Consider the following 141,936-nt stretch of genomic DNA (forward strand, 5'->3'; position numbering starts at 1 on the left):
CTGTGAGTGGCCGGAGCCGCGAACCCAGAAGAAACACCAAGGGCAAGATATCAGCTCCCTCGGCGTGGACTGGGCTGGGATACAGGGGCTTCAATCTAAGGTAAGTATTTCATAATGAGCTAGTATTCGGTGCGGTGCATACTAGCTCATTATGCCTTTGCCTTGCAGGGTTTTTTTCTTTTTCTTTTTGATGTGCGGGTATACAACCGCTTTAATTCTAAATGGCTGCGTTCAGTTTTTCTTTGCCTTCTTAAAAGTCTATATATCACCCATATAGACTTGTTTATACTGTATAGTCTATATATTAACTACTGTATACATTCAATCTTTATATAATCTCAGTCCACTTATCTTCGATACAGTGTTTTGTGGATGCTGAAGACATAACACCTGCTGTGCCCATTATTGGAGATTTCCTCCATTCCGAATAGATTTTACAGTTATTTTATGGAGAATGTAACAGGAGTAGATGGAACTCCCAAAGGTAGCAGGGGGCACCCAAAATACACAGGTGGCAGGAACAGAATTATGAATTTGGCCTGAAGATCCCACTGTTGAGGTATCCAAAAAATGTAAGAAGCCTGCACAGTTCCACTTATTACTAAATTACAATTTTTGGGTAGAGTGGCTTTAAATTTTATCACTAGGCAAAACTTTTTTTTCATTTCAGATAGATTGGGTAAGGGTTAGGCCAGGAGTGTCAAACTCGATTTCATTGCAGGCCGCATCAATATTATGGTTGCCCTCAATGAGCTATTTAAAAGACTATATAAATGTTTTATCTCTTTATCATATTAAAAACTTGCCTCTGTATTCAATTGTTACTAGTTTTAGCAATAACTTAAAGAGAAGCTCCAGGCTCCTTCTGAAAAAATTAAAAGTCAGCAGCTACAAATACTATAGCTGCTGGCTTTTCAGGGCCGATCCTAGGGTCACAGACGCCTGGGTGCAGAAATATTTCTGGCACCCCCACGTGGGCATGGTCATCTTACCAACTCCTCCCCTTTACAAATGTTTCTATGGCAACGACTCAAACACAGAGATGTTACCCTAAGAACTCTTTGTTACCCTGGGATCCTCCTATGATCTTTTAACAATAAAGAAAATACAGAAAGAGCGTACACTAACGAGACCTGGAGGGGAGTCTCTCTGATGCACACAGAGAGGGCTTCTGTTAGAGAGTCTGTTAGAAAGAGCCCCCAGACATATCACAGGAGATGGTCAGAGACTGCAGACATGATACAAGAGACAGTCAGAGACTGCAGACATGTTACAAGAGATGGTCAGAGACTGCAGACATGATACAAGAGATGGTCAGAGACTGCAGACATGATACAAGAGATGGTCAGAGACTGCAGACATGTTACAAGAGATGGTCAGAGACTGCAGACATACTACAGGAGATGGTCAGAGACGGCAGATATACTACAGGAGATGGTCAGAGACGGCAGACATACTACAGGAGATGGTCAGTGACTGCAGACATAATACAAGAGATGGTCAGAGACTGCAGACATAATACAGGAGGCAGTCAGAGACTGCAATCATAGTACAAGAGATGGTCAGAGACTGCAGACATGGTACAGGAGATGGTCAGAGACTGCAGACATACTACAGGAGACGGTCAGAGACTGCAATCATAGTACAAGAGATGATCAGAGACTGCAGACATGTTACAAGAGATGGTCAGAGACTGCAGACATACTACAGGAGATGGTCAAAGATGGCAGACATAATACAGGAAATGGTCAGAGACTGCAGACATGTTACAAGAGATGGTCAGAGACTGCAGACATGTTACAAGAGATGGTCAGAGAATGCGTACATATTACAGGAGATGGTCAGAGACTGGAGATATAATACAGGGGATGGTCAGAGACTGCAGACATAGTACAGGACATGGTCAGAGACTGGAGATATAATATAGGAGACGGTCAGAGACTGCAGACATGCTACGGGAGACGGTCAGAGACTGCAGACATACTACAGGAGACGTTCAGAGACTGCAGACATACTACAGGAGACATTCAGAGACTGCAGACATACTACAGGAGACGGTCAGAGACTGCAGACATACTACAGAAGACATTCAGAGACTGCAGACATACTACAGGAGACATTCAGAGACTGCAGACATACTACAGGAGACGGTCAGAGACTGCAATCATAGTACAAGAGATGATCAGAGACTGCAGACATGTTACAAGAGATGGTCAGAGACTGCAGACATACTACAGGAGATGGTCAGAGATGGCAGACATACTACAGGAAATGGTCAGAGACTGCAGACATAATACAGGAAATGGTCAGAGACTGCGGACATGTTACAAGAGATGGTCAGAGACTGCAGACATGTTACAAGAGATGGTCAGGGACTGCAGACATGTTACAAGAGATGGTGAGAGACTGCAGTTCCTATGGACGTTAGTAAATAATGGCCGATCGGCCCTCTCACCTGACCCAGCGATACAGCAACAACGGTTCCTCTGATCGGGAGCTTACTCTGAATTGCCCGTGGTGACTCCGCTGGGTAGAGCCCAGATCTGTATTCTGGCAATGACTCCATTCCTTTCTCCACCAGGGATGGCGCTAGGCTGTGTGGCTTTCCCTCATGAGGTGCAGGTCAGCAGGGTTCTCTCTCTGATGGTGTTCCCTCAGCACTGTCCTCTCCCTCTGGAGTCCTGGGTGCACTTCCCTGAAAGCTTTCCCGGGCTCCTGGCTCTCTCTCTCCCATTCAGCTGAGCATGCTGTGTGGGCTGCAGTTTCCGTGTTACAGTGGGGCTGCCAGTCCACAGGACTACATGTCCCACAATCCTCTTCTTTGCTCCTTTTTTTTTCTTCCCTGGCCGATATGAAGGCGGGGGAAGAAACATAGTGCACCACTCACTAGTACAGCAGCGCGCACGAGGAGAGGGGAAACAAGAGCCCGCGGCTGCAGTGGCGTCACTAGAGTTGGTGTCACCCGGTGCAGTAAAACATGGTATCACCCCCTCCACCAACTATAGCCGCCCCTCAGTACAGACCCCCCTCCACTAAGTATAGACCCCCCTCTGTCAGTGCAGACCCATCACTAAGTATAAATATAAACCCCTCCCTCAGTACAGACCCCCCCAGGACAAAACACCCTCCTTTATCAGAATAGACCCCCCTCAGAACAAACCACCCCCCCTCCATTAGTATAGACCCCCCTCAGGACAAGCCACCCCCTCCATTAGTACAGAACCACCCAGAACAAACCACCCCCCCTCCATTAGTACAGACCCCCCAGAACAAACCACCCCCCTACATTAGTGCAGACCCCCCTCAGGACAAACCACCCCCTTACATTAGTACAGACCCCCCTCAGAACAAACCACCCCCCTCCATTAGTACAGACCCCCACAGAACAACCCCTCCTACATTAGTACAGACCCCCCAGAACAAACCACCCCCCCTCCATTAGTACAGACCCCCCCAGGACAAACCACCCCCCTCCATTAGTATAGACCCCTGCAACAAACTATCTGCCCCCATCCATTAGCACAGACCCCCCCCAGACAAACCACCCCCCTACATTTATACAGACCCCCTCAGGCCAAACCACCCCCCTCCCTTAGTACAAACCCCCTCAGGACAAACCACCTCCCTCCATTAGTACAGACCCCCCCAGGACAAACCACCCCCTCCATTAGTACAGACCCCCAGGACAAACCACCCCCCTCCATTAGTACAGACCCCCAGGACAAACCACCCCCCCTCCATTAGTACAGACCCCCAGGACAAACCCCCCCTCCTTTAGTACAGACCCCCCAGGACAAACCACCCCCCTCCATTAGTACAGACCCCCCCAGGACAAACCACCCCCGTCCATTAGTTTAGACCCCCAAGACAAATCACCCCCTCTCCATTAGTTCAGACCCCCCAGGACAAATCACCCCCTCTACATTAGTATAGACCCCCCAGGACAAACCACCCCCCTACATTAGTACAGAGCCCCCAGGACAAATCACCCCCCCTACATTAGTACAGACCCCCCAGGACAAATCACCTCCCCCTACATTAGTACAGACCCCCAGGACAAATTACCCCCCCACATTAGTATAGACCCCCCAGGACAAATCACCCCCCCTACATTAGTATAGACCCCCCAGGACAAACCACCCCCTCTACATTAGTACAGACCCCCAGGACAAATCACCCCCCTACATTAGTTTAGACCCCCTAGGACAAACCACCCCCCTACATTAGTACAGACCCCCAGGACAAATCATCCCCCCTACATTAGTATAGACCCCCACAGGACAAATCACCCCCTACAATAGTATAGACCCCCCAGGACAAACCACCCCTCTACATTAGTACAGACCCCCAGGAAAAACCACCCCTCCACATTAGTACAGACCCCCCAGGACAAATCACCCCCACATTAATTTAGACCCCCCAGGACAAATCACCCCCCTACATTAGTACAGACTCCCAGGACAAATCACCCCCCCTACATTAGTACAGGCCCCCAGGACAAACCACCCCCCTCCATTAGTACAGACCCCCCAGGACAAACCACCCCCCTCCATTAGTACAGACCCCCCCAGGACAAACCACCCCCCTCCATTAGTTTAGACCCCCCAGGACAAATCACCCCCCCTCCATTAGTTCAGACCCCGCCCACGACAAATCACCCCCTCTACATTATTATAGACTCCCCAGGACAAACCAGTCCCCCCCCTACATTAGTACAGACCCCCCAGGACAAATCACCCCCCTACATTAGTATAGACCCCCAGGACAAATCACCTCCCCCCTACATTAGTTTAGACCCCCCAGGACAAATCACCCCCCTACATTAGTATAGAACCCCAGGACAAATCACCCCCCCTACATTAGTACAGACCCCCAGGACAAATCACTCCCCCTACATTAGTATAGACCCCCAGAACAAACCACCCCCCCACATTAGTACAGACCCCCCAGGACAAATCACCCCCCCCACATTAGTATAGACCCCCCAGGACAAACCACCCCCTCTACATTAGTACAGACCCCAGGACAAATCACCCCCCCTACATTAGTATAGACCCCCCAGAACAAACCACCCCCCACATTAGTACAGACCCCCCAGGACAAATCCCCCCCCCACATTAGTATAGACCCCCCCCAGGACAAACCACCCCCTCTACATTAGTACAGACCCCCAGGACAAATCACCCCCCTACATTAGTTTAGACCCCCCCAGAACAAACCACCCCCCCTCCATTAGTTCAGACCCTGCCCAGGACAAATCACCCCCTCTACATTAGTATAGACCCCCCAGGACAAACCAGTCCCCCCCTACATTAGTACAGACCCCCCAGGACAAATCACCCCCCTACATTAGTACAGACCCCCCAGGACAAATCACCTCCCCCTACATTAGTTTAGACCCCCCAGGACAAATCACCCCCCTACATTAGTATAGACCCCCAGGACAAATCACCCCCTTACATTAGTACAGACCCCCAGGACAAATCACCCCCCTACATTAGTATAGACCCCCAGAACAAACCACCCCCCACATTAGTACAGACCCCCCAGGACAAATCACCCCCCCACATTAGTATAGACCCCCCAGGACAAACCACCCCCTCTACATTAGTACAGACCCCAGGACAAATCACCCCCCTACATTAGTATAGACCCCCCCAGAACAAACCACCCCCCCACATTAGTACAGACCCCCCAGGACAAATCACCCCCCCACATTAGTATAGACCCCCCAGGACAAACCACCCCCTCTACATTAGTACAGACCCCCAGGACAAATCACCCCCCCTACATTAGTATAGACCCCCCAGGACAAATCACCCCCCCACATTAGTTTAGATCCCCCAGGACAAATCACCCCCCTATATTAGTATAGACCCCCAGGACAAACCACCCCCTCTACATTAGTACAGACCCCCCAGGATAGTACAGACCCCCCCAGGACAAACCACCCCCCTCCATTAGTTTAGATCCCCAGGACAAATCACCCCCCCTCCATTAGTTCAGACCCCGCCCAGGACAAATTACCCCCTCTACATTAGTATAGCCCCCCAGGACAAACAAGTCACCCCCTACATTAGTACAGACCCCCCCAGGACAAATCACCCCCCTACATTAGTACAGACCCCCCAGGACAAATCACCTCCCCCCTACATTAGTTTAGACCCCCCAGGACAAATCACCCCCCTTACATTAGTATAGACCCCCCGGACAATTCACCCCCCCTACAATAGTACAGACCCCCAGGACAAATCACCCCCCCTACATTAGTATACACCCCCCAGAACAAACCCCCCCACATTAGTACAGACCCCAGGACAAATCACCCCCCCACATTAGTATAGACCCCCCAGGACAAACTATCCCCTCTACATTAGTACAGACCCCCAGGACAAATCACCCCCCCTACATTAGTATAGACCCCCCAGAACAAACCACCCCCCCACATTAGTACAGACCCCCAGGACAAATCACCCCCCCACATTAGTATAGACCCCCCAGGACAAACCACCCCCTCTACATTAGTACAGACCCCCAGGACAAATCACCCCCGCTACATTAGTATAGACCCCCCAGGACAAATCACCCCCACACATTAGTTTAGATCCCCCAGGACAAATCACCCCCCTATATTAGTATAGACCCCCCAGGACAAACCACCCCCTCTACATTAGTACAGACCCCCCAGGACAAACCACCCCCCCACATTAGTACAGACCCCCCCAGGACAAATCACCCCCCTACATTAGTTTAGACCCCCAGGACAAATCACCCCCCCTACATTAGTACAGACCCGCCTCCATTAGGCTAATTAAAAACACCCGGGCAGCAGGAGAGGATGGTGTGCAGCCGCGCCTCCCAGGTGGAGAACAGAACGTGTCAGGCTTGGGCAGCAGGCGGGACTCCACACAGGAGGAGAAGTGGAACACGTCGGGGTCAGGCTCGGACCGTCCTCCCCCATGACGTCACTGCGCGGCCACAGCTGGTCTCTCTCTGCACACAGAGACAGCCGCTCTGGTCTCCGGCTTTTTCGCTCTCCTCCTCTGACAGGAGGAGGGAGGGGGGATGGGCACAGCGGTGGCGGTGACCAGCGGAGAGAGCCGCCTATGGACAAGAGGAGAAGGGAGGGGAGCACTCTGGTGCTTCAGCGCCCCCACCTCTGTGGCGCCTGGGTGGACTGCACCCCGTGCACCCCAGCCAGGATCGGCCCTGTGGCTTTTTATATTAGGACACTTACCTGTCCAGGGATCAAGCAGTGTCTTCACCCCAGCCAAATTTTTCAATCGGCTCTTGGGTGCTGCCACCACCATTTTTTGTAAGGGAACCGGCAGTGAAGCCTTGCGGCTTCACAGCCGGTTCCCTACTGCGCATGCACGATGTGTGCTGCACTTTATGAATGGCCTGGTGGCGGGGGGACGGAGGAGGGGGCCAAACTTCTGGGTGACTTTGCCATGGCAAGATCAGCCAGAAGGGGGAGCGGGTAAGTGCCAAAACCAGGTACCTGCTCATCACTCCCCCCCCCCGAAAGGTGCCAAATGCGGCAGCAGAAGGGGGGGAGGAGGCAAACAAGCGGAACCTCCCCTTTTGGGTAGACCTTTGCTTTAAGACTTAAGCTGTGAAGGCCACAGACTGGTATGGAGCCCACTCACTCCTTAGGGGTGAGGGAATTATGAGCCTCTCTGCAGCTGCACAGAGAAGGTGTCATGGTTATGCAATAGAGTTTTCTCTGTCAGCTTACCTGTCTCCATGTGTTCATCTCTAACGACCAGCTGCCTCTCACCTGACTGGTTTTTTAACCTCTCCTCTAAGCATGGCCCCACCCCAGGTCCTATCAGGGAACCCTATATTAACCTGTGCACTGCAAGCCAGCAGTGCTGATCAACCATTCTGTGTTAGCCTCCGTGTGTACTTGCTGTGTTTCCTATGTCTGATTCCTGTTACCGACTTTGGCCTGTTCTCGACTCTCCCTGTCTGCTTGTTACCCTGACCTTTGGTGTGTTATGTTTATCCTTGTCTGCTAGTCGCCCTGACCTTTGGCTTACCCCTAACTTCCCTGTCGTTCCAGCCTGCTGCCTCCTTCCTCTTCTCCTGTAGTCTACGGTGAGCCTGAGCTGTGAGACCCTGGGGGCCGCGACCTGGAGCCATACTGCAGCGCAGTCCATCCTCACCACTAGAGGCTCTGGTGAACACCTGCTGGCTCTTAGACTCCGCACCCTGGGGAATCTATGCTCTAGCTCCCACTGGGATCCATGTTAGTTATGCTGTAGACCTGCTCCTGAACCTTCTAGGGTTCAATCCGCAGCAGTCAGTCCTAGGGTCCACTACCTTAGCAGTGCACTTCCGACTCCTACAGAGTGCATCTGTCACCTGGTCCTAGGTGACCTGACAGAAGGGCAGGATCTGGTGGAGGAGTTCTGTCCTCCATTAAGGTTGCCACCTTTTCATCAAGCCAAACCCGAACACTTTAGCAGCAATTTTTTTTGTGCATTTAACACTATAGGATTGTAAAAGACCTAGAGCACCTTTGGGTGCCCCAAGGAGAGTAGTATTGCAGCCCATGTAGTGTCCTGTGAGGAACAGTGGTGTGGCCAAATTGTGTTAATAATGGGATAAGTTTGAAGAACGTAGTTAAATCAAACAAGGTCAGTCAGTCCGTCCCCCCCCCCCCCCCCCCCCCGGGTCAGTCTGTACCTCAGTACATCCCCCCCAGGTCAGTCTGTCTTCCAGTATAATTCAGTCTTCCAGTATAATGGAAAAGGACCTGGGGGTCCTAGTAGATGATAGGCTCAGCAATGGCAGGCAATGCCAAGCTGCTGCTAACAAAGCAAACAGAATATTGGCATGCATTAAAAGGGGGATCAACTCCAGAGATAAAACGATAATTCTACCGCTCTACAAGACTCTGGTCCGGCCGCACCTAGAGTATGCGGTCCAGTTCTGGGCACCAGTCCTCAGGAAGAATGTGCTGGAAATGGAGCGAGTACAAAGAAGGGCAACAAAGCTAATAAAGGGTCTGGAGGATCTTAGTTATGAGGAAAGGTTGCGAGCACTGAACTTATTCTCTCTGGAGAAAAGACGCTTGAGAGGGGATATGATTTCAATTTACAAATACCGGACTGGTGACCCCACAATAGGGATAAAACTTTTTCGCAGAAGAGAGTTTACCAAGACTCGTGGCCACTCATTAAAATTAGAAGAAAAGAGGTTTAACCTTAAACTACGTAGAGGGTTCTTTACTGTAAGAGCGGCAAGGATGTGGAATTCCCTTCCACAGGCGGTGGTCTCAGCGGAGAGAATTGATAGCTTCAAGAAACTATTAGATAAGCACCTGAATGACCACAACATACAGGGATATACAATGCAGTACTGACACATAATCACACACATAGGTTGGACTTGTGTCTTTTTTCAACCTCACCTACTATGTAACTATGTAAATTCCTCCTTGGTCAGTATGTCCCCCAGTACATCTCCCCCAGGTCGATCTGTCCCCCAGTATAATCCCCCAGGCCAGTCTGTACCCCAGTTAAAGCACCCCCCACCAATATAATTAAAAACACTGGAAGCCATTGGGAGGGGAGAGGGGGATAGGAAGACTGGTGCTGCAAGGCTGCCACTGATGTGTCCGGGTTTCAGGTGGACTGAAACCTGGACATAGGATCTAAAACCCGAACTGTCTGGGTGAATCCCTGACAGTTGAGATGGCAAGTGGCTATGCTAAAGCACATTACGTACACATGGTCAACAGCTGTCACTATCAGTATATTTGACAGTTGGACAGTTGAGATGGCATGTGGCTATGCTAAAACACATTACGTACACATGGTCAACAGTTGTCACTATCAGTATATTGGTCCAGAGCTATGATGTGCAACCAATGCTTGAGCAAGTTGACAGGAAGTGGCTGAAATAGGCCAGAGGAGATTGTCTGCATTAAAATACAAAAAAGCAAAGCTGCAGAAAAAAAAAAGGTGATAGGTATTTGGCAGTACCAATGCTTGGTTTTAATAATCAATACAGGTAGTTTGGGGCAGCATATTTCAATTTACTTTCATGTCCCCTTAAAATTATATCTTACATCTGGCAACGAATGTAAAAAAAAAATGCATCTGCTTCTTTTTTGCAATGCAGCGCATGATAATCCAAGATATGTTTATTTGTCTGCTACTGTAGTAATACACTGAGGTGCAATTCAAAATGTATGGCACAGCAACGCATCACAACACGGCATTACCAATACTGAAGTAATGTGATAAAATGCGTGTTTTACTGCAATGCAAAAATGTAAAAGGGCCCTTAGGCTTCATGTACACGGACATTGTTTAACCTCTCCTGAACGATTTAACTGGACAGCTAGAAACCGACATCTAAAAACATTCGTTTAGCCGCGTTTGCGCCTAGAAACGTTTTTTACTTTATTATTTTTTTTGTTAAAATGAAAAACGTCTGTAAACGAAATGCTGCTAAATGCAAGTTCCCGCGTTTAGCAGCGTTTACAAGCTGTTACAGGCAATGGGCGTTTTAAATTCCACTGAACGTGCATTACAAAAATTGCTTCTAAACTCAACTGCCTAGAAACTACTATAAACAACCCTGTGTACATGTATTGATAAGATAACATAGAAGAGAGTTCAGGGGCAGCTGAAAAAAAAGCCTAAAGCCCCATACACACTATCAGATTTTCTGCTGATTTTTGTCTTCAGATTTATCAAAACCATATAATATGAGGTCAAACCTTAATGCCCTGTACACACGGTCAGACATTGATCAGACATTCCGACAACAAAATCCATGGATGTTGGCTCAAACTTGTCTTGCATACACACGGTCGCACATAGTTGTCAGAAAATCTGATCATTCTGAACGCGGTGAGGTAAAACACGTACGTCGGGACTATAAACAGGGCAGTAGCCAAAAGCTTTTGCCTCTTAATTTATTCTGAGCATGCGTGGCACTTTGTGCGTCGGATTTGTGTACACATGATCGGAATTTCCGTCAATGGATTTTGTTGTCGGAAAATTTTATAGCAAGCTCTCAAACTTTGTGTGTCGGAAATTCCGATGGAAAATGTGTGATGGAGCCCACACATGGTCGGAATTTCCAACAAGGTCCTATCACACATTTTCCGTCGGAAAATCCGACCGTGTGTACAGGGCATTAGAGTTTTAATTTGTATGCAATCAGGCAGGCCCTTGCACTACATGGTTGTGCAAGGGCACAAAATCTGATAGTGTGTATGGGGCTTTACTGTAGGTTTATTGTCACTTCAACTAGTTTGTTTGGACCAAGCTGGCCCAAACAAACGATTTGCTACACTAACAGGTTTGCCCGCTAGGTGCGCTGTAATAGCTGTATGTGCCATTGGCTACATAAATTAGAGTCCTTTCACATGAGCCTTAAAGTGGAGTTCCACCCACTTTTACAACTCTTCAGCATCCCTCACTAAACTGTGCACTGTAAACGAATTGGATATTTTAAATTTTTTTTTCTCAGCACCTACTGTATATCTGCTGTATTCAGTTTTCACTTCCTCCTCCCTGGCCGCGGCCCATCGCATCATTTCCTGTTTGCAAAGCCTTCTGGGAAGGGGTGGAAACTTCCTCTGCAACTGCCGTTGCTATGGAAACCTGACCTGAAACCTATTACACTGCTTGTGCTGCACTGAGCATGTGCGAGATCTGCAAGGATGAGATCCAGGAAGAAATACAGTCTGGCTTCAGATGCCCAGACTTAAGATGGCCACGGCCTGCTGTAAGTTTATAAAATAACAAACTAATGCTATAAACTAACAAAACAGACCTTAAGTGGTGTTCCGGCCGAAATTATACTTTTTAAATAAAAATACCCCTATAATACACAAGCTTAATGTATTCTAGTAAAGTTAGTCTGTAAACTAAGGTCTGTTTTGTTAGTTTATAGCAGTAGTTTGTCATTTTATAAACTTACAGCAGGCCGTGGCCATCTTAAGTGTGGGCATCTGAAGCCAGACTGTATTTCTTCCTGGATCTCATCCTTGCAGATCTCGCACATGCTCAGTGCAGCACAAGCAGTGTAATAGGTTTCAGGTCAGGTTTCCATAGCAACGGCAGTTTCAGAGGAAGTTGCCGCCCCTTCCCAGAAGGCATTGCAAACAGGAAATGATGCAATGGGCCGCGGCCAGGAGGAGGAAGTGAAAAATTAATACAGCAGATATACAGTAGGTGCTGAGAAAAAAAATGTAAAAATATCCAATTTGTTTACAGTGCACAGTTTAGTGAGGGATGCTGAAGAGTTGTAAAAGTGGGTGGAACTCCACTTTAGTTTACAGACTAACTTTACTAGAATACATTAAGCTTGTCTATTATAGGGGTATTTTTATTTTAAAAGTATAATTTCGGCCGGAACACCACTTTAAGTTTGTTTCCTTGTCAAAAGAAGTTTATTGAGTATACAATGTTATAAAGATACATAAAGATACATAAAGTAAGTTTACAAGGATCTATAAAGTAAGCTCATTGTTTTACAGTAGGGTTTATATAGGTAAATATCATGAAATTTCAAATATTAAACATTGGGTTCACGTAAACCTAAATTAAAGATATATATCATTTCCTTAGTTACTTTTGTAGGTATTTAAATGATTTATACCTACTATACATATTGTTTACAAGTAGAGTGTATATAGGTCAAATAAATTCTGATAATGAGCTTTAATCGTAAGGTGGAGAAAAGGAAAGAGAAAGAAGAAAAAGGGTTGAAAGGTAGAGGTATGGTCCACAAGGTTGTCCCACTCGTCAGTTTATCATTCTTTTTAGTTCTCTTTGAAGCCTTAGAATGGGTGTCTCTGTAAGTCATTCAATCTGTTACCATGGCAACAGGACAGAGTCATTGAAATTTGACAGGAACTGTTGTTTTATCCAAGGATGCCAAAGTTTTTCAAATTTTGGAATTTGATTTTGATCGATGGCTACCATCTTAGCATGGGACATTGTATTATTCATTCTGTGAATTGTTTCTGCTAGTACCAATGTAGGAGATTTCCATGCCTTGGCCACTGTTTGTTTTGCAGCCGTTATTAGTTGGATCATAAGTTTGAATTGAGAGAGTGTTAACCATTCCGGTTTTAGATTAAGTAAAGTTAAATATGGATCTGGTTGTATTATTTTTTTAAATATTTTAGATGCAATCACGAAGACTTCCTTCCAGAAGGTTTGGATTACTGGGCACGTCCACCATATGTGTAAATATGTGCCTATTTCTGGGCATCCTCGAAAACAAAGAGTTGAGGTATTAGGTGAATATTTTGCCACTCTAGCGGGTACAAGGTACCAGCGAGTTAGGACTTTATAATTTGTCTCCAGTGCCAAGATGTTGGGTGAAGATGACTTAGATGTGAGCCATATATTAGACCAGTCCGTGTCTTCTAAAGTTCGTCCCAGGTCCTCCTCCCACCTCTGAACGTAAGAGGGTCTATTAAGATTTGCTACTCCATATAATTGATTATAAAGTGAAGAAATTGTACCTTTAGCAAATGGATCTTTTGTACAGATTGATTCAAAAATGGATAATTGGGATAATGGTGTATCCCCCTTTAGGAATGGTGTATAGAAATTTTTGATTTGGAGATATCTAAATATCTCAGAGTTTGGTAGATCATATTTTTCTCTAAGCGATGGGAATGAAAGGAATGATTTAGATGCTATGAAGTCATTTAGTGTCTGAATGCCTGATGTTGTCCAAGCTTTAAAAGAATTTGGGTAGATCCATGCCGGATAAAAGGCCGGATTTCTGATAAAAGAAAGGAGAGGATTGTGTGGAGATTGTAACTGATATTTGGTTTTTAGTTTATCCCAGAGAGATAAGAAGTGTTTAGTTATGGGATTATGAATTTTAAAGCGGTCTTTAGGATCAAGCCATAATAAATTTGATATTAATAGAGGGTCATTTTCTGAAGCCTCTATAAATACCCATAATGGGATTTCCTGTTTTGCATGGTATTTGGACAGACTGGCCAAATGTGCTGCTCTTAGTAGTTAGTAAAATTAGGGTATCCCAAGCCTCCTTTATTTTTGGGAAGATGTAGTGTGTGTATAGGTATACGTGGTTTAGAAGAGCCCCATATAAACGAAGTTGCTCTTTTTTGTACTATTCTCAAAAAATAGGAAGGAATTGGAATAGGGAGGACTCTGAATAGATAAAGCAATTTGGGTAGAATAGTCATTTTGATTGCATTAATCTTCCCTATCCAGGATAAAGGAAGTTGCGACCATTGTTTTATTAGATTTGTGATCTGTCTTAATACAGGAGGATAATTGGTTGAGAATAAGTCAGAATGAGATGCTTTTAAATGAATTCCAAGATATGGGACTTTAAGTTTGTTTCATCAGTTCAGTCACGTTTTTTCCAAAGAAAAAAAACAGATCAATTTACAGTATCAGTTTCTCATCAGTTGTAAATCAGTTCTTTTTTTTACATCCATTACCGAAAAAAACAGACTGTTTGTCCGTTTACTTACATTTTTTATCTGTTCCATTTTTTTAACTGAAAAAAATTTAATGACTAAGCGCTAACATTTGTGCGAAACACATCTACCTTTTTGTCCCCTGCTCCATCTGTCAACCACTTGTCATATGAAGCTTCAATAAAAGGATTTTTGGAAGTGCAGCCGTCTGGAATCATTTTCTTATGTTACACAGCATGCGAGCTGGGCTTCACCTGACTAGTGTGTGTGGGGATTATCCAAAGACTCACTCACCTGGAACGGCTTTTCTTGTTTCATTGAAAAAAAATAGGGCTTTGATCCGTTCCAAAAACTGGATGTAAACGGATATAAATAGATGATCATCTGTTTACATACGTTTTTCATAGAGATGCATTGATGTCCGATTTTTCATCTGTCAACGGATGCATGAAAAATGGACAAACGTAACGCTCAGTTTTTCAGGCCTACCTGATCGGGGACCTTGCAGTCTCCCCTATGGAGAGGCTGATGTCCGCTGACATGCGCTGCCATCTGATCCTACCCTTTCCACAAAATCCAGATGGATGGTGGTCTTATTTTCCATCTGTCTGGTGGATCACATCAGATATGATTGGATGAAAACGGACAGGTGGTCCATTTTCACCCGATTTCCCCATAGAGGAGAGCGGGTAGGGTTGCCACCTTTTCTTCACGACAAACCCGAACGCTTTAGCGGTGCACGGCAATTTTTTTTTGATAGTATAAACTATACATATATTTTGCTATTAAATAAAATTTCTAATCATATGAAGTTAAGTCCCCCTTTACATCAGAGTCCACAGAGTTCCTTTTACATCTGAACTCGCAGAGTTCCCTTTCACTGTAAGAGGGGACTCTGCAGACTCTGATGTAAGGGAGAACTCTAACATAAGGAATGCTCTGGGAACCCTGATTTAAGGCGGAACACTGAGAACTCTGATGTACGGAGAAGACTCTGATGTAAGGGGAAACACTGTGGTCTCTGGTGTAAAGAGAAATCTGATGTAAGGGGCACTCTGAGAACCCTGATTTGCCATAGTGTACTTACTCAGAGGCAGGAGAGAGAAGGGGTAGACTTCAGTCACAGACAGGGATGGGTGGTGAGCTCACTCACCCCTTGGCAGTCAGCACCTCTCATCCAGATGTATCTGAGGCTGCTGGACTTCAAATTTCCAGCCCCAACTTACTTCCCTAGTCTGAGGCACAGCGCCAGGGATTGGAGTGTGGGCAGACACAGAGGGGTAGGGGTGGCAGGAAAAGGCGCAGATCGCACCCTCTCTCCTGTCTGTGTGTGTGTTGGGGGGGGGGGGTTGTTAGTGCTGGCTTTGGGCAGTGTTAAAGAGTGTAACAGACACTCTCAGCTGAGACAACTGCAGCCAGCAACCCTGCTGGGAAGCCATAGTCCAGTCTAAATAATGTGTCCGGGTTTCAGGCAGTCTTCAGGCTCCACCTAGGAGATGGAGGTTCCCTGCCCAGGTCAGGATGTGGGCCAGTGCAGCAGGGAGCTGTGAGAGAGCAAAGTGGGGGGCACATTATAAGAAAATTGGGCAAACGATCATCCGATTATCCCTGTTTTATTGCAGCAGGTCGGAACCCAGGAAGCAAATAATGTATGAAATTTCTCATACGACAAAGGTTTTTTTTTTATTGTTTATTGCTTCTGATCATATGCAGTGTTTTGTTTCTGATTTTGCTTGTATGAAAATGGTACACATTAAATGAAAATCGTTAGTTTGGCTCCCATACAAAAAAACATTTGGAGTTTGTCCCTTCTGAAAATTTTAGTTTGGAAGGTCAGAATCAGCTGTCGAAAGTTGCGTACACACTATTAGAAAATCATACGATTGTTCCTCAGATGAAAATGTTCACCCAACTTTCTTATAGTATGTATGAGCCTTAAGGTGCAATGGTTGCATGAGAGCACAGTGATGCTGTGGGTTGGTCTGTAGGACCAAACCAAAGGCCTAGACTTGAGGCCTGAGCAGCTGTGCTTCAAGAAAGAGCCAGGAAGCTAAATGTTGTTATTTTCGTGTTTTAAAGGATGGTGGAAACTGCTGTGAGGGCAGCTGGTTTTTGGACTTTTACTTTTTTGTCTAGTAAAAAAATGGAATCCTCAAGTTGGGATTTTAAATGGACCACAAACAGTAATCGTAAAAAAATTACAAATCTATTGATATATATAAGACAAATTAACTTTTTTGTCTTAAAGAGGAACTGCCGTCTGCTCACATGATTTGTAATAAAAACAATAAACCCCCCCCCAAACCACAAGTATAAACTATCCCTAACAGGGGGAATTTCCCCAACTTTTGAAGATTTCCTTCAATTTCCGGGTGCATCTCTGGCACAGGAAGTGAAGTGGAATTTCCCAACTGGTACTGATAGCAAAAAAAAAAATTAAAACCATCCCTACTCTTGGCTACCAGCTATAAATGCATATTATACATAGTAGTGTTCTTTTTTTATTATTCTCTATAACTAAAATGTCACTTCAGTGGATTGAACCTTTAACCACTTGCAGTTACTGCCCACCGTCAAATGACGGCTGGACGGCGCGGCTCTCATTCTGGGTGGACGTCATATGACGGCCCTCCAGAACGACTGTTCTCGCGCGCATTGCGGCGATTGTTGATGTGTCAGTCTGATACACGCTACACTGATTTTGGTAAAGAGCCTCTGATGGAGACTCTTTACCACGTGATCAGCCGTGTCCAATCACGGCTGATCACGATGTAAACAGGAAGAGCAGTTGATCGGCTTTTCCTGACTCGCGTCTGACAGACACCAGTAGAGGAAGAGTCGATTGGCTGCTCTTCTGACAGGGGGGGTCTGTGCTGATTGTTTATCAGTGCAGCCCCCCCTCGGATGCCCACCCAAGACCACCAGGGATGGCCACCACACTGGACCACCAAGTATGACACCCTATACCACCACGGAAATGCCAATCAGTGCCCATCCCCAATGCCTGTGCCATCAGTGATGCCTAGCAATGCCATTTATCAGTGCCGCATATCAGTGCCCATCATTGTCACGTATCAGTGCCCAGCAGTGCTGCCTATCAGTGCCACCCATTAATACCCATCAGTGCAGCCTTTCAGTATCCATCAGTGTCACCTATCAGTGCCCATCAATGCCCACCAGTGCCACCCATAAGTGCCCTTCAGTGCTGCCTATCAACACCCATTAGTGCGGCCTATCAGTGCCCATCGTCAGTGCCACCTCATTGGTGCCGCCTTATCAATGCTCATCAGTGAAGGAGAAAACTTACTTATTTACAAAATTTTATAACAGAAAACAAAAGAAAAACTTTTTCTTTTTTCAAAATTTTAGGTCTTTTTTTTATTTGTTTAGCAAAAAATGCAGAGGTGATCAAACACCACCAAAACAAAGCTCTATTTGTGGGAACAAAATGATAAAAATTCTGTTTGGGTACAGTGTAGCATGACTGCGCAATTGTCATTTAAACAGCGACAGCGCTGAAAGCTGAAAATTGGCTTGGAAGGGGGTGTAAGTTGCCTGTATTAAAGTAGTTAAAGAAGTGCTTAGCTATTCGGATGAATGTTAAAAGCCTACCCACACACCCCAGAATTATCAATGCAAATTCTTTTTAATTTAATTATTATGGACAACTGCCCAAAAATCATGGGAGGCTCAAATTTTCAATAGAAACATCAACATAACGTGGCTGACCTGCCCACAAAGATTGGATGACCTCATCTTAACCCACACTCCTTATAAAGAATTTTGTTCTAATGATATTATAAAATGTTGAGCAGCTGTTGAGCGTGACAGTGCTTGGCCAAGTCAGCGAGTCTGCTGAGTTTAATGTGGTTCTAAAGCCTCAAGGTTTTTTTACCTGAATGCATTCTATACATTAAGGCAGGGCCGGTACAAGGGGTGGGCAGAAGGCATGGATGCCCTGGGCGGGACCATTTACTGGAGGAAGGGGGTCACTTGGGGCCGCTTTGATCTATGGCTGCAGCGCTCCCCTCCCACCTCCTTCTCTTGTTTTTCACATAGCGCTGTGAGCGCTGTGTGTCAGGGAGCTGGGTCTGTGTGTGTGTGTTCGGCGGCGCCGTAACAAGGTCCCGCCCCCCTAGACCGGCTCATGTGGTAGCAGATTGAATCAGTATTCCGCCTATCACACGAGCCGGTCTAGGGGGCGGGACCTTGTTGCGGCGCCGCTAAACACACACACACAGACCCAGCTATGTGACACAGTGCTGTGGGAGATGTCCGCTGTGTGATCCAGGGCAGGCTATGGTGAGTCTGCATTGATGGGCACAGTGAGGCGGCATTGATGGGCACAGTGAGGCGGCATTGATGGGCACAGAGAGGCTGCGATTATGGGCACAGAGAGGCTGCGATTATGGGCACAGAGAGGCTGCGATTATGGGCACAGAGAGGCTGCGATTATGGGCACAGAGAGGCTTGCGATTATGGCCACCGAAAGGCTGCAATTATGGGCACAGAGAGGCTGCAATTATGGGCACAGTGAGGCTGCGATTATGGGCACTGGTGAGACAGCATTGATCTCTTGTATCATGTCTGCATACTATGGTTGCCACCTCATCCCTTTAAACCCGAACACATATGAATTACACAGGTTCTGTGGCTGATTAAGGTGGTAATTAAACTCGGTGCCTTATCTGCATTTAATTAGCCTCAGAACGTGTGTAATTCATATGTGTTCGGGTATAAAGGGATGAGGTGGCAACTCTACTGCAGTCTCTGACCATCGCTTGCATCATGTCCTCAGCCTCTAAGAGCCCTTGCACACTGGGGCGGTTTGCAGGCGCTATTGCGCTAATAATAGCGCCTGCAAACCGCCCCGAAAGTGCCGCTGCATGTATTCCTGTGTGAAAGCCCCGAGGGCTTGCACACTGGAGCGATGCGCTGGCAGGACGGTAATAAAAGTCCTGCTAGCAGCATCTTCGGAGCGGTGAAGGAGCGGTGTGTATACCGCTCCTTTACCGCTCCTGCCCATTGAAATCAATGGGACGGCGCGGCTATACCGCCGGCAATGCGCCTCTGCAGAGGCGCTTTGCGGTGGTTTTTAACCCTTTCTCGGCCGCTAGCGGGGGGTAAAACCGCCCCGCTAGCGGCCGCATACCGACGGTAAAACGCCGCTATTAATAGCGGCGTTTTACCGCCGACGCCGCCCCCGCCCCAGTGTGCAAGGGCTCTAACCATCTCTTGTCTTATATCATGTTTGCAGTCTCTGAGGAGAGTTTGCTTAATAAGGCTCGATTCACACCTATGCATGTTGCTTTTGGGCGTTTTTGGAGGTTTTTTTTTTCATGCTTGCCACGTTTTTGAGCAGCGTTTTTGCCACGTTTTTGCCGCGATTTGCGTTTTGCGTTTTTTTTTTTTTTTTTTTACAGTCTAAAAAAAAATTTAAAAAAAATAAAAAAAAAAAAAAAAAAAAAAAACGGCAAAAACGCATCAAAAACGCTGCAAAAATGGTGCACTTGCGTTTTTGATGCTTTTCCATTGAATTCTATTACATGCAAAACGCTGCATTTTGCATGAAAAAAAGTCCCTGACCCTTTCCAAAAATGCGGAGAAACAAAAAGGCATTGATGTGAACATGTTCCATAGGAACCCATGTTAAAAAATTCCCGTGCATTTCTGCAAAATGCAAAATGCATCAAAAAACGCGCTAGTGTGAATGGAGCCTTAGCAATGGTATTGGTAATATGCAGCAGGAAGGGGGTTAATGCACTGTCACTGATGCATTAGTATAGATCCCATCGTCTGTAGGCTCTGTAGCTTTTCACAGCGGCGGGGGCGCAGTTTTTCATCTTTGCCATGGGCACCTAATGACCCTGTCCCGGCACTGCATTAAGGTAAAAAAAAAACAAAAAACTTCTCTGTTGCAGTTAAGTATAGACATATCTGTTATTTAAAAAAATTAGTTTGGTGTATTAAAAAAATTGCCATTTAAAAAAATATATATACTATTTCCACCTTTCTTTTTATCCTGTGTTGCAAGCGCCACTGATCTCCTGCACCCTTTTTGCAGCCTTTTCCTATCTACATGCATTAACTGCAGTGATAGCTGCATGCCATTTTCTCTGGGCAGGGTTCTTGGTGGTTATAACAGTGGATCATGCTTCTTTATTATGTGTTGAAAACTTGTAGTGCCTATTAGAAGCCCATTTGAAACGGTGACAACCTAGGAGTACAATTGGAAGACACAAGCAGTAAATGAACTTTAAAACAAGCTCTCAATCATTCTTCTAGCTAGGTTATATACTGTATAATAATAATAATAAAGTGTATGTGTGTGTATGTATATATATATATATATATATATATATATATATATATATATATATATATATATATATATATATGAAGGCCAGTATGGTGGCCTGAATTTATTGGAGGAGCCGGAGGGTATTTGAGCAGTCCACTCGCCCATGCTCTTTGTTGGTTCGCTCGGTCACGAGGCCGGCTCTTCCCAGCTCACCTCATGTTCGTGAGTCTGTGCATTCAATCGCAAGTGCATTGTGGCTTCTCCCTTCGTGGTCTTCGTCGGCGGTTCACGCTCACTGTTGCAGGTAGTATTTAAACCTTTTCGTATTATGTGCAAATCTTGCGATTCGTTATGCTTCCTATCCTGCCTCCGAGTTGTTGTCACTCATGTCCCGACATCTTTCGGCACAGGCGTAGTACATTTGTAAGTTCCTTCTGCCGAACATACAATTCGTTTGTAAATCCAAGCCTCCGAGCTGCTGTCGGTCGTTGTCCGATATCACTCGCCATAAGATTCACTATCCATTTTCAGATGAGCATGTGTTGTTTCTAGGGGTTCTATGGCTGATTGAGGTGGTAATTAGACCCACCTGGTGCCTTGTCTGCACTTGATTAGCCTGGGGGGCTGGGTGGTTGGTATGTGTTCGGTTTCAGAATTAAGCCTGTACACACGATCGGATTGTTGGTCAACAAAACCGTGGACTATTATCCAAAGGGTGCTGGCCCAAACTTGTCTTGCATACAAACGGCAAGGAATTGTCGGCCAACAAACACGAACCTAGTGACGTACTATGTGGTTTTTCAGCTCTTTAGTGCCACCCTTTGGGCTCCTTCTGCTAATTTCGTGTTAATAGAAGTTTGGTGAGTGTTGAGTCGTGCTTTTCAGTTTGCGCTTTTCATTTTGTGCTTTTCAGTTCGTTTCGGAATGGCCGTTCGTCAACCAGACATGTTGCGGAATCGGAGGAGATAACGTGTTATTTATTATTGGCCTTGAAGTTATTGCTTTGACATTATTTTTTTGGTTGAATAAGGATTTGATTTGGTATATTTTCTATATTTTTGGATGCATAGAATGCACTTTTTGGTTAAGTTCTATTGGCAGATAGCATGTCTAATTTTATTTGTTTTCTTTTTTTAATGCACAACTACTTTCTACTCCAAACCTTGTTGTTTTGCCTCATGCACGGCATCACGCCACACCTTCCCGATATGTTGCACTCCCGCCACATTCCGCCGCAAACTCACTCGCATGGCCCACTGTCGCAAGTAAGATTTGTTACCACATTCTTTATGTCCTATCAATTCATTATCATTCCTTGTCTCCCATATCGTTTGTTAGTTGCCCCTATGGAACCTACGAATCAAACGGACGTTGTCCTTATCCCTTATACTGCTCGCTTAAAGGTACGATAAGCAGCCAAACAAACCAGGTGTTTCTATCCTTTTCTCAGTAACCCAATTCTCATTCGTTGAGACCCTTGTAGCCATGCAAAACTGTTGCTCTTGTTGAGACCCTTGCAAAACGCAATATAGTCTCAGCTACCCCTCACTCATTAAACCAAAAAAAAAAAATTGATAAATAAAAATAATAGTATATAATAAACCTTTACCACGACGTAACCTCGGCCGAGCAACCTGACACCTGTTGAGACCCTTACAATCATACAAATCGTCTCAGCAGCCTGACACCCTTGTTGAGACCCTTGCAAAATGCAACATCGTCTCAGCAACCTCTCACTTGTCAAAATAAATAAATACCCCCTTTGTCACCATGCAATCTCGGCCCAGCAACCTGACACCTGTTGAGACTCTTGCAACCACGTAAAAATCGTCTCAGCAGCCTGGCACCCTTGTTGAGACCCTTGCAAATGCAATACCGTCTCAGCAGCCCCGCACTCATCGAGACCCTTACAACCATGCAATACCGTCTCGAGCAACCTCCCACTCATCAAGACCTTTGTGACCACGCAGTCTCGCCCCAGCAACCTTACATTCATTGAGACCCTTGCAGCCAGACAAATCGTCTTAAGCCTCATGTACAACTGTTGCTGGTAAACATACGTTTAGGAGCAGTTGGGTGTTTTTTTTTTTCAGCTTCCCTGAACTCTCCTCTGTTATCTTATCAGTACATGTACACAGGGTTGTTTAGAGGCAGTTGAGTTTAGAAGCTTTTGGAACGCAAAAAAAAAAAAGTAAAATACCTGTAACAGCTTGTAAACGCTACCAATGCAGCAACTCATGTTTAGCAGTGTGTCGTTTTCATTTTAACAAAAAAAAAAAAATCAGGCACTATTGTCTCAGCTTGACACTCATTTGAGACCCTTGCAAAACGCAATATCATCTCAGCAACCTCACACTCGTCTAGTCCTTTGCGACCACGCAATCTCATCTCAGCAACCTGACACCCGTTCAGACCCTTGCAGCCATACAAAATTGTCTCAGCAGCCTGACACTCATTTGAGACCCTTGCAAAAAGCAATATCGTCTCAACAATCACTCACTCGTCAAGACCCTTGCAGCCACGCAATTTCATCATAAAAAAATAAAATAAAATAAAAAAAGTGAAAAACCTCATACTCATCAAGACCCTTGCAATCACGCAATATTGTCTCAGCAGCCTGACACTCACTGAGACCCTTGCAACCACGCAATATTGTCCCAAAACAACTCCATACTCATCGAGACCCTTGCAACTACGCAATATCATCTCAGCAAAACCAGACTGAGACCCTTACAACCACGCAATATGGTCTCAAAACAACTTCATACTCATTGAGACCCCTGCAACCACGCAATATCGCCCCAGCAACCTTACACTCACTGACACTCTTGCAACCACGCAATATCGTCTTCAGTAGTATAAAACACTTTGCGGCACGCACCTATGTGCAAAACCACATACAAACTAACTTGCAAACACACCTCAGTGACAAACAGCCACACAAACACACAGCAACACCCAGTTGGCTATTCATCTACACTGGCATGCGGGCCACTCATCTTTTCTCCCTGAGGTTAGTTCAGGTTTCCATCTGGTACCAGGTTGGACTTTATCTCCCCAGATAAAAATAAATAAATAAATAGGAGGGGAAAAACCTACAGTTCGCATCTTCACCAGGGTCAGTCGCATGACAGGGGTAAGACAGTTCATTTTAGGTAAAGTCACACCAGACCCACTGTCATACGGTTATCTATCACCTCGATGACTCTGTGCTTACCGAACAACCAGGCACACCACCGACAGATCTAGACAGGTTGAGCATATTGCTCAGCAATCTCAACGTGCCCATAGCTGAGAATAAAGTGGAAGGCCCAGCACACTCTATCTCCTAGGTGTCACTCTGCACATGCATGCCATAGCCTGCCCCCCAACAAACTAGCCCGTACCAGGGCAGTTATCCACGACTTCATCCGGTCACAAGGGTGCACCATGAGGCAGTCGCAATCCTTACTAGGGATGCTGAACTTCGTGATGAGGATTATTCCTCAAGGATGGTCCTCTATGTCATAGCTTTTAGTTTTTGTCACACCAGTGCAAGATCCAGACCAAGTTCTCAAACTAGACCAAGCAGCAGTAGCAGACTTAATTATGTGAGACAAGTTCCTCACCAGCTGGAACAGCATTTCAATGTTCATCCCGGCAGTACCAGCTGACCGGGTGGTCACCAATGCCGCAGCCTCCACGGGCTTCGCAGGCCTTTTCTCTTAAATTCTCTTAAATTTCTGCTTTCGCCCAGTCATCGTCACTCTTCGAGCTGTATCCCATACTGGCAGCTGCCCAGGTCTGGGGCCACACTTGAACAGGACAGACAGTGCTCTTCACCACAGACAATCAAGCCACGGACAACATCAATAAAGGTAGATCCAAGTCACTCCCCATCATGTCCTTCCTGTGCAGGCTTGTGCAGCTGTCACTCTGTCACCAGTTTAATATCTTCTGTAGACATATTCCAGGCAAATGCAAAATTGCAGCTGATGCACTGTCCCGTTTCAATCTTACTTTTGTTTTCCCAGCAGGAGTCTGCAGCCGACCCAACAACTACTCCTGTTCCACCCTGGTCATTGCTGACGATGGACTGAAGTCATTTCTCGCCAATGCAACCCAGATCATTAACCACTCCTTGGCACACAACACACTGAAGGCCTATCCCACTGCTTGGAATGTTTTTTGGAAAGTTTCTGGCCTTTTGCCCCTGGAGCAGTGATAGGCGACGTTAGACACGTCCTAGCCTTCATATCGTATTGCCAAACGCAGCTGGCCCTTTCTCACAATACTATCACTCTATACCTAGCCGGTGTCCAGCATTTCCTGTCCTTACAGGACCCCAGTAAACCGTCAGTATTCTCGGACCATGCAGTCAATCCCTCCTACAGGGCATACAGAAGCACAAACCCGTAGTCAGCGGCAAATGCCTACCTATCACGAATGCCCTCTTCAGGAACATATCTGAAATCCTTACTCGTTCTCCGTTTGGGGCTTTGCTCAGCCTAGTCATCCAGGCGGCCATCTACCAGGCCTTCTACGGTTTCCTATGACCTAGTGAATCTACCGTCAGTGGCTCCTGCAGTCAGACACTGCTACAACGCCACCTGACTCTCTTTCCGCACCATTACACCCTTCATCTCACAGTCTGCAAAACGCAACAAACCGGCCCCGGAGTTGACATCAACCTGTTTCAGAATAATGCTCCATACACACGGTCGGACTTTGTTCGGACATTCCGACAACAAAATCCTAGGATTTTTTCCGACATATGTTGGCTCAAACTTGTCTTGCATACACACGGTCACACAAAGTTGTCGGAAAATCCGATCGTTCTAAACGCGGTGACGTAAAACACGTACGTCGGGACTATAAACGGGGCAGTGGCCAATAGCTTTCATCTCTTTATTTATTCTGAGCATGCGTGGCACTTTGTCCGTCGGATTTGTGTACACACGATCGGAATTTCCGACAACGGATTTTGTTGTCGGAAAATTTTATATCCTGCTCTCAAACTTTGTGTGTCGGAAAATCCAATGGAAAATGTGTGATGGAGCCTACACACGGTCGGAATTTCCGACAACGAGGTCCTATCACACATTTTCCGTGTGTACGGGGCATTACAACGCCTGGTACTCAGTGACAGTGCTCGACCGACTACTGTCCCATCTACCCAGCCAATCTGATGGTAGCTCGTTGCTACCCTTTCTAACCAGCCCCCTGAGTGGCATCCAGTTTATCAAGCATGTCAGGATCCTCCTAAGCAACTTGGGCTTCAACCCCAGTCAGTCCTCTGGACATTCCTTCTGGATCAGAGCAGCCTCAGCTGCCTCCCAACATAGAGTACCAGACCAATCAAGAAACTAGGCCACTTGTTTTGCCACATACATCCCAAATCCTCAGGAAGAAATGGCACAAACCTTTACCAAGCTGGCTCAATAAACACAAGAATCAATTAAGAGTTATTCCCCTGAGTCTTTTGCCCCCTTTTCTTGGCATACTGACCAGACCTCCAAGGAACACTTCGGGTCTATTTATGTTGTATGTCTTGTAGCATGTTTATGTGATCCACATCCCTCTCGGTCATAGGGCCACGACCATGAATAAGAAGGCCAGTATGATGGCCTGAATTTATGGGAGGAGCCCGGAGGGTATTTAAGCAGCCCACTCGCCCATGCTCTTTGTCGGTTCAGTGTGCGATACCCTCCCGCCCTTCCCTTTTTCAGGGCACTTCTCAGCACATCCTTCTTCATAAACTAACCATTACTTACCTTGGGTATGCCCCCTTTTCTTGGCATACAAACAAAGAGAAATAGCCCGAAATGGGACTTTGAAAGACCACCAACTCTGAAGTAAAAATAAATTAACTTTAATGATGAAATGTAAATCTATACAAATAGATAAAGACGTATAACGTCTGTACAATACATACATTAAACAAAAAACCAGAACACAAAGAAAATCATGATATACAAAAAAACATCAGTACTCTCCAAAGGGTAGTGTACCCTGATACCCAACGCGTTTCCAGTCTTTATAAAACATCTTCATCAGGGGTAGAGAGTGAAGTATAATCAGATAAATGTTAGTTCAATTCGAATGATTTCATGTTCAAAAAGGATAAGAGGCAGCTGTTCCAGTAATCACAAAGACGGACGCCAAGCCAGGATAGCTGGATGCTTAGAATATAATGCGTTTCCAAAATATGTATGGCAATGAGTGTGCTTGGCAGCGATCAGATTCTACCCGTAGATAGTAGATGCACATATGGAATGATCAGGACAGGATATCACTGGAGATTCAAATGTAGATTCTCAATAAGCGAATAATATCCATGAAACCTGGTATATGTCCTGTGGAGGAAAAGATCCTGCATGGAGCGTGATGCCTCTGTGTCAGTGCCTGACGCAGGATCTTTTCCTCCATAGGGCATAGGGCCACGACCATAAAAAAAAAAAATATAACTATATATATATATATATATATATATATATATATATATATATACACACACACACACACACTATCTCGCAAAAGTCAGTACACCTATTTTTGTAATTATTTTATTTCTTGTAAAGCACTGCGCAAAGTGTTGGCGCTATATAAATCGTGTATAATATTAATAATATCTTTTCATGTGACAATACTGAAGAAATGACACCTTGCTACAATGTAAAGTAGTGAGTGTACAGCTTGTATAACAGTGTAAATTTGCTGTTCCCTCAAAATAACTCAACACACAGCCATTAATGTCTAAACCGCTGGCAAAAAAAAGGGAGTACACCCCTAAGTGAAAATGTCCAAATTGGGCCCAAAGTGTCAATATTTTGTGTGGCCACCATTATTTTCCAGCACTGCCTTAACCCTCTTGGGCATAGAGTTCACCAGAGCTTCACAGGTTGCCACTGGAGTCCTCTTCCACTCCTCCATGATGACATCACAGAGCTGGTGGATGTTAGAGACCTTGCGCTCCTCCACCTTCCATCTGAGGATGCCCCACAGATGCGCAATAGGGTTTAGGTCTGGAGACATGCTTGGCCAGTCCATCACCTTTCCAGTCGTCTTGGAGGTGTGTTTGGGGTCTTTATCATGTTGTAATACTACCCTGCGCCCAGTCATGAAGGGAGGGGATCATGCTCTGCTTCAGTATGTCACAGTACATGTGTTGGCATTCATAGTTCCCTCAATGAACTGTAGCTCCCCAGTGCCAACAGCACTCATGCAGCCCCAGACCATGACACTTCCACCACCATGCTTGACTATAGGCAAGATACACTTGTCTTTGTACTCTGCACCTGGTTGCCGCCACACACGCTTGTCACCATCTGAACCAAATAAGTTTATCTTGGTCTCATCAGACCACAGGACATGGTTCCAGTAATCTTTGTCCTTAGTCTGCTTGTCTTCAGAAAACTGTTTGCGGGCTTGTTTAGAAGAGGTTCCTTCTGGGATGACAGCCATGCAGACCAGTTTGATGCAGTGTGCAGCGTATGGTCTGAGCACTGACAGGCTAACCCACCCCTTCAACCTCAGCAGCAATGTTGGCAGCACTCATATGTCTATTTCCCAAAGACAACCTCTGGATATGACGCTGAACAGGTACACTCAACTTCTTTGGTCGACCATGGCGAGGCCTGCTCTGAGTGGAACCTGTCCTGTTAAACCACTGTATGGTCTTGGCCACTGTGCTGCAGCTCAGTTTCAGGGTCTTGGCAATCTTCTTATAGCCTAGACCATTGTTTCTCAACTCCAGTCCTCAAGGCGCACCAACAGGTCTTGTTTTCAGGATTTCCCTCAGATGAAATGGCTGTGGCAATTACTAAAGCAGTGATACTGATTAAATCACCGGTGCAAAATAATGATAAGCCTGAAAACATGACCTGTGGGGCGCCTTGAGGACTGGAGTTGAGAAACACTGGCCTAGATCATCTTTATGTGGAGCAACAATTCTTTTTTTCAGATCCTAAGAGAGTTCTTTGCCATTAGGTGCCATGTTGAACTTCCAGTGACCAGTATGAGAGAGTGAGAGCAATAACACCAAATTTAACACACCTGCTCCCCATTCACAACTGAGACCTTGTAACATTAACGAGTCACATGACACCGGGGAGGGAAAATGGCTAATTGTGCCCAATTTGGACATTTTCACTTAGGGGTGTACTCACTTTTGTTGCCAGTGGTTTAGACATTAATGGCTGTGTGTTGAGTTATTTTGAGGGGACAGCAAATTTACACTGTTATACAAGCTGTACACTCACTACTTTACATTGTAGCAAAGTGTCATTTCTTCAGTTTTGTCACATGAAAAGATATAATAAAATATTTACAAAAATGTGAGGGGTATACTCACTTTTGTGAGATACTGTGTGTGTATATTATATTACAAAAAGTATTGGGACACCTGCCTTTAAATGCACATGAACTTTAATGGCATCCCAGTCTTAGTCCATAGGGCTCAATATGGCCCACTTTTTGCAGCTATAACAGCTTCAATTCTTCTGGGAAGGCTGTCCACAAGGTTTAGGAGTGTGTCTATGGGAATGTTTGACCATTCTTCCAGAAGCGCATTTGAGAGGTCAGGCACTGACGTTGGATGAGAAGGCATGGCTCGCAGTCTCCGCTCTAATTCATCCCTAAGGTGTCCTATCGGGTTGAGGTCAGGCCAGTCAAGTTCCTCCACCCCAAGCTCGCTCATCCATGTCTTTATGGACCTCGCTTTGTGCACTGGTGTACAGTCATGTTGGAACAGGAAGGGGACATCCCCAAACTGTTTCCACAAAGTTGGGAGCAGGAAATTTTCCAAAATGTCTTGGTATGCTGAGGCACAAAGCATGGTCCATAAAGACATGGATGAGCGAGTTTGGGGTGGAGGAACTTGGCTAGCCTGCACAGAGTCCTAACCTGAACCCGATAACACACCTTTGGGATTAATTAGAGCGGAGACTGCAAGGCAAGTCTTCTTGTCCAATATCAGTGTCTGACCTCACAAATGCCCTTCTGGAAGAATGGTCAAATTGACACACTCCTAAACCTTGTGGACAGCCTTCCCAGAAGAGTTGAAGCTGTTGTAGCTGCAAAGGGTGGGCCAACTCAATATTGAACCCTACAGACTTATGCCTCATACACACGGTCGGATTTTCTGACGGAAAATGTTCGATGGGAGCCTTTTGTTGGAAATTCAGGCCATGTGTAGGCTCCATCGGACAGTTTACATCGGAATTTACGTCGCACAAAATTTGAGATCTGGTTCTCAAATTTTCTGATAACAAAATCCGTTCACGTAAATTCTGATCGTGTGTACACAATTCCGATGCACAAAATGCCATGCATGCTCAGAATAAATTACGACACGGAAGCACTCGGTCTAGTAAAACTAGCGGTCATAATGGAGATAGCACATACGTCATGCTGCAATTTTTTAAATAGTTTAATGCAGCGCATTCTCTTCTTCTTTATACTGCTAGAAGAATGAAGTTGTTTTGCTGCTCATATTCACACAGAGTTCTCACAAACTGATTTCTTTAGTATTTCTCGTGATCTCATGAATAATATTAGTTTTGTTTTTCGTCACATCTCCATAATAATGTATTTTTTTTTTTTTTTTTTGTTTTTGTTTTTGTTTTTTTTATCAAGATCTGCATTTTTTGATTATTCTATTGCTCTACATAATATTATTTCTCGTTTTGTGTGTCAAGTTACCACAACACCATTATTATCTTGTATTTTTTTTTACCTCAAGGAGGTTGGTTGGTGTCCCTTGTTAATTTGACCTTGTATTTTTGAAATGTACCTGCCTACTCACAAACTGTCCTTTTTGAAGTAAAACACATAGGCAAATATTTGTGAAAAATAAATAGCCATTTATTCTGGGTCATAACAAAATAAGGAGGAAGGCAATGCTGGAGAAACTGCTGAAATTTGCGAAGCCTTTGTACCCCAGGGCACACATCAATAATTTTACAGTCAAAATTGGTGGCCTGAGGAGTCCTTATAATAGGGAGCACAATCCGGTCCAGGACTACAAGAGATCAGGAACAGCAGCAGATGATATCTATGTCCCCAGGCTGTGGTCATACAACAGCCTGCATCTTTTGCCAGACCAGACCGAACCCAGGCCATCACACTCTTGTCTTCCTTAGATGCTTCCTTCCAGGATGTGGCTCTGGTGTTGGAGTTGTTGCATGAGGTGGAGGAGGAGGAGGAGGAGGACCTGGAGAAGGAGGAGGAGGACCATGGTTGAACTCACAAACGTGGCTTTGGCTTGTGAGTTTGCCCCTCAACCCCTTAATTAGGGCTTGTAACATCACTTCCTCACATAAGAGGCGTTGGCCCTCCACCATTTCCAGCATTTTGAACACTGGGGAGGTTTCTGAGGGCCGCAGTAGCCTTCAGAAATAAGCCAATTGCTAGTAAATAACTCCCACAGTGCTTTCTAATTTGCCACAATCACGCCATTTTCATGACTCCACAAAATTCATTCATGATGCTAAAAATGATGAATATTTTTGTCAGTAATGCATTACATACATTAACAAGAAAAAAAGGGGTGTGTGTGGCAGACCCACAACATAATAATAGTTCGCTGAAGAAGAGATTGTCTCCTCATGTATCAAAAAAATTACATTTGCACTATTCAAGAAAATGTCCAAAAAGAAAAGCCCATTGGAGAACCTAGGAGACAGCTAAAAGAAACCCAGGCAGTAAATCAAAGGAAATCTTCTTTCAGCGTGAGTTCAAAAATTGTTGATAAAATGTTTCTTAACTATTTTCTGGCATATCAATGGCCCCCCACCCGTCTTACTTTGCGGGCGCTTTGGGGGGGCAAGCCAGGACGGCCAGCTTCGAGCGCCGTCAGGGTTTCTTGTTGAAGTCCGGCCTCAGGCCCAACTGAGGCCACATAGTTCACTGAATTTCTCCTTAAATAGTTGTGTAGAATGCAGCATGCAAGGATTATATGGTTAAGTTTATATTCTGCCTAGTTGATTGGCGTAAGGTATAGGCAGAACCGGCTGGCCATTATCCCGAAAACGTTCTCCACCACTCTTCTGGCTCTGGCAAGGCAAGACGGTAGTTATAAACCCTCTGGTCCGGGGTGAGGGTCCTCATGGCTTCAAAATGGTCGGCTGGTCAGAACGAACTAACAGAAAGCACAGAAAAACACAAAGGCCGGAGCTGAAAATCAGAAACGAGCGGACAAGAACGCACTGAGAAACAAATACGTAATAGAAATATGAACCCACAAGCACAAACCGAAGAGCAGTAACGATCAGAAAAGCAGGAGGCTGAAAAGCGCGAATCGTCTCTCACCAAACTTCTACTAACACGAGATTAGCGGAAGGAGCCCAAAGGGTGGCACACTTGGTATTGAACTTCCTCTTTCTAGTGCTGTCATACGGGTTGTACGTCACCGCGTTCTTGACGTTCAGAATTTCCGACCAACTTTATGTGACCATGTGTATGCAAGACAAGTTTGAGCCAACATACGTCAGAAAAAATCCATGGATTTTGTTGTCGGAATGTCCGATCGTGTGTATAAGGCATTAGACTGGGATGTCATTAAAGTTTATGTCTGTGTAAAGGCAGGCGTGCAAATACTTTTGGCAATATAGTGTATATATTATGCTAAGTTATTAAGACTAATGCCTAGTACACACTATTAGAAAATCGAAAAACACAGTTTTCAAAGCCATCGTATGATAATCTGATCGTTAGTACACAGCTTTCGAGAGACGATCACAACAGTTTATCCGAAGGGACAAACACGAAAATGTTTCTCGTATGATACCAGATTGTACGATTTTCATGTAATCAGTACAGTATTCTAAAGAAAAAAATCGGAAGAGCAAGAGCAAGACCATGCATGCTTGGAAACAAAAGAATACATTACAATACTATACAACACATTACATGAATTCCAACATTGTATTCTGTCGTATGAGAATTCAAAAGAGGTCGTACAAAAATTTTGGAGGTTAAGCCTCCAAAATTTGGGTTTCGTTGGTTTCTAACAGCATAGAAGCTTCTGCTGGCAAGCTGCCAAGATATGTTCTCTATAGAAAAGAGCTAAGATTTTAATGCCCATGTTATGAACTTTAAAATGATTTTCACCACAATGCTTATAGAGAGAGATAAATTAGGCTTTACTGCTTGTTCACATCATGTACAGTAAATACTTGAGAGCTTGTTCACACATACAGGTCACCACTAGGGCACATAGACATTAGTTGTTTTATATGTGTCCTGTTCACGCCACAATGCTGGTTTGATGTGAAGTGCAGAAAACTGCAGACATACTTCATTTTTCACAAAAGGACACTATGCTGCTGTGCATAGACCTGAATGAAGTATACACTTTGTAGATGTGCAAAATTCTACACAGTGGACACCAGTTCAGTGGTGTGTATCTGGCCCCTGTACCTCCTATCTCAGCATTTTAGTGTGCCCAGGTGGCACAGGTGCAGCGTTCAGCCCAGCTGCCTGCAGCCTGTCAAAGTCTATGGTAGGCTGAAATATGCTGCAGCTTGACAGGGCTGAACGGAGCGGTACTGGCGCTTAGTACCCTATGCATTTAGGAAAGAATGCCTGAAATGCAGAATACCTCCATACTGTCCGGAGTAGAGGCACAAGGACTAAATGCCCAGTCTGCAGGGGCCCATTAAAGTGGCCTTTAAAGTCCCTTTAAAGGATATGTTCACCTTTTACCGAAAAATAATAAATGCACATTTTTTTGCTTGTAAAAAAAAGTGTATTTATTATACTTTGTTTCTGGAGCCTCTAAAGCATTGCACCAGCGATCAGCAGATCACTGGGTCCATGCAGGTCTCCTGCAGATCATTCAGTGTATCTGAGTGTATCTGTGTGCTCGATTATCCAGTACAAGCAGATGCAATCTGACAGGAAGAGAGAAAGAACTAGTTCATTAAAAACTACAAGCCAACAGCTGCAAATGCTCCAGTACACTTTGAATGAGTGACACGGCCCGGCGGGACACATTTTTTAAAAATTGTTACAGCTAGCGGGGGGGGGGGGGTCCCCTCTAGCTTTCAGATTGGGGGGAATCGGGGAGGTGCAGGGTCTTGTCCATTTGTAACATGTTACACCTTGAATATAGGTGTAACTTTTTATGAAAGGTGACTTATCCTTTAACCTCCCTGGCTGTATGATTATGTCAGATTTTTGATGCTGAAAGCGGTACAATTATTTTGCATGGAAATTTGTCGTTTTATATTGTAGGCCTGTAATTCTTAGGAATAACTCACTTAAATCTGTCTAAACCAGAGTCTAGTAGACATCGCGGGTATGATAAAGTTTGAAACACAAAATCATAAAATATAATATAATAAATAACTATAATAACAAATAATAATAAAATAATAATACATTTTATTCAATCAATTTTAGTCAATAATATGATCAAATCAAAAACACTGACATTTTTTTGGGTCAAACAAGGGTGCAATATTACTAGTCATATTGCTTCAGTAAACATCCCGGGTATGGTAAATTTTGAAACATGGGACTGCGCAAAGTCCGACGTCACAATCAAGACACTAGAACCTGGTTTCCTTTCGGATTTTCCAGTGTATTACGCTTTGAGCAACAAACCATCCTTGTGGGTGCTGACTTTTTTCAGTTGGTGGGATGTGGTCCATGAAGTGACAAACCAGTCAGGCGTTCTGGGTTGACAACACCAGCAGCACGACGCCCAGCTCTATTTACAGCCGTTGGCGTTTGGTGGTTCAGAAAGATCTGTTCGGCAACTTTCCAAACAAAGTCAGCATGAACCACAGGCTTGTCACTCTTTTTTTTTTTAGCAGAATGAAGGCATTCCACAAGCATTGCTCAAGAAGATGCCTGAAGATCTTCTTGTAATACTTTTTTGTTGTATTCTCATTGCTGGATAAAATATCATTGCCTGGTTGGCTCTGTCAACACCTCCCATGGTGTTGTTGTAGTCTATCACCACTTGTGGTTTCATGATGTCTTTCCCACCTTTTGTGTGTATCATGACAGTGGAGGTGTTATGAATTGTACTTATTAGGCACACATCTTTTTTGTCACACCATCGCAGTGTGTCACGTCATTTGCCAGGCAATCGTTTCTCCTGTCTTGAGCTTCTTATTGCCAAAGATTGGCGGCATGTCACGCCGGTTAGCCCTAACGGTTCCATAGGCATCTGTTTTGTTCTGTAGAAGGAACTCATAGAGTTCAGGAGATGTGTAAAAATTGTCTGTAGTTACACAATACCCCCGATTTAGCAATGGCTCAATCATTGAAAGAACTGAAGATGTTGCCATTCCATAATTACTGTATTTTTGGTTGAATTTGGTTTCTTTTCCCAGTGTACAGGACAGAATTCCAAATGTAACCAGTGCTCGATTCGCATAGCATGAAGGGTTTAATGCCAAATCGTGCTCTCTTTGACGCCATATGTTGTATCCAGCCAAGCCTTCCCTTGTAGGCCATTAGACTTTCGTCTATGCTGATGTCTCTATCTGGCACATAGCTCTGTTGGAAATTTTTCTGAATCATTTGATATACCTCCCACATCTTCTTGAGTTTGGGTGCTGGATGAGTAGTTTCATGAAATTCTTCATTATTTTCAAAGTGCAAATACTTCATTATCAGAGAAAATTTGTACTCCGACCATGCCAAAGAATGGAGTGGCTAGTGATTTATTGGTTGTCCAATACCACTTCTGCAGGGGTTTCCCCACCACTCCCTGAAGAATTATTAGGCCCAGAAATTTCCAAATGTCCTCTTTGGTCACTGGTTCCCACTTTCTGCTCCTTGAAAATCTCTGATGCGTAGCAGCTTGTTGCTCCTGGTACCGGTTTGTCTCCGTAACTATTTTTTCAATAACCTCATCGGTCAAAAATAATTGGAGGTGTGCCAAGGGGTTATCATCTTCAACATCCACTTTGATACCAGGTCCTCCAGTAAATGGGAATCTTGAGGGCGCTGCGTGATCCGTACCGCAGTCAATAGAGCACCAAGTCCGCACATCACCGAGGTCAGTCACAGGATCGTCGCTGAAATCGCTTTCTGTGTCTGATGACGAATTTCCCCACAAATCGCTATCACTCAATTCTGTAAGTGATTCTGTATCACTATCGCTGTTTTCCAGCACGCCATAAACCGCTTTTGAGGTAGAGGTGTGCTTTTTTGATGCCATGGTCGTTCTCCAGTTTCCAGGCAGAAAGTACAGTAAAACTGCAGGCACTGGACAAAGCACTGGGGGGAAAACTGAGGTCAAATTATTTTATACAGTAATGTAATCCAATAAGATTACAATGTATTGTGTGTGTTGTGGTTTATACTTTTTGAATTTGCTGCCGGTTCCACCCCCCCTACTTTGCGACGCTCGCAGGGAAGGGAAGCAGGAACACACAGAGCATCGGGCGGAAGGTCTGGCCGCCGTACACAGTAGGAGTACATCGCAGGTTCCCAGGGACAAAGTAAGTCACCTCTTCCAGGATCCAATCCCGATTGTGGCTCGGGGTTATCACTAATGGTACTGAAATTTCACCCCGAGCCACACTCGGGAATACCGCCAAGGAGGTTAGAGTTGATTTCCAGGTAAACAGCTAAATACACTGTCCTGGCAGGTGTCGGATGCTAGGGGTGCAGTGACACCTCTCCCTCTGTCATTTGACAGTGCTAGAGCCTAGGGATTGGCTGCTAGTCCTCAAGGTGTCACACTCTTCAACAGGAGGGGAGTGCCAAGTAATAGTGGGTTGAGGTACCCCTTGGCAAAGATACCGTAATATTGCCCTGAATTGGCAATGTTACATCTAGTCCATCTAGTTGAACCCAAAAAAAAAATACAATCCCATATACACAATCCTTCACCCAGAGTTGATCCAGAGGAAGGCGAAAAACCCCAGCAAAGCATGATCCAATTTGCTACAGCAGGGGAAAAAATTCCTTGGATTCCCTGGATCAACTTTACCTATAAATGTCAGTACCCAGTTATATTTATGTACATTTAGGAAAGAATGCAGGCCTTTTTTTTTAAGCAATCTACTGAGCTTGCCAGAACCACCTCCCGGAGGGAGTCTATTACACGTTTTCACAGCTGTTACTGTGAAGAAACCTTTCCGTATTTGGAGATCAAATCTTTTTTCCTCTAGACGTAAAGAGTGCCCCCTTGTCCTCTGTGATGACCTTAAAGTGAATAACTCAACAGCAAGTTCACTATATGGACCACTTATGTATTTGTACATGTTGATCATAGCCCCCCTCTAATCTCCTCTTCTCATAAGAGAATAAATTCAGTTCCTCTAATCTTTCCTCATAGCTGAGCTCCTCCATGCCTCTTATCAGTTTGGTTGCCCTTCTCTGCACTTTCTCCAATGTAACAGTCTTTTTAAAACTGAAATCTAGGCTCTCCTCTCGGTTTCCACCAAATAATCTCATCATCTGATCAATGAAGATATGATCGTGTTCATGAACAAAAGTATCTCAGTGCTGACAACTGATACATAACGATCATTGATATTCTAACCTGGTTTATCGACTCAGTTTGACTAAGTCCAATCAGAAGGGAAGTTATGGCTATTTGATTGTGTGCAGATTCAATCGTTTTGATCGATTCACACATAAATCAGATAGATAAAAATCAAAGCAAGTGTGGCCATCGCTAAGGAAAAAAGCCTGAAAAAAAGAAACCTAATGCAGCCATCAAATCCAAGGACAGTAAGCTGCAATATATTACATTTTTGCTCTTGAATTTAAATACACTTTCCATGGCAAAGATGTATAGTGTTGGGTACAGAATCAAGGAGTGGCAGCCCAAAAAAAAGAACAATTCCAGGGATACAGTGGCTATCATAATTTGAAAACACTCCTTTCTTTTTTGAGCCATGGTTCCCCTTTTCAGCATTTTTTCACAGCAGTATTCTAATGCAGTCACAGTAATATGTGTCCAGGCCGCATAGAAGCCCCTCCACCAGGATCTTTGTTCTTCCCAGAGAAAAAGACACCCTACTTGATCCAAGCTCCTTTCCCAAGGATTCCATAATGAGGTGTTGGGGCAGACTCAGAATAATCACAATGGGGAAATGAGGGGAACAGGCGACGTGAGGGGGAGCGATGGTCTCATTGTAGTCTCGGCCTGGGATCTGTGCTTAGAATAGGAGGTCAGACGGCCCACTAGCTCATTAAGGATTTGCGTCTCTGAATGCTTCTGAATGGAGATGGGGGGTAGGGAGAGGAGAAGCCATGCATGGGGACAAGAGGCAAAGTACAAGACGAAAGAGTGTGGCTGAGTAGGATTGTGTGAAAGGCGCAGAGGGCTGGAGCAAGAGGGGGGCTGTCTGTATACAATCGCTGGGAGACTTTGCTCAATTGTTTTTGAAGCAGAGGGAAAAAAAAATCAAGTTATATTTGAAGTTGAAAAGCGGTTTCACAGCCGTATTAGCTCAACTGTACAAAGCAAAAAAAGCTGAGCTCTGTAGATTTCACAGAATGTCCTCACTTTGGAAGTGCACTCCCAGGATCAGGAGTGTGGGAGTGAGAACGTTTGTATATGGCTTGTGTACAAAGTGTGATACTCTGGAGAAAACTTAAGACCAGCCTTTCTCAACCTTTTTATTTCAGAGGAACCCTTGATATAATTTGTAGGTCTTGGTGATCTCCTGCTAAAAGCAATTCTTTGGGGGTCGTTGGGAAAATGCCCCGTATATACTGAAACATAGAAAAGTGACGGCAGAAAAAAAGACCAAGTGGTTCATCAAATCTGCCCGTTTTTTGTTTCTTTTTAATTTATACATGGTTTTTATATTTTTTTTTATGTTCTTTTTTTTAACTTTTTTTGTCTGATTATGGCTCTATGTTTGTCCCAAGCATGTTTGAAGCCACCTACTGTTGACTGACTCACTACCTCTGCTAGAAGTCTATTCCAAGCACCTACCCTTTTAGTAAAATTATACTTTCTAATGCTGCGTACACACGAGCGGACTTTACGGCAGACTTTGCCGGACGGGATTTCGTCGGACAATTTGATCGTGTGTGGGCTCCAGCGGACTTTGTTTTCTCAAAAGTTGGATGGACTTAGATTTGAAACATGTTTCAAACTATCCGACGGACTCGAGTCCGGTCGAAAAGTCCGCTCGTCTGTATGCTAGTTCGACGGACAAAAAGCCACGCTAGGGCAGCTATTGGCTACTGGCTATGAACTTACTTATTTTAGTCTGGTCGTACGTCATCAAGTACAAATTCGACGGACTTTGGTTGACTGTGTGTAGGCAAGTCCGTTCATTCAGAAAGTTCGTCGTAAAGTCCGCCGGGCAAAGTCTGCTGTAAAGTCCGCTCGTGTGTACGCGGCATAAGATTAGTTTTGAACTTTCCTCCGGTTAGTTTGAGGTCCTGTCCCCATGTTCTTGACCTTGGTTTCATATTGAAAATCCTGCCTTCTAGAACCTTAATCACCCCCTTGATGTATGGTTTCAATCATGTCTCCCCTTTCCTTTCTTTCCGCTAGACAAGGGGTGTCAAACTCAATTTCATCGTAGGCCACATCAGCATTACGATTGCCCTCAAAGGACCAGTTGTATCTGTAAGACTAGATGAACCCCCACCATCCCCTTTCCCTTACATCAGATATCAAGAGCCTCCCCACTCTCAGAAGTCAAGAGTCCCCTACCCTCGCTTACATCACAGTGCACCCCCCTTTCCTTGTGCTGCTGCTGGGAAAAAGCTGGGGGCAGAGCTGTGAAGCAGGAAGTGCAGGGTCTGGAGGAGGACCAGAGGAGGTCTGGAGTCAGCTGCCAGAGTCTGCTGAAGACCAAAGAAGGCCAAGATGAGGGGGTGCTGCAGCTGTACAAAGAGGTGCAGGATCTGCAGGAGGAGTTCTGACCTCCTCTATGCTGCCTATTGCTGAGAAAGGGAGGGCAGAGATGAACTGCACAGAAAAGGTCAGGATCTGGCACAGCTGCAAGGAGAGGTGTGAGGGCCACATGAAATGGCCTGGCAGTCCAGATGTGTTTGACACATGCTGTAGACTGTTCATAAATCTCCCCTGATATGTTTTTCCCCCAGGACTTTCACCATTTTTATTACAAATAAATTTGCAGCACTAAATCATATAAAGTGCATACATAATGAACATAAAGTAAAAAAAGTCCCATATCAAATAGTCCAAGAAATATGGTCATCCAAAGATCTCAAAAGAAAATAGTCCACATATTATCACTGAAGAAATTGTGTATCTCCTCTCACCAAATGGACAAAATGCGCACTCACCATAAATGTATGCTGCCAGATAATAAGCAGCAAACAAGCATCTATTTACAATAATTCAATATCTATTACGATTTCATCACGCCTTCACAGGCCTGGTCACCAAACCTGTTTATCCTCCACTGGGGTAGTCATCTGTATCTGTGCTCACAAGACAACGCTATACACCACATGATTCAATTATCACTCTAATGCCCTGTACACACGGTCGGACATTGATCGGACATTCCGACAACAAAATCCATGGATTTTTTCCGACGGATGTTGGCTCGAACTTGTCTTGCATACACACGGTCACACAAAGTTGTCAGAAAATCCGATCATTCTGAACGTGGTGACGTAAAACACGTACATCGGGACTATAAACGGGGCAGTAGCCAATAGCTTTCGTTTCTTAATTTATTCTGAGCATGCGTGGCACTTTGTGTGTGGGATTTGTGTACACACGATTGGAATTTCCGACAACGGATTTTGTTGTCGGAAAATTTTATAGCAAGCTCTCCAACTTTGTGTGTCGGAAATTCCTATGGAAAATGTGTGATGGAACCTACACACGGTTGGAATTTCCGTCAACAAGGTCCTATCACACATTTTCCATCGGAAAATCCTATCGTGTGTACAGGGCATAAGTGTAGTATTTATTTAAAGTGACCTTTACAAATTACAAAGCACTACTTTAAAAATTTCAATCCCTCTCATGGGTTAAAATAACAAGTAATGCCGCTGTGCACTTACATCTCGTGTTGTCACAACCTAGATTGATGAGGCGGCGTAACATCACATGCGGAACTCTGCCCAATGCATTTCACACAAATGTGCATCCTCAGGGGCCTCTTGCGTCTAAAACAAGTGGCCATCATTATATAGCCTACAACCAGAACTTCCTCCGTCATCACTTAGGGTATCGGTGTCATCTTTAAGAAGCACAAGATACATCTCCTGGCGGCCATTTTCATGTGGATCCTTAGTTATACAACGCTGATATCACTATATTAAGAAAGGGTACCAGTAAAGTTAAAATATCCTTCATATTTTACTCAGTCACCGGAAAGGATAGTAGTAATGTTTAATCTTATCATTGTTAGCACATTTCATGATATTAAAAATACCTTTCAAAATAAATAATGATAAAGTCTGGGTAGGCTACATTGTACACTAAATACATACCATAAATAAAAACACTGAAAAACATATATCAGTAAAATGCTGATGAAGGGTAATATTTATTATTTAGCTAAAAAATATATAAAATTATTGCCTAACATATAAAAAGAAAAGAACAGTAGGTATAAAAAATAAAAACAAATCTTATTTATTAGAATGGCAACATTCACTGGTATCAATAAAACAATTGACATCCCAGTCAATGCTCAGACCCAATGGTGAAAAAGTTTTTAACTCCACCATTTTTGTTACCCATCTCTGAACTTCTTCTACAGTATCTTAGCAATATCTTTTTGTAAGTGAGGTCTCCAGAACTGGACACAGTAATCTACATGAGGTTTCACTAAAGATCTATATAGGGGAATGAGGACCTCCTACCTCCTGCTGGCGACCCCTCTAGTGATGCATCCTAGAATTCCATTTGCTTTTCCAACTGCCTGGCTACATTGTTTGCTCATTTTGAAATCATCTGAAATAAGTACCCCCAAATCGTTTTCGTCTGTAGTGCTGGCCGACACTGTAGCCCCAATGTAGTATTCTGTCAAGCTATTCTTTTTTTTCAGTAGGTGCATTATTTTACATTTACAAACATTGAACTGCAGTTTCCACTGCTTTGACCAATCTTCCAGCAATGGCAAATCATGTTCCATGTTACAGACACCTCCAGGGATATTGGTGGCCATTGGAAAGAATGCTCCCTTTACAGACAGTTAAAACGTTTTTTGGTGTTATGTAACTGGCTTTGCCAAGTGGTGTTGGCCCCAGAACCATGCAAGCACCATCAAATGGGAAGTGAATCAGTCGTAGCTCAAGAAACCCCTATCAACATCTGGAGGAAATTTAGGGTTCCATCGAGCCCTGGTTGAGAATAGCTGCTCAAGACTATCTATATGTTTATGCCTTTTAAATATGCAATGTGATAACATTTTGTACAAGTTTTTATTCAAGTTCCAGTGTCGGTTTAGTTCTCAAAGGCATATTTAAAGTCCCGCTATTCTTGTGTTTGACTTTTTCTATATTTATGTTTAGGTTGATGCCAAAGAGAACTTGATTGATTATTATAAATGGTATCCCACCCCAGACTTACAAATTCATGATAAATAATATCCTTATTCTCCAAAATTGATTCATACACATTGTAGGGGATTTGCTCAAATAAAGTGCTTTTCATCAACTCCAGTCCAGCCAGGGAAGTACATTTATCAGGGCTTTTGGCCCACTTTTATTTAAAAGTAAAGTTCTTAACAACTCACAAGGTTCCCTTGCAGGGGTTTTTAGAATCACCACAACAGAGCATACATTTTCCAGCCTCTTGGCTATTCAAACTTTGCAGTCCCTCAGCCTGTCTCACCACGTTGTCTCAGTTAACCTTTTGACAAAATGAAATACCCATCTGGCAGAGGTGTAACTACAACCTTCAGGGCCTCTGTGCAGGAACCCATGAAGGGCTACCCCCTAACCCCATCCGGAACCCTTTCTCATGTTCTGCAGTGGGCCATCCACTGCTGTCTTGAGGCCCCCACATGGTGGTGGAACGCCAGGGCCCAGTCACAAGTGCAACCTTTGAGACCCTGATAGTTCTGCCCCTGACCTTATTACTAGGGAACATTTTGGAAGATGTAAGGGAGCACTCTGGAGGTACTAAAACAGTACCTCCAGAGTGCCCCCTTAATGCCTCCAGAGTGCCCCCTTACATCCTCCTGAGTGCACCAGGGATCAGTGGCAGTGGTAGTAGTGGGAGGTGGGATGGGATCAGTGGTAGTGGTGGGGGGGATGGTGGTGGTGGGGGATGGGATCAGTGATAGTGGTGGGATCAGTGGCGGTAGTGGGATCGGTGGTGGGGAGGATGGGATCAGTGCTGGTGGTGGTGGAGGAATCCATGACGTTAATGGGATCAGTGCTGGTGGTGGGGGGGACGGGATCAGGGGCAGAGGGATGGTGGTGGGGGGGATCTGATCAATGGTGGTGGTGGGATCAGTGCCGGTGGTGGGGGGATGGGATCAGGGGCAGAGGGATGGTAGTGGAGGGATGGGATCAGGAGCAGAGGGATGGTGGGTGGGGGGTGGGATCAGGGGCAGAGGGATGGTGGTAGAGAGATGGGATCAGGTGCAGAGGGATGAAGGTGGAGGGATCAGATCAGGTGCAGAGAGATAAAGGTGGAGGGATCAGATCAGGCAGAGGGATGGTCGTGGAGGGAACAGATCAGGCAGAGGGATGGTGGTGGACGGGATGGGATCAGGGGCAGAGGGATGGTGGTGGGGGGTGGGATCAGGGGCAGAGGGATGGTGGTAGGGAGATGGGATCAGGGGCAGAGGGATAAAGGTGGAGGGATCAGATCAGGGGCAGAGAGATAAAGGTGGAGGGATCAGATCAGGGGCAGAGAGATAAAGGTGGAGGGATCAGATCAGGCAGAGGGATGGTGGTGGAGGGAACAGATCAGGCAGAGGGATGGTGGTTGACAGGATGGGATCAGGGGCAGAGGGATGGTGGTAGAGAGATGGGATCAGAGGCAGAAGGATGAAGGTGGAGGGATCAGATCAGGTGCAGAGAAATAAAGGTGGAGGGATCAGATCAGGCAGAGGGATGGTCGTGGAGGGAACAGATCAGGCAGAGGGATGGTGGTGGATGGGATGGGATCAGGGGCAGAGGGATGGTGGTGGGGGGTGAGATCAGGGGCAGAGGGATGGTGGTGAGGGGATGGGATCAGGGGCAGAGGGATGGTGGTGAGGGGATGGGATCAGGGGCAGAGGGATGGTGGTAGGGGGATGGGATCCGGGGCAGAGGGATGATGGTAGGGAGATGGGATCAGGGCAGAGGGATGAAGGTGGAGGAATCAGATCAGGCAGAGGGATAGTGGTGGAGGGATCAGATCAGGCAGAGGGATGGTGGTGGGGGGATGGGATCAGGGACAGAGAGATGGTGGTGGGGGGATGGGATCAGGGGTAGAGGAATGGTGCTGAGGGGGGATAGGATCAGTGGCAGAGGAATGGTGGTGGAGGGGATGGGATCAAGGGCAGAGGGATGGGGCTGAGGGGGGATAGGATCAGGGGCAGAGGAATAGTGGTGCAGGGGATGGGATCAGGGGCAGATGGATGATTGTGGGAGGGATGGGATCAGGGGCAGAGAGATGGTGGTGAGGGGATGGGGTGATGACACTGGCATTAACCTAATCTCAGTGTCAGTCGAGTCCCCCTGCTTAATTAGTTCTCTCTCAGTCTGCAAACTCACAGTGCATCCAGTAACTGCTCTCATGACATGGGGACACCGTCTGCACCTTACACAGGGGAGAGCTCCTCCCCCTTCGCTCGACTGTCCCGTCAGCTGATCAGTGGACTTTCTCCTCCACTCTAGTTTCCTCCTCCTGATATGGAGCTGCTTGGAGGAATGGGCTGAGCACTGTGCCAGTAACAGTGAGTGCTCACTCAGGCACAGTGTGTATACTGTCCCCACTGTAAATAGAAACGGTGAGTGGTGGCATCCCCAGCACATTGTACTACTATGTCCGGGATGTAATGTCCCGATCATTGCCTAGAACCGGCGGCGGCAGCACGTGTGGGCCCCCCCACAGTGGCAGAACACCAGGGCCCAGTCACAAGTGCGACTGCTGCGACCCTGGTAGTTCTGCCACTGCCATCTGGGCTGCCTAAAGACACACTATTCTAGTCTATTAATACTGCCACTGTAGGGGCCAGTCTAGCAATGGCAGGAGCCTGTAGGAGAAAAGGATCAGGAAAGCAAAATTACTGTACCTGGTCCCCTAGGCATAAATGAGCAGTTAAAGTGGTTTAAAGGCTCAAGGTTTTTTACCTTCATGCATTCCTCATTGGCTGAGACAGCAGTGGGAGCCATTGGCTCCTGCTACTGTCAATAACAGCCAGTGAGCCAATGAGGAGAGAGTGAAAGGCGGGGTCAAGTTGCAACTCTGTGTGTCTTATGGATGCATAGAGTGGGGTTTGGGAGCACACACACACCAGTGCCTCCAGAACAAACGGCTTGCTATTGGGGGCACTCACTAAAGAGGAGAAGCCAGGGGTGCCAGCAGGGGACCCAAAAAAAGGATTGGGGCTGCTCTGTGCAAAACCATTGCACAGAGCAGGTAAGTATAACATGTTTGTTTTTTTTAAAAATTAACCTTTAGGGCCCTTTCACACGTGTGGACCGTTCAGATCCGCCTGTCCGTTTTTTCAGGGGGACCTGAACGGAGCGACGGATGTCAGTGGTGACATGTCCACTGACATCCGATCCGATCCGCTCTGCTAAATCCAGATGGATGGAAACTCTATTTTCCATCCGTCTGGTGGATTGGATCGGATGAAAACGGACAGGCGGTCCATTTTCATCCGATCCCCCCCATAGAGGAGAGCGGAGATCTGACAGGTCCGTTTCTGCACAGTGTGCAGAGACGGACTTGACATCCGCCGGCTCAGCGGGGATCAATGGAGCGATCTCTGCTGAGCAAGCGGATGCCTGAGTACAGATCCGCACATGTGAAAGGGGCCTTAGCCTAGGTTTACACTTCTGCGATGCGGGAACCAGCGCAATTACAGCGCCGGTTCCTGCATCGCATCTCTCCCGCAGGCAGTTCACACTGCCCTCTGCGAACTGCTGTGGGTGTCAATGCGTTGTTAATGACACCCCCAGATCGGTTCACGGATCGCAGTGCAAACTGTGAACTCGCACAGGAATTGGATCGCATAGTTGAGAACACCCATGCAATCCGATTTCAATGCGGGGGATAAAAGTCCCTGCACTTTGTTTTCTGCGAATTTACATAGTTACATAGTAGGTGAGGTTGAAAAAAGATACAAGAACTAATGCTAGTTCAGCCATACAGCTGTATGGCTGAACTCGCATCGCACAGACATCGCATGTGATCGGCACCTGCGGTGCGGGTGCGAAACACATGCGATATCTGAGATTGCATATGTGTGAACCTGGGCTGAATGTCACTTTAACCCTTGAAGTGTGGACACCGTGTGGGTTTAGCAAGGGAAGACATGGAGTTTAGCTAAAATAATTTAGCCACTTCAGTACCAGTCTGTGTTACCTGATCATTACTTCCATTACCAAGCCATTTTGCAGTTTTCAGTGCTGTGATATGCTGTTATGAATGATAGCAAATAAAAATACCAGAACAGTACAATCACTCCCAAAATAACCGCTTTTTGGAAAGGAGACACCCCAAAGTGAACTCATTTTTTGCCACAATATTTTTTGGATTGAAGAAACATTCTGGTATTGAGGTGGTTAAAACATGCAGCTATCCCCGATGACCTTCTTGAAGGCTGAAGGACAGTAAACTTACCCTTTGTTTAGAAAGTTTGAAGACCTCTGATATAAAGCATACTTATGTACTGTCATAATCACATGGCTGCCAGATGTTCTTGTGTTTGAGGAACAGAACCATATTTTGGACAAGGATATTAGAAAGGAGTGCTGGAGGGAGGGGGACAGTCTGTATACAGCCTTTGTAGAGAGGATGTGGAGCAAGCATAGGACGCAACTGTTTCTGCATAGATAAACCAAAAGAATATATACTGTATATATTCAAAAAGAGAAGTGAAAAGGTATCAATAGTACATACAGTTAAAACAAAACTCCAACCATGCAAAAAAAAAAAAGTAATAGTGCCCCTACGGCGGTCTCCAAAACAAATAGAGAGGTTCACAAGCAGCAATAGGAACTTATAGGCACCCAACACTCACTCAGTTTTCACACTATTTTTTTTTTTACATATGATTCCATTAGAAAAATGCAAAAATCTTGGGTGAAAACCTAAAAAAAAAACCTTAAAATTTAGTGGAGTGGAGTGGAGTAGTGCTGGACTGCTAAGTGTAAGTTGGTTGACCTCTAAATTGATCTCTAAAGCTGGCCATAGATGGATCAAAATTTCGATCCATTCATGGCCAACCCCATTCAAGTGACCTTTAGTTCGCTCTCTCTCAAATGAGACTGTTGGAAATTTTTTATTCAATCAGCACCTACAGCCAATACAATAGTACAGCAGGGAGGATTCCTTCATCCACCTCACTTGTGTGGATGGGGAAATCCGTTCATTTACTTTGATCAGCCTACTGGTGTATCAAAAAAAACAATCCATGTATAGCCAGCTTTAGTCCTGGTTGGGTGTAATCCACTGGCAACTCTCCAATCCTACACGATCCTCAGAAACTCCTCTTGAAAAAAACAAAAAAATAAGAATAAAGAATGAGAGCATCAATTGTTCAAAAATAACTGTTATTTGCTGCATTCAAATACCCCCACTTGACATCAGGGCTGAAATTAAAGTGGTTGTGAACCTCAGACATATGAACAAAGTATATCCCACTAAGTGTAATTTCTGTCTGCTGCTTCATTCCTCTGCTATCTGTATGAATCACTTCTGACAACTTTTCCTGACACCAAGAGAAAAAATAGTGACAGGGGAGGAACCTCCAGCCGATTGACATCCTCAGCTCTGTTCATGTGTGCTGTGTAAAGGGGGTTGTGTCCCTTTCCACTAATCAGCTCTCAGAGCTCTCCTCACTAAGCTCTGCGGAGTATAACTTCAGCTCTTTGCCCCCTTTTTCTGACAGCTCAGACAAGCTTTATAAATTCTGGACTATGAATGGGTGTAGAGAAGATAAGACTGCAGACAAACAGGTACAACTTATGTAGGAGGATTTGTTTTACCTCTGTGTATCACCTGAGGCTAGTTACTTCACTGGTGATATGTAATAGTATACATCCACTTTAAATAGAGATGAAATCTGGTCTGAAAAGATGGATGACTATAGCAAGGAGGTCTCATATAAGGCTAAACTGACTTCTGTTACAGATCTTACTTCGGCAGCCCTATTGCATCCCAGCCCAGAAGAAGGGGGTGCTCCTGGGACACACACCTAGAACAATAAGTATCATAATTATCTGCACCCAAAATCACAGACTAGCCCTTTATTCTCCTACTAAGCAATAAAAATGTGACAGGTGTTGTAATCCTTCCCTACACTAAGAAAGAAAGTTTTGGCTACACATGTACTTGAAGCTCAATTTAACCCTATTTATAGATAAAATACAACTAAAGGCTCTCGTATAATGGTCTAAACAAGTACTAAATTGTGCAGCAGCCCAATCAAATCTTATGTTTACTTTATTGGCTGTCACGCCAGCTGTGGCTCCCTCCTCATCCCCAGGGTCTGGTTCTCACCTGGGTGGCCCTCTATAATCGATTTTCCCTGTCTATTTGCACTTAGTACAGGGGATTGAATAAATACATTTTAACAATGGCACCATGAGTTCAATGATGTGCTGACGCTGGTGCATTTTAATACACAGACAGTTGACATATAGAAAGATATCGATGTTAATACTAAGGGTGAAAGTCTAAGCAGCTTCCCTGCATTGTTGGTAAGTAGCTGCAGGGTTTCTGTGCCTATGCATTGCTCTAAAAAAATAAAAACAAATAAAAAACAAATGTAAAGAATTAGTCCCTTTTTCCCTATTCAGTTCTGTGGATCTCAGTTGGGAGGTCTACAAAATATATGGAGGGCTTTGCTGTTTAATTTTGATACCCAGTTTTGCCTAGAAATGGCTGCCTGGAAATAACTAAGTTTTGACTGCCGAAATGTTAGTCTATGGTATATGTATATTGACCTGCGTTGGTAGCTGCCAACTTTATTCACTCTAGCGCTGACTTTTACTCTGCATATGGTTATTACTCATGTGTAGGGATGAGCTTCGTGTTCGAGTCGAACCCATGTTCGACTCGAACATCGGCTGTTCGATCGTTCGCCGAATTGCGAACGTTATGGGCCGTTCGCGCTAAATTCGTGTGGCGCGTCACGGCCCATAATTCACTGTGGCATCGCAGTGCATTGCTGGCTGATGATTGGCCAAGCATGCACTATGACCCGCATGCTTGGCCAATCACAGCGCCGTCAGTAGAGAGAGCTGTAATTGGCCAAAGCCAGGGTGGCTTTGGCCAATTATGGCTCAGGGGATTTAGTACACACCCCACACTATATAAGGCCGCCTGCACGGCGGCCCTGTGTAGTGTGTGTTCCGGTGTGCTGAGAGATAGAGAGAGAGAGAGACAGTGTCATTTGATTTGAGTTAGATAGATTAGGCAGAACAGTCAGTCAGTTAGCTGCACTTACAGTGTATTGTGTATATATATGCATCCCAGGTGTTGCATATATATATATACACTGTATTCAGTTTAGCTAGATCCGTTCCTGTTATCTTCTATCTAGACTATTTACATTTAATGCAGTGCGTCCTGCTCACAGTGTTCAGCTAGATCCGTTCCTGCTATTTACATTTAGTGCAGTGCGTCCTGCTCACAGTGTTCAGCTAGATCCGTTCCTGTTATCTTCTAGACTATTTACATTTAGTGCAGTGCGTCCTGCTCACAGTGTTCAGCTAGATCCGTTCCTGCAATTTACATTTAGTGCAGTGCGTCCTGCTCACAGTGTTCAGCTAGATCCGTTCCTGCTATTTACATTTAGTGCAGTGCGTCCTGCTCACAGTGTTCAGCTAGATCCGTTCCTGCTATTTACATTTAGTGCAGTGCGTCCTGCTCACAGTGTTCAGCTAGATCCGTTCCTGCTATTTACATTTAGTGCAGTGCGTCCTGCTCACAGTGTTCAGCTAGATCCGTTCCTGTTATCTTCTAGACTATTTACATTTAGTGCAGTGCGTCCTGCTCACAGTGTTCAGCTAGATCCGTTCCTGCAATTTACATTTAGTGCAGTGCGTCCTGCTCACAGTGTTCAGCTAGATCCGTTCCTGCTATTTACATTTAGTGCAGTGCGTCCTGCTCACAGTGTTCAGCTAGATCCGTTCCTGCTATTTACATTTAGTGCAGTGCGTCCTGCTCACAGTGTTCAGCTAGATCCGTTCCTGCTATTTACATTTAGTGCAGTGCGTCCTGCTCACAGTGTTCAGCTAGATCCGTTCCTGCTATTTACATTTAGTGCAGTGCGTCCTGCGCACAGTGTTCAGCTAGAGCCGTTCCTGCTATTTACATTTAGTGCAGTGCGTCCTGCTCACAGTGTTCAGCTAGATCCGTTCCTGTTATCTTCTAGACTATTTACATTTAGTGCAGTGCGTCCTGCTCACAGTGTTCAGCTAGATCCGTTCCTGCTATTTACATTTAGTGCAGTGCGTCCTGCTCACAGTGTTCAGCTAGATCCGTTCCTGTTATCTTCTAGACTATTTACATTTAGTGCAGTGCGTCCTGCTCACAGTGTTCAGCTAGATCCGTTCCTGTTATCTTCTAGACTATTTACATTTAGTGCAGTGCGTCCTGCTCACAGTGTTCAGCTAGATCCGTTCCTGCTATTTACATTTAGTGCAGTGCGTCCTGCTCACAGTGTTCAGCTAGATCCGTTCCTGTTAAATTCCTACTGACCGGCAGGCTTGTCTGGTTACAGTATATAAAGCTACCTGAAGAAAATTACAGGTGTTCTATTTGATCCTATTAGTACCACGGTCAGGCAGCTAGACTATTTACATTTAGTACAGTGCGTCCTGCTCACAGTGTTCAGCTAGATCCGTTCCTGTTATCTTCCTACTGACAGGCAGGCTTGTCTGGTTACAGTATATAAAGCTACTTGAAGAAAATTACAGGTGTTCTATCCCAGCTTAGTGCAGCTACAGGCCATTAGTATGTCTGGAAGGCCAAGAAGGAGAGGCAGACAGTCACAAGCCAATAAGAGAGGGCAAGCAGGCTCTGTGTCTAGTGCTGGTCGTGGAGACGGTGCATCCTCATCAGCACGTGGCCATGGGACACGCTTGGCCTTTTTTTCGGCAGCTGGCCATGTTGAGCCGCAACATGCGGAAGACTTGGTCGAGTGGATGACCAAGCCGTCCTCATCCTCCTCATCCTCTCTCACCCATGCCCAGGGTGCTTTGTCTGGCAAAGCAGCGGCCTCTTCCCTCAGCTCAATGTCATCAGTGACTCCTTCCCTAGCTCCACCATGTCCTCATGAGGATTCCCTCGAACTGTTTGACCACAGTGTTGGGTACATGCTCCAGGAGGATGCCCAGCGTTTGGAAGGCTCTGATGACGATACTGAGCTCGATGAAGGCAGTAACATGAGCGCGGACAGAGGGGGTGCCCAAGAAGGACAGCAATCTGGCAGTCATGCTCCCCCTGCTGCAGCATACTGCCAGGTTTGCTCCAGTGATGAGGAGGGAGGGGATGATGAGGTCACTGACTCAACGTGGGTGCCTGATAGGAGAGAGGAGGAGGAGGAGGAGGAGGAGGCGGCAGCACATCACCAACGAGGCAGGATGCCCTCCAGGGGCCAGCCTAAGGGCAGCACATTGACTGCATCACACCCCAAAGCTCCACATGTGCAGGGCGCTGCAGTCTCTGCGCGTTATTCAAAAAGTTCTTTGGTGTGGGCCTTTTTTGAGACGAGTGCATCAGATCGCACCGCTGCTATTTGCAACATATGTCTCAAGCGTATCTCGCGTGGCCAAAATATCTCCCGCTTGGGTACCACATGCTTGACCAGACATATGTTGACCTGCCATGCAGTTCGTTGGCAAGCGTATCTAAAAGACCCACACCAAAGAACAAAGAGGATCTCTCCTTGCTCCTCATCAGCTGAGATTTCCAACCCCACTAGACCTTCAGTCCTCTCTGAGACCTGCAGTGAGAGGAATGAAGGTGTAGAATTAGGTGTGTCACAGCCAAGTACTTGTGGGCAATCTGCTTTTGGTACACCGACGTCAGATTGTACCAGGCAAATTTCCCTGCCCCAGCTGCTGCACCGCCGAAAGAAGTTTGCTCCCAGCCATCCACATGCCCAGCGGTTGAATGCTAGCTTGGCAAAATTGCTAGCACTTCAACTGCTGCCTTTTCAGTTGGTAGACTCTGCCCCCTTCCGTGAGTTTGTGGAATGTGCGGTTCCTCAGTGGCAGGTACCCAAACGCCACTTTTTCTCACGGAAGGCGATTCCGGCTCTCTACCGGCATGTGGAAGGCAATGTCCATGCCTCGCTGGACAGGGCGGTCAGCGGTAAGGTGCATATTACCGCTGACTCATGGTCCAGCAGGCATGGACAGGGACGTTACCTAAGTTTCACGGCGCATTGGGTGACTCTGCTGGCAGCTGGGAAGGATGCAGGACAAGGTGCAGTAGTGTTGGAGGTTGTTCCGCCACCACGCCTCCAAAATGCTGATTGTGACACACCTCTCTCCTCCACCCCCTCCTCTTCTTCTTCCTCCATGGCCTCTTCCTCGGAACCAGCGGTGCTCCGTAGGCGTTCAAGGGGCTACGCAAGTACGCAGGCCAAAAGATGCCATGCGGTGCTTGAGCTGGTGTGCTTGGGGGACAGGAGCCACACTGGGGCAGAGGTTCTGTCAGCTCTGCAGGGGCAGGTTCAGAGGTGGTTGACGCCACGCCAACTTAAGGCAGGAATGGTGGTTTGCGACAATGGCACCAACCTCCTCTCTGCCCTCCGACAGGGACAAATGACCCATGTGCCCTGTTTGGCTCACGTCCTTAACTTGGTGGTGCAGCGGTTCTTGGGCAGGTACCCGGGCTTACAGGATGTCCTGAGGCAGGCCAGGAAAGTCTGTGTGCATTTCCGCCGGTCATATAATGCCAGTGCTCGGCTGACGGACCTCCAAAAGGAGTTTAACCTGCCCAAGAACCGCCTAATCTGTGACATGCCCACCAGGTGGAACTCAACGTTGGCCATGCTGCAGCGGCTGCACACGCAGCAGAGGGCCATCAATGAGTACCTGTGCGACTATGGCACCAGGACAGGGTCAGGGGAGCTTGGTTTTTTTTCCCCACGCCAGTGGGCCATGATCAGGGATGCATGCACTGTCCTGTCACCATTCGAGGAGGCCACGAGGATGGTGAGCAGTGACAGTGCATGCATCAGTGACACTGTCCCCCTTGTCCACCTGTTGGAGCACACGCTGCGTGGAATAATGGACAGGGCACTTGAGGCAGAACAGAGGCAGGAAGAGGAGGACTTCCTTAGCTCTCAAGGCCCCCTTTATCCAGACAGTGTTCCTGCGTGCCCGCCGATCACACAGGAAGAGGACGAGGAGGAAGAGGAGGAGGAGGAAGATTGTGTCAGTATGGAGGTGGAGCCTGGCACTCAGCATCAGCAGCAGTCTTTAAGGGATCAGTCCCAAGAAACACATGGACTTGTACGTGGCTGGGAGGAGGTGGCTGCGGACCATGTCGTTCTTAGTGACCCAGAGGACTCCGGACCGAATGCCTCAGCAAACCTACGCTGCATGGCCTCCCTGATCCTGCAAAGCCTGCGTAAGGATCCTCGTATTCGTGGTATCAAGGAGAAGGACCAATACTGGCTGGCAACCCTCCTTGATCCACGTTACAAGGGTAAGGTTGCGGACCTTATCTTGCCATCGCAGAGGGAGCAGAGGATGAAACATCTTCGGGAGGCCTTGCAGAAAGGTCTGTGCAACGCGTTCCCAGAGACTGGGAGGTTACAAACTCCTGTTTCTGGACAACGTGTTGCTGAGGCTTCGGTCAGTCAAAGAAGGAGCGGTGGAGAAGGTGGCCGTCTGACCGATGCGTTCAGACAATTTTTTGGTCCGCAACCCCAAGGTATGATCGGTTCCAGCAACCATCGCCAGCGTCTGTTTTACATGGTGCAGGAATACCTAGGGGCAAGATCAGACTTGGACACCTTTCCCACCGAAAATCCTCTGGGTTACTGGGTCTTGAGGATGGATCACTGGCCAGAGCTTGCACAGTATGCAATTGAGCTACTGGCCTGTCCTGCATCCAGCGTTCTTTCGGAACGCACATTCAGTGCTGCTGGAGGCGTGGTAACCGATCACAGGGTGCGTCTGTCCACCGACTCGGTCGATCGGCTGACCTTCATAAAAATGAATGAGTCTTGGATCACCACCAGCTACCAAGCACCTGATGCTGATGTAACCGAATAATTTTTTTTGAAATCTCAGATCCCTTCAAAGACTGCCTATGCTGATGCTGAGTGACTATCCCTGAGTAATTATCCTCTTCCTCCTCAATCATCACGCTGATAGCTTGTAAGAACATTTTTGGTTCTGGGCGCCACCACCAGTGCCTAAGGCACAATTTTTCAGCCCCTGTTTAACAGGGGCGTGTAATTACAATTTTTGATGTAATACTTTGCAGCAGGGCTCGTTCCTGCATTCCAACTAGAGTGTCTGTGAGGGGTTGCAGTGTTGTGGCACCAGCACCAGTGCCTAGGGCCCAATTTTTCTGCCCCTGTCTAACAGGGGCGTGTAATTACAATTTTTGATGCAATACTTTGCAGCAGGGCTCGTTCCTGCGTTCCAACTAGAGTGTCTGTGAGGGGTTGCAGTGTTGTGGCACCAGCACCAGTGCCTAAGGCCCAATTTTTCTGCCCCTGTCTAACAGGGGCGTGTAATTACAATTTTTGATGCAATACTTTGCAGCAGGGCTCGTTCCTGCGTTCCAACTAGAGTGTCTGTGAGGGGTTGCAGTGTTGTGGCACCAGCACCAGTGCCTAAGGCCCAATTTTTCTGCCCCTGTCTAACAGGGGCGTGTAATTACAATTTTTGAAGCAATAATTTGCAGCAGGGCTCGTTCCTGCGTTCCAACTAGAGTGTCTGTGAGGGGTTGCAGTGTTGTGGCACCAGCACCAGTGCCTAAGGCCTAATTTTTCAGCTCCTGTTCAACAGGGGCATGTAATTACAATTCTTGATCTAATATTTCACAGCAGGGCCCTGTGAGGGCTTACAGTGTTGTGGCCACAGCAACACCTAAGGCCCAAATTTCTGCTGAGTATATAGGGCAGGACCCTACTTTCAAACATCTAACTTACAAACGACTCCTACTTGCAAACGGAAGGAGACAACAGGAAGTGAGATGAAATCTACCCCTAGGAAGGGAAATTCTCTCCTGTAAGAGTTAATATGGGAAAACAATTTCTCCTTTCCACTGATGCTTTCCAATCCTTGTTCCACAAAAAAACCCAAATTTTCAAAAAACATTTTTCATTGGGACAAAAAAGTGAGGTGAAATCTTCTGAAGAGGAGGAAAGACAGCAAAACAAATGTCACAGGGGTGATAACCCTTCCCTATGTTTTCCAAAAAGCTTAGAAAAGATTTTTTGGCTGGAGCTAAACACGTTAAAAATGTTCAAAATTACAAACAGATTCTACTTAACAACAAACCTACAGTCCCTGTCTTGTTTGCACCGCCTGTATACTGCTGTTCAGAGTATATAGGGCCTGGTGGCCCCACACCTTTCCTTATTTTAATTTGGGTGCGGGGTTCCCCTTAATATCCATACAAGACCCAAAGGGCCTGGTAATGGACTGGGGGGTACCCATGCCGTTTGTCTCACTGATTTTCATCCATATTGCCATGACCCGACATGACATTAAACCCGCAAGCAGTTTTAAATGAGATTTTTTCCTTTAAAAATGACATTTGGTGCAGGGACTGTTCTAAACATGGGAAACACGCGTCACTTTACAGGCATACTATAGACACCCCCCAGGTACGATATTTAAAGGAATATTTCACTTTTTTTTTTTTACTTTAAGCATCATTAAAATCACTGCTCCCGAAAAAACGGCCGTTTTTAAAAGTTTTTTTTGCATTGATACATGTCCCCTGGGGTAGGACCCGGGTCCCCAAACCCTTTTTAGGACAATACCATGCAAATTAGCCTTTAAAATGAGCACTTTTGATTTCGAACGTTCGAGTCCCATAGACGTCAATGGGGTTCTAACGTTCGTGCGAACTTTCGGTCCGTTCGCGGGTTCTGGTGCGAACCGAACCGGGGGGTGTTCGGCTCATCCCTACTGCAGGCTTGTCGGTTAATGGTGGTATTGATCAGGAGAATTCCTGGGACCAAAACTCCACTTTTGATACAGCACTTTCTTTGCTAAGTTCTCTGGTGCTTCTACTCTTCTGGTGAAGGCTGACATCAAATCTGCCTTTCGCTTCCTTCCTGTACACTGCGACTATTCCATCCCAACAACATGGAAGGTCCTGCCCATCATCTGTCCCTTTGGGCATTGAGATTGACATTGTGGGGATGGTCTGCCGACTTCCTGGGGTTAGCTTCTTTCCTTGGTTAACTACCAAACGGACTCTAGGAAGCTATGGCTGTACAGCTTCAACCTTTTTGGGCCATCTTGTTTTCACATTCCACATATTTCTGATGGGCAGTGCCTTCTGTGGGCCCCTATAATATGCATGTCATTACGTACCAATTATCAGCTCCTATGCGTGATGACTTGGAAGCGCGGTTGTCCTTCTTGCACTCCTCTAATGGTCCTTCTTTGATGAATGGAGGAATTGTCGAACATACAGCTGGAGTTTTTTACAGGTCTGCATTCAACTCCTGTAACTTTGGTATTTTATTCATGGATGACTGGTCTGCTGAACCTTGGCTGGCCTCATTGGCCCAACTATTTGCTATTTGTGTAACATTATGTTGTTAGAGTCCTTACCTATTATGGTCAAGTGGTTAACTGCCTCTCTGCACGCTCTCCACGTTTGTTCTCCCTGTTGTATTTTTCTGGTGCTTTGATGTCTTCAGTAGACTGTGTGTTTTCAGATGTAGCCAATTGCTGTGGATCTTCCTTGTCCTTCCTTTTTTTTTTTTTTTTTTTTTTTTTTATGTAGTCTCGTTTCTGACTCCTGTTGCTTCCCCTCCCAGACCTCCCAGGTAACCTGTCGGCAACTTTCAGACGAATGGGTGCCTCCATCTGTCGATGATATCTACTTTAACCCCTGGGGGTCGGGCACCTGGATCTTTTATCCTACCTTCTCTACCTGCAGGATATAGTTGTGGCTGGTTCGACAGTGGGTACCGCTCCCTCTGCTGTATTGTTTGGTTCAGACTTTTCAGCTGGGAGGACATCTCCAAAGTCTTCTTATTCAAATGCCGCGTACACACGAGCGGACTTTACGGCAGACTTTGCCCGGCGGACTTTTCAACGGACTTTATGACGGACTTTCCGAATGAACGGACTTGCCTACACACAATCCACCAAAGTCCGTCGAATTCGTACGTGATGACGTACGACCGGACTAAAACAAGGAAGTTCATAGCCAGTAGCCGCCATAGCGTGGCTTTTTGTCCGTCGAACTAGCATACAGACGAGCGGACTTTCCGACCGGACTCAAGTTCGACGGATAGATTTAAAACATGTTTCAAATCTAAGTCCGTCCAACTTTTGAGAAAACAAAGTCCGCTGGAGCCCACACACAATCGAATTGTCCGACGAAATCCCGTCCACCGGGCAAAGTCTGCCGTAAAGTCCGCTCGTGTGTACGTGGCAAAAGGGTTTTGAAGGAAAATGGTTGGAAACATCTGACTTGCTTCCCTTATTCTTGGAACCTGTTTTCTGTGCACAACTTAACCGATATCCTCTCCATTTTGCCCTCTGTCTGTTTTTGCATTTAGGGCTCTCTTGTTTCCAGTTGCCTTTTCTTGGGCATTCTTTGACAAATTTATGGTTAGTGACTTACTGCCGAGGACAAAAGCCCAGTTTATGGTAACTCAGAGGATGTGCTGATCACAGAATCCTTTGTTTATCTCTCGCTTATTCTTCCAACCTCAACGAATTCAAATTTTTTTGGGTCTTATGCCTTTTCCTCTTTCCACCTGGTCTTGTCTTCTCATGATTTTTCCCTCATATTCTTTTCCCATTGGCGCAGCCATTGCTGCCCATGGGGTGGGTTTTTCGGATGACAGAGATGGCTTTTAGGTAGATGGGAATAATTAGAATTTTTGCCATATGTTCATCCTCACCTTTTGTTCGGATTTCATGTCTCTCCCAGAATTAATTTGGATCATCGTTGACTCCTTCGTTTATTGTAACAAAAGGGAGATCCTAGTATTGAAGTACCTAATATACAGGGTGACTCTGTAGGTACTTTAATATTATTTGTGCCAATGTCCCCGACAATATGTTGGAGGCATCAAGGGGCTAGATAATGGGACTTAGAGGGCACAACCATAATAGACTACAAAAAATATAAAAAACTTAATTTTTACTAATAGCATACAAAAACACAGAGAATAGACATGAGAGTTTAAAAACACATCTGATATAGGCATACAACTCAGTTAGATACACCATAATGAATCCTATCCTGCAGTCTCCTAGATAATTCTCTATAGCTATGTACAGACAATTTAACCAGTAGTTCCAGGTAAAAGAAAGGGTACACTTCCCCTGTAAAGTTGAATTTAAGAGAGCACTGCAGGTCTGGTGTTCCAAGGTGGTGTAGTCTCTAATTGCTCTACATGTTTCACGTTGACAGTAATTGAAAGCTATTCGCAGTATGTAAACTATAAAGAAGTATGGGTGACAGCTTGGTTAGAAATTCCGCTCTACCCAAGGTGAGGCATGGCAGGGGCCCTATAAAAGATTAAGGTCTCGAATGGAAGGACAGCACAGACTGGTAGTCTAGGGGGGCCCCTATGAACGAGGCCTGTGAGAACGTATGATAATATAATTTAAGATAGACAAATGAGTGAGTAAATTCTAAGTAGAACTAGAAAATTACGATCATAAATGATCAAAGGTGTTTCAAATTTACACCCAGAACAGCGGGGGGGGGGGAACGGGGGGGGCGAAGGAAAAGGAACACACAGACAAACAATAAGGGACGGGGACGGGAAGGGGAAGCTGGGGGGGGGGGAGGAAAAAGGATATTTTTATATTTATATTTTTTGTAGTCTATTATGGTTGTGCCCTCAAAGTCCCATTATCTAGCCCCTTGATGCCTCCTTCGTTTATTGGGCCTTGGTGTCGAGCAGGTGCTGGCTGCGGTGGGGCGCTCATTAGTGTACCACTGACTTGCGTGTGGCGATTTTGGCGATTTTGACCTTGCAAGCAATTGATGTTGCTTTATGGGCTATGCCCTCAAGTTAAATTCTGGGGTCAGTCTAATGCCTGTCTGGCACTGATGGTAAGGACAGGCCTCTTAGACTATGTGAGTTTATGTTTATGGGTGCACACGGTATACTATGACTGGCATGTTATTTGGTAAATTTTGGGGTTAGTCTAATGCCTGTCTGGCACTGATGGTAAGGACAGGCCTCTTAGACTATGTGAGTTTATATTTATGGGTGCTCATAGTATACTGTGACTGGCATTGTTTGGTTTTGAAAAGTTCAATAAAGCTGTGACCTTGCACTATTTCCAACTTAATCAGCTTCTGTGTCTTTTTAGGGGGGCAAGGTATTGGGTTATTAGTTGGTCATAAATGAGACTATGCTTCTCAGCAGTCATGAAGGCCCCTTGAACCACCTTTAGGGAAAGGGAGCCTTGACTGCTGGAAGCATGACATCACTGTGGGTGTGAACCTAAAAGGGAAGTTAAGTAGCTCCCTTAGGATTGGCTACAAGACCTGAGGTGACTGGGTGGAGCCTGAACTCTAAGAAAAGGCTATGCTGAGGCACATCTAACTGTTCTGAGGAGATTCAGCTGTCACAAGAGTTGCCCACCCTCCCGCCTGTTGTGATGTTTTGTCACAGCTTTATTGGCAGTTTTGACCTTGTCAGCAATTAATGTTGCTTTGTGGGCTATGCCCTCAAGTTAAATTCTGGGGTCAGTCTAATGCCTGTCTGGCACTGATGGTAAGGGCAGGCCTCTTAGACTATGTGAGTTTATGTTTATGGGTGCACACGGTATACTATTACTGGCATGTTGTTTGGTAAATTCTGGCGTTAGTCTAATGCCTGTCTGGCACTGATGGTAAGGACAGGCCTTTTAGACTATGTGAGTTTATATTTATGGGTGCTCATGGTGTACCGTGACTGGCATTGTTTGGTACAAGTCTCAGTCATGGTCTAAACAAGTACTAAATTCTGTTACTATTTGATGCACAAGGCAATAAGTAAGCAAATTATTTCTTTTACCTGAATTGCCTGCACTGGTTGGAGGAGAGTCAAGAGCAATGACTTATTTATGTTCCAAGTCATACACAGATAGACTGACACATGACCTCTGTGTTGCAGAACAGTTTTCTCGTGTTTATATGCAGTGAGTGTCTTGGCCTAAGTTTCCAGTTTAAGGTAATGGTTGTACTGGAGAACAGAGTTAGAAGGTGTCAGGGCTGGGCTCAGCCCTTCCTTCTCTGAGCTGGCAGCTCAGATGTCGGCTAATTGCCAGCTCCTATCTCTCCACGGTTACTCACCTGTTGATGATATCCTGCTCGTCAGTCCTGCCTACTTAAGCTGTCCAGTCCAGAGGAGCTCTGCCTTCGCCTTGGTCACATCACAAAAACGATCTCCTGCGATCCTGTTAAAGACTTAGGGTCCATTCACACAGGGGCAACTTTGGATCCGACTTCAAGTCACCCCAAGTCGCCCCTAGTCGCCTCAAGTCGCGCTAGATGAAAAAAATCAATGTAAGTGAATAGATCCGTCTTAATGCACACTACTACAGTCGCTCCGACTTCAGAAAAGGTTCCTGTACTACTTCAATCCGACTTCTAGGCGACTTGTATCCATTGATGTCAATGGAAGTTGCCTCCAAGTCGGATCCCCTGTCGTAACTGAAGCAACTTTCCAGGAAGTAAAAATAGTTTTCTAGGCAAACCCCTCCCTCCCACAGAGCTGATTATTATGCGATTGGCCACTGGCAAAGTTCCCTGTCCTGGAGGCAATTTCAAGTTGCTTGTAAGTTGCACCAAGTCGCGCTGTGATTCATACTCAAGTCATGTCCAAGTTGCCTCCCAAAGTCGCGCTGGAAGTCGTGTTGCCCCTGTGTGAATGGACCCTTACTTTGCTGACATCCATTCTGGCTCCAGATCCTGATTGCTGTTCCACTACTTTGATCCCTGACTTACTGAGCGTTGGCTATGTTTTGACGACGTTAGTTCTTTTTACTTTTATCATTAAACAAGTGTGATTTAACTGTACTTCTGTCTCGACCTGATTCATGATTTCTGACAGGAGGGATCTCTTAATATATGAAGTCTTGCCTTGGCAGTGCTTTAGGCCAGGCAACCCATGTAGGTATTGTTGGTAGAACTGGGGTCAATTCACTGATAAGGTCACGAGACTCATTTTTCGAAAATATCACATGACATAATAAAAGAGTCAATTCATCAAAGTAAAATATTGAATGTGAAGTAAATACCGTAAAAAATTAGATAACACATTAAAGTCAATTCACTAAAGAACACACACATCTGTTATTTATCACGTGCCAGTAGGCAGTCAGTATTTTAATGAGCGTCTATGGACACACAGAGCGCGGCTCAGTCCTGTTCCCTGCTCTCTCCTCACTGGCTGTAATTGATAGCAGCAGGAGCCAATGGCCTTCGTTGCTGTCTCTGAGCCTATGAGGAGGAAGAGAACTGCTGCTGCTCTTGTGCACAGCTGGATCGAGATCGGGTTCAGGTAAGTATGGGGGGTTGGTCTGGGAGGGAGCTGCACTCAGAAGGTTTTTTACCTTAATGTAGAGAATGGATTAAGGTAAAAAAAAAATCTTCAGCCTGTAGAACCCCTTTAAATTCCCTCTTGCCGCTTTTCCACAGCAATAAGTTCAGGGTTTTTTCAGCAGGAACGCAGGGGAATGCAGTTCCGGCACCTCCAGAACTGAATGTATGTAATGGCAAGGGGTGCTGCGGTGTGCTATAGGGTCTATTGATGCTGCCTGCTGGGGGTTCCATTGTTACTGGAGGGAACCTTTTTTTGTGGAGGAAGGGGGTCTATTGTTGCTGGGGGTGGGTCTTATGTTGCTGGAGGGTTAATTGTTCCTGGGAGGGATCCACTGTGGAGGGAGGGGTTTTTGTTACTTGCTGCTGGAGGGTCTATTGATGCTGACTGCTAGGGAATCTATTGTTGCCGAAGGGGATCTATTTTTGTAGGGGGGTCTATTGTTTCTGGGGAGGTCTTCTGTTGCTCATGGGGGAGCTATTGTTGCTGGGGGTGGGTCTTATGAAGGGGGTCAATTGTTACAGTGAAGAGTCTACTTTTGAGGGGGGGGTCTAAGATTGCTGGCTGCTGGATGGCCTATTGATGCTGGCTGTTGGGAGTCCATTGTTTCTGGGGTAGATCTATTTTCGCTGGGGTGTCCATTGTTGCCTTTCTTGTTATCATTACCAATTCCATACAAAACAGCACCACAAAATGATACTTGGTTCTGTATTCCCTAAAAGGTGTGGTACTGGAAGGTGGATAAGGGGTGGAACCAAGGAACGGTGCTCGGAGGTGGGTAGGGGGTGGAGTCAAGGGGTGACTCAGAAGGGAGGAGTTCCTGCACCTATTCTCTGAGAAAAAAAGCCCTGAATAAGTCAAGTGTTGTTAGTCGGTCAGAGTGTGAATGGCACATACAGTTGGCCATACAAGCTTCCAATGTCATAAAGATTAGAATGAAAATTCCTTATCAGAATGTCCATAAGTAAATAAATGAAAAATTAGTTCAGTAATTTTTAGATTGATCACTTGTTGGCTCCAGTGATTTGTGTTTTGAACAGATGTAATTTAGCTTGTAATGGTTCCGTATTAAAAACCTCTGCATACATTTTATAGGGTGATTAGACCTGAAGGCACCAGTGGACTGACATCACAGTAGAAACTTGTTGGCTCCTAAAGCTGACTTGAAAGTGCTGAGCATACAGGTTTATGTCAAAAGAAAGAATGAGGGGGGGGGGGTTGAAGCAAAGGTCATTAAAAAAGGACAAGGGGACACTCATTGCGTCTGTAGGAAAAGAGTTTTAACCTTCACATACGGAAAGGCTTCTTCCCAGTAACAGCTGTGAAAATGTGGAATAGACTCCCTTTAAGAACTAGTTCTGGCCAGATTGTTTAAAAAAAGCTGGATGCATTCCTAAATGCCCAAAAAACTTAACTGGAAACTAACCTTTATAGGTAATAACATCAGATTGTTGATCCAGTGAATATCCAGTTGTCTTGGGGATCAGGAAGGAATTTTTTTCCCGCCGCTGGAGCAATTTGAATCATGTTTTATAAGGGTTTTTGCCTTCCTCTGTGTCAGCTGTAGGTATACGATTATTTATTTATTTTTTTCTTTTACTTAAACTAGATAGACTTATGACTTTTATTTTCAAGCTAACTATGCAACTATACAAAGGCTGCTATGGTTGATCAGCTTCTGAACTTGATAGCAAACAGGCTGTCATACTGGCCTGCCAGCTCTAAAGTGGTAGTCATAGGCGTGCCCAGGGGGTGTGCCAGGTGTGCCTGGGCACACCCTAATCACCCTGTGTGGTGTCGATTCCCCCTACTGCCTGGGCTTCCCTCTGTGTTTAGCCCCTCCACCACAGGGCTGCTAGCTTTCCTCCCCTCCTCTCCTCTCCCCCCTGGTTGCTTTAGGGAATGTCTCAGGATGGAGAGTCAGGGAAGGCGCTAATCAATGTGTCATTTACTGGCCCCTTCCTTTTCTAAATGAACACAATGAAAACACTCATTCACTGTGTTCAATCATAACTGAAGCATAGCAAACTGTGTTTACTATGCTTCAGTTTGTGAATGAACAGGAAGCAGCTCAGCACAAAGCACTTCCCATTCATTCACTGTTCCATGCAGCTGAGGCTGTTGAGCAAGGCACGTGTGGTTGAGCTTTGGGGTGCACACCCTGATCCAATACACTGCGCACACCTATGGTGCTCCTCTTCCGCTCTCTGTTGGGGTACCCCAAGGCTCTGTCCTTGGGCCCCCCCTATTCTCGCTCTATACCTCTTCCCTGATCCAGTTGATAACCTCCCATGGCTTCCAATACCACCTCTACGCTGACGACACACAGATCTATCTCTCCACTCCTCAACTCACCCCCTCGATCTCCTCACGGATCTCAAACTTACTGAATGACATATTGCTATGGATGTCACACCACTTTCTCAAACTCAATCTTTCTCAAACTGAGCTTGTAATATTTACTCCTTCCCAGTCCCCCCCCCCATGACTTTACAATTATCAACAGCACAACCATTGGTCCCTCCACACATGCCAGGGTGCTGGGTGTAATCCTTGACTCTGACCTCTCCTTCAGCCCCCACATCCAATCGCTGGCTAAGTCCTGCCACCTTAACCTCCACAACATCTCCAGAATTCGACCCTTCCTGACTAATGACACCACAAAGCAACTTATTCACTCCTTGATTATTTCCCGCCCTGACTATTGCAACTCTCTCCTTAATGGCCTACCCATACACCTCACTAATCGATCCGTGATCCTCGCTTCCAATCCCTACACTGGCTTCCCCTACCCCACCGTATAAAATTCAAAATGCTAACTACAACATACAAGGCCATGCACAACATCGCTCCCAGCTACATCACAAACCTCATCTACAGATATCACCTCCTCTCATGCTCGCCTTCAGGACTTCTCCAGAGCCTCTCCCATCCTCTGGAACTCCCTGCCCCGGTATATCCGATCAGCCCCTAACCCGTCCACCTTTAGGAGATCCCTGAAAAATCACTTATTCAGGATAGCCTATACCACACCCACCTAACTGTCCTCAAGCCATCCCTATCAAATCATTCCCTGCATCTATTACCTTTTGTACCACCACCCCCTCCCTCTAGAATGTCTATGAGCAGGGCCCTCCTGTATTGAACTGTACTGTAATTGTGCTGCCCCCCCTCTATACTGTAAAGCGCTGCGTAAACTGTTGGCGCTATATAAATTGTTTAAAATAATAATAATAATGGTGGAAGTCTATTAAAATAAAAATCCTGTCCTCATGCAGGTTTATGCCATAAGGTGTTAGTATGCACCTTGTAGTAGCACCTTATGGCAGACTTACCTTTCAAATGAAGCCCTCCAGCAGCACACTGTCACCATTGCCTGGGCTTCCATCTTCACCTGGTCTCCCTTTTGGGTTTGCTCTAGCCGTAAACGATGCCAAGCAATAATGATGTCACTGAGTAATCAAAAGGAAAAAAGGAATGGTGAAGTTAAAATCCAGTGTTCTAATTAAATCCAACATATAAAGGGTGAGAAAACATAAAAGGAAAGAGGGGTGCACATAGGAAGAAAGTCCAGATTCCCCAAATCCTAGGTTAGGTTTCTTCACAGTAAGAGCTGTAAAAATGTGGAATAGACTCCCTCCAGAGGTGGTTCTGGCCAGCTCAGTAGATTGCTTTAAGAAAGGCCTGGATACTTTCCTAAATGTACATAATATAACTGGGTACTGACATTTATAGGTAAAGTTGATCCAGGGAAAATCCGATTGCCTCTTGGAGGATCAGGAAGGAATTTTTTCCCCTGCTGTAGCAAATTGGAGCATGCTCTGCTGGGGTTTTTTGCCTTCCTCTGGATCAACTGTGGGTATAGAATTGGGTATATTGGATTGTACAATATTTTTTATTTTATTTATTTATTTTTTTTATGGTTGAGCTGGATGGACTTGTGTCTTTTTTTCAACTTGACTAACTATGAACTCCTCTGTGTAAACACCTCTCTAGTGACAAGGAAGGATGGCAGCTTACCAGAACAAATTGGCCTCCAACCTAATAGAGAAGCCAACAGCGCAGTAGGGAGTAATATCCCAATGAATCCACAGAGGTACTGTCCTGGCGTATCTTTAATCCCAGCCTCTCACAGATAAATCATGTTTGCAGTGTGGCTTTCAACGAAGTCTTCTTGCACTTGTCCTTGCTGGACCTGAGTTAAAGATGCTGACAATTCGGTCATTCAGACACATTGACATTTTCTTCTATAGTAAAATCTGTACAGCAGAATTCAGTGGTCATTTACATAAATGATCGCTTAGCTTGTTACTTTGAACTACTCATCATAGCAGTAACCCACAACTTACGTACTGTACACATATCTCCCAACTTTTGTTGAGATGGATGAGGGACACCTATCAGCAAAAGCATGCAGGCATAGGACACACCCCCTGCCACTCCCCCTTAAAGGAGAATTGTACAAAAAAGCAAGATTGGTTAGACCCACAAGTGCTTTTTACCACCACTATTCCTTTATATTGGCTTTTGTAATTTACAGATGCAGCAATTTAGAAATCAGATGAAAGGTTTAGTGCTGGAAAACACTTTTTGATAGATAAAAAAGTGCATTTCAAAAACATCTATATAGATCAGACCAAAATGATGGACAAATGAGGAAGAATGAGAGACAGAGGGACACTGCGCCAAATCAGGGACAGTCCCTTAAAATCAGGGACAGTTGGAAGCTATGCTGAATAGTCTAGAACTGCCACTGCTCTGAGACCCGCTGCCTCACTCTGACACCCGGAACTACCCCTGACACCATCCAATTTGGTGTCGGGGTAGTTCGGGGTGTCAGAGTGAGGCTCTAATTGGCTTCAAAATGGTTGAGCTCGGGGTGCAGAGCACTGTGCCAGGAGCCCACCCACTTAGCGAATCAACATTCTATTGTCTTCCTGCTTTTCCTGCCGGCCAATCAGGACAGGAAGCGGGTCCTAAAACCAGATTGGCTGGGAGGAGAAGCTGGGGAAACCTACAAGTGACAGCCAAAGAGGGCACTGGGAATCGCTGTATAGAAGCCAGGACTCATCCGTCGAAACAGAAAGCGTCTTCTGAATGGTGCCAACATCACTCAAGGAGCATGCACAGTCAATGAGCGCGTTTCCAGGCGTAACTGTCTCTTCATCAGATTCCTACACCATCTCTTTGGCTGTCGCCTGTTGGTTTCCCTTATGATCGGACGCCGAGCGATGGCGCTGTCACTTGTCACTTCCGCCTGAATCCTACTTGCTGCTGTGAGTGCAACTTACAATGTTTTAACCACTTGCCAACCGCCGATATACGTCGGCACAATTGCAGTGGTGGGCAAATGGGCGTACCTGTACGTCCCCTTTAAGAGCCACGGATAGCAGGCGCGCGCGCGCCGCATACAGCGTGACCGTGCCCGCGGGACCAGCGGACTCGATGTCCGCCGGTCTCCCGGTGATCGTGTCACAGAGCCTTAGAACGGGGAAGTGCCTTTGTAAACAAGGCATTTCCCCGTTCTGGCTTGTGTCATGACAGAGATCACGGCTCCCTGTCATCGGGAGCGGTGATTGCTGTCATGTGACTTGAAGCCCATCCCTCTCACTGTTACAATCACTCCCTAGGACACACTAAACCCCTTCATTGCCCCCTAGTGGTTAACCCCTTCACTGCCAGTGTCATTTACACAGTAATCAGTGCATTTTTATAGCACTGATCGCTGTATAAATGACAGTGGTCCCAAAATAGTGTCAAAAGTGTCCTATGTGTCTGCCATAATGTCGCACTCATGATAAAAATCGCAGATTGCTGACATTACTAATAAAAAAAATGAAAATGAAAAATGCCATAAAACTATCCCCTATTTTGTAGACGCTATAACTTTTGCGCAAACCAATCAATATACGCTTATTGTGATTTTGTTTTTACCAAAAATATGTAGAAAAATACATATCGCTAAACTGAGGAAAAAAATAATTTTTTTATATATTTTTGGGGGATATTATAGCAAAAAGTAAAAAATAATGCGTTTTTTTCAAAATTGACGCTCTTTTTTTGTTTATAGCACAAATAATAAAAACTGCAGAGGTGATCAAACACCACCAAAAGAAAGCTCCATTTGTGGGGAAAAAAAAGGACTTCAATTTTGTTTGGGTGCAACGTCGCACGACTGCGCAATTGTCAGGTAAAGCGACGCAGTGCCGAATCGCAAAAAGTGCTCTAGTCAGGAAGGGCTGAAGCGGTTAATAAAGTGTTTGTTTTTAATACTACACTATGGTGGCCTTTGCGCCCATTGTTTCTCACTCCCCTTGTCTGCATATCTGTTCAAGGTCTGGTAGTATGGCAGAAAAAGATCCAACGTTCAACTTTTTCTGAAGCAGGGGTTAGCAATGGCTGCCTACATATTGTTCTCCTGACAGGTCTCCTTTATGCAGTCATTTGAATTGAAACTATCCAAAGAGAATGCAAAAAGAAAAAGAATGAATAAATAATATCATGCATCGCTACTTTTCAGCGATCGGCCATGTACAAAAAAATGTACTGATTGTTTGAAGAATTGTCCCGTGTATTGCCAGCCCAGGGCCTCCTTAATAACAGTTTAAGACATTTGGCACAAATAAGCTTTGCTTCTGGAGACAGATAAGAGCAAGGTTAAAGGGGCAGGTTTTGGGAGGGGTGATTGATCATTAATTGTACACAAAGGGACTCAGAGCCTTTTGAAAGATTTGTCCCTGGGGGAATAGGAGGAGGAGGGGCACTAGGGGAAGTGTTTGCAGAAGACAGAAGGACCCCCCCCCTCCTTCTCCTCCTCCCCCCCCTCCTTCCTTGGAGAGAGGCCTCCCAAACACCCAGCTGCAAGGGACGCAGATCTGCAAAGGACTATTGCAAGGAGTTGGCTGGGGACAGAAGAAAGGAGGGTCAGGGTGTGACAGAGGAGGGAGGGCTGGCTGAAGGTAAGCGAAAGTTTCCTTGGTGCGATGAGTGAAGCTTTGAAAGAGTGTTAAAAGGAGAGAAAACAAGGGAAAAAGAAAGTCCTAAAGACTAGAGGGTGAAAGAAGAGCATGTGGCGAGTTGGCACACAGCTGGCAACAAGCAATGCAACTGAAGAGGCAAACTTAGACAACTGACAATGGTCTATGAGCTTGCAATTAAGCAATGTGTCCTTCACCCGGGTGATCAAGAGCTACAACTTGACATCAGAACCTGAGGACTACAGGAGGACAGCGGATCTTAACACCAGAACCATTGGGGGATTATTAGAATTAACACAACGCTACTTATTGTGAAGTGTAGCCAGGAGTTCTTGGCCCAAACGACCATACGGAACCGAAGATGTTGGACCGAGGATCAGTGTTGGTTTGGGAATGGCAGGATGAATCTTTGCTCTGGAGACCCTACAGCCCACAGGTGGCTCATTACATTGAGCAGGTGCTACGGGAGACCCCCAGGTCCAGCTCAGTGAGCCTCGGGGAGGCCGATGCCAGTCTCACCTCCTATATTCTGGATCTCATCTCTATGAACCAGTTCCGTCTGGATACAGGTGAGCCACCCTCAGTAGTCTTGTGCATACCTGCCCTCACAAAGGTTCATGTTTCCAGGGAAGACGATGGTGGGGCCAGCAGGTGCAGGCTTGACGGGCAATGATGTGTGGAAGGACAGGTGCAATGTACTAATCTGGGGAAGAACAGCAGGGTTTAATTTTAGACACCAATCTACGGTCAGTGCACCAACTTTGCAGTTTGAAGAGGTGCAGAGCAACAGAGTGCTTGCAAGATATAGGGAGCATCTTATCTCTCGCAAAGATTTTCCAATGTTTGGAATATATATGTCTGTGTCCAATGTTTCCTTGTAAGAGCTAACTCTAACTGTGCTGTGGTGGATACAAGTAGTCTGAGGTCCAGATGAGGAAATGGAAAAGTTCTGGTAATCAAGGTTAGCCCACGTACAGTCAAGAAATTGTTTCTGGTTTGATTAGTGAGATCGCTTATACCTACACAACCACATTACAGAGTGGGCACCTACCTAAACAATCCATCCATGCTATATCCTGTTAGGTAGACCCTTATGCCGCGTAGGACTTTTCGACCGGACTTGTCCGACGGACCAAATCCGGCAGACAATTCGATCGTGTGTGGGCTTCACCGGACCTTCAGCGGACTTTTCCAGTCGCAAATCTGACGGACTTTAGATTTGGAACATGCTTCAAATCTTTACGTCGTAACTCCGCCGGACCCAGAAATCCGCTCGTCTGTATGCTAGTCCGACAGACAAAAACCCACGCTACTGGCTATCAACTTCCTTATTTTAGTCCGGTGTACGTCATCACGTACAAATCCGTCAGACTTTGGTGTGATCGTGTGTAGGCAAGTACGGTTGTTAGAAAGTCTATCGGACGGGCTGTCGGACTTTTGTAACTGAAAAGTCCGACCGTGTGTATGCGGGATTATACTATATAGTTGTTACAAGACGACACAAGATCTGAATTTGTGTAGGTAGTATATGTATACATAAAGTGTTCAGTCAACCAAGCTGGACAATCAGGAGTTGATTGCATATGTATGGTCACACTGTGACTGCTGCAGATGTCATCTGCCTAGCAGTGTCTGATTGGAACATAAACATAATACTGTTGCATGTATATGGGGAGTATGCAGGCACCCATGTATAGCAATGCAAAAGGTTAGTAGATATGGGTGATTGTGGCCCTTTCAATATCTGTCTAGCTGTTTATACCTGTTTATGGGTGCAAAAGGGAATGAGCACAAGATAACATTCAATTTGTTCAGATAAAGAGTTGAATGACTTGCCAGCCACCAACAAGATGCTTTTGCAGAGATTGTTCTGTTTAAGGATGCTAGGAGGTGATAATGACTGCTTCTAATGTGTTATCTCACAATAATTTTTTCCAGCTTGCTGGAAAATTTCTGTTCAACCTGACTAACCCTTCCCTCTTTGAGTGATCTAGTATGTTAAAGTGGAACCAAACCTTAATATGACCCTAGCGTAGTCCTACTACTCGCCTAACCTAATCTGCAAATATCACCTGACTATGGCTCTAGACACCATCCAATCCTGCGCCACTTGGAAACATATTGTGGCGCAGGGTGGGAGTTGTTCGCCGGATGTACTACTAATTAGCTGCTCTGGCAAGGGCAGCCAATCAGTGGGCACTGTCTGCTCTTAGACATAAAGATACCACCCCCCACGCTTCTACCAAGCGCCGGATGTAACCCCTGGACCAGAAACAAAGGGAGTTCGGATCCGCTGTCAAGTAAGTGTTAGAGGGGTGATTTTTACAATTATGTTATAAAGGGGAATAGGCAGATTTCTTAAATTGGCCATACATTGGTATGTTATAGAGGGGGATAGGCCGGTTTCCCATACACTGGTATTATTAGAGGAGGATAGGCTATTTTCTGAAGCTGACCTTACACTGGTAGGTTATAGAGGGGGATAGTCTAGTTTCTTAGGCTAGCCATACGCTTGTAGATTTAGATATGAATGCTCATACATAAAATCTCATCAGTATAATCAATAACACTTTTGAAACTTGACAAATGTAACTGGAAAACACTTCAAAATTTAATTTCCTTTTAAAACCTTATTTTGGAATGAATGGAATTTCTCTTACAAAAACCACATTCACTTTTAGCTTTTCCTTTGATTTTTTTGTTTTTTCATCTCTGTGGTTGACCCCATAAACCAGTGGTCATCAACCCTGTCCTCAGAACCCACTAACAGGCCAGGTTTGCAAGATAACTGAAATACATCACAGGTGATATCATTTGCTGCTCAGTGATTGTAGTATTCTAGTCTGCATCTCCCCAAGGTAATACATAAATCCTGGCCTGTTAGTGGGCCCTGAGGACAGGGTTGATGACCACTGCCATAAACGAAGAAATATAAAAAAAAAAAAAATTTGGAATGTTTCTATCAAACAAAATTTTACTGGTGTATGGTCTTTAGTTTGATTCAGGCCTGCTTGAACAGCTCCAAGTTATCAGTGGGTTGTATAAGCAACAACAGCAGCCTCCAACACTACTGACAAAGGGCAGATGTCTCACTACTCTTCATTATGAAGCAGACATCTGCAGCTCTAAGCAGTGTTTAGAGAAGGCTACCCTACAACATCTAACGACATGTTCAATAATGCATCCGCAGACACATCGTATGTTACACTGTGCATTCTCAGATATACCGCTGGGGATTATTTACTAAAACTGTATGGTGTAACATTTGGTGCAGCTATGCTTAAAGAAGCAAATCAGCTTCCAGGTTTTGTTGTCAAAGCTTAATTGAACAAGCTGAAGTTAGAAGCTGATTGGCTACAACGCACAGCTGCACCAGATTATGAGTGCACCAGTTTTAGTAAATCTCCCCCCATATCTACAATAATATATGAATACAATCAGGGCTTTTTTTTCAGGGGGAACTGGGTGGAACTCATTTCCACCACCTCTGGCTCAGACTCTTGGGGGGCTGCTCACCACAATCACTTGTAAACACAGAAGTCTGGTTTCTGTGTTTACAAGTGACAGCTCTGCACTCTGTGTGTAACCCCCCTGAACTCTGCAGTCTGTATGTAATGCAATCTTGGTATTTAATGCCCCTTTAAGACCCTCCTAATGCTCGTGAAATTTGACGGACCACACCCACTATTTGATGTGATTTGGAGGGTTTTGGGGGGTCGTGGTTGAGTTCCAGCACCTATTGTTTGAGAAAAAAAACCCTGAATACAATAATATATATATATATATAATGTGTTCAGAAAATTGGACAAATCAGAAGGCATCATCACTAGCATATCCCTGTATCCATGTGTGATTATTTCTAGTATGTGCCTGTAACACTACAGAAAATGTGCAAAACATATGATTGTCATTTTAATGGACAGTTTTAGATATTCCTTGGGAAGCTTGGGAAAAGTAATTGGAGAGTTTGCAAATGAGTGTAGTTCACAATGCTGTAATCTGATTTACAAGGAGATTAAGTTGCAGGTTTACTGTCTCAGTGTTAGGTGAACAAAAAATCTTTGCTGTCCTTTTGGACCTACTACTACTACCAGAGGTCCGCCGAAAAAAAAAAATATTAAAAGCTAGCAGCTACAAATACTGCAGCTGCTGACTTTTAATATATGGATACTTACCTGTCCAGGGAGCCCGCGATGTCAGCAGCCGAAGCCGATCCGTCCGTCGGCTCTCGGCTGCTGCCGCCGCCATCCTCGGTTAGGGAATAAGGAAGTGAAGCCGTGTGGCTTCACTTCCTGGTTCCCTACTGCGCATGCGCGAGTTGCGCTGCTCGTCCTCTCTGGTCCCTGCTGTGTTCTGGGACCTGTGTGTCTCCCAGAATACAGCGGGGGAGGACAGTGTAGGTGCCGGAAGTGGCGTAGGTCACCACAAGCGCCACAGTAATCTATGCCAGGAAGTGGGAGCAAATAACTGTATTGGACAGCTATCTGCTCCCTCCTCCCCCCTGAAAGGTGCCAAATGTGACACCGGAGGGGGGGGGGGAATCCAAAAAGTGGAAGTTCCATTTTTGGGTGGAACTCCACTTTAACTACTACTTAACTACTAAAAGCATTTGTCTTGCTCTTAGCTTAGCATCTGCCATGTGTTAATTTGCTCTTTTTAAGTGTTTCCTTCCAAGTGGTCTTTATTATGATATGTAATCTCTAATAAGCAGGGCCCTCTGATCCCTCCTGTATTGAACTGTATTTTAACTGTACTGTCTGCCCCCATGTTGTAAAGCGCTGCACAAACTGTTGACGCTATATAAATCCTGAAGAGTAATAATAATATTCCATGTAGAGGTACCCAGGATCTGGTGACAATCTAATGCATGTTTTTTTTTAACCAGCATTCCATGGAACTCTAGGGTTCCTCCAGAGGCTGCTAGGGGTTCCTTGAGTAATAAGAAATTTCTGCCTATCAGATAAGTTCCCACTTACACTATTGATCTTTTTAGCTTTCTGTAAGGGGGTAATTCTTCCCAATATCCAAGTATAAGGAGCATTCTTTACACTGACCATCACACATTTGTATCATGAGTTGTAGATACAGTCATTTTTAGCATTGGTTCCAAGAGACCAGAAAGTTATTTCTAGGGTTCCAAGAGACCAGAAAGTTATTTCTAGGGTTCCAAGAGACCAGAAAGTTATTTCAAGGGTTCCAAGAGACCAGAAAGTTATTTCAAGGGTTCCAATGTGTTGAGAAAGGTTGATCTAATGTTCATGAGGGACCTTGAGGGACGGAAGGCTGGGTTCAACCAGACTGTGCCTATGTGTTTGACTTCCCTGAACTATCTATGACCTCCTTTAGATGTATCAGAAATTTGGTGACATCCTTCAATCCTACCTATGATCAAGTTGGGCCTTGTGGGCCTCCATGTGGGTGCAGTCTCTTCCTAGGAAGTCCTAGTGTAGGCACTGTGCTCCTTGCTGTGCCAGATAGCATTGAGGCTTCCACATACTGTACATGAAATGCACAGGTATATTGTGTTTGATCACACTTTCCTATCTGAAGATTGAAAAGATATTGAATATTGAAACAATTGATATGATACATTGTATAATTATACATTGTACATTGTAGAAGAAAAATGTCAGTTACGCAGCTCAAGTTTTCTAACACTTCAGTCCTTTGCAAGAACCTCTTGTACTAAACAAGGTTACTAAACCTCTACCAAAGCTTAGATTTTTTGTAGACTAATAAACCCATGCATGTTTATAGACAATGTGAACCTTTATTTCACTTACACTTTACTGGTGTCAGTCCTCTTCCTCAGTGCTTTGGTCACAGTTTACACTTACCTGTGACCCAACCCTGCAAGATCGTACAGCCTTTCTCCTGTAACTTCTGTACAGAACCACTTACACAGAATGAAGTCTGAGGTACTAAGGCAGGTAGTACGTTAAAGAATTTTAAAGGGTTTGAGAGAATGACTGTAAATCTCCAGGTAGACCTTATCACAGGAATTGCATGGGTAGCAGGTAAGCATTCACTATGACCAAGCCCTTGGGGGTAGAAAAATGACATAATAAAGGAGCCATACATTTATCTCTTTTAACTGCCAAGTCATGTCTGTAGATAGTCTAAAGTTGACAATAGTGAGATGAGAGTCTTTGTGATGAGGTAGACAGCAGCCAGACATCCAAGCATCTGTAGACCCTTGCCTATAGGTGGCAGAAGCAAAGTGTTTTCCCATGTAGTATAAATACATTCATCACACTTAAACCGATTCACAAACTATGACTATAGTCTAAGCCAGGTCAGGAGAATTAAAACAAGAAAATAATTATCCTTGCAAATTGTGTGCCTACATGCTGATGGAAATCCAGGCCTCTTCTAATAGCTATTGTTCCCCTCCAAGAGATGGAAGCCCAAAAGTGTCTGTGTACGCCCCTCCTCCCCCTCCTGACATAAACACGAATGCTTGCCATCTGCCCATTAGACCACCCTCTCTTATCTATGGCTTCCTACTGGTAGCCTACAGGCTGCCATACGCTGCTCGATCCTGCTGAAACCACCAAAATTCAAGCTGTAGGTGGCCCTATCACCACCCGCCTCACAAAAAAAAAATTTTGATCGCTCAGCTGAAAAAAAAATTAGCTGTTCATCCAGCTAGAAATTTTGCAAGCTGTCAACTTCCTGTGCTCTCTACCTCTGAATTGTTTATCTGTTATCATTGTTCCCTGTTAGCTCTGTGGACTATAAAACACCTCCCTTTTTATGGAGTCGAAAGAGAGGTGTTATGTAGTCCTACTACAGTGTTATGTAAACCTAACACACTCCCTTTCTAGGATGACAAGGCTAATCAATACAGCCATAACAAACACCTCTGATCAGTGGCAATGCTTGCTACTACTAGGCTGTTGATGGCCACTTTGGGATTTGTTTATCTTACAGGTCTTCTATACCATTTCACACACTAGGGGCGTAATTGGTGATTATCTTGTTTAAAAAAAAAACGACAAGGCCATTACTTCTGTAAATAGAGATCTTCTCTGGAAGGGAAGACTTTTCACAGCTGTGTTGTCAGCTAGTTTGTTCTGCAGCAGATGGGCAAATCATCAGTGTCCTAAACTACCCGTGTTTCCCATCAGCAAGAAACTCCGATCCATCGCATACGTGACTGATGAATATCGCACTGTTCCCAATTCGACACACCGACATGAATCACCAGGGCTGATAGTGGCGAAACTGTTCCGGGAAACTTATTTTGGGTAGTGTGGAAAATCAACGAATTGCAGAGAACAATGTGACAGTGTATTGCTGACACACACAAAAAAAAAAAAAGAAAACAGAAATGCAAACAGAACTTCCTTATTCGCAGAGCACTTTCCCATGCATTAGTAATGCATGCTAAACTAAAAATAATATATTTATACACACAGTATCTCAGAAAAGTGAGTACACCCCTCACATTTTTGTAAATATTTTATTCTATCTTTTCATGTGACAACATTGAAGAAATGACACTTTGCTACAATGTAAAGTAGCGAGTGTACAGCTTGTATAACAGTGTAAATTTGCCGTCCCCTCAAAATACCTCAACACACAGCTATTAATGTCTAAACCGCTGGCATTAAAAGTGAGTACACCCCTAAGTGAAAATGTCCAAATTGTATATACCAGATAATTTAATAACTAAAGGCTAATAAAAGCTTTAGCATGTTTAATGTAATTTTAAAAGTAATTTTTAATAGTTTAAAATCTGCAGCTTTCATTAAAATAACACCTGGTGATCCTGCCATGAAGCTCCTTGATCAGGCACTTCCTGTTATCGGCTGGTGCTCTATCGGTCGGGGGGGCGGCAGACAGGCCTGACCACAAACCCTCCCCCATAGCATCCCCCCGGTCGCTCCTGCCCGCCAGTCCGCTACCCCTCACTACCCCCCGTTGGGGCAAATACAAAACTGTCCAGTAATGGCAAACAAGAGAATCCAGAATCCAGCAGCAGTGGAAAACATACCTTCGAGGTGTGGGCGTCCTTCAGCTCTTGCTTCTCCTGGAACACAGGAATCCCACTGTCTCCCCTGCTCCAAGACTGAGTTGGCAACACAAAAGCTGTGGGCAGTGTAAGGCCCCCTGCACTAGGGGCGGCGGTAAAGCGCCGCTGTTTTCAACGGCGCTTTACCGTTGTATTTGCGGGGGTATTCCGCTAGCGGGACACTTTTACCCCCCCCCCCGCTAGCAGCAGAGAAAGGGTTAAAACCACAGCAAAGCGCTGCTGCAGGCCGGCGGTATAGGCGCGCTGCCCCATTGATTTTAATGGGCAGCAGTGGTGAAGGAGCGGTGTATACACTGCTCCTTCACTGCTCAAAAGATGCTGCTAGCAGGACTTTTTTTTTAGCGTTCTGCCAGCGCACCACTCCAGTGTGAAAGCCCTCGGGGTTGTTTCGCGCAGCTGGGCCGCCCTGCCACAGTATATGTGCAGTGGCCGGTCTAGAAGTGGTTAATGGGGGAATATTTTCAACATGTACAAATACATAAGGGGTCCATATAGTGAACTTGCTGTTTGAGTCACTTTAAAGTCATCACAGAGGACAAGGGGGGGTACTCTTTACATCTGGAGGAAAAGAGATTTCATCTTGAAATACGGAAAGGTTTCTTCACAGTAAGAGCTGTGAAAATGTGGAATAGACTCCCGTCAGAGGTGGTTCTGGCCAGCTCAGTAGATTGCTTTAAAAAAAGGCCTGGATTCTTCCCTGAATGTACATAATATAACTGGGTACTGATATTGATCCAGGGACTATCCGATTGTCTCTTGGGGGATCAAGAAGCAATTTTTTCCCCTACTGTAGCAAATTGGATCATGCTTTGCTGGGGTTTTTCGCCTTCCTCTGAATCAACTGTGGGTGAAGAATTGTATATATGGGATTGTATGTTTTTTTTTGGGTTGAACTAGATGTGTCTTTTTTTCAACCTGACTAACCATGTATGTAACTATGTAAGATTCCCAACTAATTGGAGCAGCTTTATGGTTGGCCATGAGTAAATGGTTTCCACTGTCTTTTTACACCCGACTACCCTCCAATCCAATCCTTCTAAACGGAAGATGACAGATCCCTTTCTACTTTTAGTAGACCGGTGTTCTATTGAGAAGTGCCCAGGACAAACGGCACAAGTGCGACACATGTGCCACGCATGCGCCGTACGGAACAGCACAACAGCTGAGTTTACGATCAGCTGTTGTGATGGCGAGACGGCGCCTGCGCACAATATCCGACGGAAGAAATTTTTCTGTCACATTGTGCCTCGCGCTGGCGAGGCGTGTTCATGACGGTGAGGGGCAGATTAGTACATGATGGTGGCGGATTATTCAATGATGGGCAGTTCTGCAAAACACATCTTTTTCTGCTATTCTTCCTGGGCGCTTGCGGGGCGTGTTTAGTCAACTGAAGGGCGGATTTTTCTATTTGAAAAATATGTGTTTTGCAGCACTGGCCTTCATTTAAAAATCCACCCCCATCTTGTATTAATCCGCCCCTCACCGACATGAACACGCCTCACTAGAGTGAGGCACAATCTGACAGAAAAATTTCTTCCGTCGGCTATTGTGCGCAGGCACTGTCTCGCTGTCGCAACAGTTGATTGTGAAATTAGCTGTTGTGCTGTTCCGTATGGCGCATGCGCAGTACATCCCGGGCATTTCTCGATAGCGGGCACTATCCGACAGAAAACCGGATCGGACCCAGAGGTAGGCAGGTGTAAACGGACACAAGTCCTTTTGCACCTGCTAGTCCAAAGGAATGCATAGATTTTCCAATCAGGTCCACCTGAAAAACTGACAAGTGGACAAGATCAGATTGCCTGTGTGAAAGGGGACTATTGGATGAACCAGATGGACTTGTGTCTTTTTTTCAACCTGGGTAACTATGTACCATGTAAACATCTTTTGCTAGCAATTTAGGCTGTAGGGATCAGAAAAAAAGTGGAATAGGCTATGATTACTATCAGATGACAGGTCTCTTTTACCTTCACATGGAATGCCAGTAAAATAAACAATAGTATATTATAAAATATGACCTTTGATCGGGGTATTCCAAGTCAGCAAGTGTTTTTGTGGTTATGAATTATGATAAACTAGTTAATGTGTAAGCCAGTAAACACTGTTAGTATGTAATGTCATAAAGCACACTCTGGGGGTTATTTACGAAAGGCAAAGCCACTTTGCATTGCAAGTGCACTTGAAAGTGCACTTAGAAGTGAAGTCGCTCTAAATCTGAGGGGTAGATCTGAAATGAGTGGAAGCTCTGCTGATTCTATCATCCAATCATGTGCAAGCTAAAATGCTGTTTTTTATTTTCCTTGCACGTCCCCCTCGAATCTACAGCGACTGCACTTCCAAGTGCACTTGCAGTGCAAAGTGGATTTTCCTTTCGTAAATAACCCCCTCAGTGTCTTTAGACATAACTAATCAAAGCCAGATTTAGAAGGCTTGACAGTGCATTTGAAAGGGACTATAGCCTCATGACATATGATTTTGTGCTGTCCAACCATCTTCCCATGCTACAATGTGCGTAAGCAAGATTGCATTACCTGTAGATTAGTGGTTCTCAACCTTACTAGTGCCGTGACCCCTTGATAAAATTTCCCAAGTTGTGGGGACCCCTAACAGTAAAATTATTTTCATAGTGTGGGTTGTCAGCACCCAAGGCAAGACAAGAAATTTGCACCCCTAACCCATGGACATTTAGCGCTTCCTGAGTCCCTTCCACTCGTACAGTATTAAAACCCCTTTTATGGTACCTTTTTTATGATACGTTTTAGGATATACCACTCTTTCTTTTTGTTCTCCCTTCTTTCCCTTTTATCTCTCTCTATCCTAATTTCTTGTTTTTTTCCCCCCCATCCCTCTCTCTAGCTGTCTCTAGATAGGGTCTCCTCCAGCCCCATCTACTTCACATTCCTCACCAGTCAGCTGACCTCTAGTCTCTGCCCCCCGCCATCCCGTGAACTGAATGGGTGGCTGCGAAGAGGCTGAGTGGGCGGCCGCGGGCTCCAGGAACAGCCCAGCTGGGCGGTCACAGGCTCCAGGGACAGCCCTGCTGGGCGGCCGCAAAAAGGTTGGGAGAGCGGTGCGGGCTTCAGGCACAGCCCAGGATTAGGTGACCCCTGGCAAATCATCATTCGACCCCCAGGTTGAGAACCACTGCTGTAGATGGTGGTCTTTGAAACCAAAGGACACACAGACATGATAGATTTCTGCCTGATCATTCGGGAGAAACCCGAGGGGCTGGTTGTACGGAAGTCAATTGGTAAATCGACTTTTGTGCAACGAGCATGCCCATACTAGGATTGAAATTCATCCAGTCCCTGCTGAGCTGGCTGAATTTCGATCCATGTATGGCTGCTCTTACACTGTGGTCAGTGATGTTTCATGTTTTTTTATATCTTTGTGATAATTGACCAGTTGTTGACCTCTTAGAGCAGCCTTTCTCAACCTTTTCAACACTGAGGAATCCTTAAAATAATCATCTCAGGGAACCCCTGCTAACAATAAAAAATCTATAACTCATGATACATTAGTCTGATGGTCAGTGGGAAGAATGCTCCTTACACTTGTGGTCATTGGGAAGAATTACCCCCTTACAGATAGCTAAAAAGATCAATGTGTCAGTGGGAACTTATCTGAGAGGCAGAAATTGACCATTGCTCAAGGAACCTCTAGCAACTTCTAAAGGAACCCTACGGTTCCATGGAACCCTGGTTGAGAAACCCTGCCTTAGGGGGTGATACGGAGAGGTCTTGATTGTAAAAGAAATCGGAAAATCTCCCAAAAAGTGAAATTCGCTGTTCTGTTTTGGGCTAAAAGGATGCGATTGATCATGGCAGCTCTCCATATGAATAAACAGTAATAAGTTATAAAATTTGACATTTCCCAAGTGGCCCAACACACATCAGACATATTAAGTCCTAAAAAAAGGGGAAGCCCAATCCCTCGATACGTGTTGGCTGTATTATTTAGGCTGGGTTCACACTGGATGCCGATGCTGCTCCCAGCAGGGGTCCTGTGCATCCTGGTTCACCGTTTCAGCCCGAATATTGGGCTGAATTCGGACCTGAAACAGACCAAAAGATGCACAGGGCTCCTGTGCAAATTCGCACCGGAGCCGCATCGGATATATGTGAACCGACTCCATAGAGAGCCAGTCACATTCTCCTACTATTGCGAATTGGATGCGGAATTCCGCATCCTATTCGCTATAGTGTGAACCCGGCCTTAGATTTTTTCCAATAAAGTCTCATCCTACTGAAATTGCTGGCTAACTAGCTGTCTATGTTGTAACTCCAGTTCTTTCTAAAATATAACATGCAACAAGCAAATAAGGTCACATCTCCTGGTCTGCATTCCTGTCTCGGGTCAGTGAATTCCAATGGTATGGAAGTCACCAGTCCAACATGACAACCAGGCAACTATTGTTTTCAAAAGAACAGTTCATCTATGCTATCTTCTGTACTTTCTCATTACAGGCATCTCCATAAAATGCTTGGTTAAAATAAAAAGATAGGGAAGGTAAAGATTTGGGAAATATTGGACTTTTTAAGGGAAATATTTCCAAGTCCCAAAAAAATTAGGGACAGCTGACAGCCATGCATATCCCTGTACGAGATTATCATAACAAGCCCCCCCCCCCCCCCCTCTGGGGATCATCTGTTTAACGCATTAGCTGAATTAATCTCGCCCCCTGGCGTGGATCTCAGATTACGACCAGATATCTGCACTTTCACACCACATGACACCCAGTCTAGTGTTCCTGTAACACCGCCGCTGAGAGTAAACTACAGGGAAGTAGGTAGAGTTGCCACCTCATCCCTTTAAACCTAAACACATATGAATTACACAGGTTCTGATATTAATTTAATGCAGATAAGGCACCAAGTCAGTTTAATTACCACGTTAATTAGCCACAGAACCTGTGTAATTATTATGTGTTCGGTTTTAAAGGGATGAGGTGGCAACACTAGAAGTAGGCTCTGTGAGCATCCATTGCACATGGTCTATAGAGCAATATAGTGCAGGTCATTGTTTAGTGCAGGATGCTCTGACACACAGCCCAGCAGGAAGGCCAACTCTGCAGTTATCTGTCTCTGTGTGTCTGCATGTCATGTTGGGGGTCTTGGACTAAACAGCTGTGCCTTTGTCTCCTATTAACCCTCCAGCTATAAGCTCCCACAGCCTAGGGGCCAGCTGTGTGTAGACCACTCTAGATCCTCCCCCCACTATGCTTCTCTTTCTCTGTTCACTCCCCAGACAATCTCTCTGTACGGCTCCCTTTTTTATTAGTTTAGATATAAACATCACTGTGATCAGCATAATCTTATCTATGTGCCATAGTTTGTGTTAGTGTATATTTTATGTTCAGGTATGCAAGCTTAGAACGTGTATAAGGGAAGATACAGAAGGCGGCAGAGCTTACAATCTAAAATACAGAGGAGAGTGCTGCGCTATCTTGATCTAAATGTGTGATAACCACAATAAATATATTATATTTATATACAATTCTATGATTAAGATCATTCAATATTAGTACCTTATGCAATGCTTAAAGTGTCCTAGTGACAAAAAAGTGATTTTGTGCAACAATATAATAGAGTGTATAAACTTATATCATCTTATTAACAAAATCCTTGTAAATTCTCCACTATTATAAAACAAAAGTGTTCCAGTGCATTAAAGTGCCACGTGCAAAATTCCTCATCCGATAGCATGCGTTGATGGAAATATAAAGTCCATTCCAATTTAATCAGATCCACAGACTATATTGGTAATGACCAAACGTGTACTTGTGTCCACTCAGGTGCTCCCACCTTCAGTGTGTGCGCTCACCTTAGAGCGTGTGACCTTGCAGTTAAAGTGATTGTAAAGCTTCATTTATTTAAAAAAATAAAATAACAAACATGTCATACTTACCTCCACTGTGCAGCTCGTTTTGCACAGAGTGGCCCCGAACACCGTCTTCTGGGGTCCCTCGGCGGCTCTCTCGGCTCCTCCCACATCAGATAACCCCCTAGGAGAAGCGCTCTCCCGGGGGGTTACCTTGCGGGAGCGCTCCCGAGTCCATCATTTGGCATCCATAGCCGCTAAATGTATGACTCGGCCCCGCCCCCTGGCACCCGCATCATTGGATTTGATTGATAGCAGCAGGAGCCAATGGTTGCACTGCTATCAATCTATCCACTCCGGAGCCGAGAACTCTGGGCAGAGGAAGAGAGCGTCCCCACCGAATGAAGTTCCAGGGCTCAGGTAAGTAAAACGGGGGGGGGGGGGGGGGTTGTGCTGGTCACTGCCAGGTGTTTTTTCGCCTTAATGCAAAGGATGCATTAAGATGAAAAAACTCAAGGGTTTACATCCCCTTCAAGCTTGGTCAAAACATGTATATGAACCCCCTCTGGGTTAGTGTCTGTGCTGGGATCCTGGACTGATTGCTGGTAAGTTTTCCACATATAACAGAGGAAACCCGATAGTGTGATATTGTTTAAATTATATTTATTGATATACAACACTAGTCCCTTTATTAGGGTACTCACATTTAGTGGATGCTACAGTGCACCACTCTATACAGATAACGAAAACCGTTGTACAGAATGTGGATGAGCATACAATTTATTAGGGTATAAGAGAGGACACAGAACATGGAAAAGCTTACAATCTATTATGGTATTAGGAAGGTTATAGAAGGTGTAAGAGCTTACAAACTATTAGAACAGTTTTTCCCAACTTCATTCCTCAAGTACCATCATAAGGCAATGTTTTGGGATTTCCCTTAGATAAAATAGCTGTCATGAATGCCAAGCCCTTGGGAACCATTGGGAGCTTGGGAACCACTGTATTAGGGTATAAAGGTGATTACAGAAGGTGGAAGAGCTTACTCTATTAGAATATAAGGGAGGATGCAGACATTGGACACACTTACAATCTATCTATTCAATCTATCTTATGTGGATAAGGGGGGTAGAAGTGCGTACAACCTATTAGAATATAAGGGAGGATACAGAAGGTGGATGGGCTTACAATGAATTAAAGTGGAGTTCCACCCAAAAATGGAACTTCCGCTTTTCCGGTTCCTCCCGGTGTCCGGTGTCACATTTGGCACCTTTCAGGGAGGAGCAGATACCTGTCTGATACAGTTATTTTGCTTCTACTTCTGGGCATAGATACCCGAGCCACCCGCGGGTATCTACGGCACTCCTGGCACCTTCTCCGTCCCCCCCCCCCGTAAGGCTTCCCTTCCTGATTTCCTTACCGAAGATGGTGGTGGCAGCACCCGACAGCTGAGGGATAGATCGGCTTCGGGTGAACAGGTAAGTATCCTTATTTTAAAAGTCAGCAGCTGCAGTATTTGTAGCTGCTGACTTAAAAAAATAAATAAAAATCGGCGGACCTCCGCTTTAAGTAAAAGTGAGGATACGGAAGGTGGAGGAGCTTACAATCTAATAATCTAATAAGGCAGCGATCTCCAAACTACGGCCTGCAAGCCACATGCGGCCATTTGCTCGTCTTAATCTGGTCCTTCGGGCACTACTGTATTCCTCCTATTGACACCAACTATGGTGCATAATTCCTCCCACTGATACCAATGATGGGGCACTATTCCTTTGACTAATAGCAATGATAAACCATTCTTCCTTCCACTAATGTAAATGATAGGGCACTATTCCTCCTCCTACTGACCACAAGCACTATGTAATTTTTTTATTACCATTGACCACAAAGCCCAAGGTATTGTTTGCTCCAATTGATGGCTGGACATTTTCTGCTTCCACTGGCCACAATCCAGCCCCCCAAAGTCTGAAGAACAGTAAACTGGCCCTTACTTTAAAAAGTTTGTCACCCTCTGTATTATGCCGTGTACACATGGTCGGACTTTCCGGCAGGAAAAGTCAGACGGAATCTTATCATCGGACATTCCGATCATGTGTGGGCCTCATCGGACTTTTTTTTTTCCAAAATTCTAACGGACCTAGAAATAGAACATGTTTTAAATCTTTCAGACGGAATCAGTTCCTCCTCCACCGCTCGTCTGTATGCTGTTCCGACGGACCAAAAACGACGCTTGCTCTGAAGCAAGTATGAGACGGCAGCTATTGGCTACTCGCTATTGAACTTCCTTTTCTAGTCCCGTCGTACATGTTGTACGTCACCGCGTTCTAGACGGTCGGACTTTGGTGTTATCGTGTGTAGGCAAGACAGTTTCAGCGGAACTCTGTTGGAGCTCCATCGGAAAAAACCTTCAGAGTTTATTCCAATGGAAAAACCTGGGCGTGTGTACGCGGCATTAGAGTATAGGGAAGGATAAAAATTGGAAGAGCTTACAGTTTATTAGGATATAAGGAAGGATACAGAAGATAACAGAACAGACAGTCTAAAAATGTGCTTTTGACTTAATGGACCAAAATTCACACAGACAACCCTCTAATTCTCCATGCTCTTGTGGAAAGCCTTCACAGATGCTGTTATAGCCACTGACATATATGGTATGTCAGTAAAACTGATGATTGAACCAATGAAATGGCTTAAACACCACGGTCCTCAAGGTCTCCCATGATGTTGCTCTACTCCTGTAGAGCCATCTGCTTTATGCAGCAAGGATTGGTACTGGCACATAGTTTGTGATGTGATGATCTCATGTAAAAGTGCTGCATTTTGCATAGGTGTACAGTGACATGTGCAGTGACTTATTATAGGCAATCAGAACTGATTTTCACACGGTAGGATTTTTTCTACTTCACACATGAGACTTGGTATGAAGGTATTGGTTTACGGCATTAATTACATTCTTCGTACTTCCTAGGAATTTATATTATTTTTAGATAAAAGATCTCAGCTCTTGAGAATATTGAATTTTTTCCTATGATGGATCAAGGTACACCTCAAGGGCAACATTGACCAGTTGAGGAGCATTATCTGATATTTCAGTCAAGCAGAACCAGAAATGTGCACTTAGAATGCTTACCTCCCAACTCCTGAGATGGGAAATAGAGACACCTAAAATTTGTAGACCACAACTACTCCCTTACTAGGGCTATATTTCCCACAAGGTATGAGTGATTTTCAGACAGAGGTCAAAAATGGCACACTTCACATTTCTCTCAATACAGGCTTCCTTTAACCTTTTCGTAACCAGAGGTCACTGACATGGAGATGTAGAAACCATATTCAGCAGTGTCAGTATGCGTTGGCTAATTTGACAGCAAAACTGGCCATAGTTGGATCGAAATCCTGCTGAACCATCTGAATTTTGATCCATATGTGGCCATGCCTGTTTGACAAAAGTCAATTGTTGGATCAACTTTTTTTGAATGGCCTTGATCGGAGAGTCTTGCTGTCAGAATATAATGTTTCTTGTGTGGTGGAGAAATCTGTTTGTTTTTTTTCATTCAGCCACAAAAAAGCAAATATTTATGGCCAGCCTAACTCTGTGACAAACTACCTAAATAATTTTAACCTTTATGGACATATAGGCTTTTATTTATTTTTCAATAATTAATACCCTTTCAGATTTATTATTATAGGCTGAAAATGGTTAACACTTTTGAAAATACTATACTGTCTCCTTTGAAAATGTATTTATTTCCTAAAAAATAACCAGAAAAGAAATCTGCAGAGGGGGTGACACCATCACTACTATATTGCAATACATTGGTTGATTTGCACTGGATATTAGTTTATAGGTTTTACCATTGCACTTATAAGTCCATTTGTTAAATTTTATAGATGAAGTGTAGGGCAGCGCTGCATTATTTGCTTTTTATTGATTCGCATTAGATGAGGGAACCAGCTAACAAAATTCTCTTATTACTGACCCTCTGTACACTGTCATGCAAGCTGCTAACCTCCTCCTTTGCCCTGCTGACCCTCTGTACACTGCCATGCAAACAGCTAACCTTATCCTCTGCCCTGCTGACTCTCTGTACACTGCCATGCAAACTGCTAACCTTATCCTCTGCCCTGCTGACTCTCTGTACACTGCCATGCAAACTGCTAACCTTATCCTCTGCCCTGCTGACTCTCTGTACACTGCCATGCAAACTGCTAACCTTATCCTCTGCCCTGCTGACTCTCTGTACACTGCCATGCAAACTGCTAGCCTTATCCTCTGCCCTGCTGACCCTCTGTACACTGCCATGCAAACAGCTAACCTTATCCTCTGCCCTGCTGACTCTCTGTACACTGCCATGCAAACTGCTAGCCTTATCCTCTGCCCTGCTGACCCTCTGTACACTGCCATGCAAACTGCTAACCTTATCCTCTGCCCTGCTGACCCTCTGTACACTGCCATGCAAACTGCTAGCCTTATCCTCTGCCCTGCTGACCCTCTGTACACTGCCATGCAAACTGCTAACCTTATCCTCTGCCCTGCTGACCCTCTGTACACTGCCATGCAAACTGCTAGCCTTATCCTCTGCCCTGCTGACTCTCTGTACACTGCCATGCAAACTGCTAACCTTATCCTCTGCCCTGCTGACCCTCTGTACACTGCCATGCAAACTGCTAGCCTTATCCTCTGCCCTGCTGACTCTCTGTACACTGCCATGCAAACTGCTAACCTTATCCTCTGCCCTGCTGACTCTCTGTACACTGCCATGCAAACTGCTAACCTTATCCTCTGCCCTGCTGACCCTCTGTACACTGCCATGCAAACTGCTAACCTTATCCTCTGCCCTGCTGACTCTCTGTACACTGCCATGCAAACTGCTAACCTTATCCTCTGCCCTGTTGACTCTCTGTACACTGCCATGCAAACTGCTAACCTCCCCCTTTGCCCTGCTGACCCTCTGTACACTGCCATGCAAACTGCTAACCTTATCCTCTGCCCTGCTGACCCTCTGTACACTCCCCTGCTGATCTCCCATCCTCTGCCCTCTCACAATTTTTACTGCACCCAACATCAGACAGGCTAGATCTGGCCCTGTGCCCTCCTCCTACCAGCTGCCTGCTATGTGATGGTAGGTTAGGCAAATGGAAATGTCCATGTTGTGCCCGGTAGCAGAGAGGGTGCATCGTTAGGATATGGAAGACTGGTATTTTAAAAATACAAATACCCAACGAGTGGTTGAGGATTTGGATCTAAAAAAAAAAAAAAATCCAGGAATTAATAAAAATAAAAAACGTACATACTTAGGTGGATGTGGCATCACTCTGATACTGCATCTGTCCCCCTGCTGGCTCCACACTGAGAACTGAGTGATCAAACACAGCTGATCACTAAGTTCTCCCCTCCTCTCTGAGTCACTCTTCTCTGCCCCTTCAATGCTCCACTGGAGCGCTGGGCTGTGGAGGGGGCGGGAGCTCTGGTTCTTGGTGGAACGCTGAGAGGCTGAGCCAGCTGCTGGTCAGGCATCTGGGTGGATCCCAACTTTAATCTTCCTAGAGTCTGTACCAGCTCTGTGATATCAGCCGACAGTGGACTTCAGCCCGCTGTTGGCTGAATCTGGGTCACAGGAGTGTAGAACAAACTGCACTCCTGTGATCCATAGGAGAGGTACAGCCAAATGAGTTTTGATCATACTTATTCTCTAGCCCTGTTTCACACTTGTGTGGGCAGGATAGCCCATTCATTTGAATGGGCTGCTGTGCCTGTGTTTTCTGCAAAAAAAGGTGCCTGCACCTTTTTAAAAACGCAGTGACAGGGAAAAAGTGGGCTCTTTTTGAACATGTGATTTTTTTCCTGTGCTTTCCGCAAACGCAGAATGGGCTGAGATGTGCGGGGGTGCCATTCATAATGAATGGCACCCCGCACATCTCATAAGAGCAGTGGAATTTAGCTGCAGGTGGTTGTGGGAACAGATGTGATTCCTGCACCCGCAACCAGCCTGCACAGTGTGAACCAAAGCCTAATATCATCTGTGAGAGGTGCCATAAGTGCAGCCAGGATTTTGTGTAAACACTGTTCTGGTACATCATTAGTTAACAGAAAGCAATTGAAGGTAGCTGAGTACCTTTACTCACAGTGTCTGAGGGGGATGCCAAGGTATGCAATCTGAGTGTGCTCCGGAGATCATGAGGACTTTGCAGGGTGGAGAAAAGGCCGGTGCAGCAGCAGATAGTTGAGATGGAGTTTTAATAGAAGAGTGAGCAAACCTGCTATCTTCAGAAGCTGTGTCTCTGCTTGGTGACTGCGCTGCTCCCCCTCTTCTCTTCAAAATTTGTTACATACCTCCCAACTTTTTGAGATGGGAATGAGCGACACCTACTAGCAAAAGCATGTAGGCATAGGACACCCCCTGTCACACCCCCTTAAAGGAGAATTAACCTAAAAAAAAGATTAGTTAAACCCACAAGGGCTTTTTTTTACCACTACTATTCCTTTATATTGGCTTTTGATATTTACAAATGCAGCAGTTGAGATTTTGGATGAAAGGTTTAGCACTGGGAAACACTTTTTGAAAGATAAAAAGTGCATTTTATATACTATATAGATCAGACCAAAATGAGGGACAAATGTGGAGGAAAGAGGGACATTGCTCCAAATCAGGGTCAGTCCCTCCAAATCAGGGACAGTTGGGAGCTATGTTTGTTATGCCCTGGGTGCAGTGATCAGTGGGTATAGCTGGTCTCTCTATATGTGCTGCTCTGTAGGGGGAGGCCAGTAGCCCCCCAGGGAAGGATGCTGGACAGAGATGTTGATCTCTAATATGAACATCCAAGACACACCCCCAGGGTTTACGATTTGCGCCCTAAGACAGCAGCCTGAGTAGTGAGAGTGAATGAAACTGTCAAGTCCAAGCTCTGATGTTAGGGATGGGCTGGGCCAATATGCGGAGTTCTGCTCCTTTTGTCAGGCAGCCCGTGCATAGACAAATAGCTGGTGTTTATGCATTGGTGGGCGGGGAAGAAGGTGGCAGGGGGCAGGACCAATTGTAACTACTGTATGTGTACCCACAACGGTGTATAATAAACATGAATTATACACCACTGTGGGTACATATACACTAGTTACAATTGGTCCTGCCCCCTGCCATCTTCCTCCCAGCCCACCAATGCATAAACCTTGGCTGTTAGTCTATGCATGGGCTGTCCGCATATCAGCCCCGCCCATCCCCGACATCATAGCTTGGTTTTTATCAGATCCACTCATTCTCAGTGTCACTGCCGCTGTACGTTCCTGGCTTGCCCACCAATCCCTGGCTGTGCTGGATTGATATTGACATTGCTGCATGCCCTGCTACGGCTAGGCTGTCAGCAATAAGTATGGGCACCCCCTTTGAACTGTGTTATGCCTAAAAAGTCCATCATCTGAAAATCATAAAACTCCCCCCCCTGAATCCGCGGACAGATCCGGGGACAGACCAGGTCCGGGGACAGTGTCCTCAATCCGGGGACTGTCCCCGGAAACCGGGGATGTCTGGTCACCCTATCTTTAGAGTAGTCATAAGATTTCCTGTAGGTGATATGTTGCTCTGTTTTTTGTTTGTAGGCTCTAGTATGAAAGAAAATGGTAGTAATGAATTTCTTTGAAGGCTCTAGAAATCCCATGGATAGTGTTCCATGGTCAATCATTGGAAAATGCTCCATGATCATCTCATTTATATTGCTTAATAGTCAGTTTGCGGTCAATAGTCATCCCATGAATAATGCTTAGTGGTCAGCCTGTAGATGGTGCTCAATGGTCATTCCATTGATAATGTTCTATAATCAGTTTGTGGAGAGCTCAATAGTCATTCTGTGGATAGTGCTCAATGGTGAGCTAGGGAACACTGCTCAATAGGTAACCCATACATGTTGCTAAGTGGTCATCCCATGGATAGTGTTCAATTGTCAATAGTTGATTGTGCCCCATAGTCATTCCGTTCAAAGGCTTTGTATACTGTGGTCTTCATGCAGTTGTTATCCTATTGATAATACTCCATGGTCCTGCAATTTTCTTGCTAGTAATTTTCTATAGTATTCCATGGGCCATTCTGTATAAAATAGATTTATACAGATTTATAGGATTTCTAATTGTCCCTCATAACTGAGGTCCCCCTGCCCCCTTATGAGCTTTGTTGTCCTTCTCTGGACTCTCTCCAGTTCCAGCACATCCTTCCTGAGTACTGGTAAACCAAAGAAGAATAGCATTAAACTGTGTTTCAGTACATTGCTTTTTTGACATCACTAATAAAACATTATGACATGGTAGAATCTGGGTGGCTTACAAACTTGGTAAATATGCAGGGGGAACCAATCACCAATGGCAAAAAGAAGACCGGCTCAGAATCTCCAAAACATGGTCATCCGAGAGTGGTAGGCCCACATAGTTGTAGAGGGGCAGGATATTACCCAGGATGTATTCCAGATTAAACAGGTAGGCAAGAGATACCATAAGGGTAAATAAACCCAGTGTCAATAAAGGAGAAACAGCAGATAGTGGTAGGTGTACCATTAAAAGGTGGATAACAATGACTTGACCTGTTAAAGAAAATAACACAAACCTTACTTCTGTTACACCAGTATATATAGTTGGTAGGGTTGAGTAAAGACACTGGTCCATCCAGTTTAACCTGAGAGTGTGTAGAGTGTGTGTGTGTATGTTATTATTATAGTTGAACTAGATGGACATGTGTCTTTTTTTCAACCTGATTAACTATGTAACTACAGTATGTGACTACTGTTTTCCCTTATGACACCACCAACTGTGGAAGGGAATTCCACATTCTTACTGTTTGAACAGTAAAGAAGCCCTTACGCAGTTTAAGACTAAACCATTTCTTATCCAACTTTATTAGGTGTTTGCGTGTCCTCTTTAGACACCTAAGATTTAAAGAATTTCTCTCAATGCTAGAGTCACCATTTTACAAATGTGTATATCACTATCATATCCTCTGTTCAGCGTCCCTTCTCTGGGGAGAATAGGTTTAATGTTTCTAATATGTTCCTCATAAGGTCCCCTGCCCCCTTATGAGCTTTGTTGTCCTTCTCTGGACTCTCTCCAGTTCCAGCACATCCTTCCTGAGGACTGGTGACCAAATCCAGGCAATACACTCAAGAAATGGCAAAAATTATAGTCCTATTTATTGAGTAAAAACCCTTTTTAATGCATGCTAGTAGTCTGCTAGCCTTGCTTGCTGCAGCTCAATGCTCAGTGCTCAAGTCACCATTTTAAAAATGTATATATCACTATCATATCCCCTCTTCAGCTTCTTTTCTCTGGGGAGAATGGGTTAAGATTTCTAGTTGTTCCTCATAACTGCGGTCCCCCTGCTCCCTTATGAGCTTTGTTGTCCTTCTCTGGACTCTCTCCAGTTCCAGCACATCCTTCCTGAGGACTGGTGACCGAATCCAGACTGCATACTCAACAAGTGGCCGAATTATAGTCCTATTTATTGAGCAAATAACCTTTTTAATGCATGCTAGTAGTCTGCTAGCCTTGCTTGTTGCAGCTTGGCATTGTTACTTTTTTGTGAATTCCCATAAAACATTATGACACAAAGTGATCATAAACTGAGAAACAATTTCCATGGCGATGGTAAATATATATCAACCAATGTTTTTCCTTATTTCTGTCAAAGGTGGTTTAACTGGTTCTTTGACTATATTATAGTTATGTTCCTCAAATCGAGTGAGAAATTATCCCTTAGGTAATGCAGATTTCAGATTCACCATTTCTGTTCCCGGAAATTATTTTACAGTTACTTGTTTACTTCCATCTTTTACATGATGTTGTAAAGCCATCTGCAGCTGTTAGCTATGCAAATATGTGTCAGTCTGTATTGACAGAGCCCCTTACCCAGGTCTCTAGCTCATGAGACATTAATTAGGAGGTGGGGGTACATTGACCCTCAGGCTGTGGTCGCTGGGAGGATACAATGGCATCTTGACGGGGAGGGGGGGGGGAGCAGCTGGGCCTTGAATAGGAGAAAGACAGATGCCCCAAGAGAGAAAAGATAGCTGAGGAGGGGGCTGGGAGATTTATTCACAGACAATAAGAAAAAGAATTAATAATGTCCTGGGAAAAGCCACTTTTCTCACAGCCCTCAACTGCCCCTAACTGTTGCCCCCCCTCATCACACAGACACACCTCTTTTTTGGATCAGACATGACACCTCCCCTTCTAAAATGGTCCCGACCACCTTACATAAATGTTAATAAGCTTTTACTTTCATCACCCTCGTTGTGGACAGCTGCCATTGTGCCTTGACACCTGTTGTGGTTTAATCAAAATCACTGGAAACAACATTTTCGCAGAATGCGTTTTACCATTTTACTTTGTGCTGAAATATACACCAGCTACATGGCAGGCCTTATCTTGAGTGCATTGAAAATTATATATTTCAAAAGCTGTTTACACATACTATATACCTTTCACACGCAACACTTTTTTTCATCCCCTTTCCATAATAGTCCGATATATATACATATATATATATATATATGGCCTTATGAAAAGTGCAATTTAAAGGGTCAGTCCACACAAATATGATATTTTAATCAACCCTGATTAGCAATAACAAACCACCCACCAGCGGCGGCCCGTCTATTAGATGTGCACGGTCGCCACCACCCTATCCATGCGTCCAGCTCCCTGATCTACATGCAGGGCGCAGGACCATAGATTCCAATGGGGGGGGTGGTTTTTTTGAAGCACGTTATTGGAGCCAGAGGCTCCAATGGGCTTCAAAAAAGGGTGGGCTTGGGGAGCAGAGCACTGCGCTTTGAGCCCACCCAGTTGTGTGACCATTGCGAATGAATATTTGCTATTGCTACACTGATCCTCTTTCCGGCCAATCAGGAAGCAGGTCTTGGGACCCGTCACCCAATTATTATTATACAGCTTAAAGGACAGGTGATCCTATTGGACACCTAGGAGGAGGAGGAGGGAGGAGATGCACGGTGGAAGCTGCTGTGATGCAGAAGAGGGGGAAAGGACACAGGAGCCATTGCCCACCACCCATTGCCCGTAGGAGCCCGCAACCTAGATGGGGTAAGTACCGGGCTTGATGACTGACCAACCAGGGGGAGGGGGGGTGCAACCGACCAACCGACCTACCTAGAGCGGGCATGGGGGGGTTCCGCCGACGACCAAACTGGGGGGGGGGGACGCCAGCTGCCACCCACCTAATATTGAGTAGGTCCTCCTTTTGCCCCCAAAACAGCCCTGACCCGTTGAGGCGTGGACACCGTTAGACCTCTGAAGGTATGCTGTGTAATCTGGCACCAAGCTGTCAGTAACAGGTCCCTTAAGCCTCTGCTGGCTTGCCTTCTTCCCAAAGGGCATCCTGGTGCCATCTCTTCCCCAGGTAAGTGATGCACATGCACCTGGCTATCCACTGGATGTAAAGGAAAATGTGATTCATCGGATCAGAATTCCTTCTTCCATTGCTCTGTTCAGTTCTGATGCTCATGTGCCCATTGTGGGTGCTTTTGACTCTAAACACGGGTCAGCATGGGTACCCTGACCAGTCTGCCACTATGTAGCCCCATATGCAACAAACTGTAATGCACTGAGTGTTCTGACACCTTTCTATTGGAACCAACATTAAATTTTTCAGCAATTTGAGCTACAGTAGCTCTTCAATTGGATTGGACTACACTGTCCAGACTTTGTTCCCCATGTTGCATCACTGAATCTCAGTTACCCATGACCCTGTAACCGGTTCACTCGTTTTCCATCCTTGGGCCACTTTTAGTAGGTCCTGAACACTGCAGATCCCACAAGGGCTGCAGTTTTTGGAGTTGCTGTGACCTATTCGGCTCGACATTACAATTTGTCCCTCGTCAAAGTCACCTAAATCCTTACAATTACCCATTTTTGTGCTTTCAACACATCAACTTCAGGGACAACAAGTTCACTTGCTGCCTAAGATATCCCACCCACTTTCAGGTGCCATTGTCACAAGATAATCGATGTTATTCATGTAACACTACCCCCACAGTAGATTCTTAATATGATGAGATCTCTGTTCTGCCACAACTCATTAAGCTGCTCGGTCCCCAGTGACACACCTGTGCAACTTAAACGTTAGTATGCTATCACTCTATAATAATACACAGAAAACAGGCCACAAACAACGTACAACGTGGTAGTAGATAAATTAGATGTATCATGGCAAGGCAAGGTAGATAATACATAAATCAGTAAAGAGGCAATTGAATACTTTTAAAGATGTTGTACTGGTTAAGGTGAACACTGGTCTATACTTTGACAATTAGTTAACTGCAATAAAATTAAACCAAATTTCATCTGGTATAAACAGAGAGAAATATAACAAGATTGACTAACCCAAAGAAATGTCCTTGAGTGCATACAGCCCTAATAGCGATGGGTGTATGCATTCCTGACAAGGGGTACCCCTTGAGATGGCTAAAGTACCTGGTGCCTATTTAGCAGTACTAAGCTGGCTATCATTGGGGCCTGTCTGTAAGGTGGTGCACTTGATGCTGTCCCTTTTAAGGCTGTCCGCAATAGATGGCCGATGGACTAATAAATAAGGAGCAGTCTCTATTGGCAATAATTGTAAAGGGTTAAGCTCACCACTCCTGGTATGCAACAGATCTATTCTCCTATGTTTGAAGGGATATTTTTTGGTTTGTTTGTTGTAATCGCTTAGTTTGCAGCCTATTCAATTGCATTGCACAGCGCTCCTTACAGACTACAGTTGCCAGTGTCCTTTCTGCTATTCTTTGATCACCCAGGGAGAAGGGATGGGCGGGAGCACTAACAGCTCTCCTTGCCTAACTGCATGGCAAGCTGGGTAGTGAAGTCCACAGCCTTATCCATTTTCATTGTACTGTGCTCCTTGGGGACTACACGTCCCATGACCCTCCTCACTCAATTCTCCTTTTCAGGGGCTCATAGCTGCTGCTAGGAGGGAGGGGGAGAGTGGGGGATTTCACACGTACAGCCCGCTTTCTCAGTGCAGCAGCGGGAGAGGAGAAAGAGACTGAAAGCAGGCAGACATACACAGCTCGTTACTGCAGCTGGCCTCATTCACTTTACCTGTCTGTGGTCATATGTTACGGCTGATCAATGTATGTTATGGATGCTCTCAACACTATGGGTTTCCTATCAGCATTTGGGCTGGTACAAAATACAATCACAGCGACACCAAACACATAAATCTACACACCGATGGACTCAGCAGTAATATTATTTTTTCAGACTGGTAATCTGCTGCATTAAAAGTTGCCATTTTTTTCTTTCATATTTGAACCACACCCAAATAGTTACATAGTTAGTTAGTTCAACCAATAAAAGGTGTGTGTGTGTGTGTGTTGTGGATCATACAATCCTGTATACACAATCCTATACCCACAGTTGATCCAGAGTAAGGAAAAAAACCCCAGAAAAGCATGAACTAATATGCTCCAGCAGTGGGAGAAAATTCCTTCCTGATCCCCTGAAAGGCAATTAAGTATTCCTTGGATCAACTTTACCTATAAATGTTAGTATCCATTTACATTTAGTAAACAATCTACTGAGCTGGCAAGTACCAGCTTTTGAGGGAGTCTATTCCACATTTACACAGCTCTTACTGTGAAGAAACCTTTCCGCGTTTGAAGATTAAGCCTTCGTTCACACTGAACGCGGCTTTGATCTAAACTCGCACAAATTCAAAGCCGCATTTCAGTCTGACTTAGGGGGCGAAAGACAAAAGTAGTGCAGGAACTACTTTTGGAAATCAGTGCCACGCCGCAAAGTCAAAGTCGCACCGATGGGGACGCTCCTATTGCCGGAAATAGGCTCCAATTTGACATGCAATTTAACCTGTCAAATCACATGTCAAATCGGGCCGATGTGAACAGGGGCTAAATCTCTTTTCCTCTAGACCAGGAGTTTCCAAACTTTCTAAACAAAGGGCCAGTTTACTGCCATTCAAGCTTTAAGGGGGTCGGACTGTTGCCAGTGGGTGAAGAAAATGTCCCCGTATCAGTGGGAGTAAACAATGCCCTGTCATTGGTGTCAGTAGGAGAAATAGTGCCCCATCATTGGTGTCAGTGGGAGAAATAGTGCCCCATCATTGGTGTCAGTGGGAGGAATAGTGTCCCATCATTGGTGTCACTGGAAATAATATTGTCCCATCATTGGTAATAATGGTGCCCCATCATTGATGTCATTTTAAATAATAGTGCCCTATTATTGGTTTAATTAGGAGAAATAGCGCTCCATCATTGGTACTGGTGGAAAGAATAGTGCCCCATCAATGGGAGGAATAGTGCTCCATCATTGGTGTCAATGGGGGAGAACTAGTACCCCATTTTTGGTGTCAGTGGTAGAACTGGTGTCACCCGGACACTGTGCATCTCCGATCGGCAGAAGGGCTCTGTGATTGGCCCTCCTGATCACATGACGGCCGTGTCTAATCACGGCCGTCATGTGATGTAAATACAGAGCCGGTTGCTAGGCAAACAGAAGTTGTCAGTGAGGAGAGGAGAGCGGATCGCTGCAGCCGGCTGGTGATTAGTGAGTATGAGCTGTTTTTTTACACTGATCACCAGTCTAGTGTCCCCACAGTGTAAACACACAAAGTTAACACACATGTCCCCAAAACACATGTCCCAAAAAAACCTGTCCCCCACATATGTAACAGTAAAATCACATGTCCCAATGATTATCTGCACTCGTATATCCGTGATCACCTGCACACATCTGTACATGATCATTTGCGTACATCTGTCCGTGATCACACGAACCAATTGTTATACACTTAACGGGATTTTTTTACCAAAAACATGTAGCAGAATACATTTTGGCTTAAATTTATGACAAAATTCGATTTGATTGGATTTCTTTTAAAATAGAAAGAAGAAAACATTGTTTTTTTTTTCAAAATTTCCTCTCTTTTTTTCGCTTATATCGCAAGAAATAAAAAACGGAGTCGTGAATAAATGCCACCAATATATATCATATCAATCAATTACCCAATGTATCTATCTATCTATCTATCTATCTATCTATCTATCTATCTATCTATCTATCTATCTATCTATCTATCTATCTATCTATCTATCTATCTATCTATCTATCTATCTATCTATCTATCTCTAATCTTAAATAAGAACTGCAGTCTGCTCACATAATTTGTAATAAAAACATCTTTGCCATTCTGAAGCTTTCCTCCAACCACTTTGCATGTTATTTTATATATACTGTGATTCTGTACTTACCAAATATGCTGCAGAAATCTCCCTCCACTGAGTCTGGCTGCATCCATTTTTAACCTGTGGGCAGCCGAAGTTGCTGCCTGTTCACTTCCTGGATTTACACAGAGGCACACCTCCAGCTCTGCAGCCATGGAGCTCTCATTGGCCCTCTTATGACTCATCCCCCCCCCTCCTTTCCTGGCAAACTCTCAGAAAAGAGAGAGCTGTGCATGATGTCATAAGCCTAGGCTAATGACCAGAGAAGAAACAGGAAGTGGGCTGTATAAGGTATTTATTGTCAGAAAACAAATGTTTTACTATCCAAAGTTAAAACAACAAGGGTAGAAGATTTAATAGATGGAAAGTTGAAAAAAAAGACTGAAGGTCCGCTTTATTCTAATTTTATCTCGCGTATCTATCTTCTCAGTCTCCTTATCTCTCTTAAATTTCAGTTTTCAGTGAATCAAATCCACCCTTGGCTTCTTATTACTCCTCTGGGAAACTTTCTTAATTCTCAGCTCTACCTATTTACTAAGGTTGTTAACTAGTTCCAGCCCAGGTCAATTCTGACATTTCGCTCATACATGTAAAAATCTGTATTTTTTTGGGGCTAGAAAATTACAAAGCACCCTCTAACATTATACAATATATATATATAAGCAGAGACCTTGGAGAACAAAATAGTGGTTGTTGCAATTGTTTATTTCGCACAACATTTGCACATCGCTTTATCAAACGCAAATTTTCAGGAAAAAATACACTTTTTAATAAGTTGAACATAAACACAATATAATGCCCAATTTTTTGGTAAAATATAAAAGATGATGTTATGCCGGGCCCAATGCCGCGTACACACGAGCGGACTTGCCAACGGGCTAAACTCCGTCAGCATTTCCGACGGAAAGATTTAGAACATGTTCTATATCTGAGTCCGTCGGAAATGCCGACAGAAAAAGTCCGATGGGGCATACACACAGTCGGAATGTCCGACCAAAAGCCCCCATCGGACTTTTTCTGTCGGGAAGTCCGGCCGCGTGTACGCGGCATAACATGTAATTCTTTTTTAACTGCATATGCCCATGGAACGGGGCCACACTATGATACCTAGAAATCTCCATAGGCAATGCTTTAAAAGCCTTTACAGGTTACTAGTTTAGAGTTACCCAATAGGTCTAGCATTAAAATGACTGCTCTCACTCTGACCTTTGCGGCAATACCTCACGTGTGTTGCGATCACCAATTATATATACGTGCGGGACCTACGTGAGTGTTCACATTTGCATGTGAGCTCGGGGGTTTTTTGTTTTTTTAATGATTTATTTTATTTTAAAAAAAATTACAGTGTATCTTTAATTTTTTTTTTTTTGGATCAACTTTATTGCTATCACAAACGATGAAGAACAACCCCTTGTGATAGCATGGGCCGTGACAAGTCCTCTATTAGACCGTAGATTCTCCTCTGGCCTCCAAAATATCTTATCAAATGATGATCGATTTGATCAGATGCTTTTACATGCCGGTAGTGCTTGTTTACATCAGACTGAAACCGGAAGTGACAGTGGGAGAAACAACATGTGTGCACGGAAGCCGATGCCAATGGTTGCATCCTTACCGTGTCCCCGGATGGAATGGAAGGGCCTGATAAAGGCAACCCCGAGAGGGGGGACCCTCTTTGGTCACCTGTAAAATTATCCAGTGGCTGTACATCCGCTAGGATCACTTTTACATAAAAGAGAATTGCCCACTGAAAAGAACAATACCAGGATCAAGACTAGCTGCAGTCATGATCCTGGTATAACCACTTAAACCCACCGCCATTTATAACTGGCAAACGGATGGGAAGTGGTTAAAAAGACCCTTTTTCCAGACCATTAATTTTAAGAAAAAAAATCCTCTCATAAGATTATATGTACAGTTAGGGCACTTTAACACTGGGGCGGGGACGTCGGGACGTCTAGTTCTAGCGGCGCTTTACCATCATTTTAGCGTCACTTTTTGGCCACTAGCGGGGTACTATTAACCCCAGCTAGTGGCCGAAAAAGGGTTAAAAGCACCGCTGCCGATTGATTTCAATGGCAAAGGCGTTTTAGGAACGCTGTACTCACCACTCCCACAACGTCCCAAAGATGCTGCTTGCAGGACTTTTTTTCTCGTCCTGCAAGGGCACCGCTCCAGTGTGAAAGCACTCGGGCTCTCACACTGGGGCTGCGGGGTGGGGGTGGATGTTTTTCAGGCGCTTTACAGGAGCAATTTTTAGACCAAAAGCGCCTGAAAAACGCCCCAGTGTGAAATTGGCCTTAGCATATCTTATGCATATTGAATTTTGTTTTTTCTGAGCTTTTACCTGCATTTTTTTTAAGCTGGTAACAGGGTCTCTTTAAACCTGATATACTTTGTTGCAGACTCCATAGTGGAGGCAGAAATGGTAAGACCATTGGATGATCTCTGATGTCTACATATATATCTTCTAAATCTTTGCAACATAATAACAAGCAATGGAGGATTTGACCCATCAGCATCTGTAACCAGATGAAATACTAGTTTTGAGTGGGTGACTGCATTGAATGACTGGTGTATGTAAGGCAATTCAGAGAAACACAAAAAAAGGAAATCGTGCATGACACTTAACATTTTCCCAAACAAAAGGCTGTCAGCATTCTACTCTAGTCATACAAGGGAACATCTCTTTAAATGCTGCCATATATCAGATAATTGTAGCATTGATCGGTAAATGACAATGGGGGTTTTTACATGGTCTTTCAGGAATGTCATTTTTCTCTCTGAAGTCCCTTATGAAAGGCTTCCCATGGCCTGCAGGGTGCACCATGGGACTCTTTTCTTGCAGAGCTGCACCTACTTTAAACAAAGAGCCATCAGTTCTTTTCATGATTTGCAAACAGAAGGGTCTTCAACTAGAATTCCCAGTGCCATTCATAGCCGGGGAATTTAAAAGGAAACATTGCTTTAAAAGTTTGGACAGGTGTCTTTCCAGAATTATTCCTTTTTTTATTATGATCACTTTTGCTATTACTGTTAGTATGTGTGAGAGAAACCAGCTTTTTGTAACTTAATCTTATTATTAGTGTATATTAAAGGGAATGTAATTGTTTTTATTTTTTTTTTTTATTCTTTATTTTGGATGGGGTGTATACATATACAGTGCCTTGAAAAAAGTATTCATACCCCTTGAAATTTTCCACATTGTGTCACCTTACAACCAAAAATGTAAATGTGTTTTATTGGGATTTGATGTGTTAGACCAACACAAAGTGGCACATAATTGTGAAATGAAAGGAAAACGATAAATGGTTTTCAGATTTTTTTACAAATAAATATCTGAAAAGTGTGGCGTGCATTTGTATTTTGTAGAACCACCTTTCTCTGCAATTACAGCTGCAAGTCTCTTTGGGGATGTCTCTACCAGTTTTGCACATCTAGAGAGTGAAATTTTTGCCCATTCTTCTTTGCAAAATAGCTCAAGCTCTGTCAGATTGGATGGAGAGCGTCTGTGAACAGCAATTTTTGTCTTGCCACAGATTCTCAATTGGATTTAGGTCTGGACTTTGGGCCATTCTAACACATGAATTTGTTTTGATCTAAATCATTAGCATTAGCATGCATATGTGAGGCCGCAGAAACACTTGGATGTTCTGCCTCATGTTATCCCATCATGTACTTGTATACTTATGCACCATATGAGTATGCATTTTATTGGTTGCTTTTTATATCAATAAATTCCGCTTTCACTCGTATAATGCACTAGGGGTTTGTACCTTCCCCTTCTTTGCCTATGCAGTCTATCTGTTGCAGTAATGCGCAATGCTTCAATGCATTTTGCACATTTCAGTGCCAATCTAGATATATTGAATGGCTCTGCTAAAAAGTCTGAGACTAGAAAGTGTAAATAGGATCTTAACCCTGGAAGGGACACTGTGTAGTAAAAATGGCATGCAAAAAACGGGCATAGCTGCCTTGCGCTAAATATTGGGGGCATAGTTAAAGTTTGAGCCTACCTATAGCATACACTCTACACAGTCCACAGTAGACAGAGAGACAAAACTTTATCTGAGCCAGCTTAAAGAACTTCATTAAAATAGTTGAAAACTGCAGAGCAAAAAGTAACTGTTGAGACAATAAACACTTTAGTCGGGAGTATGTACCACAAAAGAAGCGAACAGAGTGTAGTGGTCAGGACTATGCAATGTACAGCATAGGGTACAGAGAGCAGCAGTCAGGAGTATGTATCATAGAGTCTTTTACATTGCTAGACAGTGGGAGGAAAAAATGCCTCAGCAGCGATGGTTAGTGGGAGAAAATGTCCTTGTATCGGGGGGGGGGGGGGGCAAAAAAGACCCACAATCCGGGATCAGTGGGGAAAATACCGTGGCATCAGTCATTTCCAAGAAGAAAAACATGCCCCAGCATCATTGGTAGGAAAAAATGCCCAATATCAGAGACCAGTGGAAACCAAAGTACCTGGTGTCAGAGAAATTCGAGTTTCAGAGCTCTAGTGCAGAGCACAGGGCACAGATAACACAGATATCAGACAGCATTTTTTTATTTTCTAAAGACAGATTATCATTATTATTATACAGGATATATATAGAGCCAACAGGCTCTACAACACAAGGGCGAACATAAGTTACAATACAATTCAATACAGTTGAATTCAGAGGCCCCTGTTCATTAGAGCTTACAATCTAAGAGATATTTTTAGACTATCTTTCTCTAATTGAAATACCACAGGGCACAATGTCAACAGAGCAAGCAGGAAAGACAGTGAGGGAGATGACTAAGCGCTACGTAAACTGTTGGCGCTATATAAATCCTGTATAATAATAATAATAATGACTGACTGCCCTGATTCAATCATATGTGTATGTTCATCTCCGTTTGTGCTATTGTGCTCTGTAAACAGGCTTTTCTTTAAGCAGAGCAGTTAAGAATAGACATCTACTAACTAAAGAAGTCAAACAACGTATACAAAATCATTACACATTCCCTTTAATGTGTTTTTATGCATTCATTATGCAATAGAGCTGAAAGCAAACTGGTTAAAAAAGTATTTACTGTTTTACTACACAGAGTTATGTGGAGTGGCCCTAACAGGAAGCCCATATATTTTGTGCCCCCTGAGTGACCTCCAGTCACTTGCCACAATCCAATGGGGATCCTGCTGTTTAAGTACACCAATGCTATGCCCATTTGGGGAAAACAAGAGTTTTGCTGAAATTCCCATCCCTTAGAACCATATACTTACCTTTCTATTGCTCCTCTGCTGCTCCATTTAGCTGAAGGAAATACCACTTCTGACAGAGCTGAAAGAAACCTCAGGGGAATGAAAGGAAAGTAAGTAAATGCATCTGTGAAGGTCTGCATTAGAGTGGGCATAGCACAGATTCACTTTAGGCTGCCAGGGCATATGAGGCAAGGTTCCAAACTCAAAGCGGTGTCTACAACCTTCATGCATATAGCCTACTTCCTTATTAGGTGCTGTTATTAGGGCAGTGACACCACACCGAAGTGCATACTAGTATTCAAAGAGTTTGATGCATGTCTCTATGTCAATATGTTTCTCTATCCTTTCTGTTTCTTTGGCACCTTTTCATCCTTATGATTAATGATAAAATTGACACCAGTTTGTTGTTTTGGCAAATCCATCTAACTTTTCTTTTATTTCTTTACACAGGTACCCTATACCCAGTCAGGAGAGTGAATTTCCCTCTTTCAAGTGCTCCTGGGAGGGGCATAGTGTGGGAATGGGAGGAGCTTCCACGTCAGTGGATCCCATTTGAAACAAGACTTTCAATCTTGATCCAGGATGCTTTGGAGAGGCAGCAAACAGGTGTGCGCCTTGGGGAACCCTGCAATGGATCTCATATTTGCTTTCAGACCATGACCCAAATAGAATTTCCTTCTCAGAAGAGGATTAGAGTCAGAGCTCGAGCCCAGATGCCTTACCCAAAAGCTGCCATGAAATGTCCTCCAGCGTACCATGTTGCCTTACCCCAATATATTACCGCTTGTTCAAAATCCAAACATGGGTCCTTAACAGCTCAACAACAGCCTGTTGGCACAAGCCATGGAGTAGTAAATTTTAACCAAGAGCTTGTTAATGGTAATCATGAATTATTAAATTCCAGACGAAGAACCATAAGCACCAATCAAGAAAAAATGAATCAAGGTTTGGCAAATGCCAATCAAGGACTTGTGAATGTCAACAGAGGACTGCCAAACTCAAACCAAGGACTAATGAACTCAAACCATTTTTTAGTCAACTCCAATCATGTACCCATGAACACCCACCAGAGGACAATAAACTCTAGACAAGAGCCATTGTGCTCCAGTTATGGGATGGTTGATTCTAGCCTCATGATGCAAAATGTAAGTCATGAGCTTTTGAATGCCAATCAGATCTCAGTGAACTTTAATTCTGGAGCAGTGAATTACAGTGCTGGTCCTATACCTTCTAATCATGGGATTGTAAATTCTAATGATAGATTAGCAAACTATAACCAAGGCCTAGAAGATCGCAGCCAGGAACTTATTAATTTTGATGCTAATGTGATTCTACCAAACTATGGACCTTCTTCTTACTGTGAAACTGCTTCCAATGATTCTAGTTCTGAATCAGGGAGTCCAAACTCAATGTTGCTTGACTCAGACATCAGCCCACAATGGGCCGCAGTACAACATGACTGTAACATTTATAATTCTAACCCTGCATTAGCAAGGTCTAATTCTAGGCAGTCAAATTCAAGAACTGGGCTAGCAAGGTCAGAATCAAGATGCAGAGACTCAAGACCTGAGCTAGCAAGATCAGTATCCAGGCCCGGAGACTACAGACCAGCATTAAGTAGGGCTAACTCAAGACCAGAAGAAAACCAAGTTGTGATACACAGGTCAGAATCTAGGCCTGCAGAAAGCAGGCCTGTATTGCTGAGATCGAACTCTGGGCCTAATGACTACAAATCTGGATTTGTGAGGTCAAATTCTAGACCTGGTGAGCCTAAACCTGGATTAGTAAGGTCTGACTCTAAGTATGAATTTTCTGCATCTGAAATTAAACCTTCTGACTTTAGACCTGCACTATCTAGATCTAACTCCAGGTACAATGAAATCAGGCCTGCCCCAGTGAAAACAGACTATAGAAATGTAGCTTGTACGCCAGGATATGGAAGGTCCAATTCTAGACCTGAAGATAGTAGGCCTGAACTACTTAGGTCTCAATCAAGGTCCACTTCTACTGACTCCAAGCCAAGTTCAGCTAGCCCTCACCATAGAATCAGCCATGCAAAGCCTAATTTAGTTGGCAGAAGTCTTTCCCGTTCAGCTTCACTTAGAGGGAGTAGGAGCCCTCCTCCATGTGCTTGCCCACAGTGTCTTCTAGTGCAGAGTGTGAAGTCTGCTAGCTGGCCAGGGCGCCATTTGGACAGCAGACCAGCCAAAGCTCAGCATCATGACAGCCAGCGATGTGAGAAAAGTAAAGATCTCACTAGGTAAGTTCTGAAGCCTATTACATTGTTTAATACATGTTACATAAAAAATGCCTTTAAATTCTTACATTTTTTTGCACTTTGTAGGGTGCCTCTCAGTAACATAGAAGGCTCAGGGATGATCCCACCAGCCCTAGCAGGTATAAATTACTATGCTATACTGTATACTAAAAGTAAGCTATGACACACATACAACCAATCATTAAATAAACACTTGTAAACCAAAGCTTGCAGACACAGTACAGGGGGTACATGTATTAAAAGAGAATGTACCAACTCCTTTTTGAGTCCTGCTTATGCTTAGCAGACACATCAGATTACCCACTGGCTCCTTATATGTTTCGTAGTCTAACAGTAAGATCTCTCTACCATGATTCAGGACTCTGTTCACACTCTTTTGGGTATTACAACCCACCTTTTTGTCTTTTAGTTCCCCTGTTACATTCTCCATAATAAATAATAAGTACAGATCTAAACAGGAGAGTTGGAACCCCTCATAATGGGCACAGTGGGTATGCAGACCCTGGAACTCAAAGATCTCAGCAGTCCCTAGGAGTTAGAAACTGCCAAGTCTAACACCCATCATCTACCAAACATAAAAAATGTTAGTTTTTGAAGGGCCCTTTTGGTTACTTTATAAAAGCAAAAACAGCTGCAGTCACATTTTGAAATATCAGAGGTGCCTGCATTAGTATCGTGTAAAGAATACCGTAGGCCAAAAACCTGGGACTGTTAAGCTATAGTGGAGCAACTACTATACTTGAGAGCTTAGGCATTTTCTCTTTTAAGAACCCTATACTCACAAATGGCTTGTCATTTATGATGGAAAATCTCACTGACCAATAGTGAATCGCACTAGAGTTAAGAGGCTGTTGACATTTGCAAAATAGAATTCCTGCTTTTTGGACTACCAAGATGCATAGACATATATGTTCTTTAAAGCAAATGGATCATTTAACCACTTCAGCCCCAGAAGAATTTACCCCCTTCCTGACCAGAGCACTTTTTGCGATATGGCACTGCGTCGCTTTAACTGACAATTGAGCGGTCGTGCGATGTTGCACCCAAACAAAGTTGACGTCCTTTTTTTCCCACAAATAGAGCTTTCTTTTGGTGGTATTTGATCACCTCTGTGTTTTTTTTTTTTTTGCGCTATAAACAAAAAAACAGCGACAATTTTGAAAAAAAGCAATATTTTTTACTTTTTGCTATAATAAATATCCCCCAAAAAATATATAAAAAAACAAATGTCTTTCTCAGTTTAGTCCGATATGTATTTTTCTACATATTTTTGGTAAAAAAATTCCCAATAAGCGTATATTGATTGATTTGCGCAAAAGTTCTAGCGTCTACAAAGTAGGGGATAGATTTATGGCACTTTTATTATTAATTTTTTTTTTAATTAGTATTGGCGGCGATCTGCAATTTTTATCGTGACTGTGACATTATGGTGGACACATCCGACACTTTTGACACTATTTTGGGACCATTGTCATTTATACAGCGATCAGTGCTATAAAAATGCACTGATTACTGTGTAAATGACACTGGCAGGGAAGGGGTTAAACACTAGGGGGCGATCAGGGAGTTAAGTATGTCCTAGGAAGTGATTCTAACTGTGGGGGGGGGAGTGGGCTCACTACAACATGACAGAGATCACTGCTCCTGATGACAGAGAGCAGTAGATCTCTGTCATGTTGCTAGGCAGAACAGGGAAATGCCTTGTTTACATAGGCATCTCCCCATTCTGCCGCTCCGTGACACGATTACAAGTCCCTGGGGGACATCGAGTCCGCGGGACCCACGAGCACGGTCACAGAGTACGCGATGGGCGTGCCTTCCGGTGCGCACACCCACAATGCCGTGATTTAAAGGGGGCGTACCTGTACCATTTGCCCAGCCGTGCCATTGTGCCGACGTACATCGTTGTGCACTGGTCGGCATGTAGTTAAATAAGTACAGGATCTGACAATAGTGACCTCATTCTCTTAAAATGCTGGCTGTCTTGGTTATCCACTGGCTTAAAAATTTTGAGTCACTGACCTGGAAAAAGTCTGCATATCAATAAATTCCTTGCCTGTATGCGTGTTCCAGATTTGTGCTTCCAAGTACTGAAGCAAGACATTTATTATGATTGCCAGGCAGCTAACATTTTCAGAAACAGAACTCAGAAATGTCATTCCTCATGTTCCTTTTATGACAGGTTTCCTTTAAATAGCCACTGCTCGTTTATTCCCTATTCCTTGGAGAAGTAGCTTTGGTGGCTTCAGTTGGGACACTAATTATGTAGAAAAATTCAGAAAGAAGAAGGGTTCCACAAAAGAATTGTTTATCATGGACCTGACTTAACTGTACCATGGGGTCTTAGGGTTGAGATTTGGTCTGACGCCCGTAACAGCACACAAACAAATTCACTTCTTTTTTCTTTAGGTATTAGCGGCCTTCTAATGAGTGCAGCAGGACTTCCTGTTTGTCTATCCATTCCTGCTACCCCAATATTTCATCCACCACCAGTAAAGAAAAAGGACATTCGACCAGTACCTGGAATCCAAGGGAGCAGCCGGAAGATCAGCAACAAAAAGAGTATGTCTTTCGGTTATAGGCTACGTTATAAACATAACTTTAGCTTCATTTTTTATAGTTACTATTCATAAGAAACGTAATTATTTGAAAAGCTTAGCCGTGCAGTGAACACCATCTTACCAGGTCATGAGGAAATGAGGATCTTCCCCAGTACACCTTGGTATAGTGATAGTCTTGTCCTTTGTTCACATAAAGCAATAGGAAAGTCGAATGCCATAATTTGTTTCTCAACTGATGGGTCCATAGATGTGCATCTTGGCAAAGTTGAGCATTAATGTTTACTGTATGCTATGGCATAGGGGAGAAAAGCCACTACAAGGGGAAGAAGATACATGTTTACTGTATGCTATGGCATAGGGGAGAAAAGCCACTACAAGGGGAAGAAGATACATCTGACCCTGGCTTACCAAAGAAGAAAGCATTTTTTTAAATTGGAATGATCACCATTTCCCCCCGATCAGTTGGATTGGATGGGGCATGTGATACACGCGTATATTTTCATGGTACAAAAGCTTTTGCAAAATTGTACATGCTTTATTGCTCATTATTACATAGAGGGCATCTTCTAGATTGTAAGCTCTAACGAGCAGGGCCTTCTAAATCCTCCTGTATTGAATTGTATTGTAACTGTGCTGTCTGCCCTCATGTTGTAAAGTGCTGCACAAACTGTTGGCGCTATATAAATCCTGTATAATAATACTAATCTTACAAGGGCTTTTATTGAGTAACCCCAAGCCGGTAATGCTAAACTTCATCTTACAATATTGGCAGCGCTATATGATCCACTACTGCCACCTGTTGGACCTCAAGAGGAAGTACATTGACATCTCTAATTCCTCTGCCAAATTTCAGGGTTTTTCTTCTCATGCAGTAGTGGTTATTAAGTGTGTTTTCCTCTCCCATCCTAAAATGCCGACCTTTGCCTTTTTAATAGGTAAAAAGCCAGAGGAGATGATCAAGCAATTCCTGCAAAGAGTGAAGACTCCATTGGCAGAGGTATCAGTGTATTATCTAATTATATACTTTTCTTCGTCCAAGTCCTCTCAGTGCTGATGTTTCAGTTGCTGGGCATCTGTGTTTGCATTACTTACTGAATTCTTATATCAGATGCCTCAAAAATTCAAGGCCTGACTTTGTTGCCAATGCTATGCCGAGATCAGAATCAGGATGTTAAGCACTAGCCCAGGGGTATTACAAGTTCTTGTAATTGTGCGTAGAGATGATTTCCTGGATAAGAAAATATTGTCTAACTACAAGAAGCATGTGTATTCTTACTTGAATCTTGACGTGCTTTGTGTATTTTTTTTGCGCTGTACAGTTTGAGCTGTACAGTTTTTTTTTTGTACAGTAATCCAGTGTGAGACTTTTTGCAGGAGCTTCCTGTTGAAGACCAGTCACTGCTGCTTTGTCTCCTTGTACAGGATAATTGGTCTTGTATCAGTCCACCTCTTCTAGTTTTCTGTAGGCAGCCTGTAGTTCAGGCATTCTCAACCAGGGTTTTCTGGAACCCTAGGGTTCCTCCAGAGGTTGCTAGGGGTTCCTGGAGCTGTGGTTAATTGACCTCCCATTTGAGGGAGGCACAACACCACCTTGCAGAGCCAGCAGCATTAAACACAAAGTTGATCTTTTAGCTGTCCATAGGGCTGCATTCACACCTGAGCCTCGCGTTTTTGAGTGGTTTTCGGAGTGTGTTTAATTAGTTTTTAGGCATGTCTTTGAGCATTTTTGTACTTCCTTTTTAAGCATTTTTAAACATTGATGTTTTAAGAAGCCAGTACCTGCCGGCTTCCTAACCAGTGGTTCATCCCTGCTGTCATCAGCAGGGATGAGTCATGGGTTGTTAAGTGGCTGGCACCTGCCAGCGTCCTAACAACGAGTCATCCCTGTTGTCAGCAGCATGGATGTGTCCTTGATTGTTAAGGAGCCGGCACCTTCTGGCTTCCTAACAACCAATGGCTCATCCTCATCCCTGCTGTTGACAGCAGGGACTAATCTTTGCTAGAACGTCGGCAGGTGCCAACTCCTTAACAACAGATGACTCACCCCTGCTGGCTGACAGCAGGAATGAGTCTCTGGTGCCAGCTCCTAACAACCAGCACAAAACACTTGAACACGTGAATCACGTGTTTCAATGCATTTCTATGGAGAAAAAAAAACAAAGCCCCAATCTGCCTGAATCAAGCTACAAAAGTAGCTCCACAATATTTGGAGCTTCAGGCCTTTGGTTTCAGGCAACTTGGAGTGGAGATGTGTACCAACTACATAGAGAATATTTGATTTTTTCTCCCTGAGCATTTTGGAGCTTTGATAGACACTCTGAACACCGAAGTAAAGAGGATATACTGTACATCCCACTGACCGCCAATGTAAGGGGCATTGTTCCCATTGAACCCAGGTGAATTAATTTTTGCAGGAGCTCCCTGAAATCTGAAAATTATTTCATGGGTTCCTTTGGGGTAAAATATGTTAAGATAGGCCGCTGTAGTGGGGGGACCTGCTCCCTTGTATCTGTTTGTACTACATTGTTGACTCTCAACTGGAAAAGTGCGACACCATTGGCTGACCTTGTATGGGCCATGGCTGTCAGACATGAACAGGGAATTCTGGTTGGGCTAGATTAGCAATGGAGACTCCCTAGAATATAAAAAGCCAGCATGTGATGCAGCTTGCAAGAATCTACACAAAGCCAAAATGTTACTTTTTTTGCAGTTAACTTCTGAAGTACATTCAAAGTCAAATCTTTTTTGAAGTTTTGGATAGAGTGAGAAATGGTTAGGTTTTTATTTTGTCCCTAGGGAGATTCATACTTTCTGTTTATCCTGGTGACCATTTTCAGAAAGTGAGAGGAAATCCAAAATGTTACATTTGTCAGCAGAACAGGAGATGAGGAGAGGTCTTCCAATAGGTACACCTGTTCCAACTATCCAAGTTGGGAATTTCCTCTCTTTTGAGGGATTTCTTCCCCCTTTATGTGGTGTCTCCATTTTAGGATGTGGAGGGAAATAGAACTAATGGGACAGAGGTTTTAATTTTCCCCTACTCTAACCAAAACGAAAAAAAGATACATTTTAGCTTTAGATATACTGTATAATCTACAGAACCTGAAACAGCTTTAGCAATCTGCCCATTAATTTCCAATGGATTCTTAGCAATAAACCAAAAGTGTTGTATAACATTTTACTGGAACTAAATCACGTTCCAGTGACTGTTTTGATAGACTTGGAATGGATGATGGCTATCCTCTAGTCAGGACGATTATTAATTTGGATTGGCATTGGTCCACGAAGTACACCTATAATCTTTGGCATTGCTACAATGGCAGCATTTACAACATTCTCTTTTTTCATTTATCTTTTATTATTATTTTTATTGTGTAACTATAGCATATCTTTTATCTTTTTACTGTTAGGACTGTGCTCTGTGCAATCAGCTAATGACAGATGGAGAAGTGGGCAGATTATATCGCTGCAGCCATGCCTATCATGTTCGCTGCCTGGCACCTCTGTACAAGGTAAAAAAAATCTTTGTATATATGTATTCTAAAAAGTACAACCACATTTAGAAGCAAAGTTGAGCCTCCCTGATTAAGTCTATGCACAGAATTGTACAGAGCAGGGGGGCCAGGGACATTGGGGATAAGTCACTCCTCAAACTCATGCCGCTGTGTGTGTGTGATATAAGCTTTTGTAAGTCAGTGAACGGTCTTTTTTCAGTAGAGCAGCTAAGGTTTGCCTGGTAAAATAGGAAAAGATGACTGATGCTTTACCTGCTAGCTTAAAGTCTAATATTAAAGTCTTGTTTTTTTTTGTTTAAAAATAACACATGCTATACTTACCTGCTGTGTGCAGGGGTTTTACACAGAGCAGCCCAAATCCTCCTTCTCTGGTCCCTTGCTGGCGTGCCCCCCCAGCAAGCAGCTTGCTATGGGGCACCCGAGCTGAGATGCTGCTCTGTGTGTCGATTCATTAGCGGTGCCGCAGCTCAGCCCCACTCCCTCTCTCTCATTGGCTCACTGACTTGACAGCAGCGGGAGCCTATGGCGGGAGCCTATGACACATGATTCAAAACCTGGACTGTCCGTGTGAATCCTGGACAGGTGGCAACCCTAATTGTTGTTCAGTTCATGAATATTTTTTATTGGGATTGTGTTGTTCTTGTGTACTGTCCGTGGGTCTGTTGTAATTTTCACAGTTATTACACAGTCACCACAATCTTATTGCTAGACGGGCATTCTCTCAGTGCAAATATACAGTAATCCTTTCATTGCTCATATTTAATGTTACTGACCAGAAAAATCTGCACACTTGTTCCTGGTCAGAAACCGAAGGCATTGTAACAAGATGGTAAACACGAAAGTTAGGCAAATAGTTATTTTAGAGGAAATTTTTTTGTTTTTTTATTTAACCACTTCAGATCCGGGCCATTGCCAAATGACGGCAACAGCGCGGATCTAAATTGCCGGGACTACATCTATTGACGTCGTTCCGTGCACGAGCGGCCTGCGCGCCCCCTGCAGGGCGCGCACGGCGTGCTCGGTGATCAGCGAGTCTATGAGACTCGCCTGATCACAGATCAGAGTAAGGGGTTGGTCCCGACCCCTTACCACATGATCAGCTGTCAGCCAATGACAGCTGATCATGTGATGTAAACAGAGCCGGTAATCGGCTATTTTTCCTCCTCGCGCTGACAGCGTGAGGAGGAAAAAAAGAACCTGATCACCAGCGGCCGTGATCGGGACATCAGTCCCGATCACGGCGATCTTCTAACACAAAGCAATAGGCAGCAGTGCTGCCTACCAGTGCCCACCAGCGCCACCCATCAGTGCCCACAGTGCCACCCATCAGTGCCACCCATCAGTGCCACCCATCAGCACCCACATCAGTGCCTCCCATCAGCACCCACATCAGTGCAACCTATCAGTGCCCATCAGTGTCACCTACCAGTGCCCATCAGTGCCGCCCATCACTGCCCATCAGTGCCCCCCATCAGTGATACCTATCAGTGCCCATCCGTGCCACCCATCCGTGCCACCCATCCGTGCCGCCCATTCGTGCCGCCCATCTGTGGCCATCAGTGCCTCCTTATCTGTGCCCATCAGTACCGCCTTATCTGTCCCCATCAGTGCCGCCTTAACTGTGCCTATCAGTGCCGCCTTAACTGTGCCTATCAGTGCTGCCTTATCTATGCCTATCCGTGCCCATCAGTGCAGCCTATCAGTGCCCAAACAGTGCCACCTCATCAGCGCATATCAATGAAGGAGAAAAATTACCTGTTTGCAAAATATTATAACAAACTATCAAACATGATTTTTTTTTTTTTCAAAAATTTCCATCTTTTTTTTTTTAGCAAAAAATAAAAATCCCAGCTGTGATTAAATACCACCAAAAAAAAGCTCTATTTGTGGGAAAAAAATGATACAAATTTCATTTGGGTACAGTGTTGTATGACAGCGCAATTGTCATTCAAAGTGCGACAGCGCTGAAAGCTCAAAATTGGTCTGGGCAGGAGGGGGGTTTATCCGGTAAGCAAGTGGTTAAGAAGCTAGTTAATAGTCACCATCTTCTAATTAGGCTTGCCTATGGCTAAGAAAATGTTGCAAACCATAACTTTATTCTCCTGCCTCTTACCAGGATGGCACTCTGCGCTGCCCGACATGTCAGACATTGCACGGTGTGAAGATTGGGTCTCAGCCTCCAGGAAAAATGTCTTTCCACATCATTCCTCATTCCTTGCCTGGATATTCTGAGTTTGAGACCATACGTATCATCTACCATATTCCTCCTGGAGTACAGGTAAGCCAGCCACCCTACCAGTCAAAAGACTGATAATGCCTATCGGGAAATACTGTCATTGTGCAAAAGTCAGCACCTAGTCCCTAATATCAACAGCCATATGCAGGCAAGTCTTCCTGTTTAGGAGTGCTGTACTATGAGTGTGCTCACTGCTCCTCTCACTCAGTAAAAGTGTATAATTGAGAAAGTGACCTTGCAGAAAACAATAGACTCTCTACAACTCGAATTTGATAATGTATGCAGGCTCTGTTTCCTGCTAAAGCTGGCCAAAGGTGGCCAATTTAGCAGGGACCGACCAAGTTTTGAACCATCTATGGCTGTTCCTATTCGAGGGAAGTTGATCAACAGTAGATTTAATCAGCAGTGATTGGTGTATTCTGACAGCGGAGGAGGAGTCTCGCTGTCAAAATACAATAGCGCAGTTGGGAGGATTCCCCTATCTGCCTAGAATGTGTGAATGGGGGAATCTGATCAATGTATTGCCAGCCTTAGACCCCAAGACACCATTTTAAATGCGCATTACTAAAGTTCTCATGCTAGTCAGCACAAAAATCTCAATTAAACTGTTTTAGGATGTATATTTTGTGAACAAATTACTTTCTAGTAGAAAGCCTGAAATTGTTTATGGAATATGGAGTGTTTGTACAAGATCTGTTATATGTCTATAAAGCACTGTCTTATATCAATGGGTAACCATTTACCTGATATACAGATTAAACCTAAAGGAACCATGTATGAATCTATTTATGAAATACAATAAGAAGCTCGGAGCAGCAAACATTCAAATTGAAAAAGTCACATAAAAATGACTTTCAGGTGAATGTTGTGCTAACAACTCTAAAGATGAAATGAAAATATATTATAGCTTACCTTTAGGCCAGGCCTTTGTCAGTCTCATGTTTCTGGCTCTGGCCTTGAAGATTGAGAAGTTTAGGCAGCACACTGGGTTTATACGTGTTGCAGCATCCACAGAATTTATCAGGGGGATCTTTTAGAAGCAAGAACTGACTACACTGAACTCAATAAGACTTTACTGGTTTGCAGGGTCCATAATGATTGCTCGAAAAGAAGTGCCTGTTGCAATGGTTATGTCATTCATGGTGTCATTTATTTACTACTTAGGGTCCAGGTCAGCCCCATCCAGGGATGAAGTTTACTGCTCCAGACTTCCCTCTTCACTGTTACCTCCCTAATACAAAGAAAGGAAGAGAGGTAAGTGTACATGCACAATGGTGTTTTTATAGAGTGGCTTCGGTCAACAAGTGTCAGAATGGTTTTTCACCTTAAATCTCAGATCTGAGGTTTTATAATACAGTGTAGCAAGATTCAGCAAACATTTCAGAGTATTTCTGTGTGGCATTAATCCCGTTTATCAAACCCCGGTATGTGCACTGAGGCCAGCTATGCAAAAACAAAACTACAAATGGTGGTACTTAGAAAATAGGAACCTCTAGAATGCATTTTCATATGTTTACATTTTGGACCTTTCAGGAAATGAAGAAATGAGCAAACATAGGAATTGCAGGGATAAGAACAGTCAGGTGTATAAGATAAATGGTGGGTTGAACCTTAGCAGCACTTACCAGGAAGGCCATTTCTTCATAAGATGGCCACACACATTACAATTTCAATGTAGAATCTCTATACAACCTCTTTTATACTTAAAACAATTACAGCTTGCAAGATCCTGCCTAAACAAGCCATTCAATTAATATTCAATTGAATAGGTTTGTACACTACAGTCAGTAAATATAAGGAAAATTGTATAGTCAGGTTGTAATGTGTGCTGCCAGCATCAGATCGTTAAAATGCAAATATTCACCTTTGACTGGAGTATGCTTTTAGGTGGGAGTAAGGCTGGGTGGTAGGCACCCAAGAGGGAAGGAACGACATACAGAGGTCTGAGGTTTCAAAGGAGTGTATTTTCAAGAACATTTCAAACACACTGTAACAATGTCTATGTCGCAGCTTCAACCAGCAGTAACACTCACAGATAGTTATGCAGTACTTGGGAGAGCAATGCTTGAGGACCTGGCACAGGAGGCGGCTGATAGGCAGCAGGCAACTAGATACTAAGGTTCCACACAGCAATGATGACAACAGTCCCTATTTTTCCCTCCTCCTCTGGAACCTTTCCCTACACTAGGTACATGCTCCCTAACCAGCTGGTTCCTGTCCCTATCATAACCACATGCAAATGCATGCCACTGCAGTGAGTCAATGCTTTTTTATAAGCACTGCGCTCATCAAAGATGACTGCAGGTTTCATCTGGGGCAGCAGCCTCCAATAGGACCGTTGATCACCTGATGACATGTACGGAGGCCTAAGAGGAATGTGGGTTCCTTATGTCCTCCACTCCCTCTGCATGGTGGTTGCGTAAGGTGTCAACTGTGTAGGGAGGTCAACCTACACCTACCTAAATGCGAAATTACTATTTACATTAATGTAAAGTGCCTTTAAAAACAAAATTACCCACCTCTCAGAAAATTATGTGACAATAAAAACAGATGTCAAATGCTAACCTATCTTTTGTAATTCTACAATGGAACCAACACAACACTGTCCTATGAAATACTAGGCATTGGACTCATGGTCTCTGTCAAAGGGGAGGATATGTGTGCAGCCACAACCACTGGGTTGACCTGCTTCGTCAAAGTCCACCAAACCCCCTCAAAAGAGAAGATGTGACCAAGCCCTTGGTTTGTTCACATGACCAATGATGAAGAGCTCCCAAAGCAAAAGAACAATGTTTCTGTTGAGCTGCCTTTGTAGTCCTGATGCTGATATTTAATGTTTGTTACTAGCATACTTATGTCATTGTATCTTGCTTTACCCCTATCTTGGTTTGTATAATGCAACTTTTAGTAAATAAAGGAATTACAAAAAAAAAGATCAATATTTAAGTATGGAAACATACTGTAGGTTGCAGTGAATTTTGCTGTTGTATATACACAGGGTTACTTAAGTTCAAACAGTCCAACAGAACTTTCCCTGACCCAAAGGCCATTTGATTTTGGATGTGTCAAGTTTACCAGATCTTTTTCTGTGATCCCTTATTTTATACCAATAGGAAACATTGCTGTTTTGTTTAAATCCTCCATTCTGTTGTCATTTCAGATAGTGCACCTCCTAATAAAGGCCTGGGAGCGACGCCTCCTCTTCCCTATCCTCCCATCTCGAGTCTCTGGTGTCCTGGATTCTGTCTCAATCTCCCGGATCCCACTCAAGACTGAGTTTGGCTCTAACATCACTGGCAAGGGCTTCCCTGACTCTCGTTATCTGGACAGTGTCTTGCGGCAACTACGGGACTGGGGGGTGTCAAGTGCCTGACCCAATGTGACTATTGACTCTTGACATACCAGCATAGTTTGCTCAAAATTGTTGCAATGGTTACATTAACCAGTCACTCCTCACATATTCTGTTCTCTGCTTTTAGTGCAGAAAAAAGTATTTACATTTGTATATATATTTCTGTGTTTGTACATATTGTCCTCTACTCAGAGAACAGGTTCTTTGCAGGTTCTTTGATCACTTAAAGCACTTTTTTGGTGCATTAGCTCACTAGTTAAAGGTCTAATCCATTTTAAAAAGAAGTCATCTACCCAGGGGCAGAAGAACTACAGATGGGGAAACCTTCCAAGTGGGAACATAGATGGCCAGAAAAAAGTTATAACTCACCCTCTTCTTGCGCTGGAGTTTTTCATTCCGCAATTGAGATTTCACTTAATGTCCTGTTCTGTCTTACACCTATCAAAAACACAGGAAGTGAGGCAAACTCTCCAAAATGGAGACAAAGACCGCAATAGAAAATGACGGAATTGACAAAGTCCAAACCCTGCTAAAGTCACTTTGATGGTTCAGAGCACACAGTGATGGGTCTGTCAGCACTGGTTACATCACAGACTTTGAATGATCCAGAAGCCATGACATCAAAAAGCACATGGCTGGTGTAAACAGGGCACCTAATGGAAAGCTGTGGGCAAATGCTCCTTAGAAAAGTTAAAAAATAAAATGGAGGCTCCTGAGAAGCTTCTGTTGATGAAGGAACCTTGTAAGGCGGTGCCCTGGATAGTGGGTGATGGTATGTGTGAGACAGATGTGACTGGTGCTGAACAGGGGCCCGGTCTATGTCCACCACTGGCTCAGACACTCTTTGTGGCCTCCCCAACACAACTCCAGCACGTGACTCTTATTAGCTGGCTTGCTACTGTGCCTCCTCATATTTTCATAACTGTCAATAACCAATAAATACTTATATTCCAGCTGAAGGGATGAGGTCGATGTTAGCACTGAACCCAGAAAAGACCCCTCTGGAGATTTTTCTCTCCTTTAACAGCAAAGTGTAGCAGAGGGCAGAGACCGGTTGCTTGGTTGCAATTGCCCCTGTTTTTACTATGAGCAGTATTTTTAGTATGCATAGAAACCTGCAAAGAATTTGCAACTGATGTCCATCTGCTAGTTATCAACCCGTCTCTAGGAGATGAATCTTTCATTACTGCAATTGGTTTATTTGTTTAAAACCAAACAATATATGCTAGTTACATCATAATTTGAAGTTGGCCTTACCCAGTATAGAGAAAAAAAATAGGAGGGTCAGTCCTGCCAGAATTGGTGCTGAACAATGGTAAGTTGGAACAACCCTGCAGCTTCCTTAATCTCTATAAAATTTGAAGCAGTGATGTCTAATCTTTAGTTTCCCATTGTGCATCACTCAGTGACAGGCTTGTTGGCAATAAAGGGAGTTTCCTTTCTTCTGTTACATTCTCTGTAATGCAACTTGAAGAATCAAAGTGAAAGAATGACACTGCTGCCCGTGGCAGGTGAGCACAGCTGGGAAATTAAGTCATATTTTTATGGGCACCCCTCATAAAGACCATGGCTGGTGGGTGGAGCTGAGAACCCCCAAAGTTAATTAGTAACAAATTGTCTTTGAAGATATATTTTCCGCCTAAATAATAGGTGAGCAGGAATACCCAAAACTAATAGAGTCAGGAACTATGTCAGGGGGAGACTATGCATTGAAGTAGCTAAGATATATAAGAAACAAGGGACTGACTCAGATGAACAGGCTCCACCTATAAATAAAATACCTTTTTTTGGGTGGACTTACCCTTTAAGACTCTTTCAGGTTGGCCCTTCTATTACATGGATGATGGTAAAATTGGTTAAGCAATCACATTTTATATGGTGTGGCTGTCCTGGCGATAGAACCTTTTAATAAACATGTGGCAGGTTTGAACCTAAAGTAATAGATTATTCTTCTCATTGAAAATTGGCCAGAGATCAGGAAAGGAACAATGCTTATATATGTGTTTATAATACAGCTTCTAATGTCCCAGAATACCTAGAACATGGTGGAAAAGACTGAAATATGCAGGGGTTTAGAGTAACCAATAATGGGGTTTATTTATTATATGGAGAGTGCAAAATCTGGTGCTGGTGCAACTCTGCACAGAAACCAATCAGCTTTCATGTTTTATAGCCAAAGCTTAATTAAACAAGCTGAAGTTAGAAGCTGATTGGTTATTATGCACAGCTGCACCAGATTCTGAGTGCACCAATTTTAGAAAATCTCCACCAACGTCTTAGCAGCCTGATAAGCACCAGACTTGGTTCAAAATGCACTGCAACTTATTGTTTGCCAACTCTTCTTGTGTACAAAATCCATTTCTAGACTGAACATTGTCAATGTATATTTGGAAGGACCCAAGTTTTGTCAAATTTGGCCCTGACTCTGACATGGTTATATGCATAATGTATTTGTGCTATTAACACAATGTATATACAATAGGTACTTATCAGAGTATTTTAGGTACAGATAGTAATGTCCATGGTATTCAATCAGATTCTACTTTTGTCAACCGTAAAATGGACCCTTACTCAAATGTTAACATAAAGCTATGCAACAGTTTTGCTGGTATTGATAAGGACTAACTGAAGGACTTGCCTTTCCAGGATAAAATGCTGCTCCTTCCTCCTATCAGTCCTTTCTCAACCAGGTCCATCCTTCCTTCAGACACAGAGTTCTGAGTGGTAATACTGCCTTTTCCTGCATTTCTACAATGATAAGGCACCCTATGATTTTTCCTGATTCAACCAACTGGTGAACCTTCTGAAAATGCCCGTAGTAGCCCAGCTGTCATTCTCATCTAATGGCTTTAATGCTTTCTGAGAAACTGATCTGAAACAAGTATACAGAAACAGAATTCTGCATGCATACTGACTTTCCAGTCTGTAGGCTTGTTCCCAGACAAGGACTCAACAAGTTGTCTAAATTCTTATTAATAATCCAATTTGTGTCAAGTTACTCGATAATTGCATGTAGAGCCAGCTTAAGAATATTAAACCAAATATACCATGTGGGCAAAAGTATGGACACTAGACCACCCCCCCCCCCCCCCCCCTATAAACCTCTTATTATTATTATAGGCATTGTTATGGTGTTGCCCCCTCTTTACCATTATTTGTTTCTATAATAGCCTCCTTTCTTCTTCTTACAGTCAGTGTTTCAATTCTTCTCAAAAGTGTTCAGTAGGGTTTAGGTCAGGACTCTGTGAAGGCCATTGAAGTTCCTCCTCATGGAACTGGTCAAACCATATGTTTATGAAGTTGGCTTGTGCACAGAGGCAAAGTCATGCTGGAACAGAGGGGCCTCCCACCAAACTGTTACTACAAGGTTGGAAGTGCATAGTTGTCTAAAATGTCTTTGTATGCTGTAGCATTAACAGTACCCTTCACTGAAAACATCTGAACTAAAAGAATTTAGAGGGGTGTCCACAAAAATATTTTCGCATAGTGTAACTTGTTGGCCGCTACAGTTTTGTCCAAATGTAAGTCTTTGAGCTGGATTAGTAACCCTTGGAAATTCATATTTTACATCCAGGTATTCTGGGCATCAGTTATAATATGCATACTGTTCCTGCTTGCTCATAACCACCAATTGACTTCCAAATGTTTATTTTTTTACCAGAGCAGGTTAGAGCATGAAAAGATGCTGATTTCAAGAACATTGTATGTTTGCATCTAATTTTCAATTTTTAGCTCCTGTTGGTAGTCTCTCCTCATTTCACAAAAGGAGGTTATTTCCCTATAAATCCTTTGGTTCAAAGGCTATTAAGAGAAGCTATATTAGAGAATTTTTGCTTTGGCTACCAGAATTGTATTGCAAGTTAATCTTTACTTTGTTACCATGTGTGTTTTTTTTTTTATATTTTTTTATAGCTTTCTGATAAAAAAAAATATTGCTATAACACAAAATGTTATCAAGTGGAGAAATCTAGAATACAAAATGTGTAAATTGTTTGTACTCCAGGCAAAACACATCATTCATTAATAAAATTGCAAAGTGCAAAGTTTTTTTTTTATCTGTGTCTACAGAGGACAAGGGGGCACTCTTTATGTCTGAAGGAAAAGAGATTAATTTTCTAAATATGGAAAGGTTTCTTCACAGTAAGAGCTGTGAAAGTGTAGAATAGACTCCCTCAAGAACTGGTTCTGTCCAGCTCAGTAGATTGCTTTAAAAAAGGCCTGGATTCTTTACTAAATGTACATACCCTGTTTCCCCGAAAATAAGACCTAGCGTGATTGTCGGTGATGGCTGCAATATAAGCCCTACCCCCCAAATAAGCCGTAGTTAAAGCCCTTGTAGGTCTTATTTTCAGGGTAGGCTTATTTTTGGGGAAACAGGGTAGGGCTTATTTGGGGGGTAGAGCTTATATTGCAGCCATCACCGACAATCACGCTAGGTCTTATTTTCGGGGAAACAGGGTACTATAACTGGTTAATAGCATTTATATGTAAAACTGATCCAGGGAATATCCAGTTGCCTCTTGGGGGATCAGGAAGAATTTTTTTTTCCCTGCTGGAGAAAATTGGATCATGCTTTGCTGGGGTTTTTTGCCTCCCTCAGGATCAACTGTGTATGTAGGATTCTATCATTGTTTCCCTTTTATTGGTTGAACTAGATAGACTTGTATCTTTTTTTCAACCAGGCTAACTGTAACTATATAGATTTTTCTAGTGGTATTTTTCTAGTTTTCTAGTGGATTTTTCTAGTGGCAGGTCAAAAAACATAAAGTACATGCTTACATATATATGTAAGCATGTACTTTATGTTTTTCGACCTGCCACTAGAAAAATATCCTGACTTATCTATTAACAGCTGTTCCTATGTACCTGAATACTCTTGTGCCGTTTCTAGTGGAAAGGAGGGGTGGATTGGTTCTAAAGCTGGCCATACTGTATACTAGTAGAATTTTGTTTGAAAATTTTCATTTTAAGAATGATTCATTCGATTTTCTTATTGTTAGTGGAATCAAATTGACGTTTGTTTTGACCATAGTGAAGAGAAAATTCAAAAGAGCAAGATGGAAAATTTTTCTTGAATGAACACAATTCTAACAGTGTATACAATTTTCATTCAGTAAAGTCAATTTGTTCCAAAAGAAAAATTAATTTTTGAAGTACCTTTTGAATGACATTTGTCAGGTTATTGAATGTACTGAGAAGTTTAGTGCAAATTATCTTACTAATGTTCGTATGCAAGTTTAAAAAAATCCACTGGTGTAAGGCCAGCTTAAGAGGTGGGGTTTGTGAGAAATTGATTTGTACAAGATAAATTGGCAAAGTAGAGTCTTCCCAAAACAGAAAATATTCACATGTCTCATTCCACTACTTAGCTCAAAAATAAGGGGGTTTATTTCTTTACACCCCATGGTCAACTGTACATCCAGTACCACTGGTGTATAGTTCAGATACAGCCTAATATTATAGAGCCATTTATTCCAACCTGCATACAGCTGTTCAGGCTTGTTTGCTCTAATCAGTGCAGTGTACGCCACTGTTCCTAAGGGGAGGAGGCGATAAGGGAAGATGGCTTACAAAATTGTGACACAAAAACAATTCCATAGCTCAACTCACCAACCAGTCTGCTGACCAACCAAATTAACCTGTCTAACCGTCTGTTAAAAGCAGGGATTTAGTTAGCACACATTTGCAAACGCATGTGAAAGCTGCAAGGCCTCGTCATGGCACCCTGTGTTGCTTGCAGTCCTAACACTACAAATTTATAAGTATCTCCACAGTGGAAGCGCATGCTGCATGTGCTTCCACTGTGAAAACACTTATAAAATTGTAGTGTTAGGACTGCAAGCAACACAGGGTGCCATGACGAGGCCTTGCAGCTTTCACATACGTTTGCAAATGTGTGCTAACTAAACCCCTGCTTTTAACAGATGGTTAGACAGGTTAATTTGGTTGGTCAGCAGACTGGTTGGTGAGTTGAGCTATGGAATTGTTTTTGTCTTACATGTATATGGCCCTCCATGTGCTCCTTGCTGTGAAGGCCAGTTATAGGTGGGGGCAGTGGCCAGTTTTTTTGTTACAAAATTGTGAGCTGGTGTTCTACTCCCAAATGACAACTACAGAATGTCTGCTCCTGTGTATGACGTTGCATGCCGAAGCGTTCCGATAATGTGTCAGTGTGATGTCATATGTCACAGAAATCCTGCAAATTCTAGTAAAGGGCAGAAAATACATTCTCTGTGTGGACATTCCTTTAATCTGAAATATTAAGGCCTATGGCCAGGAGTGTAAGACAATATGGCAGAGGGTTCCATCTAAAGTAGGTGGGGGGCTGTCCTATCCAAGATGAAGTGGGGCAGGGACTTTTGTAGCTTGGCACCAACACACAGCCAATCATGAGCCCCCTTACAAACAGATAAGAGAATTTACACCCAGCATAGAGGACAAGAGAAGTGGTACTGTGCAGAGTATACTGTATATATAGAATAAGAAAAGATACTGAGACTTACATACAACAAAAGAGAAGTGCAACTGTGCAGACTCTTTCATGCACAATAAGAACATATACTAAGAATTCTGTATATATGCACCTGGACATGGATAGGCTGGCTAGCTTAGCTCTGTGCGCCCCCCAAAACGTGTCAGCTCGCCAGCGCAGCAGGCGTTGGAGTATCCTGTACCACCTGTCATCTTGTGACTTTTAACGCTTTTATTTTTGTACTGTTGTGAGTACCCATTTGTTATAAACTCCAAGCTGCAACATGAAGCTTACACAGAGCTAAGGACTCTCTCCCCACCCCTGTGGGACAGCGCTGGTGCCTGAGCTGAAAATCATGTTATAACCAAAAATGTAAATGTATTTTATTGGGATTTTATGTGATAGACCAACACAAAGTGGCACATCATTGTGAAGTGGTAGGAAAATGATAAATGGTTTTCAATTTTTTTTTATACAAATATCTGAAAAGTATGGCGTGCATTTGTATTCAGCCCCCTTTACTCTGATACCCCTAACTAAAATCTAGTGGAACCAATTGCCTTCAGAAGTCACCTAATTAGTAAATAGATTCTACCTGTGTGTAATTTAATCTCAATATAAATACAGATGTTCTGTGAATCCCTCAGAGGTTTGTTAGAGAACCTTGGTGAACAAACAGCATCATAAAGGCCAAGGAACACACCAGATAGGTCAGGGATAAAGTTGTGGAGAAGTTTAAAGCAGGGTTAGGTTATAAAAAAATATCCCAAGCTTTGAACATCTCACAGATCACTGTTCAATCCATCATCCGGAAATGGAAAAGCATGGCACAACTGCAAACCTACCAAGACATGGCAGTCCACCTAAACTGACAGGCTGGGCAAAGAGAGCATTAATCAGAGAAGCAGCCAAGAGGCCCATGATAACTCTGCAGGTGCTGCAGAGATCCACAGCTCAGGTGGGAGGGCACCAGCAGACCAGTGAAAAAGACAGAGATGTTCAAAGAGCGTTTCAGTATAATCATACTTGAACAGTACATTTTGGGTGTTGTAACCAGAGAGACCACATGGCCATAAATTTTTTAACTTTTACATTTTTCCTAGCTACTATCCTTTCCATTTCACACTGAAAGTTGAGATCAGCAACAGTACTTGAAATGGAGGGGACTGTAGTAGTTTTCCATAGTCTGGTAATGTTTAATTTGGCAGCATATAGTAAATGGAGAACTACACATCTAGATTGAGGTGGGAATTTGCCAATGCCAATGTGTAAGAGGGCCAGTTCAGGGGTCAGGGACCACGAAGTCCCAGTGATGGAGGATTTCACAGTGAATACTTGATTGCAGAAGGAACTTAAGGATTTGCAGAACCACAGTATGTGTGCGATGGAGCCTATACTGCCGCAGTTTCTACAGCATGATGGTGGGTGGGACGGATACATTTTAGATAGTCGGTAGGGGGTTAAATACCATCTGTGGATGGTTTTCTGTAGGATTCCCAGTGGTTGGAGCAATGAGATGCCTTAAAGGTTTCAGTGAATGCTCGTTGTTATAGGTATTGGGTGAGGGGAACATTCAATTCCTCCGCCCATTTGTTCAGGGAATGTACTTGGGAGCAAGGTCGGGTGTTGCTAAGGCATGAGTACATCTGGGAGATACCTCTGCTAGGGCATGGGGCAGTGGAGTAGTAGTGGTATATTGGTAAGGGAGTATGTGCTGTGTCGGGCAGTTTAGTTATGTGGAGAAAGTGGGAGATTCGCATATAGGCGAAAGCTTCTGAGCTGGGGAGGTTGAATTTGTCTTGGAGGGATTCAAATTTATGCAGCGAACCATGCTCTGTTAGGTCTCCAATGGTCAATATACCAGCGGAGTGCCATCGGGAGAGGTTCAGATCATGGATGCAGGAGGATATGGCTCTTAATGGCATTGGTATTGATCTACTAGGTGAGTTTTGAGGATATATGTTTAATAGCTTTTTCCAGGCCAACAATGTGGCAGAGATCATTGGGTTAGTTTCTGTTTTGCTTGCGTCTATCTAGCAAGGTTCCTCTGTGGTAAAGGCAAGGAAGCTGAGATTTCTGCAGTGTGTAAATGTGCTTTTACTATACAAAGATGCTGTACATACAAAACTATTACAATATTAGGAATACAATACAAGACTGACAGATATCTATAACAAGCAAAATGCCTAGCAAACTGAACAGCCTATGGTCTATAATAGTACAAATACACGTAAAGGTTACTTATCTTCTGTTACTGCATGTTCATGATCTCCATTGGCAACGATTCTCATGGAGCATCAGGCAAGTTTCTTCTATCATGAGTGGCGTCAGATGTTACAGCATGATGGTGTGTGTGTGTGTTTGTCTACTCACCCCTTTTATGTGTCAGGCTGTTTGCCATAATTACCAAACAACAGAAAACATGCCTGTTTACTGTAGCTGTAGAAACAATGGACTGTTGAAAACTGTATCTACGTACCCATTGTCTAATCAGGCCAACACCTGACAGTAATCTAACAGTCATTCTTTCAGTTTGAGAGCTGAAAGGACCTCAAACAAGTACATTTCTTACTTGTTTACTGTAGCTATAGAGACAATAGCCTGTTAATTGAAATATCATTGAATACAACAATGATATTTACCCCCATTGTATAAAACAGAATTTGCTTGAGAAATCTACTCAAGCCAAAAACTGACAATATCTCTATGACCAACCACTATTGTGTAATGTTATGTCCCATGTATCTTAAGTCTGATTAATAAAAAAAATCATATTGTATCAAACGCAACACATTCCGCCCTAGATTTTTTCTTCCTTTCAGACTGCATACAGAAAATCTCTTCATTACTAAACTCATTCTAAACATTAATTTTCCTTGAATGCAACACCTCCCATTTCTGTCATTGAGAAGGTGTTTCAGTCTTTAACTAAAAGTTCATTAGAAAGTCCATTCTAAAGTTCTTTAGAAACAAGTCCGGGCTTGTAATACATCAAAGGCCTTGCTCTCCACAGCTCTTGCGATCTTCCGTCATTCTTTCCATCATGTAACCACTTTTCTCTGGTCTTCCTATGGATCAAATCGGAGACAGCCTGTGGAGTGGAAAACAAAGCGGATTATCTGTTCCTTCTAATAATACATAAACAGTAGATCCAGGCCCTTCAGCTAAAATCTCTCCTCTAAATGGCTTCTTGCTTGGATATCTGACTAACACTTTGCCCCCTGCATGTACCCACTTCTGACCCTCCCAAAGAACATCAATAGGGAGGAGAGGAAATATACTGATATTTCCCAGAAGATCACTGCTGTTTATTTTGGAAGGTTTGCTGTTATGTAGCCTCACTTTCCACTCTTGCTGAGAAGTATCCACTAACCAGTCAGAGTCCCAGCCACTCACTTGAAGCTCATCTGTCAATGCAAATGTAACTTCAAACCTGCCTGCCAGATTCCCTCTCATTCCTAGATAGGCTTCAGCTTCAGATACCTCACTCTTGGTTTCTATGTCATGGGAAGCAGTATCTGTTAAGCCCTGTTCTTTCAGGAACCTTACATAAATACTGAACTCTGCACTCCAGCTGTGGAATCTGTGCCCCAGCCCCTACCACCCTCTCATATGGGGTGCTTTTGGCTATTGGCCTAGAATTTAACAACATGACTGCCTGTGTGAGGACCCGATCCCACCCCCTTAGTGTATGTGTGGGTGTAAGTTTGTGTATCTGGTCCTTCAATAGCCCGTTGTATCTTTCAATCAAACCAGCTGCCTGTGGATGGTATGGGATGTGGCACAACCAGTACACTCCAGAATCTTTGGCCCACTGCTGTACTGTTGATCCGGTGAAGTGTGAGCCTTTATCACTTTGGACTTGTTTGGGACAACCATAAGCAACGACAAGTTTCTGGAGCAGTTGAAGTGTTGCGACTTGATCTGCACGTTTGCAAAGATGAACAAGCATAAGTCCTGAATAGGTGTCCACTGCAGTGCAACAATATCTCAGTCCATTGTTTCCCTGGGGCAGGGGACCAATGAAGTCGATCTGCCAGATCTCTGCAAGCCTCTCACCCCTCTTAATCGACCCGGTGGAGTACTTTTGCAATGGCCATTGTCGCACTTCTCCACACACTGTACAGTTCCCTATTACAGTCTTTATCATGTCCATGGATATAGGCAATCCTCTCTGCTGTGCCCATTCATATGTTGCTTTCTGCCCCAAATGTCCAGATTGCTTGTGGGCCCAGTTGGCCAAGTTCATCAAGACAGGATCAATTGGCACAACTGCCTTCACTTTGGCGATTTCATCTGCAACTCTGTTAAAGTTCTCAAAGTCTGGGACAAGGGGCACATGTGCATCAACATGCCCCACTTTTATGGTGCGGGAGTGAGCTTCCTTCCAGATGTAGTCCCAGACTTCCTTGCCTCCCCACACCATCTTTCCATGAATCATCCATTCATTGGATTTCCACGTGGGCATCCAAGTTGTCAGTCCTTTAAAAACCACCCAGCTGTCAGTGTAGATAGTGACATGCGAAGAAGGATCCTCCTGAAGAGTCATCACCACAGCTTTCAACTCTGCATACTGACTGGACCCTCCAATTCCGGTCTCCTGCAGGACTGTGTCTGTACTTGGGTTGTAGACTGCTGCTGTCCATTTACATCCAGATGAGGTGACTATGGCTGAACCATCAGTGAACCACGCTGACTCCTTCATGTCTTCTGACAGAGACTCAAAGGGTGGAGCCTCTTGAATGGGGGATGACTGCAGCACAGGAATTTCTTCTGGCCGGGTGCTGGTAAAAGTGACAAGCCCAGCCAACTGTTTTGAAACGTCTCTAACATCTCCAGCTGCAATACCCCCTCTTTCTTGAAGGTACCACTTCCATTTCATCAGTGTCTGGTTCTGGGCTACAGCTGCCCTAGTGGTCAGTCCATTATCTCTCACCCATCCTGCTATTGGCAATGCAGTATGGATGGTGACTGTGTCCTTTCCTGAAATGGTCTCCACATGTTGAAGTGCTGTGTAGGCCCCAAACAGGTACTTCTCTAGGGGCGTGTATCTCTTCTGTGCCCCTGTCAGTTGTTTGGACCAAAATCCAATGGGTATTACTCTCAGTCCTTTCTTTTCATTTGGCTGCCATAGACTCCAAGATATGGTACCATTCTGCTCCACTACATCCAGCTAAAATGGTACTCCTTGTCTCACGGGTCCTAATCCCTGATGCTGCAAAATAGCTTCTTTAGCAGCCAGGAATGCAGTCCGCTGCTCTGAACCCCATGAGAACTCAGTCTTTTTCCTGGTGACATTATATATAGGCCTCAGAAACAGTCCAAGATGTGGGATGAATGATCTCCAGAACCCCACAACTCCAATGAACTTCTGTGCCTCCTCTTTGGTAGTAGGGGGCGACAGAGCCTGGATAGTTTGCACAACTGTCTCTGGAATTTTCCTCTGAGGCCCAGTCCACATCATTCCCAGGAATTTCACTTCTGTGGCAGGTCCTTGGACTTTTTCTTTGTCGATAGCCCACCCTCTGTTCTCCATGTGATGTATCAGCAGGTGCAGTGCTTCAGTTACATCTTCTTTGTTCCAGAGATCATGATGTCATCAATGTAGTGGAACACAGCGACTTTCAAACTCAGGGTACTTAAATCTCGGGCAATCAGTCCATGACAAATCGTTGGAGAATGAACATAGTCTTCAGGAAGCACTGTGAAAGTGTACTGGCGGCTGTCCCACACCATAGCAAACTGATCTTGACACTCTGGGTCTATTAAAATCGAAAAGAAAGCATTAGCCAGGTCTATCACAGCATGATATTCTCCTGCATCTTTAGCAATTTTCTCAACAATTGAGATCATATCTGGTACAGCTGACTTCAATGGAGGTGCCACTTTGTTTAGACCTCTGTAATCCACAGTCATTCAGTCCCATCGGGTTTCTTTACTGGGAACACCGGAGATGAGAAAGGACTTACAGCAGGTCTAAGGATCCCTGCTCTCAAATATTCTTGAATGGTCTCCCCGATTTCTTTGTGGCCTCCAGGAAGTCTGTACTGCTTGAGACAGACTGGCTTCTCTGGTGGAGAAATGAAGACAGGGGTCCATTTCGCATGACCTCTGACCACAGCCTTCACCACCCTAACCAGATACGCTTTATCAGGATACCCGAATGTGAATGTACCTCTTTCAGTCTGAATTGACTGACCTTGAAGTACATCCATCCCAAGAATATTTTAGGGTAACTCTGATACCAAAACATTTGTCATAAAACCTGATCCCTTGCCAATAGCCAATTTCACCCGTATCCTAACTGCTGGTGTAGTTTGCCCTCCCAAACCTTCTACATAAATCAATTCTCCTTTGTGATGGGAAGGATTTCCTTGCAAAAGTGTAACTTCGGCTCCGCTATCAACTACAGCCATTACATGTGTAGGAGAAGATGACTTCCCCCACCATACAGTGACAGGTGCATATGGGCGTCAGTATCCTGCTGTCACTGCCCTCACGGCTATTACAGGAGACTCACCTTCCCATCATAAAGGATAAGGAACCTCCCAATCCCCTTTTCCGATTCTCTCTAACTCCTCCCCAGGATAAAGGGATTTGGGTTCTTGTTCAGTTTTAGGAATTGGTTTGGGGCTAACAGGAGGGGTCTGTTCTGTTTTAACTAAGTTCAGGCTGGTTTTATCTTCACTAGGAGTAGTGTTTCAAACCCTGACAGTTTTCCCTACTAAATGTTTCCACCTCTTCAGCATTTCTGCAGTAGAAATGCCATCTATCTCATCTTTAGGTACTCCTGCCTTTAATGGGTGCACCCACATTTGTTTCCTAGAAATAACTAGCCTTGTTTTCTCTTCACCTCCTGTCTTCTCTACCCCATTCTCTTTCTTCTCTGTTCTTTTCTGCTTGTATTCTTCCTGTCTGGCCTTGACCTTATCTACTGCCCTGACAGGTTTTGTTTTAGTCTCCCCTAGCTTAAAAGGGTTGTGGCTTCATGAATCTTGCTGTTTAATCCCAGGCCTCTCAACAAGGACAATAATGGAGCCCTGAGACAAAATGGCACAGACTTCATCAGCTTAGAGCACAGAGCAGACGTAAAGGGTTCCATATCTGGACTCATCCATTCTGTAAACATATTTAATCCAGTTATACAACCCATCTCACGTAACCTGGAAATACCCTCTCCTATTGATCTCCAGGTGTAGGTATTTTCCAGGTCAGTAGGACTAGCCTATACTCGGACTATTCCATCTCTCACGAGGTCCCGCACACACGGTCGGATTTTCCGACGGAAAATGTGGGATCGAAGCGTGTTGGCGGAAAATCCGACCGTGTGTGGGCTCCATCGGACTTTTTCCATCGGATTTTCCGACACACAAAGTTTGAGAGCAGGCTATAACATTTTCCGACAACAAAATCCAATCGCGTCAATTCCGACCGTGTGTGGACAATTCCGACGCACAAAGTGCCACGTAGGCTCATAAGAAATTCTGAGACGGAACAGCTCGGTCTGGTAAAATTAACGTTCGGAATGGATAGAGCACTTTCGTTTTTATAATGCAGGAAGAATGACGTAGTTTTGCTGCTGATATTCACACAGAGTTTTTACAAACTTCTTTCTTTATTATTTATCGTGATTCCCTCAATATATTATGATTTGTCACATCTGACCAAAAATATATATCTTTTTTTTGTGTTTTTTTTTTTTCAAGCCTGATGTGATTTTTTTTTTGGTTTGTATTTTTTTCAAGTCTGATCTTGTTGTTATTTTTTTTTTTTTTTAGTTATTTAACATCCAGAATATTTTTGTGTGTGTTTTGTGTGTCAAGTTACCACCACACCATTATTATCTTGTATTATTTAATCTTTAATCTCAAGGAGATTGCTTGGTGTTGGTGTCTCTTGTTAATTTCACATTGTACTTTAGAAATGTACCTGAATCTTCACAAACAAACTGTCCTTTTTGAAGGAAAACACACATAGGCGAGTATAATTGAAACAAAAAAAAACTTTATTAAGGGCTCACAACCAAACAAAGAGGGAGGCAACGCTGGAGAAACAGCAGAAATTGGTGAAGCCTTTGACCCCCAGGGCACACATCAATTATTTTACTGCAAAATTGGTGGCCTGAGGAGTCCATATATAAGGGAGTACAATCTGGTGCAGAAGTCCCAGAGATCATGAAAGCAGCAGATGACATCTGTGTCCCCAGGCTGTGGTCATACAAGAGACTGCATCTTTTGCCAGACCAGACTGAACCCAGGGTCATCACTCTCTGGTCTTCCTTCCACGCTTCCTTCCACGCTGTGGCTGTGGTGGTGTAGTTGTGGCAGGAGGAGGAGGAGGATAGTCCAACTCACTCAGGTGGGTATTGGGTGTGATTTCACCCCTCACCCCCTTAGTTAGGACTTTATAAAGAAGGTCCTCACACAGCTGGCGTTGGCCCTCCTGCATGCCCTGCAGTTTGGTGGTAGCCATGCAGGCAAAGGCCTCTTCAGGAGTGGGGGTGGCTCTGAGGGACGCAGAAGCCTCCTGAATCAGCCTGAGTGCTGAATCCTGCACGTGACTCCCCTTCCTGGGTCTTTTGGTTGGAAGGCGGAGGGGAGGAACCTCTGGGCCCAGGCTTCTCCTGGCTGCCACTAAGCCCCGCCTCCTCCTGGCTGCCACTAACCCCTGCCTCCTCCTGGCTGCCACATTCCACAGCCTCCTCCTGTGTGCCACATTCCAGAGCCTCGTCCTGGCTGAGGTCTTCCTGTGTATGTTAAAGGGACATAGTTTTAGTTTTTACTTCATCAATCACACACATTTTTCACCTCATGACTGTTGCAAATTGAATGTTAACAAATATAACAGATTATCATTCTGAGCCCAGCATTTTTCATTCTTGTGCCAATTATTTTTGCCCACTACTGTCTATTGATATGTAAAACAATTTATTAATTCAGCAATTAGTGATCAATAATAACATCTAGGAAACATCATTAATTTATTGACCAGAAATCTGTAGAAGAATGCTATACCTGGCTCAAGCTGGGCTCCTCCACTTCTTCCTGGCTGGAAGTCCAATGTTGGACGTCGGAAGCCTCAGCTGGGGTGGAAGGAAGAGTGGAAGGAAGGGTTGAGAGGGATTCCCTGACTTCAGTCTGGTCTGAAATCGCAGTCTCTCATAGTACCACAGCCTGGGGACATAAACGTCATCTGCTCCAGCTCCTGATCTCTGAGAATCCATGACCTTCTCCCTAAGATAAGTGCTCCTCAGGCCACCAATTTTGTCTTTTAAATAGGGGATGGTTGCCGTGAGGACCACCGGCTTCACCAACTTCAGAAGTTTATCCAGCTCTGCCTGCCTTTTTTGTTTATGATTATAATGCGGGTGTTTGACCTGCCACAGACAGGGCAGCTCCCTGTACTTGTCTATGAACAGGGGGAGGAAGTTGTGGGCATTGAAGCCATCCATTTTATCTACAAGACACAACACAAGACAAACCCTAATGTCAGGCGAAACTCTCCTAATCTTGTTACAATATAGGCCTCAATCTAGAAGCAGTATAGGCCCAAGTTTAGATCTTACCTTCGTTATCACGATCGGCGCCTCCGATACTCCTTCCTCCGCTCACAGATTGTACGTACTACGCACGCGTGTTACGATTTATAGACACTGCGCATGCGTGAAACTACGCCCGCCCCTGACGTTCTTTCTAGTCTATTCCCCGCCCCTTCTCGTTTGGCGCAGTGGGGGAAGAGCACATGGCGGAGACAGAGCAGGTGTGTGCTAATTACAGCAACGAGGATGAGGAGGAGGAAAGCCCGGAGGCAGAAACGTCCCGATCCAGAAGGAGATGATTTAAGGCATCAAATATGTCCTTTGGGGAGATGTTGGAGATGATGGACATCTTGAAAAGGTCAGACATTGATGGGAAGTATGGACCTTACCCCCACCCCAACGTCAGAAAGGCCAAGATCATAGTGAAAGTGGTCAAGAGTCTGCACCGGAATTTCGGGGTACGACGATCGAAAGATCAGCTCAGGAAGTGGTGGTCGGACCTGAAATTAAGAGGGCATGAGCAGTACAGAAGGATTCGGAGAGTGCTGCAAAAAAGTAAGTAGTTGTGCTGTGTTCCTATTGTTTATGTTTATTACGTTCGTGCTGCTCCATGTGCTTTTCTTAACTGTTGTCCAGTTTAAAATGTCAACTTTCATGTTCATGGGCACATTATTTGTTCGTTTAAAGTTCGTTCGGCCTAGAAAACACCATTGTTTTGACCATATGCATTTGCCAACATTTTTTATGGCCTACTTGTCTGAAAATAATTTGGTTGTGTAGATGGGTTTGTAACTAGAATGAAATGCAAACTAGATTCTGTGTAAGGAGAGGACACTCATCAGTTTTCACATCTGGACGCTGGAGCACTAGTGTGGGACACAAGAACACAGTTTTTATTAGGGGGCCCCACACAGGTGCTCCAGTGTATACTATAGGGGTGACTCCATTTGTGAAGCTTGTACTAAACAGGTACAGTATTGAAGCTTGACAAAGGACACTAAAAATTCTACATCTTGGAACTCTGCCAAAACAGACAATTGTACCCCACTTCCAAGCAATGTTTCATATTCCTATTTCTGCCATCAAATATCTGTGTGCTAAGTATACCTATTTTTTTTTACATAGGGGATAAAAGACTCGGAGGACACCCCTCATCCGGGGAGACCAGAGACCCCCCACCTCATGAAGAAGTGGAGACCCACCAAAACCAACAGGAGGAGGAGGAGGAAGGAGATGTGGTGGAACTAGTCACCACAACAGGTGAGTGTCTGCGACCAAAGGCTCAGGTAAGAGAGGGATGCCGGCATATGTATAATACATGGTGTGTTTTTGTTTCTATCTATTTAGGTGATCGTGATGTTGTGGATCCAGGGCATTTCACCTCAGAAAGTGCACAGATCCTGATCGGGGAGATCATGGGGTGTAATAGGGACTTCGAAAACATCCAGAAAAGCATCAATGATGTTCAAAAAAAATGAAGAACATCATTGATGTTTTAGGGAGAGTTTAAAACCCCTCGAAATCCCTTTGTTTTTTGTGCTTTTTGTGAGCTAAAAATTTTTACCATTTTTTGACATATTTGGGAAAAGCCAAATTTTGAAGATGCACACAGTGTGTCAACATGTGCTATCTGCCATCACGGGAGATCAATGTAGGCGTTTTGGGGGTGTAACCCCTTCCTCAATAATAAAGTAGCTGTGAGGAAGGGGTTGCACCCACAAAACACGTCCCTTGATCCCCCGTGATGGGAGCGGAGGCGGGCTGGACGGATCGAATGGCTCAGATGCATAGCGGGGTGAGAGCCCGCTGTTTTAACGACAAAGGAAGCCCGTGGACAACCCACCACTACAGCGGCTTTTAAGGACGCAATTGACGTAAGTGTATTTTTTTAAAGCATATGGTTATACTTTTTCACTTTGTTAAAGTTGTTTACAAATGCAATTGCTTCGTGAACCGATTATTTTTTGGGATAGAGGTAATCCAGAGCTAAGGTTTAGGAACTGGAAATCATAACCAAACACAAGCAAGGCTTTTTAGCTTGCTGTTGAAAGGTTCTTCAAGTTTTATAATTCGAGGAAGCTATGTTTAAAATAGCATGTATGTGCCAGCCGGGACTCGAACCCGGGTCGCAAGAATGGGATACCCCAACACTACTGGTGCCCTATGCATTTTGAGGATAAGCTCAAGTCCTGATGCCTCAATATCCAGACCTTTCTCTGCAGTGTTGCATTCCCTTAAATGTAAAGTTTTATTGAAATACATATTGTGGTGAAGACATAGGAAATCTCAAGTCATGATGGGTCAATATCCAGACGTTTCTCTACATGGTTGCATTCCCTGAATGCAACTTGTGATGAAAACATTTAATTGAATTTGTGATGAAAACATAGGAAAGTGTCTCTTTTCAATGCTGTAAACCATGACCAGAAACATGGGCTTTTGCAAACCAGCTAGCGCGTTCCTGGTCAGAATTTCAAGGTTTCACAAATGAACACTTTCTGGAGAGAATATTTGTAAATTGGATATCTTGCAGTTTATCTACACAGCTGTTCTCTGGGTATCATTTACTTTTGCTCTAATGCATGCACTTTGATCAGTTTTAGATCCTTTAGCTGAGATATTAAACTTAGCGACCTGCCACTAATTCCTGAGTTTAAGAGGCTTGTTTTTTGAGCTAGGCTGAATGCCATCCTATAGAGAAATATCTGGAAACTGGCTTTGGAGATTAAGATGGTTAGGGCGTCTTTGATCTGCCTTTGAAACAACACTCTTCAAAAACTGAAAACAAAAAGTGGGATGTTAAGAATAAAAGGCCACTTGAGAGTAATGCTGACGTGACATGTCAGAGTGGGGGGAGGGGCCTGATGGTGGCGCTGGTGTGAGGGAGCGGAGGCGGGCTGGACAGATCGAACGGCTCAGATGCATAGCGGGGTGAGAGCCCACTGTTTTACCGACAAAGGAAGCCCGTGGACAACCCTCCACTACAGTGGCTGGAGGTAGCTGGTTCTCGTCTGGGTCGGGCGGGAACAGCCGGGAGAGGAGCACGGAAGTGAAGACGCTGTTACGCTTAGTGCTACCTAAGGAGCAGCGAAGCTTTGAAGCGTCCCATCGGGTCAGATGAGGCTTGCTGCTGTACAGCTTGATGTGTGGCTTCTCTCCTACATGACCCCCCCCCCGTAGCCTTTCTCACCTCTTAACAAGTGACCCGAAGCTGACCCCTGTTTGAAAGGAGATAAGATGAGTGGATGCTGCATACACCGACAGCTAGTGCAACCGGCGGGCCAGGAGGTCTCTGGCGCTGTGTAACTACTGGCTGTGCAACTGGTATCCCACAGTAAACAGAAGCATCTGGCAGAGGTATGGAGATACGAGAAGGATTCCCCTTCAGGTATGAAATTTAACTCTCAGTTACCCTGAAGAACTGCAGTGTGAAGCGCTACTAAAGTAGCCTTAAAGAAATTTGAAGAGACCTGTTTAATAACTTTGCCTATTGACTCTATGGTATATTACAAGCTTTTTTGCTCATCTGTCTCTCTATCTTCTCGAGCCAGCAATCTATACCTAATGCTTAACGGGATGGATAATTATGCGGTATATTGATAAACATGCTACCATATTGAGACCATAGTACTGAGTTAACAGGCTCTTGAAGAAAGATCATATTTTTAGTTGTTGCCTTGTCTCTTTCAGACACATCTCGCAAGATCCGTTGGACAGTTTACTTTCCTGTTTCTTCCCTTATCAAGCGAAAAGTACAGCGCACTTTATAGCGGACACTGACAAAATATAAACTGATAATATTTCCATCAAGATCGAGTGATATTTGGGGACAAATATTAAATTTTTTTTTTTGCTGCATTCTGCGGGCACCGGGGACTCTTTGAGCGGTGCCGAGGCTGGGGGTGAGTGGGAGGGACCCCTCATTGCAGGTCAGCGGAGGGGGAAGAAGAAAGTTTGAAGGGGTTCTCTTTTCCTTTTCGTTTAAAAGAGGGGGAGGGGAGGGGAGGGGCCTTGCCAGAAGAAAAGGGAAGGAAGGAAAGAGGAAGAAAATAAAAGGGGAAAGAATAGAGCCTAAAGAAAAATAAAAAAGAAGGGAAGAAATAAAGGAGGTAATATGAGAGGCCGATCACAAAGAGCAACAGAACCTAAGACCCCAAGAGAGAGTCTAAATTCCAGTGCAATTCAGAAATATCTCAAGGACGTGAGTTTAAAAAGTCCTGGACCAGAAAAGAAACAGGAACAAAAGAAAAAAAGGGGGAACAAGGTGAGAGGCCCAGGGAGGAGTTGGAACAAGAAAGAGAGCCTGTTCTCAGTGAAATGGACGAGCAAAGAAATATCGCATTAATTACAACTAAATCGGCAATGCTGGAAATGTTTTCCAAGTTAGAAAACTCTATAAAGTCAGAGATATTGAATGTATGGACTGACATGGGTCATTTGCTGCGGAGAGTAAAGGTGGCAGAGGAAGTATCAGGAAATTAGGCTAAAGAAATACTAGGATTAAAAACACAAATGAGAAAAATGCAGAGCCACTACCGAAATTTGTCATACATTGGAAGAGCAAGAAAACCAAAGTCGCCATCAAAATTTGCGGATTAGATCCCTACCAGAACAACAGAGTGAAGACCTGGTGATTAAAATGAAAAAAATCTTTAATCCTATCCTGGGCAGACGGGAAGATGAGGCCCTAAAGATAGACAGGGTACACAGGATCAGAAAACCTCCAATTCTGAGACAGGATACACCCAGAGATGTAATTATTAAATTCCATTCATATGAAGATAAAGATAAGATTTGGAATAGACTTCGGGAGCCCTTCCAGTTCGTTTTGAGAGCACGGAATTACAAATATTCTCTGACCTATCAGCAGGAACCCTGGCACGGAGACGGCAGCTAAGACCATTGCTTGAGAAAGGCCAACATAAAGTACAGTTGGGAGTTTCCTACAACGCTAATAGTACTGAAAGAGGGAAGATCGATTAGGCTGAGGTTCTTGGAAGACCTCCAAGACTTTTGTGAAAATTTGGGTATTCCCACACCGGACATTCCCAGATAAGAATTACAAGTTCGTTTGATCCTAGAGAGGATTTTTCTTTTCTTTTTTTTTTGCTTTTTTCTTTCTTTCAGTGCTTACTTTTAAAGGGTTTATTTGGATCTAAATTATAAACATCTTGAATTTGGGTGGAGAGGGGGGTGAGTGGGAGAGCGGGGGGGATGCTAAATAAATATAGATAAAATGCGATGTTGTGAAGGGGGGTCTCAGGGAAAGGTGCAGCTTGGTTTGGTCCGCCCGCTTTCGTCCCTCCCCCCTCCGCAATAAGCGGAGGTACCGGTGGGCGTGATCGGAGTCTCACCCTGGGTGAAGAAGTGCGTATGATGGGATCAGTTTCGATTTGCATCTGCGGGCTTAGGGCCGGATCGCGGCCAGGGAGGGGGGCTGGGGCGAGTTGGGGTGGGAGGGTGGTGATGGAGCTCTATCCTGCAGGGATGGGTACAAATTTCCCTTAGAAGACTGATTATGTTAGCTATACGAAATCCCTTATTAGACCAAAATAAATGACAGATTTAAATTTTTTATCATATAATGTTAAGGGCCTGAACTCTCCGGTTAAGAGACATAAAGTACTAAAAGAACTTCAACATTACCGAGCAGATGTGGTATTCCTTCAGGAGACTCATCTAGCTCTGTAAACAAATATTAAATTATATTCTCCTGCATTGCCGATTTGGTTCTATAGCGACACACCCATAAGGAGAGCTAAGGGGGTAGCAATAGGGTTTTCTAGAATGTCTAAGTTCTCTTTGACCAATAGATTGACAGACCCTGAGGGTCGCTATCTCTTTCTGAAGGGTAAGCTGGGGAAAAAATTATCACTCTAGCAAATGTCTACTGTCCAAATAAAAACCCGATCGCATTCTTAAAGCAGGTATTGGATAAGTTGATGGAATTCAAGACAGGGTAAGTTGTCTTGGCCGGGGACTTTAATTTTTGTCTTAATCCTTCCTTGGATAGTACGTCCCGGGCACAGGGGACAAGTAAGGCTCAATTAAAAATGATCGGGTGTAAGCTGCACCAATGCCATATTATGGACGTGTGGAGAGTGTAGCACGCCAAAGCAAATGACTATACCTTCTTCTCCCCTGTGCACGTACATACTCAAGACTTGACTATATCATGACTGACCATAGCCTACTGGACCTTGTGGAGGAAACTAGAATAGAAATAACCATGCTACCTGATCACTCTCTGATCTCAATGAGGATTAGGATACCGGGGACCCAAAGACTACCATTCTCATGGAAGCAAAATGAAAATCTATTAAAAGACGATAAAGTTGCAGAAACAATGCAGAAGGAAATTGAATTCTTTTTCAAGGTTAATGATACAGGCGAAACACCCGTTTCCACACTTTGGGTAGCACACAAAGCTTACATTGGGGGGGTCCTCATATCCATTGGAGCCGGGGAAAAAAAAGAGAGAATAAAAAGAAGGGAAAAACTCAATGAGGAAATACATTTATTAGAACAAGAACACAAAACATACAAGGGACATCATCAGGAATGCTTTCACCAACTGACTATTAAAAGGGAGGAGTTAAGGGACAGCATGGAGCAGGACTCTAGGAGGTCCCTAAACAAAATAATAAGAGATAGACATCTTTGAGGAAAAAAGTCAAGCAAACATCTAGCGAGGCTACTGAAAAAGAAAAGAGACTTGAATTTTATTGAGAAAATTCAAAATAAAAATGGCGAGGCAGTTTTCACAACTAAAGAGACAGCAGAAGAGTTTAGGAAGTACTTCGAAGCTCTATACACTGTAGGACAAAAGGGCCATCCGGGGCAAAGAGAGGACAGGAAGGTGGAAGAATTCTTGAATGGAGCAGGTGTGGTAGGTCTGACTGAGGGAGGCAGAACTGACTTGGATAGACCCATAACAGAAGAGGAAATCTATACTGAATTAAAGGACTCCCCCTTGGGAAAAAGCCCGGGCCCAGACGGGTTTACTACTTATCATTTTAAAATTTTTTTAAAAATCTTGGTTCGGAAGCTCTGCCATTACTGGAATGAACTGGGTACCAACTGTGAAATGGGGGAGATGCTTTGTCTGCAACCATTACCCTGATATTAAAAGAGGGCAAAAATAACACGTTGTGCTCTAGTTATAGACCCATTGCCCTACTAAATACTGACACCAAACTATATGCCAAGGTCCTAGCGGGCAGGTTGAAGGATAAAATGACTACTCTGGTGCACCCAGACCAGGTAGGTTTTATACCTGGAAGAGAGGGCAGGGACAATGGAGTGCGATCATTGCTCCTTCTCGAGTCCATTAAATCTGGTGGGTCCCCAGCTCTATTCCTGTCGATAGATGCTGAAAAAGCTTTCGACAGTGTAGACTGGGGACTCATGATAAAAACATTGGAACATATGGGAGTCGGACCAAGATTCATTACATGGTTAAGAATATTATATAATCACCCTCCGGCGTCCATTAAAGTGAATGGGGTTCTCTAGAGACCTTTTAAGATGGAGAAAAGAACCTGACAAGGGTGCCCATTGTCTCCTCTTTTTTTGTATTAACCCTGGAACCTCTGCTGGCTTTTATCTGAAACAATCCAGACACCAGCGGGGTAAAGATAGGGACAGAGGAACATAAACTCGCGGCGTTCGCCGATGATGTCCTTTTTTATATTACTAATCCTAGGATTACGATTCCAAATTTGCTGCAGATTTTAAAAAGATATGGCGATATCTCAAACTTTAAGATAAATCTCAGCAAATCTGAAGTCTTAAACATAAATATAGACTAGCAGGAAGAAGAAAAACGTTCAAGGGAATTTCACTTTCCCTGGAGAAAGGACATAAAATATTTAGGAGTTAAACTACTAATTCTTTGAAGAAAATATATCTAATAAACTATATACCCTTATTGGATGAGATTAAGAAAGAAACAAAAAATATGTCAGCAAAAATGGTGCTGGCTCCGAAAATCCTTTATAAATTCCAGATGCTTCCAATACCTCTCCCACAGCCATTCATGAGAGCTCTGCGAGGTTTAATTGCAAGGTTTGTCTGGTGTAACAAAAAGCCATGAATTGCATACACGGTACTGAGTAGGGGGAAAAAACAAGGAGGATTAGCTCTAACGGATGTTAATAAGTACTATATTGCAGTAACACTTTCACGGGTTATGGAATGGTCAAGGGTAGTTTCAGAGAAGAGATGGGTTAATATTGAACATAGTATGAGTAGCACACATCTAGGTCACATAATATGGAACCCTCCAAAATACAAAACACTTAGCACAAAGACACCGGATTTAACACTTAATACACTAAAATTATGGGATCAGATCCACACACAAAACAAATGGTATTATAACTCTCCTTTGATTTATCTGAAGGACAGTACATTTTTTTAACTGGGGATGAGGGAGGTGGGAGGGAACTGGATAAAGAATGGAAACACACAATTAAAAGATTTAATTAAAGAGGGGAAAATTCACACATATCACGATTTAAGTACTGAGACAGATTTAAAGGTGATTGATCCATGGAGGTACATCCAGTTGACGTACTTTGTCGGGAAACTTCCGAAGTCGATTAGAGGTGAAGAAGACTATAGGCCGCTTGAGCAGCTTTGTAAGAGAGAAAAATCAAGAAGTAATATTTCCCGACTCTATAAAATTCTAATGTCTAAAGAGGAACTGGATATGCCTCCCTATATCAAGAAATGGGAAAAGGAATTAGGGATACAATGTAGTAAACATACTGAAATAATTTTGAAGATGATACACGGTTCTTCAGTGGATACCAAGATGGCTGAAACAAATTTTAAATGCTTAGCAGGGTGGTATGTGACACCAGACAAGGTTAGCAAATTCCAACCGGAAAAATCCGTGGAATGTTGGAGAGGGTGTAAAAATATTGGAACGATGGCTCATATATGGTGGGAGTGTCCCATCATTAAAGCATATTGGAAGAAAATTATGAAGCTAATAACGGAAATTACTAATAAAACTATATTGGAAGACCCATGGACATGCTTATTCCACAGGACAGACGAGTCAATTAAGCAATATCAAACATCCATTGTCCCTATATTGCTGAATGCCGCTAAGAGTCAGATACCGAAAAAA

At 44.1% G+C, this 141,936-nt stretch overlaps 1 protein-coding gene across 1 annotated transcript; it reads left to right on the top strand.

Moving 5' to 3' along the window:
* The first annotated feature begins 68,296 nt into the window (after window positions 1–68,296).
* On the top strand, window positions 68,297–117,237 carry LOC141106337 (uncharacterized). Its single transcript, XM_073597031.1, has 9 exons — window positions 68,297–69,080; window positions 103,296–105,105; window positions 105,190–105,242; window positions 107,533–107,685; window positions 108,620–108,681; window positions 111,095–111,196; window positions 113,316–113,477; window positions 114,600–114,689; window positions 116,596–117,237. The coding sequence occupies exons 1-9, from the start codon at window positions 68,873–68,875 to the stop codon at window positions 116,806–116,808; spliced, it is 2,853 nt and encodes a 950-aa protein (XP_073453132.1). The 5' UTR covers window positions 68,297–68,872; the 3' UTR covers window positions 116,809–117,237.
* Window positions 117,238–141,936: the final 24,699 nt, after the last annotated feature.

This window comes from Aquarana catesbeiana, linkage group LG08 (genome assembly GCF_042186555.1).
Source record: "Aquarana catesbeiana isolate 2022-GZ linkage group LG08, ASM4218655v1, whole genome shotgun sequence".
Lineage (NCBI taxonomy): Eukaryota > Metazoa > Chordata > Amphibia > Anura > Ranidae > Aquarana > Aquarana catesbeiana.

What these genes read in the sequence shown, in the direction of transcription:
- LOC141106337 (XM_073597031.1), top strand. Translation starts at nt 68,873, where the DNA reads ATGTTGGACCGAGGATCAGTGTTGGTTTGGGAATGGCAGGATGAATCT. An exon ending in GCCTGGCACCTCTGTACAAG is followed by an intron (nt 111,197 to 113,315) that starts GTAAAAAAAATC and finishes GCCTCTTACCAG; the next exon opens with GATGGCACTCTGCGCTGCCC. An exon ending in ATATTCCTCCTGGAGTACAG is followed by an intron (nt 113,478 to 114,599) that starts GTAAGCCAGCCA and finishes TTTACTACTTAG; the next exon opens with GGTCCAGGTCAGCCCCATCC.